General features: G+C 46.8%; 1 protein-coding gene and 2 long non-coding RNA genes across 11 annotated transcripts; 2 read left to right on the top strand and 1 right to left on the bottom strand.

The window, feature by feature from the left end:
• Positions 1–10,811: 10,811 nt before the first annotated feature.
• Positions 10,812–17,766, bottom strand: LOC128332042 (uncharacterized). 2 transcript variants are annotated; one of them, XR_008310531.1, is made up of 4 exons: positions 17,642–17,766; positions 14,711–14,793; positions 14,110–14,266; positions 10,812–13,543 (listed from the first exon to the last, which is right to left on the bottom strand). It is a non-coding gene; the product is annotated as an uncharacterized LOC128332042 (long non-coding RNA). The 2 variants fall into 2 exon arrangements; XR_008310530.1 differs by lacking the exon at positions 17,642–17,766 and adding an exon at positions 17,482–17,594.
• An 8,323-nt stretch (positions 17,767–26,089) lies between these two features.
• Positions 26,090–32,015, top strand: LOC128332043 (uncharacterized). Its single transcript, XR_008310532.1, has 7 exons — positions 26,090–26,199; positions 26,930–27,034; positions 27,222–27,264; positions 27,424–27,621; positions 28,034–28,116; positions 28,561–28,717; positions 29,284–32,015. It is a non-coding gene; the product is annotated as an uncharacterized LOC128332043 (long non-coding RNA).
• A 22,367-nt stretch (positions 32,016–54,382) lies between these two features.
• LOC128332031 (uncharacterized) lies at positions 54,383–113,385 on the top strand. Of its 8 annotated transcripts, none has more exons than XM_053266217.1 (25): positions 54,383–54,701; positions 57,726–57,785; positions 60,691–60,762; positions 62,347–62,427; positions 67,068–67,139; positions 67,950–68,024; positions 69,510–69,628; positions 75,134–75,334; positions 76,688–76,888; positions 78,242–78,442; positions 79,796–79,996; positions 81,350–81,550; positions 82,905–83,105; positions 84,460–84,660; positions 86,014–86,214; positions 87,568–87,768; positions 89,120–89,320; positions 90,674–91,737; positions 94,500–94,607; positions 95,056–95,204; positions 103,190–103,270; positions 107,845–107,895; positions 110,961–111,404; positions 112,471–112,512; positions 113,162–113,385. In XM_053266217.1, exons 1-25 carry the CDS (start codon positions 54,421–54,423, stop codon positions 113,259–113,261), a joined length of 4,809 nt encoding a protein of 1,602 aa, XP_053122192.1. In that variant the 5' UTR covers positions 54,383–54,420; the 3' UTR covers positions 113,262–113,385. The 8 variants fall into 8 exon arrangements, with proteins under 8 accessions (XP_053122192.1, XP_053122191.1, XP_053122194.1 ...); XM_053266216.1 differs by having other exon boundaries at positions 113,159–113,385; XM_053266219.1 differs by lacking the exon at positions 60,691–60,762 and having other exon boundaries at positions 113,159–113,385.
• Positions 113,386–115,677: the final 2,292 nt, after the last annotated feature.

Genomic DNA, 115,677 nt, shown 5'->3' with positions numbered 1-115,677 from the left:
ATCTATTGGATTGTGTGTTGCCACGGCACGGCTCTGCGCCACGGCAACACATGAGGAGACCCCCGCCAGGCGGCTGAAAGAAACCTCCCGGCCCCGGGGGTCTCTCCAGGATGCCCCATGCGCTTGTGTGGGTCATCCTGGAACTCCCAGGGGCTGCGCGGCCCCCAATCCCCACAGCCCCCTATCTTATTTTTACTGATAACATAGTTTCTAATCAAGATCTTCAAGATGCAGGTTGAAGAAGATAAAGAGGGTAAGTCCTCATAGATCATTAGCATCTCACCATTCCTTTCCCATTTCCAGGATCAAATCTGATATTCTAAAGACAAGCAGAGAGGCCTTCAACTATTTTCATTGGGCTGTGATGATAAAGAAGATTTACATCAAGTTTTGCAACCATAGAACGTTCTCCAAGAAGTTTTCTGGGCGGCCGGCAGACCCAGTAAAACCGCCATCACAGAGGGCTTCAAGATGACTGCTGCCAGCATTGTGTGGAAGCACTTTGACATCTCTCCAAGTGCCCCAAACCGTGCTTCTTGTGTCCACTACAAGGCACAAGTCAGCAGTGGGGAGGTGGTCAAGCATCTGGGGACGTCCTCGACAGGGCGACACATCTTGTGGCATCACCCTGGTGTCCTTTCTGATACTGACAGTGCTAGCAAACTATCTGTGTGCCTTTGATGAGCTCTGCCAAGGGCTGTGCCCCAGTTGCTGAGAAGCAGGGGACATTGCCTGCCAAGCAGTGGGCACAGTCATGATCGGGCAAGCTTCCTGGTCATCCAGACCCAGGTCTCATCACCCAGACCATTGAGGATTGTGGAGAATGCCAGCTCACGCTAGCTACTCGCCCCAGATGATCAGATCCCCTCAAGAACCATCTTCAGTCCTGTCCCTATACCGAGCATGCAGGGAGCTTGTGTCAGGGCTGCTGGAGGCAACAGGGCCCAGCCCCAGTGTGCATTTTACAACTGACCTGGACTAGCCTCAGTGGAATGCAGACTGCTTTCCTGTTCCTCACTGCTCACTGGGGACATCTGGTGCTGCTGCTGTGGCCAGCCACTCGCCTACAGTATGGCCCAGGTGGGCCGTGCTGCATGTGCAGGCAATGGGTATGACACACAGGGCTGATAAGCTGGTGACCATCATCAGTCAACACACTGAGGAATGGCTAACCGAGAAGCCAAACCTTGGGCGGGTCTTCATGGTCACTCACAGTGGCTCCAAGGCAGTCTCCCCGCTGCAGTGTGTGTCCATACACTGTATGGCCCACACTCCGCACTTGGTGGTATCAGATGCCCTGGGCCTCAAGGAGGCCAAGGCGTCCAAGGAACAGGGAAGCAAGCCTAGCGGTCCTTCTGCTTCCACGGCTGCGCTTGTGGAGAAGTGATGCAAGATTGCAACCCATTTCCAATGGAGTGAGAAGGGCAGGCACATGCTCTGTGAGCAGCAGCGTGAGCTTGACCTCCCTCGACACCTCATCCATGGGGATGTTGAGAACTGGTGGGTCGCCACCCTTCTCTTGCTCCAGCACCTGCTAAAGCAACAGGTGGCCATCTACAACCTGGCAAAGAATCGTGGTGTGTGTGTGTGTGTGTGTGTGTGTGTGTGTGTGTGTGTCCTTTCCAACTTGGAGTGGTAGCTCATGTCTGGGCCAGTCTTGGCACTCGAGCCCTCCCTGTTTGCCACAAAGAGTGTACTGAGGCAATGCCTCTTAGCCAGGCTCTGCCCACCACACTTCTCCTGGAGAAGGTGATGAGAGAACTCCAGACCTCCCTGACCATTAGGGATGCCAAAGCCCTGGCAGGTTGGCTGAGGACTGGGTGGGTGGAGAAGCTATGCAACAAACTGAGTGACGCAGGAGACCATACTTTGGCCTGCCTGTGTTCACCCAACTATGAAGGGCAATGCCATCAGCCCTGGTTGAGTGGGTTAGTGAAGCAAAGCAGAGGAGGCTCGATAACCAGGGGAGGGTGCTGGCACACCTACTTCTAGCGCATGTCCCACACCCAGCACCACTATGGGTAGGTCCTCGCCCCCTCCTCTTACCAATCCAGCAGCGTGGCATCCCTGGCAACGCTGCTGGCAGTTCCACACCTTTGTTCCATCCAGCAGGGGTGCTTTGGCACAGGAGGAGAGAGGGGGCACCCTGCCCCGAAACCGGAGCCAGCCAAAACAAGGTGGGGTGTACATCTATGATGTGATTCATAGTCAGAAAAATTAACCACGTGTTCGACAACCATTGGTTTTGTCTTACATGTGAATGTGGCCAGTGTGTATCATCATCCCTACACGAGTCTGAAATGCTGACCAGCCAGCATAAAGCAATGGGCACTTGACAGGGTTTCACACTGAACAATGTACTACTGCTCCATTCCAAAGCAGGTTAGTTGCCCTTCAGTCTCATTGAAATCAAAGGGACCGTCAAGTCAAGGCTCAATGTTAAGCTCAAAGGAAAGCATGGAGCAAACCATGTCCACATGAAAAATTCTGAAAAGCTGAAAAGCTTGGGTATGCTCTCACCAACAGAAGTTGGTTCAATGAAAGAGATTACCTCACTGACAATGATTCTTAGGAACATAGGAAGCTGCCATCTAGTCAGAGCATAGGTCCATCAAGCTCAGAATTGTCTACACAGCCTGGCAGTGGCTTCTCCAAGGTTGCAGGCAGGAATCTCTCTCAGCCCTATCTATCCCTCCGCCCTGCGAGATCTTCCCGGGAGGGAGGAGGAGGGAGAGTGAGGGGATAGCCGAACCACCTGTCCACTCAGAACCGTACTCTGAGTTTAGGGTAAAATTTGTAGCTCATGCCGATGATGTTACATTACTGTTATCGAATGAAAATGAAATCTCTGTAATACTGGACCTCTTCTGGGAATATGGCAAGATCTCGGGCTCAGAATCAAATGCTGACAAAAGTGTATTTGTTAAAATGGACCCCGGACGTCAGCAACTCTCGTGCCTACCCATCTCTGAATTTAAAGACGAAGGGGCCCCAGAGTCCAAACTGAAGTGGGCAGATACAGTAAACATTTTGGGGACTGAATATGGGATTAAGGAAAAAGTCGGGGGGGGGGGAATTGGACAGATTGGGAAGAAAAAGTAATGCTTAAAATCACCATGTGGAAAAAATGGAGCCTTGCCATGTACCAGAAAGCGGTTTACATCCGGACGTACCTGATACCCCTGGTGCATAACCTGGCGGTAGTCTATCCTCCCCCGCTCGATCTCCTTCAGAGAGTTGAAAGCCAGATCTTCCGTCTAGTATGGCACACAGCGTCCTTCCCTTTGGCCCGTGCGGTAGCATTTAAGGAGGTTGAGCGGGGAGGACTAGCCATACCTACCCTGCAACCCTATTTTGTAACTGAATTCATGTCCTACAATTTTGGAAACTGGATTTTCGTGAATGTCCATGATATGTCCAACCTCCTGCAAAAAACCTGGGTCTCGCTTTTCCCTCTGCATTGGCACAAGTCAGCATGGGGCATAGCATGGTGGGGGAAAGGATCTTTCAATGGTAATATCACACAAGTATGAAAAAGAGAACACCCGGACTACTTGAGAGATTTGTTATTCACACTTAAGAAATGGAAGGTTGAACCGGATCTATTTAAAGGATCCTCCTCAGTTAAGCAGCTGAGGAAAACAATTTATGGAGAGATTCTAGAAGTGGGTTTCTTAAAACCTGATTTAGAAGGTAAACGCTACAAACACCGCACTTCACAGTACTTGTTGCAACCCGATCACCCTATCGCTCTCTTCAAGGAGAAAAAAGTCCCTTTCCATTGATGGGAAACAAGGTGGCGCTTATACCATCAAGTACTACCACTTAATGCGGTTAAGCCATGGCTCCCAGAGGAGCAGCAAGAGTGCCCTCAAATTACTTGCAAACAGAAAGCTAGTGAGCTAGGTAAAACTTTCAGGGAAACCCACTCACATTTCTTAAAAGAGTGTGTGGCAGCCAAAAGAGTGTGGCAGGGAGTAAGCAAGCTGTTAGAGTGGCCTGATTTGGAAAAACAGACTTGGGAAGAACTAACACCGGGTTTGAGCCACAGAACCTCTTTTCGAGGTCCCAGAAAGAAACCTTCAAGGAAACGGGACACGACGGGTGCCCTCATTGTTGGAAATTCTCTGTGGTGAGAGAATCCCTTTTCAATATAGCAGAGTGCACAGAGGCACAAACACAGAGGATTTAGTTAGGCATGCGTGTGTGTTAAGAGTAAAGTAACTTGGAGCCAATTGCTAGTTTCAAATCAATATAAAAGGCATTTATTAAGGAACTCCATTCTAGATAGGAAAGTGAGGATTTAGGATCTCTAATCCATCTATCTAAGTGGATGCAGATGGATTCACCATCTTCTCTGCACATATGGTGCAGGGCAAGAGACTTGCCATGTTGCAAGGTAAAGAGCCAGGTAGCAAGAGAGAGAAGAGAAGAAGGAAGGAAGTCCCTGAGATTAGTCATCTACATTTCAAAGGGATAGCATCAGAGCAGCGGGAAGTGATGACCAAATGTCTTTGACCTTCTAGCCCTCTGACTTACTAGTCTGTCCTCCACTGTCTGAGGCATGAGACAGCGCAAAGTCCTTTAACTTTCCAAAACTCATACTAGGGAATTGGAATGTTCCCCTCCTCGTAATCAGGTTAGTAAACCTGTATGTCATTGATGCAATGCTCCTGCATAGGAATAGAGAGGGAAGGCGCAACCAAGAGGTTCACGCAGATGAGACAGTAAATCTCTTCTGGAAAAGTTTGTATGGTTATGTGCAAAAAGACAAGAGTATCTCTTCTAAACAGCAATGGGACAAATTGTGGAAATGGACGTCGGATGTAACCCCCCCAGTTACCTGATGTGCCTTGAAATCCCCCACCCCCGAGTTACAGTACTACCTGCATATACTTCATAACCTTGTGGGTTTCCAAATCATTGTGTGTCAATCTTGGTAGATATATCATGTACAAACAACCACTTTGTATATCATTGTGCTTTGGCAATGTACTGTATGCTTTGGTAGTTTGTTGGTTCAATTAAAAAAATCTTGTCCTATTAAAAATAAATAAATCTTGTCCTATCTAGGAGAAGCCAGGGAAGGAACTTGGAACCTTCTGCTCTTCCCAGAGTGGCTCCAGCCACTACGGGGAGTATCTTACAGTACTCACACATCTAGTCTCCTATGCATATATAACCAGGGCGGACCCTGGTTAGCTCTGGGAACCAGTCATGCTTGTTATCACAAGACCAGCTCTCCTCTCATTCTTGGAAGTCAGCAAGATAATTGGTTTTTAAAAATAGGGATCTATTTCTGGCAAACTGAAGTAGCAGAGAAAAAACAGGATTTCTGCTCTGTGCCTTGACTGGTTCCCTGGGAGAAACAACTAAATTCCTCTGTAGAAAGAATAATCGAGAAGGTACATTTTGAAAAAACAGCAGTTCAGCACTGACGTTGACCTGGAGCCACAAATTCAAAAAGCATCCTAACTAAAGGAAGAGGTATCATAATACACAGAGACCAATCATGCACACAGAAGACCAGGCGACCTGCCTTCAGCTCTTCAGAACCAAAGGAGAAGCAGAGATTCTGTCTGGAGTGAGTGGGGAATGGGGGAGTTGGAGGGGGCCTTGTGGGCCACCTGGGCCACCTGGGCCAATCTGCTGCATGACGCTGGGAATCCAGAGCTAGAGAATCCCCAGCACAGCTGACGATCCAGTCTCTGCTCCAAGACCTTCAGCGAGGGGCAGCCCCGGCCCAGGTGAAGGCTTCCATTCTCAAACGGCACTTCATGGGTATGTTTGAGGGATGTATGTGGTCACAGCAGCTTACATATCTGTCCGTTTTTGAGCCACAGCTTCCCCAGAGGAATGTCATGGTTTAGCACTAACTCCATGAGAAATATGATGACATGCGCACTCCTTTGAAGCTATTCTGACGATCACTGAAAACCGGGCTAGAGGAGCCCATCTCGATTTTCAGTGATCGTCTGGACAGCGGACTTGTCTCTTTATGTTTTCTGCTGCTGTGAGGGAGGTTCGCTGGATTTGGGGAAGTGGGAAGGCAATGGAGTTGGGAAAGGGGGGCAGCTAAAGCAACTGAAGTTGATGCTTCTGTTTGCTGCTGCTCCCAAAAGGGGTGGTGTTTTATTGTGGGCCATCTTATTTATCTATCTATCTATGTAAACCGCTTTGGGAACTTTTGTTGAAAAGCAGTATATAAATATGTGTCATATTCGTATTGTGGAGAGTTGGGAGGAGTTGTGGGGTGGGAGACAAGCAGCAAGACCAGTGGATTGGTTTTTTCTATGGTGTTCAGGCAAGTAAGAGGATTGCTGGATGTGGGGAGGCAGAGAGTTAGCCCAAGCAAAATAAGTGGACTCTTCTGTTTGCTGCTGCTCAAAAGAGGCTTTGCGGAGGGTGGGGGGTTGTTGCTGTGGGGAGGTGGGAGGAAATTCAAAGCTGTGTTGAGCTGCAGAAACAACTAATTTCCCACACATTGCTTTGTAGGATTGTGGCCGAAATCTTTAGCAATTCATCTTGTATGAAAAACAAAGAGGATTGTGGTGCCTAAAGGGTACACTATTGATGTATTAAGGCATGATGGAGAGACACACCTCTACAGGCCACTAAGCGCTCCCCCCTCCCTCCCCCCGTCTCTTTCTCACTCTCTCTCATATTCACATGCACACACCTGAACCGCTTCTCAAAAAACACCACAAGAAAAGAGTCCACATCCCATACAAAAATGAAGCCTGGCAGTGCAGGTTATATGAAATTCTGTTGCACAAGTAGCCCTGGCCTGAATACAACTGGCCATTGTATCCACAGAACAGATATTCCGCTCTGGCCTGTGGGCTTCTCAGGGGCATCTGGTGGGCTACTGTGTGAAACAGGATGCTGGACTAGATGGGCCTCCTTGGGCCTGACCCAGCAGGGCGGTTCTTCTTCTATTTTGATGTCGGAATACAATCCTCATTGCAGTGGTGTACCGGGGAAATAGAACCATGGTGGAAATTTGTCGTTTGAAAGACAAATGGCCAGATGGATTCTTACACAGACCGAACATTTGTGAAAAGGAGAACAATGAAACATTCATATGATTAAGAATGAAACTCAGCATCAGTGTTCATGACATGTGATTTGACATGTCTTTTCTTAGACTTCTAAATTTATATCCCGCTCTTCCTCCAAGGGGCAGTGTATATGCTTACCTTATTTATCCTCACAACAAGCCTGTGAGGCGCGTTAGGCTGAGAGAAAAGTCACGGACTTTTCAGTCTTGTCAGGGACAAGTCAGTGCTGGCCAGTGAGTTAAGAGTTGTTGTTGTTGTTGTTCTTCATGACTTAAGATCTCGTTTGGAGCTAGAGATGATGATGAATGGCAGCAGGGAAGTGAGAGAGCTGTGTCTGGATCCTTGTCCCTATTTTAATTGTAGTGTTTGGTTGATAGGTGCAATACAAGGGCTGAAATTGCCGCTGCAATGGCAGCAGTTCCAAAACCAAAGAGGAGGAAGATAGAGCAGGACCACAGGCCATTTCAACACAAGTGGCCAGAAGAATACCTGTTCTTGGAATACAGTGGCAAATACCTATGCCTGGTGTGTCAAGAACAGGTTGCAGTACCCAAAGGATTCAATAGCCAGAGGCATTCTGACAGCACACCTCAGAAAACCTTTGGCTCTTTAGGTGCCACTGAGAGATGTGCCAGAGTGCAGCAACTGAAAAGGAAATGTTGAGCTCAACAGAACATATTCCCAAGAGCTATTGCTATGAATGAAGCATGGCAAGAGGAAGCTTCAAGATTGCCCAGTTGACAGCACATCTAGGTTGGCCATTTAGAGATGCTGAATATGCAAAAATGTATTGAATGAGAGCTGTTGAGGTACTGTTTCCAGAAAAGAAAACAGTGCTGCAGGAGAGACGCTTGTCCAGAATGACTATCCAACACTGTGAGGCAGAGATATCCAGAAGCCTCAGTGGGCAGCTCAAAGAAGGTTGCTCACACTTTGAATATGACTCTGTTGCCGTGGGTGAGAGCAGTGCTATCAAGGATAGAGCACAGCGACTAGCGTTCATTCATGGAGTGAACCCAAACTTTGAAATCACACAGGAGCTTGCAGGCATGATGCAATCCATGCATGCAGGGTCGTAGCTAGGGGAGAGGGGGCCTGTGTTCACCCCTCTCTCTGGCAGCCCTTCAAAGTGAGGGAGAGAATGAAGAAAATCGGGTGGAGCTAGGGGGCCCTCAGGAGTTGGGGGCCTGGGTTCTTTCAACCCTTTCACTCCATTATAGCGACACCCCTGCATGCATGGGCATGCAACCGGTGAGGCAATAGGCAAAGAAATTACTTCAGTTTTGCAGGAATTACAGTGACCTGCAGAGAAACTTGCAGGTGTCTGCAATGATGGTTGACCATGTATGACAGGCCAAAAAAAAAAAAGGTGCTGTAACTGTCCCACTCTTTTTTTCTGTCCAGTCTCCAACATTAGGCAGTACCACTGCATTATACATCAGGAGTCCCTCTGTAGCCAAGTGCTGAAATTCACTCATGTCATGACTGTTGTGGTGACCACAGTAAACCTCCTCAGAAGCAGAAGCCTGAATGACTGCAAATTTCAGGAATATCTGAGGGAGATTGAGGTGGTGTGTGAAGACATTCTCTATCACTCCGAGGTGCGCTGGCTCAGTTGGGGCAGCGTGTTGCAGCGTTTTGTGGCACTCCGGACAGAGATTTATGTCTTCCTGGAACGTGAAGGCAAACCTGAGCCAGAACTGAAGCAGGAGGAGTGGATCTGTCATTTGGCCTTGGTGACAGACATCACATGCCACTCCAACCGCTTTAATACCAATCTACAAGGTGCAGATCTACTCTTAACGGGCATGATGACCTCTGTGGCAGCATCGATCTGTATAATTAATTCTCCAAGATGGGCTATGTGGGCCATGCAAGGGGATGGGGCAGAAAGGAGGCGGTTGGCTGACAGAAGGGGAGAGAGCTCTGGAGCGGGAAGGAGTTGGGGGGGGCAGCTGGAAAGCAGTTTGATGGTTGGCTCAGGGGGGAGGGGGCGCCATGAAGCGACAGGGAGTGTTCCTCAGTCTTACGTAAGAATGACATACAGAGTATGCCTGTTTTTGTCAGTCTTGCTTAATGGCCATTGAGATGATCTGCAAGTGGAAGGTCACTACACTCACATCACAGGAATTTGGGATACTTATCTTATTCAGTTCCTTGACATCCTTTTCCAGACCAATCATGTCCATATTTTCAGGCTTTGATGATATTTTTCAAAATATCCAATGGATATTTTCCATTTGCCTTTTGAGGTTTGTAGCCCCAAACATGGATGTTTCAGATAGGACCTCAGTACTTGCTGGTACATTTTATCTCTCCACTGGAAATAGCCAGCTATTTCTAAGTTAGCCCCAGGTATAGATTGGATTCAATTGTCAATATACTTTATGGACATTTTTATACTCAAATGCATATAGACAAGACCATCATGAATTGGATTACTGGATATTGGATGATGATGATGATGGTGGTGGTGGTGGTGGTGGTGGTGATGATGATGTAGCTCCAGTTGCTGCTGAGCCCACCTACCAGATGGAACATACAACTTAACTCCTGCCCCTTTTAAACATGACATTTAAAACATGGAAGAAACCTGTTTTCCCTGGGGTCCATCCCATGGTGCTGCTAATGTAATGAAAGGCCCACAACCAATGGGCAGGGCTCATTGCACAGCAGCTTCACACAAACCTGTTGCCCCCAATCTCAGTCAGGCAGCCATTTTGCATCAGGGAACTGCCCACCTGGACCTGCTTTGTCCAGCGGGCGGCAGGCCTTTCAACATGACAGTAGAGCTGAGCCACCAACCCACAGAATTGCAGCACCTACCGGATTAAGATCATATTGAAAGGGAATCCATTTTATTATTTATTTATTTATTTAGCACATTTTTATACCGCCCTAACCCAAGGTCTCAGGTTCACAACAAACAAATACTGAAAACAATTTAAAATAAATAATAACAATCACAAGTTTTAAAAAATTAAAAAGTTAAAAAGCTTGGGTAAAAAGATAAGTCTTTAGACCCCTTTTAAAAGCTACTAGAGATGGGGAGACTCTTATTCCCACAGGAAGTGCATTCCAAAGTCTCGGGGTGACAAAAGAGAAGGCCCGTCCCCGGGTGGCCACCAAACGACATGAAGGTAGCCACAGACGAGCCTCCCCTGATGAACGTAGTGGACGATGGGGATCATGCAGAAGAAGACGCTCTCTTAAATACCGTGGGCCTAAGTTGTTTAGGGCTTTATAGGTTATCACCAGCACTTTGTATTTGGCCCGGAAACCTTTTACGGTCAACGTGAAGAATCAGGCTTGAAAGAACATTGCTTTTTCTCTAGTGTTTGTTGTATATAAGAATGCTCATGCCATTGAATTTGTTGAGACCCCCAGCATCAACATTCACCAGTATTCGTTTTGTGCCTGAGGAGACGACTCAGGCACAAAACAAGCACAAGATTAGAGACTAACAAGACCCTGAGCTTGATAACAGATGCATCCATGTCACTGAGGGCTGGGACACGAAGCATCTGGATAGAAGGGACATTTCCCCTTCAGAGCAATCGCCTTTCCAAGTCCAGCACTCTACGTTTGCCCATTGGAGTGGACAGAAATGGTGCACTGATATGGGGCGAAGTGAGGAGGTGCACTCAGGCACGTCAGTGGGGTGACAGCTAAACCAAAACCAAGCCTGCTCCTATCCGCATGGCCCCATCATGGATTCTGCTTCTTAGCATGCTACAGTTCAACAGAAGGTTGAGAACTCAGTAGCTTTATTCGTATGTTATGTTCAATATCTGTACAATGAGGGTACAGTGTACGCAGGTAAAGATCTGTGTACAGTTAGAGTGATACACATGTTACATTGGACACAGGGACAGCAGTACACTTCCTATCTGTATCATACATTTGAGGGTCCAGTACCCAGGTTCCCTTTAAAAATGAACCCCATACAGTCATTCACAGAAAACCATCTACAAGTGTACAGAGATCTTGAACTAGTACAACATAATGTCTGAACAGGGCTTCTGAGGTATCTGTGCACATCAATGTTGTGTGAGGAGGAGGAGGGCACAAAACATTCTCCCTGTAACATTTTGTGGTCAATTTGTATTGCAGACACTTTGAAAGGAGGGGTTCCCCAAGAGGAGCAAAAGACTACAGACAAGCAGTTGTATACTATCCACCAGTCTTGCCAAACTTGTGCTTTAGTAGTAATCCTGCCTTCTGAAATACTGGGAAAATATCGGTTGTGTAGTCCTGAACAAAAAACCCCAAGTCCACATCATTACTGTAAGGAATAATAGTTGCAGATCCTTGAGTCATGAGCTGTACATCGATGGTTTAGCTTTGTGATATACTGATGGTTTAGATTTGGGATGTTGGGCTTTTCCCAATGAGTCCTGTCTTTTTTGAAATTGGGAGATCTGAGAAGGATGAAGGGAATGATCAGCCGAGGGAGAGTAGTTGGAAGGACAAAATGGTGTTGCAGAAGAAGAGCAGGAATATTTATTACCCCTTGAAAAATTGTAGGCAGCTTGCTGAGAGTTCATAGATTTCCCTGTCTTTCTCAGTTTGTGTATCCTTTCCGTTTTGTATCCTTTCCAACAAGGGCCTGGCCATCAAGAGGCAAGTTCTCTCTTTGTCTTAAATCTGTCAGGCTAGCCAGACGAAGCGCAACAGGGGAAGAAGCAGAAGAGCAAAATCTAACAGGAATCAATTCTCCAAACCAGGTCCAGTCCGAATCAATCCAACAGAGTCCAAAGCCAAATCCACAGGCAAGGTCAACACAGTGCAGGCTCCAAACACAGTCCAAATAATACACAAACACAGCCGATTAGTTCGCAGGAAACTCTTGTTGCTATCAGCAGGGTAGCATTTTATGTAGGCTGACCCCCGGTGCTGTGAATTAAGAGTTTCTGAGTCAGCAGCTTTGCCTGTTCTTCTACGCACGCGGCTCCTTAACTCTTGCTGTCTCGTGGTCCGGCGCCTCTCTACAGCTGAGACTGGACATGCCTCTTCCACAAGAGCTGCCTCACCCAGCTCTAATTCATCTTTGACTCCTTGTGCGTCGGACTCACTCTCCTTTGCAACTTCTGGTCCTTGCCCACCCTCCTCTGCTCTCAGCTCTGTCTCCACTTCCAACTCCTCCTCGGACTCTTCCAGCATGCCCACAACAATATTCTTGTTCTTGTTTCAGGTGCCAAGCTAGTTGAACACATCCATGTGTGCTGGTGCAGAGCTACCACAACAGATATTGACTGAATCATACTGTCAGCGCCAAAAGGATTCTGTTCTTGGATTGGAACTGAGCAGTTTCAACTGTCATGGAGTTAGGAGTAGGATGGTGCAGAAGGAACTGACTGTCCCTAGCTTGAACCTTGTAAAAACCTTCCAGCTTCCTAGAAGTAGGTGGCAACGATGCAGGTTTCCCCCAGCAAGCTTTGACAATGTCCATTCAAGCAGAGTTCAGTGGTAGGAAGTTAGAGTGCCAAGTGTCCGCATCAATTGGCCCCAAAATGGGATCAGGAGAAGATTTAGGAGGTTTGTTCATCTGGATACCTAAAGAGTTAGCCATATGGACCACTTGGTCAGTGAAGAGCTTCAGGTACTCTGATGGAGACAGAGGCTTTGGATCTTCCATTAGATCTGAAGGTGTGGAACCTGATGCAATGTTCAGGGATGTTTCTGCATCTTCCTCTGAGGCAGATTCTTCAGTCAAGGAATCCGGTGGTAGAGAGTCAACATCCGGCTGCTTACATGGTTGAGTTCTCTTCTCTCTTGACTGAGACCAAGTACTGCAGTGTTGAGGAGAGTGTGATCGGGACCAAGAGTCTGGATGGTCCAATCTCCCCAGAGATTGGTGTTGATGTGAAGCCCAAGAGCAAGGCTGGAGAGAGTTTTTCCTATGATCAATGCCATATCTGTTGTCGAAGAAGTAAGCGTAATGATCAGGCATGATCAGATGTAGAGTCATCTCAATGTCAACTTTCTCAGTCACAGTATACCCAATCCGATTAGTGTTTTGGAGAGTACCGACGGCAAGGAGATTCTCTGACACCCGGAGAGTATTGGTATCATGTAGACTCTCTTCTGTATCGTCAGTATCGTATAGGAGAGGCTCTTCAGTCCGGAGGAGGTCAGTGTTGAGGAGAGCAGCTAGGGTTGATGGTATCGCCTTCCAAGTGAAGCAGATCATGATCTACGTCATGTTCAGGATTGAAGGGTGATGTTGGTGTGGCTTCTCTGGTCTCCCTTTTTTGGGAGTGGAGCAGTCTCTGGAGGCTCTGTTGAGTTCATAATCATCCATGTCTTGGACTGGAAGTCTCTGTTCAGGCTTAGGTAGAAAACACCTTTTTTGGAATCAGAGTCGATGAATGAGATTTTTTTTGATTGAAGGCAGTTGAGATATCAGGGTTGGAGTGAAGAGCTGCTCCAGTGTGTGCATTGGCTTAGAAAGGTCTTCATTTTTAATTGGCTGGAAAACTCTGAGAAGAGAAAGAAAGTCAGAAAAAACGATTTAGTTAGGACACGCATTCCAAAGTCCCAGGGCAACCCTTGAAAAGGCCCAATTTCAGGTCGCCACCAACTGAGCCAGTAGCCACTAAAACCAGACCTCCCAGATGATCTTCATAGGCAGCGGGGTTCATGAAGAAGATGGCTTGCTTGTTAATACATTGGGCCAAAGCCATTCAGGGCTTTATAGGTAATAACCAGCAACTTCTCTTTATCCTGGAAACTGATGGGCAGCCAATGTCATTATTTTAGAATGGGTGCAATATGATCTCTTTGGATAACACCAGAGACCAAGCTGGCTGCTGCATTATGTACCAACTGCAATTCTTGGAATACGTACAAAGACAGCCCAACATACAGTGCAGTAGTCAAGTCTGGATATTACCAGCATGTGCACCACTGTTTTAAGGTCATTGATTTCCAGATATGGATGTTGCTGGCATATCAGCTGCACCTGATAGAAAGCCATCCTGCTCACTTCCTTAGCTTGAGAGACCAGGGAGAGGTTTGCGTCCAGAAGTACTCCCAGACTACATACCTACTCTTTCTGGGGGAGTGTAACCCCTTCCAGAACAGACAGATCTAAGCCACTTCCTATCTTCCAGTCATCTTCCTTGTATTCAACCTCAGTTTGTTTTTCCTCATCCAGCCCATTACTGACTCCAAGTAAGCATTTAGGGAAGATAGGCTATTTCCTAATGAAGTTGACATGAAGAAATAGATTTGGTTATCAGCAGCATATGGATAACACCCTGCACCAAATCCCCCATGATCTCTCCCCGCAGTTTCATGTAGATGTTAAAGAGCATTGGAGATTGAATGGAGTCCTGCGGAACCCCAAACAATAGCTTTTCTTTTGAAGAGCAACAATCTCCAAGCAACACCATCTGGAACCTACAAGAGAGGTAGGAACAGAGCCACTGCCAAGCGGTGCCTCCCACTCCCAACCCGCTTCAGGCGCTCCAGGAGGATACCATGATCAATGATATCAAAAACCACCAAGACTCGAAAGATCCAAAAAGATCCACAGAGCCTATGGATTCCTTTTTGGAGATCATCCAACTGGCCGACCAAATGAAAAGAATGTGCCCCCCCCCACGTCCCCAACAGCAAGCAATATTAAAGGCTAATTCACATACACTTGATATTCATCACTTGATGCAGCTGAGACGTGGCTTTTTCCTTGAATTCGAGCCTCGAGAGAGGCCTCATCAGGGTACATCTGAAAGAGAGGGGAAGATTTCTGTCATTCTTATGTATGTATGTATTAGAAACATTTGATATACTGCCCACTCCAAAGACTCCGGGCGGTGCACAAAAACATGCAAGCAAGACAACATTAAACATGACATTCTGAATTAAAAATGAAAGTAACCAACCAAAAGCAAATAGATCAACTACAGGGCAAAATCCTGGCGAACAAGAAAAGTCTTCAAGAGAGATTTGAAGATCAGTAAGGAAGGGGCTAAATGAATCTGCAGGGGAAGAGATTCCCTTTCAAAAGCTGCTTCTTACTACCTCTCTGTGATAGATTTTGATTTTTGAAACTCTCTGGAAGGGTTGTAAAAGTTGTAAAAACCACATTTCCAAGATACAGTCAACTGGAGAACACATCTTGGACAATTCCCTGCACCAACCTTGGTTTAATTGTTGTGCTGTGGACACAAGTTCTTTTTCTTATGCTTCTTCTTATGAAGTGTTCTTTTTCTTATGCACAAGTCAAATTCTCCATTTATTTTTAAAACTTATGTCATAGTGATGCTACAATGCATAGTAGAGAATTAGAAGGCACTTCCATTTAGTTTTCTAAGTACACCTCCACATAGTATTTGGGTATTTCATGAGCCCCAGCATACTGACATTTGTAGTTTTCGAGCATTTTTGGGTCTGGCTACGTCCACTGCTAAATAGTTTTTGAAAGATTCAAAGATTAACGAACTTGACTTATACTTTTCAGCTGATATTATGGTAAAGTTATCTGAAAGATGGGTGTCAGATGTTTGGACAGGGGGCGCAATTTCAGTGCTTGCCCTAGGCGCTATTTTCCCTAGATACGCCTCTGGCAGAGGGCCTTGGAAGCAGTGTGTGTGCCCCTCCCTCGGACCTACAGATCTCTGGATGGTATGTCAGCCCCTATTGAAGCACAATCTGAAGTATTCTATATTACATATCAAATCCTCTGCTTACTTTTAGAATAGAATTTTGCTGAAGCACCTTGGAAATTAAACCAATCTTGTCCAGACTGACAGAGGCGTATCGAGGGAAAATAGCACCTAGGGCAAGCACTGAAATTGCACCCCTGTCCAAGCAGGGATGATGGGACTTGTAGTCAACAACATCTGGAAATCCCTGTTAAAAGGAACACTGTACCATCTAGACATGGTTGCTGATCAAAACCTGAAAACATGAGCCATTTTTATTAAAGACTTAGAACAACCGTCAGGAGTTATGTGAGGATTCCAGGGTCATTTTCTGTCTCATCTCATGCTTTTTAAAAACCATGACTTTGTCCTAAAGGATCACCTGCCCAAACTCCTGACAGCCTTTGTCTTGTGATGACAGTTGGCTCATGATGGGGTATATGTGCATTCACCACACTAGTGCTTACTTTGGCACCAGGAGGGAGGAGGATACACTAGTTTGCCGCACTAGACAGAGGAATTTGCAACAGGAGCAGACAGCCAAGTTCTGCCAGGGCCAAAACCAGCCCTTGCCAGACTAAGACATCATTGTAATTTGCCCCTTCCTGTCACAAGCAGTGTGCTGTTCTTCTATTATTGACTCTCAGATACCCTAACTCTCAGATATCTCAGTCACGGATGGAAAATATAGGGTCAATTTACAAGAGACACATTTTCTACATGGAAGTTTCTTCTGTGCAGGTGTTGTGCAGAAACCCATGTGTAGTGATCAATACATATGTATCTATTCCGCACAGTTTCTTACAAAAATGACATCCCCACAGGAAATTTTGCTTCACATGAACTAGTTCTGGGTGATAGGCAATGGAAAAGAATTTGGCAAAAGAATTTGGGCAGTATAAAAATATGTGAAAGAAATAAAATATTTGTTTTTATCTTGTAAACCTCCCAGACACATAAGTTTGGGGTTGTATAAAATATGTTAAAGAAATAAAATAAAATGATGTTCCATTTAACAAGAAACACAGACAATGTCAGCGTAAAGCTGGATAAAATAAAGCAGGAAGTGCATCAGAGACCCTGGGCAACAGCAAGGTCTTCTATATGTTGTTCTATATGCAAGGAACGATCATATTTGCAAGGAAATTCCTGTCTCTAAAAGTCATTTCACTTTATGATATACATCTATTTAATTAAAGGATAAGCAAAGTACAGTGTTTAAGAAGCAGAGCCCCACACACCCAGTTCTTTTCCCTATGACCAGAATAGGGTCATGTATGTTCTACTGGAATATCTCCTATGTTTATGGATAACTTTCTACTGAATTTTACTCTTAGTGGAAGCAAGCTAGGTGTGTTATTTATGTTTCAAAATCTAAATCTAGATCCATTTGCTTGGATTAATATTGAACACACAAAATTTGAATCTAGGTTAATTTTAACCTGCTCCTTTGAAATGAAATTACATTAATAGAAATGTAAAGCTGGCTTTATTTAACTGAATGACTATTTACATTTCAATGATTTTTTAAATCATATGAAGTTCAGAATAATATCTAATTCAGCAAAGGAAATTAGTTCATTTTAATTCTGTTTCACTGAATATAAATTTTTGGCAGTCTGAGGGAAGCAAATATTGACATCAATTGCAAACATCTTGTATTTTTAGAGCTAAATGGCTATTTAGTACAATGTGTTGGATGTAGAGAATTTTGAATTCATAAAAATGAAAGTGTAAATCAGCTTTCTCAGTTTAAAAGCTGCACCTACCAAAATCCCCTTCCTCCACATACAACTAAAAGGAAGGCACTCTCTCCTCCTTTGCAGCTGAGCACTGGATCTGCAGCCCTGTTCCGGCCTTTTCCCCACCAGCAACGGGTTTTCCCCCCTTCTATACAGTCAAGGCTTCCTTTCTCTTCCTTGAACTCACCCTCTTCTTGCAGGATTTCCATTGAAAAACCTCCTGCCTTGCAAACTGCAAGCCACAACTGCTCACAGGTTGGAAAATGCAAACACAAGTGGTTGTTTTTTTAACAAGAAGGAGGCAGGACAGGATGGAACCTGGAGAGCCTTCACATTTCTGGACCTCTCTAGGCACGAACTCACTGTTCATTTCACCCTTTCAGCCTCTCCTGAAAAACTAGTTTGTTGCAGTTCTCTTACATTTCTTTTATTGTCTACATTTTACAAAAGAAACAAACCTCGTTGGCGGGGGCAGGGGGGAGGCATCAGCCTGAGAAAGCACCAGTCAGATATAATTCCTTTGAGACGACTGGAGAGCAGGCGGGGCACAGGCAATTGACTGACTCTGGACTCTGGGGTGGGTCAGGACTTGCAGCAAGAACATAAGACGAGACAGCAGGGCAGGCAGTCGCAGTGCTTGCAAATGGGAACAAGCAACCCCGCCCAGCTTACTAGGCTGCCCCCCCCCCAGCACTGGTCAGTGTTTGCTGCCTGAAAGGAAGCCCTCCAATGACTCTGAAGAGCTTGCTCAGGGCCTCGGAACTTGAGGCCACGCCCCCTTAGAAGTCACATGCCAAGGGGAGGGGCCTCAAGCTCCTTGCTCTGGCTCTTTGGAGCTTGAGGCCACGCCCCCTTTGACACCACATGCAAAGGGGGCGTGGCCTTGAGCTCCGAAGAGCATGAGCAAGCTCTTTGGAGTCATTTCAGTCAGAGCTTGCTGGCTGAAAGCATCAATTCTTCCTTTCTCTGCCTCTCTGGAGGAAAAGAAATGGGAATAGACGCTTTCATAACGCGAGTGCTGGCTAGGGGGCGGGCGCCTCTCCGGAACTCAGGGCGGGGGCGGGGCATGGCAGGCAGTTTGCGCCCTCCCTGCGATGGCGCCCAGGGCATGTGCCCTGCCTGCCCCGCCCTCGTTACGCCCCTGCTTAGGAACATAGGAAGCTGCCATATACTGAATCAGACCATAGGTCCATCTAGCTCAGTATTGTCTACACAGACTGGCAGCGGCTTCTCCAAGGTTGCAGGCAGGACTCTCTCTCAGCCCTGTCTCGGAGATGCTGCCAGGAAGGGAACTTGGAGCCTAGATGCTCTTCCCAGAGCGGCTCCATCCACTAAGGGGAATATCTTACAGTGCTATTCTCCCATTCATATGCAACCAAGGCGGACCCTGGTTAGCTATGGGGACAAGTCATGCTTGCTATCACAAGACCGGCTCTCCTCTCATTCTTGGAAGACAGCAAGATCATTTGTTTTAAAAATATGGATCTGTTTCTGGCAAACATGACTTGAGAAAAGCATGACAGAGAAAAAACAGGATTCCCAGAGTGTGGCGATGATGTCACTTGCCTGCCAGGAGGCAGCGTGGAGCAGGTCGGTGGCTGCTTGGCCTTCTCCGCTCTGCCTCTTCATCGCTGACTGCTGCATCATTCATCTGAAGGCGGCGGAAGAGGCAGCAGCAGCAGCAGGATTCTCCACCCCTCCACCCCTCCCTCCCTCCCTCCCTGCCTCTGAGTCTCAAAGCCAAGAGCTGATGCCCCAAGCGGAAGGAAGCTCCCAGCAGCTGCCTGGCTTCCCTCTGGACTCTCTTGTTTGGGCAACAGCAGGGCTCTCCTTCCCATGCTTGGAGAGGAGGAGACTCAGTGGAAGGGAAGGAGGGAGGAAGCTACTGACGGAAGAGTGCAGCAGTCAACCACAAGGGCCTTTCTTGTATCCCTAATCTAAATCAACCTTCCAAGCCTTTTGCCCACTCCCCCTTTTGAGGACAGGGAATTCCCGGTACTCTTAAAGAGGCATCCTAGTTGGATTCCCCTTGACAAGTGTACTCCTGAGCTGGCCCAGCTCGCTCGAGCCTGAGGAGTACCGGGATAACTGGTTCCATGCACATTCCTAGTCGCCACCAGACGAGCCAGTGGCAACTGCAGCGGAACCTCTCCCAATGACTTTAATGGGCAGTGGGGCTCATGGCGAAGAAGATGTTCTCTTAGAGACTAACCTGTTCAGAGCTTTATAGGTTATAGCCAGCACCTTGTATTTTGCCCTGGAACTTATAAGTAGCCAGTGTAGTTCTATCAATGCTGGAATCATATGGTCACTCCGAGAGGACCCAGAGACCCACCTGGCAACCCGTACCGACTGCAGTATCTGGACTACATACAAAGGTAGCTCCACATAGAGTGCATTGCAGTAGTCAAATCTGGAGGTTACCAGCAAATGTAAGCACCGAGATATATGTAGCAGCATATGGACCACCATTCTGAGGCCATTGATCTCAAGCAATGGATGCAGCTGGCGTATCAGCCGAAGCTGATAGAAATCACCTCTGGCCACCGCCTCATCCTGGGACACCAAGGAGAAGATTCGATCCAGAAGCACTCCCAGACTGCGCACCTGTTCCTTCTGGCAAGGTGTGACCCCATCCCGGACTGGCAGATCAAAATCAACCCCCGATTTCCAAAGAGGCACAACAAGAGCCTCCGTGTTATCTGAATTCAGTCTCAGTTTCTTATCCCTCGTCCAGCCCATCACCATCTCCAGGCAGGCAATTAGGGAGGTTATGTCTTCTCCATATGAAAGTGGCAAAGCAGTGCCTCCCACCCCCAACCCCCTCAGACACTCTATCACCAAAGATGATGATTTCATGATGACAGCAATAGTCGTGCAATCATTCGTTTGAGAATGAGATGCAAAATCAAGCTGTCCTGTGAACAGGGGCATGGCAGATTGAAGTGGGCCCTAGCTAAAAAGTGAAGATTGGCCCCTACCCCCTCTTCTTCAGAGAGGCATGAGCAGGAAAGCAAAGGACAAGCTGTCACCAAAGCCAGCTGGTCCCTCTCTCCCTGGGCTTCAGGGACATTTATCCCCCATTGTTCAATTGTAGCCACGCCCCTGCTTGAGAATTTTTTATTGAAAAAACAGGATATAAATAATGCTTCTAAACAAAAGAACTATAGCTTCACTAAATGTGTTGGATGTCTGCCTTACACTTGAAACATTTATTCATTGATGAATTCCTTCCCACCAAAACAGTAAACACACTTTTTAAAAAAGGTTTGTAGAACTCCAGATTTTTATTGATTTATTTTATTTTATTTTATTAAAGTAAAATTGGTAGCCCGACCTGCTCTGTGCTGCCTCCTGGTGGGCACATGATAGCACTGCCACACTCTGGAAAGAGCAGAGGACAGAGCCAGTGTGGGGGAGGGGGGAGAAAGCAAAGAGATGTGTGTCCGCGCAGGTGTGAATGGGTGTCAAGATGGCACTGAAGGAAGGAGTCCTTGTGTCTTGCAGAAACAAGAGCAGAGCTCAGCCACAAAGGTAGCTGTTTGGATGAAGGGCAGTGGATGGTGGTGTGGGTGTCTGCTATGAGGGACCTGTGATGGTGTTGCTTTAAACATGGTGGTCAAGAGAGCCCTCTGATTTCTCAGATAAACCAACATTAGAACATGAAGGGTGAGGTTTGAAAGAACTTCTTCTTCTTCTTCTTCTTCTTCTTCTTCTTCTTCTTCTTCTTCTTCTTCTTCACCTCTTTTTGACACAAGTTTCCAAAGCAGTTTACATAGAGTAATAAGAAAGGAAGGAAGATGGATTCCCTGTCCCCAAAGGGCGCACCATCTAAAAAGAAATATAAGATAGACACCAGCAACCATCACTGGAGGGTTACTCTGCAGGGGGTGGAAAGAGCCAGGTGCTCCCCTCCCCTGCTCAGTGAAGAGAATCCCCACTTTTAAAAGGGTCCTCTTTGCCCAGTTGGCAGGAGATGCCTCCAAGTCCTGAAAGCAAGAGGACCAATGGCCATTGCTGAGGCTTATGACACATCCTCTAGAGGCAAGAGGACCAATGGCCATTGTTGAGGCTTATGACACATCCTCTTTCATGACACCTCCAGGGCTCAGCTGCTCTTTGTGGGTGAGTTAGGCGAGGAGGGAGGAGGCGAGGTGGAGAGGAGTTGGAGAGATAGCGAGGAAAGAGAGTGTAGAGAGTCCGTTTCTGTTTCTGTCAAATCTATCTATCTATCTATCTATCTATCTATCTATCTATCCATCTATCCATCTATTTATCCATCTATTTATTCATCCATTCATTTATTTATCAATTTATTTATTTATTCAGTGTTAGTGTTTGTTATTTTGTTGTTTGTTTGTTTGTTTGTTTGTTTGTTTGTTGTGGTTTTGGGAGGGGTCTAGCGGGGGAGGGAGGGACAGTCAGCTTTTAGTAAAAGGAGGGATAGTTAGTCAGGGGGGAAGAGTTAGACAGGGAGGGAAATGGGGGAGAAGATGAGGAAAGACTTCTTTGCAAAGTAAGTAGGATTCCATAACAGCTTTGCCTTGCTCCCTCTCTTCCTGGCCAGGTCTGACTAGAGTCCCCCGCCCACCTGCCTGCCCGATCAGGAAGGGCACCAGCTGTGAACACGCCTATTGTGACGTGCTTGGCGGATGTCCCAATTGTAGAGGGGAATTTGAATCAACCTCCCTCATTTAGCAGAGTAATCCAGTTGGATGAGCTCAGAGTAGAGGCCTGGAGAAAGTGTTTTTAAGTGTTTTTTAAAGTGTTTTTTAAAAACAAACTGTTCTGAAACAGATTGTTCTAAAGAAGTTACAAACTTAGATTAAAAGCCTGCAACTTGTACTTCCTTCATGGGGAGGGAAGGAAGGAAGGAAGGAAGGAAGGAAGGAAGGAAGGAGCGGAGCAGACAAAGAAGAAGGGAGTGCCCCAAGCTGTGCTTTGGAACATGTTCATGACCATCTAACTAGCCTGAGACAAGTTTCCCCCGTAGCAGAGGCCTGTACAGAGCAAGCCAGGCTGCACATGGGACATCCCAAACTGTTTGGTGTTGCTTGTCATGCACTGAAATCACGCTTGATTGTGGAAGAGGGGAGTGAACTTCAATGTTCTAATCAAAGAGCTGCATCTGAGCTGGCACAATACAAGCCTGAGTTGCTATTCTCTAATAATGAGCCAGCCCTATTGGTATCCTAGGTATATTTGGGGGTACTTAAGTTTTGCCCATATATGGCAAAGCTTTTCTTGAAGATAGGCAGGGGTCAGCTTTTCCTTACGAGAACCTTTCCTAAAGTAGCAGTTGATTTCGTTTCTCATTCCACGCTCTGGCTGCTTGTTTCGAAGCCATAGATGCTCCTTTCTAGTTTGCACAAAGCCCCTTCTTTCTAGGTACCTCATAGCCTGGTGGCTGTTGCATGTAGATGTCTTCCTCGATTTCCCCATGAGGGAAGGCAGTCTTTACATCCATGTGTTCAACTTGCATCTTTCTGGCCGCTGCCACGCTGAGCAGTGTCCTAATTGAAGTGTCTGTCACAAGTGGTGCAAAGGTCTCATTGTAGTCCTCAGCATAGTTCTGGGAGTATCCCTTGGCTACTTGCCTCGCCTTGTAGCGCTCTGCCTCCCCTTCTGCATCCTGCTTGTCTTTCAAGACCCACTTGCATCCCGCAGTCTTTCTTCCTGCGGGGATTGACACAAGTCTTCAAGTCTCATTTTTGTGCAGGGTGTCAATTTCTTCGAATGCTGCATTTCCTCACCTTTTGTCAGCTGGCATCTTTTCTTTCTCTGGCCATGTGGTGTAGCTCTCCTCCTTTGGTCCCGAGTGAGAACCTTTTGGGTGGAGCCCCTTTGTTGGGGCTCTGGCAGTGCCTCAGTTCGGGCTCCGGCTGTGCAGCCCCTTCTGAATCTGTATCCCCTTCTGAACCTCCTTCTGCTTGTGGCACAGATTCTTTGGATTCACGGTCTGGCTCTTGCATCATGAGACTCCACCCACGTGGTTCCTCTTTCACCTGGATCTCTGGCACAAGTTCTGGTACATCACCTCTAGTTGGCCCTTGTCTCTCATCAAATGACACCACCTTGTAGATCCTGACCTCTCCACTTGTAGGATCAAGGATTCTCTATCCCTTTGGGCCAGGCGCATATCCAGCCAACACTCCCAGTTCGCATTTGTGATTGAGTTTGGTTCTCTTGGCCTTTGGGACCTATGCAGAAGCCTTTGATCCCAACATTTTGACATGGTTTAGAGAGGGTTTGTGCCCAAGCCCAATGGTGTCTTGTCTATTGCTTTAGCTGGCAATCTGCTTTGCAAGGACTTAGGAACACATAGGAAGCTGCCATAGACTGAGTCAGACCATAGGTCCATCTAGCTCAGTATTGTCTGCACAGACTGGCAGCGGCTTCTGCAAGGTTGGGGTCCGCCCTGGTTGCATATGAATGGGAGAATAGCACTGTAAGATCTTCCCCTTAGGGGATGGAGCCGCTCTGGGAAGAGCAGAAGGTTCAAAGTCTCCTCCCTGGCTTCTCCAAGATAGGGCTGAGAGAGATTCCTGCCTGCAACCTTGCAGAAGTCACTACCAGTCTGTGTAGACAATACTGAGCTAGATAGACCTATGGTATGACTCCATATATGGCAGCTTCCTATGTTCCTATGACATCAGAATGGATTAGCTCCAACGGACGCTGTGACTCTGTCTGTGTCTGGCATGCAGAAAAGCTGGGTCTCACCCCTTTATTAAATATGCAATAATGACACCTTGTGGCAGCTTCTCTGCATGACTCCACTTTAAAGTCCTTAATAAGTCAATTTCCCCCAAGCTCATTGATCACATGGATTTGCCTATGTTCTAGTCTTTCAGGCCATATGGTAGAACACTTCTTGAGTTTGCAAGAGGCTGCAAGCCTGGCCTGTTCAGTTACACAGTCCAATCGAAAAAGCACATCTTTACGCATATCGGCTGTCATACTGAAATCATCATCTTTGGTGATGGAGTGTCGGAGGGGGTTGGGGTGGGAGGCACTGCTTTGCAGTGGTGGCTTTGGGGGTGCGAGGCACTGCTTTGCAGATTCCACACGGGGTCCCTTGGAGACCGTTGCTCTTTCCAATCTGAACTTTCATATGGTGTTCCTCAGGGCTCCATATTGTCTCCAAAGTACTTTAACACCTACATGAAACCGCTGTGAGAGATCCTCCAGAGATTTGGTGCAGGGTGTTATCAGTATGCTGAATGAAAACTCTCTCTTACAGACTGTCTTATGAAAAGACACTTGTTCTTATTACACACCTTTTCCTTTTGATCTAATCATAAATCCTTGTTACTGAAGTGTGCTACTCTTCATGTTGGGTCTGTCACACGCCTTTGGAGGCCTAGGACTGCTCAGCCTTTTGGGGGAGTGCCTACTTCTAGTGTGCAGTCCACACCCAGCAGCAGTGTCATCTCCACTTCCTAGTCCAGCAGCAGGGTGTCCCTAGCAGCGCCAATGCAGCCGGCACAACTGTGTTAGTTGCAAGTGAAAAGTGACTCCTGGCTAGGGCACTGGCCTTCACTTCATCTTGTGGCAGCATAGTCCCAAAACCCATCCCAAACATGATGCACGATGTGAAGAGAGGGTGAACCTCTGTCATGCCCCCCCTTCTTTCTAAATGAAAAGGTCCCAGTTGCCTTCACCTCTTCCCTTCCGGGAAGGAGCTGCACCCCTGAGCTCTTTCATGGTCCTTTCCTATACCTTTCCAAGCGCTAACATAAGCTTGGTGCATTGGGTTGAGCAGAACAGCACACAGTGTTCCAAAGGTCTCTGCACCAATGCATTTTGGCAGCTGTCTCTACATAATTCCTCAGCCAGAAAGAAGACGGTGCAATACCTGGAAGCCTATTGGGCTACCTGTATTGCTGCCCTCCTTCTGTTCTGCCATCCTTCCCTGTCCCATTGGCCCCCTCTCCTCCAAATGTCTGCCTAAGGGTCTCTTTCTCACCTTCTCCCTGCTCTCTTCTAGGCTGCGAAGGGTCTGCCAGTGCTGCAGGCAGCTCTTTCAGACCTCCCCCACATGTGACTCCAAGGGGAAGCCCCCCAGACGGAGGTTCTTCAAGAGGAGGAACCGTGTTGAGCCAACTTCGGCTCCTCCTCCAACTCTGGCTTCTCCTCCAACTGCAGAAGAGGGCTTCCAAACATCGTCAGGAGTCACAACTGGTTAGGAGGTGCCCTAGGCTCCTGGGGAATGGTTGGGACTGCGGGTGGCTGTTTTGGGAGGGTGGGACAGCTAGTGCTTAGCAAACTGGCAGATTTGTGGGCCTTAATTTTCAATTTGTGGGCTGAATTTCTTCTTCCCTTCCAGCCTTCAGCACCGCATGGCAAAAAAAGGAAAGAGCTAAGGTAGGGTATCATTGAGTAGAGGGCCTTCCTCCACATAGCCCAGGTCATTTCTGTGAGAGGCATTTGCCCCTCTGGGAGCACCCACCCTCTGCTCTGACCCTTTCTCCAGTTCTGCAATCTCCCTGAGAAGCAGCAGAATAATCCATGGAGGGGGTGGGGTCCCCAGAAAGGGATTGAGAGCAACCCACAAAGTAAGGCTTTCTGGTCCATTTCCAGGAAGCCACAGAGAAGTCCTTCCATCACTAACAGCTCAATGCTTCTGATTTTCAGATCATTCTCTGGTGGACATCCTTTCTTAATTCCATTGCGGTGCAAGTCAATGGCGCAGAGTTGGATACATTGCAGTTCAGCAAGCTGAAGATTGTTGAATTCATTTTGGTGAGTGAGATGCAGCAGAGAATGGAAGAGAATGACCAAGCGCACGCTCAGTCCAAACCTGACTGCCAAGACTGTGTATTTGGGGCATCATCTTGATTGTTTGTTTGTTTGTTGTTCTATTTATTATTTCTCTATGTAAGCAACTTTGGAAACCTTTGTTGAAAGACAGTGTGAAAATGTTGTTGTTGTTGTTGTTGTTGTTGTTGTTGTTGTTGTTGTTGTTGTTGTTGGAGCTATCCCAATGAAGTCCATGTGGGTAGTGATCAACTCTCCTCTGCTCTTTACCTTCTCCCAGGAGATAATGGAGGATGTTACCACACATCCTGACCCTGGCTCCTTCTTCAGGAAAACCTGAAGTTGCATTCCTTTAAAAATTGAACCGGGGTAGAGGCTCCTCCAAGGCATGCTACAAATGGAAAGTTTCTAGCAGTGCCTGTCTTCCACAGCCTGTCTGTATAGCTGTCCCTGTGTACACCTCTGCCCCTGTGCACTGTCCACTCATCGTGCAAATGTTGGAGATCAGGTGTGAATGGGGCTTCTGTCTTCATCCTTATCTGAACTGAATTTGGGGGGATGTTTGTACAGGAATAGATCCCTCTGAAACTTGTTTGGGCAGTCAGTCAATGGGTATCCTGTAATGGGGCCAATTCCTTCCGGGCTTAGCTCTCAGTCGCATGGCCAGGGATGATTGAGGCCAGTGCAATGACTGAGCTGCTCTTTCAACCCACAGGAGCTCCAAAGGTACAGCACTGCAAAGGATCCCCAGCTACAGGCTCTGGCCCAGGAAGCCTGCAGCTGTCTCCTGCAACATGCGGCCAGCCTGCCAGCTTTTCATGTAAGTACCCCTCTGTGAACATGGCTTGGCTCTTCTTCAGAATCCTCTGGGACCCCTCTCAGGTTCCAGCTTCATAAGAAGACCTCCTATTGGTCTCTGGTCACCCTGGGGCTGCCTTTTGATACTCATAGAGATGGAAAAAGAAATCCAGCTATTGAATCAATAAAATGCATCTCTATTTCTACAGCTGACAACAGTGAAGCCAAAAGAAATAAAGAGCAGCATCCAAGGTAACTTGGGCTATGTCCAAGGAAGTGGGGAGGGCGGAACTTTATCCCTGTAGACCCTCCTTAATTGATTCAATATACACAAGTCCCTCCTTACCTCTTATCAAAGTCAGTTTAAATAAGAAAATCAAGTCCTCTTCTCTTCTCTTCTCTTCACCTCAGATGACCTTGTCTTGGAAGAGTTCGATGAGGAGGAGGAGTTTGGTGAATGTATGAGAATCAGAAAGGAGAGAGTGGGAATGATTGAATAGCCATTTGATATAAGCCAGAGACTTAATGTAATGTTTTCTGTTTTGTAGGTTGAGAGATAAGAAGCATAAGAAAAAGAACTTGTGTCCACAGCACAACAATTAAACCAAGGTTGGTGCAGGGAATTGTCCAAGATGTGTTCTCCAGTTGACTGTATCTTGGAAATGTGGTTTTTACAACTTTTACAACCCTTCCAGAGAGTTTCAAAAATCAAAATCTATCACAGAGAGGTAGTAAGAAGCAGCTTTTGAAAGGGAATCTCTTCCCCTGCAGATTCGTTTAGCCCCTTCCTTACTGATCTTCAAATCTCTCTTGAAGACTTTTCTTGTTCGCCAGGATTTTGCCCTGTAGTTGATCTATTCTATTTGCTTTTGGTTGGTTACTTTCATTTTTAATTCAGAATGTCATGTTTAATGTTGTCTTGCTTGCATGTTTTTGTGCACCGCCCGGAGTCTTTGGAGTGGGCAGTATATCAAATGTTTCTAATACATAAGAAAGACAGAAATCTTCCCCTCTCTTTCAGATGTACCCTGATGAGGCCTCTCTTGAGACACGAATTCAAGGAAAAAGCCACATCTCAGCTGCATCAAGTGATGAATACCAAGTGTATGTGAATTAGCCTTTAATATTGCTTGCTGTTGGGGACGTGGGGGGGGGCACATTCTTTTCATTTGGTCGGCCAGTTGGATGATCTCCAAAAAGGAATCCATAGGCTCTGTGGATCTTTTTGGATCTTTCGAGTCTTGGTGGTTTTTGATATCATTGATCATGGTATCCTCCTGGAGCGCCTGAAGCGGGTTGGGAGTGGGAGGCACCGCTTGGCAGTGGCTCTGTTCCTACCTCTCTTGTAGGTTCCAGATGGTGTTGCTTGGAGATTGTTGCTCTTCAAAAGAAAAGCTATTGTTTGGGGTTCCGCAGGACTCCATTCAATCTCCAATGCTCTTTAACATCTACATGAAACTGCGGGGAGAGATCATGGGGGATTTGGTGCAGGGTGTTATCCATATGCTGCTGATAACCAAATCTATTTCTTCATGTCAACTTCATTAGGAAATAGCCTATCTTCCCTAAATGCTTACTTGGAGTCAGTAATGGGCTTGATGAGGAAAAACAAACTGAGGTTGAATACAAGGAAGATGACTGGAAGATAGGAAGTGGCTTAGATCTGTCTGTTCTGGAAGGGGTTACACTCCCCCAGAAAGAGTAGGTATGTAGTCTGGGAGTACTTCTGGACGCAAACCTCTCCCTGGTCTCTCAAGCTAAGGAAGTGAGCAGGATGGCTTTCTATCAGGTGCAGCTGATATGCCAGCAACATCCATATCTGGAAATCAATGACCTTAAAACAGTGGTGCACATGCTGGTAATATCCAGACTTGACTACTGCACTGTATGTTGGGCTGTCTTTGTACGTATTCCAAGAATTGCAGTTGGTACATAATGCAGCAGCCAGCTTGGTCTCTGGTGTTACCCAAAGAGATCATATTGCACCCATTCTAAAATAATGACATTGGCTGCCCATCAGTTTCCAGGATAAAGAGAAGTTGCTGGTTATTACCTATAAAGCCCCGAATGGCTTCGGCCCAATGTATTAACAAGCAAGCCATCTTCTTCATGAACCCCGCCGCCTCTGAAGATCATCTGGGAGGTCTGGTTTTAGTGGCTACTGGCTCAGTTGGTGGCGACCTGAAATTGGGCCTTTTCAAGGGTTGCCCTGGGACTTTGGAATGCGTGTCCTAACTAAATCGTTTTTTCTGACTTTCTTTCTCTTCTCAGAGTTTTCCAGCCAATTAAAAATGAAGACCTTTCTAAGCCAATGCACACACTGGAGCAGCTCTTCACTCCAACCCTGATATCTCAACTGCCTTCAATCAAAAAAAATCTCAGTCATCGACTCTGATTCCAAAAAAGGTGTTTTCTACCTAAGCCTGAACAGGGACTTCCAGTCCAAGACATGAATGATTATGAACTCAACAGAGCCTCCAGAGACTGCTCCACTCCCAAAAAAGGGAGACCAGAGAAGCCACACCAACACCACCCTTCAATCCTGAACATGACATAGATCATGATCTGCTTCACTTGGAAGATGATACCATCAACCCTAGCTGCTCTCCTCAACACTGACCTCCTCCGGACTGAAGAGCCTCTCCTATACGATACTGACGATACAGAAGAGAGTCTACATGATACCAATACTCTCCGGGTGTCAGAGAATCTCCTTGCCGTCGGTACTCTCCAAAACACTAATCGGATTTGGTATATTGTGACTGAGAAAGTTGACATTGAGATGACTCTACATCTGATCATGCCTGATCATTACGCTTACTTCTTCGACAACAGATATGGCATTGATCATAGGAAAAACTCTCTCCAGCCTTGCTCTTGGGCTTCACATCAACACCAATCTCTGGGGAGATTGGACCATCCAGACTCTTGGTCCCGATCACACTCTCCTCAACACTGCAGTACTTGGTCTCAGTCAAGAGAGAAGAGAACTCAACCATGTAAGCAGCCGGATGTTGACTCTCTACCACCGGATTCCTTGACTGAAGAATCTGCCTCAGAGGAAGATGCAGAAACATCCCTGAACATTGCATCAGGTTCCACACCTTCAGATCTAATGGAAGATCCAAAGCCTCTGTCTCCATCAGAGTACCTGAAGCTCTTCACTGACCAAGTGGTCCATATGGCTAACTCTTTAGGTATCCAGATGAACAAACCTCCTAAATCTTCTCCTGATCCCATTTTGAGGCCAATTGACGCGGACACTTGGCACTCTAACTTCCTACCACTGAACTCTGCTTGAATGGACATTGTCAAAGCTTGCTGGGGGAAACCTGCATCGTTGCCACCTACTTCTAGGAAGCTGGAAGGTTTTTACAAGGTTCAAGCTAGGGACAGTCAGTTCCTTCTGCACCATCCTACTCCTAACTCCATGACAGTTGAAACTGCTCAGTTCCAATCCAAGAACAGAATCCTTTTGGCGCTGACAGTATGATTCAGTCAATATCTGTTGTGGTAGCTCTGCACCAGCACACATGGATGTGTTCAACTAGCTTGGCACCTGAAACAAGAACAAGAATAGTGTCGTGGGCATGCTGGAAGAGTCCGAGGAGGAGTTGGAAGTGGAGACAGAGCTGAGAGCAGAGGAGGGTGGGCAAGGACCAGAAGTTGCAAAGGAGAGTGGGTGCGACGCACAAGGAGTCAAAGATGAGTTAGAGCTGGGTGAGGCAGCTCTTGTGGAGGAGGCATGTCCAGTCTCAGCTGTAGAGAGGCGCCGGACCACGAGACAGCAAGAGTTAAGGAGCCGCGTGCGTAGAAGAACAGGCAAAGCTGCTGACTCAGCAACTCTTAATTCACAGCACTGGGGGTCAGCCTACATAAGATGCTACCCTGCTGATAGCAACAAGAGTTTCCTGCGAGCTAATCGGCTGTGTTTGTGTATTATTTGGACTGTGTTTGGAGCCTGCACTGTGTTGACCTTGCCTGTGGATTTGGCTTTGGACTCTGTTGCATTGATTCGGACTGGACCTGGTTTGGAGAATTGATTCCTGTTAGATTTCGCTCTTCTGCTTCTGCCTCTGTTGTGCTTTGTCTGGCTAGCCTGACAGATTTGCGAGAAAGAGAGAACTTGCCTCTTGATGGCCACACCCTTGTTGGAAAGGATACAAAACGAAAAGGATACACAAACTGAGAAAGACAGGGAAATCTATGAACTCTCAGCAAGCTGCCTACAATTTTTCAAGGGGTAACAAATATTCCTGCTCTTCTTCTGCAACATCATTTTGTCCTTCCAACTACTCTCCCTCGGCTGATCATTCCCTTCATCCTTCTCAGATCTCCCAATTTCAAAAAAGACAGGACTCACTGGGAAAAGCCCAACATCCCAAATCTAAACCATCAGTATATCACAAATCTAAACCATCGATGTACAGCTCATGACTCAAGGATCTGCAACTATTATTCCTTACAGTAATGATGTGGACTTGGGGTTTTTTGTTCAGGACTACACAACCGATATTTTCCCAGTATTTCAGAAGGCAGGATTACTACTAAAGCACAAGTTTGGCAAGACTGGTGGATAGTATACAACTGCTTGTCTGTAGTCTTTTGCTCCTCTTGGGGAACCCCTCCTTTCAAAGTGTCTGCAATACAAATTGACCACAAAATGTTACAGGGAGAATGTTTTGTGCCCTCCTCCTCCTCACACAACATTGATGTGCACAGATACCTCAGAAGCCCTGTTCAGACATTATGTTGTACTAGTTCAAGATCTCTGTACACTTGTATGTGGCTTTCTGTGAATGACTGTATGGGGTTCATTTTTAAAGGGAACCTGGGTACTGGACCCTCAAATGTATGATACAGATAGGAAGTGTACTGCTGTCCCTGTGTCCAATGTAACATGTGTATCACTCTAACTGTACACAGATCTTTACCTGCGTACACTGTACCCTCATTGTACAGATATTGAACATAACATACGAATAAAGCTACTGAGTTCTCAACCTTCTGTTGAACTGTAGCATGCTAAGAAGCAGAATCCATGATGGGGCCATGCGGATAGGAGCAGGCTTGGTTTTGGTTTAGCTGTCACCCCACTGACGTGCCTGAGTGCACCGCCTCACTTCCCCCCATATCAGTGCACCATTTCTGTCCACTCCAATGGGCAAACGTAGAGTGCTGGACTTGGAAAGGCGATTGCTCTGAAGGGGAAATGTCCCTTCTATCCAGATGGTTCGTGTCCCAGCCCTCAGTGACATGGATGCATCTGTTATCAAGCTCAGGGTTAGACCAAGCGCAGGCTCAGTCCAAACCTGACTGCCAAGACTGTGTGTTTGGGGCATCATCTTGTTTGTTTGTTTGTTTGTTGTTCTATTTATTATTTCTCTATGTAATTAACTTTGGAAACATTTGTTGAAAGACAGTGTGAAAATGTTGTTGTTGTTGTTTTTGTTGTTGTTGTTGTTGTTGTTGTTGTTGTTGGAGCTATCCCAATGAAGTCCATGTGGGTAGTGATCAACTCTCCTCTGCTCTTTACCTTCTCCCAGGAGATAATGGAGGATATTACTGTGCATCCTGACCCTGGCTCCTTCTTCAGGAAAACCCTGGACACCGTCACGGATCTGAGGTAGACTCATAGTCATCAGGGATTAAATCGGAGGGGGTTGTGTCAGGAAAGGGCAGTGGCAAACCTGACAAGATCTGTAACTGGATCTGCCCTTTTAAAAAAAGATGACAATGAATTCTAAGGGGGTTTGTAACATCTTGTTAAGTCCTCTAGCCTTATTGGCATCAGGGCCTCCCCAGGCCTGGATTGGTCATTTTTGAAAAAAGAGGAGAAACCGTCACAGACCTTGACACTGGCTTGACACTGGCTTTGTTGACACTGGCTTTGTCTTGACACTGGCTTTGTTGCCCTGTTCCTCTTCTCTCCATGAGCTTCCCTTGGCTGAATCAACAGCCCTGCTCACACTATGAAATCTTATATTCCCCCCTCCCCCCTTCCAGCAAAATCAAGCCGCCGTTGCCCGAGGAGCTCCGGTTGGCAGTGCTGCACGTGGCGGTGTCCGGGGCCAACTAACTGGAGCCAGGGACCCAGGTAAGTTCTCATTGAGCTTTTTCCTCCTGCGGCACAGACTCCTGCTGCTTCTACTCCTGGGGTCCTTGCAATGGTTTGACTGCCTGCAGAGGTTCTTCCTTACATTTCTGATCTTCCGGGATCATTGTGAGTAGCCTTTCCTTTTTCCAAATAGCCTGGTTGTTTCTCGGCCCAACTGGAATCAAACACGATACTGCCACAAGCATGAGTGCTTTTTCAGTATTGTGTTCTTAAGATGTGTTGTCTCTCATACACATGCCTGATCTTCTCTTTCCCCCCTAGAATGAGACCTTTCAATCTCTTCAGAGAATGATTAGGGGGTTTCTGGAGGAGGCCCCCTCGGTCGACAACTTGACCAGCATCTTGACGGTAAGTGCAATTTAATGTGTAATGTGCAATTTAATGTGTAATGTGCCCTATTCGGACATTAGGCAGTACGTGTGTACAGGTGTCTGAACACTTGGACGTGATTTTGTCTGCATGACTGTAGTTGCATTCCTTTACAAAGTGAACCAGGGTAGAGGCCCCAATATGGCATGGTCCAGATGGGAAGTGTCTAGCAGTGCCTGCCTTCCACAGCCTGTCTGTATAGCTGTCCCTGTGTACACCTCTGCACCTGTGCACTGTCCACTCGTCGTCCAAATGTTGAAGATCAGGTGTGAATGGGGCTTCTGTCTTCATCCTTGACTGAACTGAATTGGGGGGGGGGATGTTTGTACAGGAATAGATCCCTCTGAAACTTGTTTGGGCAGTCAGTCAATGGGTATCCTGTAATGGGGCCAATTCCTTCCGGGCTTAGCTCTCAGTCGCATGGCCAGGGATGATTGAGGCCAGTGCAATGACTGAGCTGCTCTTTCAACCCACAGGAGCTCCAAAGGTACAGCACTGCAAAGGATCCCCAGCTACAGGCTCTGGCCCAGGAAGCCTGCAGCTGTCTCCTGCAACATGCGGCCAGCCTGCCAGCTTTTCATGTAAGTCCACCTCTGTGGACATGGCTTGGCTCTTCTTCAGAATCCTCTGGGACCCCTGCCAGGTGCCAGCTTCAGAAGAAGACCTCCTATTGGTCTCTGGTCACCCTGGGGCTGCCTGGCAGCACACCTGCTGCAGAAGGGCTGTTTCCACTGGGGCTCACCCAATGCCCCTTGGGACAGCAGCAGTGGCAGGAGGAACAGCAGAGAGCTGGGTTCCCCCTGTGTCTCTTCTGGCTGCCCAGTGCCCCAAAGAGCCACGCTCCAACTTTGGTAATCCTCAACTTTGCACCCAACTGTATCATCTTTTTGGTACTCATAGACATGGAAAAAGAAGTCCACATATTGAATAAATAAAATGCATCTCTATCTCTGCAGCTGAAAACACTGAAGGATGCTTTCGCAGTAGCATCCAAGAGCAGCATCCAAGGTAACCTGGGCTATTTCCAGGGAAGTGGGGAGGGCGGAACTGTATCCCTGTAGACCCTCCTTCGTTGATTCAATATGCACGAGTCCCTCCTTACCTCTTATCCAAGTCAATTCAAATAAGAAAATCAATTCTCTTCTCTTCTCTTCAGATGACCTTGTGTTGGAAGAATTTGATGAAGAGGAGGAGTTTGGTAAATGTATGAGCATCAGAAAGGAGAGAGTGGGAATGATTGAAGAGCCATTTGATATGCCAGAGACTTAATGTTTTGTTTTCTGTTTTGTTTTGCAGGGTGAGAGATAACTGCTGTTCAAACCAGAAGAATATGCTATCCTAGACACCAGGCCAGGTTTATCCAACACTTGCTTGGGCTGATGGCATCATCCACTGTGGCACTGCCCCAGGCCTTTCTTCGCCTAAGGACTTTACAGGCCTGGTTTCTGCGCAGGTTTCGCCTGCAAAGACACTCTCAACAGTGGCTCCTTGCAGCGCCTCGCAGGGGGCAGTCTCCTGATAGACATGCACGTCCAACCTCACTCAAGGGACTCTATTCCACATGCGAAGGCCCACCCTTATGATCACCACAGATGCCATCCCCAGTACGGGATGGGGAGCGCATTTCAAAGACCTAGTGGTCGCTGGGACTTGGACAAAGGCAGAACAATGCCATCACATCAGTTATCTCAAGCTCAGGGTGATGTTCTTGGTGCTCAAGGCTTTCTGTCATTGGATGGAAGGATCTGCTGTACTCCTCACAGACAACACTATGGCCGGATCTTACCTGAACAGACAGGGAGGGACAGCATCTCTTTCTCTGCTCAGTCTGGCAATGCGACTCTGGATGTGGTGCCTGGAGTGGGGAATTTGGCCTTTGGCAGTACACATCCAAGGGAATGTCAACACTTTGGTGGATGCACTGAGTCGTGAAACATCCAAGCAACACCATCTGGAACCTACAAGAGAGGTAGGAACAGAGCCACTGCCAAGCGGTGCCTCCCACTCCCAATCAATGATATCAAAAACCACCAAGACTCGAAAGATCCAAAAAGATCCACAGAGCCTATGGATTCCTTTTTGGAGATCATCCAACTGGCCGACCAAATTAAAAGAATGTGCCCCCCCCACGTCCCCAACAGCAAGCAATATTAAAGGCTAATTCACATACACTTGGTATTCATCACTTGATGCAGCTGAGATGTGGCTTTTTCCTTGAATTCGTGTCTCAAGAGAGGCCTCATCAGGGTACATCTGAAAGAGAGGGGAAGATTTCTGTCTTTCTTATGTATTAGAAACATTTGATATACTGCCCACTCCAAAGACTCCAGGCGGTGCACAAAAACATGCAAGCAAGACAACATTAAACATGACATTCTGAATTAAAAATGAAAGTAACCAACCAAAAGCAAATAGAATAGATCAACTACAGGGCAAAATCCTGGCGAACAAGAAAAGTCTTCAAGAGAGATTTGAAGATCAGTAAGGAAGGGGCTAAACGAATCTGCAGGGGAAGAGATTCCCTTTCAAAAGCTGCTTCTTACTACCTCTCTGTGATAGATTTTGATTTTTGAAACTCTCTGGAAGGGTTGTAAAAGTTGTAAAAACCACATTTCCAAGATACAGTCAACTGGAGAACACATCTTGGACAATTCCCTGCACCAACCTTGGTTTAATTGTTGTGCTGTGGACACAAGTTCTTTTTCTTATGCTTCTTATCTCTCAACCTACAAAACAGAAAACATTACATTAAGTCTCTGGCTTATATCAAATGGCTATTCAATCATTCCCACTCTCTCCTTTCTGATTCTCATACATTCACCAAACTCCTCCTCCTCATCGAACTCTTCCAAGACAAGGTCATCTGAGGTGAAGAGAAGAGAAGAGAAGAGGACTTGATTTTCTTATTTAAACTGACTTTGATAAGAGGTAAGGAGGGACTTGTGTATATTGAATCAATTAAGGAGGGTCTACAGGGATAAAGTTCCGCCCTCCCCACTTCCTTGGACATAGCCCAAGTTACCTTGGATGCTGCTCTTTATTTCTTTTGGCTTCACTGTTGTCAGCTGTAGAAATAGAGATGCATTTTATTGATTCAATAGCTGGATTTCTTTTTCCATCTCTATGAGTATCAAAAGGCAGCCCCAGGGTGACCAGAGACCAATAGGAGGTCTTCTTATGAAGCTGGAACCTGAGAGGGGTCCCAGAGGATTCTGAAGAAGAGCCAAGCCATGTTCACAGAGGGGTACTTACATGAAAAGCTGGCAGGCTGGCCGCATGTTGCAGGAGACAGCTGCAGGCTTCCTGGGCCAGAGCCTGTAGCTGGGGATCCTTTGCAGTGCTGTACCTTTGGAGCTCCTGTGGGTTGAAAGAGCAGCTCAGTCATTGCACTGGCCTCAATCATCCCTGGCCATGCGACTGAGAGCTAAGCCCGGAAGGAATTGGCCCCATTACAGGATACCCATTGACTGACTGCCCAAACAAGTTTCAGAGGGATCTATTCCTGTACAAACATCCCCCCAAATTCAGTTCAGATAAGGATGAAGACAGAAGCCCCATTCACACCTGATCTCCAACATTTGCACGATGAGTGGACAGTGCACAGGGGCAGAGGTGTACACAGGGACAGCTATACAGACAGGCTGTGGAAGACAGGCACTGCTAGAAACTTTCCATTTGTAGCATGCCTTGGAGGAGCCTCTACCCCGGTTCAATTTTTAAAGGAATGCAACTTCAGGTTTTCCTGAAGAAGGAGCCAGGGTCAGGATGTGTGGTAACATCCTCCATTATCTCCTGGGAGAAGGTAAAGAGCAGAGGAGAGTTGATCACTACCCACATGGACTTCATTGGGATAGCTCCAACAACAACAACAACAACAACAACAACAACATTTTCACACTGTCTTTCAACAAAGGTTTCCAAAGTTGCTTACATAGAGAAATAATAAATAGAACAACAAACAAACAAACAATCAAGATGATGCCCCAAATACACAGTCTTGGCAGTCAGGTTTGGACTGAGCGTGCGCTTGGTCATTCTCTTCCATTCTCTGCTGCATCTCACTCACCAAAATGAATTCGACAATCTTCAGCTTGCTGAACTGCAATGTATCCGACTCTGCGCCATTGACTTGCACCGCAATGGAATTAAGAAAGGATGTCCACCAGAGAATGATCTGAAAATCAGAAGCATTGAGCTGTTAGTGATGGAAGGACTTCTCTGTGGCTTCCTGGAAATGGACCAGACAGCCTTACTTTGTGGGTTGCTCTCAATCCCTTTCTGGGGACCCCACCCCCTCCATGGATTATTCTGCTGCTTCTCAGGGAGATTGCAGAACTGGGGAAAGGATCAGAGCAGAGGGTGGGTGCTCCCAGAGGGGCAAATGCCTCTCACAGAAATGACCTGGGCTATGTGGAGGAAGGCCCTCTACTCAATGATACCCTACCTTAGCTCTTTCAAGGCTGGAAGGGAAGAAGAAATTCAGCCCACAAATTGAAAATTAAGGCCCACAAATCTGCCAGTTTGCTAAGCACTAGCTGTCCCACCCTCCCAAAACAGCCACCCGCAGTCCCAACCATTCCCCAGGAGCCTAGGGCACCTCCTCACCAATTGTGACTCCTGATGATGTTTGGAAGCCCTCTTCTGCAGTTGGAGGAGAAGCCAGAGTTGGAGGAGGAGCCGAAGTTGGCTCAACACGGTTCCTCCTCTTGAAGAACATCCATCTGGGGGGCTTCCCCTTGGAGTCACGTGTGGGGGAGGTCTGAAAGAGCTGCCTGCAGCACTGGCAGACCCTTCGCAGCCTAGAAGAGAGCAGGGAGAAGGTGAGAAAGAGACCCTTAGGCAGACATTTGGAGGAGAGGGGGCCAATGGGACAGGGAAGGATTGCAGAACAGAAGGAGGGCAGCAATACAGGTAGCCCAATAGGCTTCCAGGTATTGCACCGTCTTCTTTCTGGCTGAGGAATTATGTAGAGACAGCTGCCAAAATGCATTGGTGCAGAGACCTTTGGAACACTGTGTGCTGTTCTGCTCAACCCAACGCACCAAGCTTATGTTAGCGCTTGGAAAGGTATAGGAAAGGACCATGAAAGAGCTCAGGGGTGCAGCTCCTTCCCGGAAGGGAAGAGGTGGAGGCAACTGGGACCTTTTCATTTAGAAAGAAGAAAAGAAGGGGGGGCATGACAGAGGTTCACCCTCTCTTCACATCGTGCATCATGTTTGGGATGGGTTTTGGGACTATGCCGCCACAAGATGAAGTGAAGGCCAGTGTCCTAGCCAGGAGTCACTTTTCACTTGCAACTAATACAGTTGTGCCGGCTGAATTGGCGCTGCTAGGGACACCCTGCTGCTGGACTAAGAAGTGGAGATGACACTGCTGCTGGGTGTGGACTGCACACTAGAAGTAGGCACTCCCCCAAAAGGCTGAGCAGTCCTAGGCCTCCAAAGGCGTGTGACAGACCCAACATGAAGAGTAGCACACTTCAGTAACAAGGATTTATGATTAGATCAAAAGGAAAAGGTGTGTAATAAGAACAAGTGTCTTTTCATAAGACAGTCTGTAAGAGAGAGTTTTCATTCAGCATACTGATAACACCCTGCACCAAATCTCTGGAGGATCTCTCCCAGCGGTTTCATGTAGGTGTTAAAGTACTTTGGAGACAATATGGAGCCCTGAGGAACACCATAGGAAAGTTCAGATTGGAAAGAGCAACGGTCTCCAAGGGACCCCGTGTGGAATCTGCAAAGCAGTGCCTCCCACCCCCAAAGCCACCACTGCAAAGCAGTGCCTCCCACTCCCAACCCCCTCCGACACTCCATCACCAAAGATGATGATTTCAGTATGACAGCCGATATGCGTAAAGATGTGCTTTTTCGATTGGACTGTGTAACTGAACAGGCCAGGCTTGCAGCCTCTTGCAAACTCAAGAAGTGTTCTACCATATGGCCTGAAAGACTAGAACATAGGCAAATCCATGTGATCGATGAGCTTGGGGGAAATGGACTTATTAAGGACTTTAAATTGGAGTCATGCAGAGAAGCTGCCACAAGGTGTCAGTGTTGCATACTTAATCAAGGGGTGAGACCCAGCTTTTCTGCATGCCAGACACAGACAGAGTCACAGCGTCCTTTGGAGCTAATCCATTCTGATGTCATAGGAACATAGGAATCTGCCATATACGGAGTCATACCATAGGTCTATCTAGCTCAGTATTGTCTACACAGACTGGTAGTGACTTCTGCAAGGTTGCAGGCAGGAATCTCTCTCAGCCCTATCTTGGAGAAGCCAGGGAGGGGACTTGGAACCTTCTGCTCTTCCCAGAGCGGCTCCATCCCCTAAGGGGAAGATCTTACAGTGCTATTCTCCCATTCATATGCAACCAGGGCGGACCCCAACCTTGCAGAAGCCGCTGCCAGTCTGTGCAGACAATACTGAGCTAGATGGACCTATGGTCTGACTCAGTCTATGGCAGCTTCCTATGTGTTCCTAAGTCCTTGCAAAGCAGATTGCCAGCTAAAGCAATAGACAAGACACCATTGGGCTTGGGCACAAACCCTCTCTAAACCATGTCAAAATGTTGGGATCAAAGGCTTCTGCATAGGTCCCAAAGGCCAAGAGAACCAAACTCAATCACAAATGCGAACTGGGAGTGTTGGCTGGATATGCGCCTGGCCCAAAGGGATAGAGAATCCTTGATCCTACAAGTGGAGAGGTCAGGATCTACAAGGTGGTGTCATTTGATGAGAGACAAGGGCCAACTAGAGGTGATGTACCAGAACTTGTGCCAGAGATCCAGGTGAAAGAGGAACCACGTGGGTGGAGTCTCATGATGCAAGAGCCAGACCGTGAATCCAAAGAATCTGTGCCACAAGCAGAAGGAGGTTCAGAAGGGGATACAGATTCAGAAGGGGCTGCACAGCCGGAGCCCGAACTGAGGCACTGCCAGAGCCCCAACAAAGGGGCTCCACCCAAAAGGTTCTCACTCGGGACCAAAGGAGGAGAGCTACAAGAACCCACAACATGGCGAGAGAAAGAAAAGATGCCAGCTGACAAAAGGTGAGGAAATGCAGCATTCGAAGAAATTGACACCCTGCACAAAAATGAGACTTGAAGACTTGTGTCAATCCCCGCAGGAAGAAAGACTGCGGGATGCAAGTGGGTCTTGAAAGTCAAGCAGGATGCAGAAGGGGAGGCAGAGCGCTACAAGGCGAGGCAAGTAGCCAAGGGATACTCCCAGAACTATGCTGAGGACTACAATGAGACCTTTGCACCACTTGTGACAGACACTTCAATTAGGACACTGCTCAGCATGGCAGCGGCCAGAAAGATGCAAGTTGAACACATGGATGTAAAGACTGCCTTCCCTCATGGGGAAATCGAGGAAGACATCTACATGCAACAGCCACCAGGCTAGGAGGTACCTAGAAAGAAGGGCCTTTGTGCAAACTAGAAAAGACTAGAGAATCTATGGCTTCGAAACAAGCAGCCAGAGCGTGGAATGAGAAACGAAATCAACTGCTACTTTAGGAAAGGTTCTCGTAAGGAAAAGCTGACCCCTGCCTATCTTCAAGAAAAGCTTTGCCATATATGGGCAAAACTTAAGTACCCCCAAATATACCTAGGATACCAATAGGGCTGGCTCATTATTAGAGAATAGCAACTCAGGCTTGTATTGTGCCAGCTCAGATGCAGCTCTTTGATTAGAACATTGAAGTCCACTCCCCTCTTCCACAATCAAGCGTGATTTCAGTGCATGACAAGCAACACCAAACAGCTTGGGATGTCCCATGTGCAGCCCGGCTTGCTCTGTACAGGCCTCTGCTACGGGGGAAACTTGTCTCAGGCTAGTTAGATGGTCATGAACATGTTCCAAAGCACAGCTTGGTGCACTCCCTTCTTCTTTGTCTGCTCCGCTCCTTCCTTCCCTCCCTCCCCATGAAGGAAGTACAAGTTGCAGGCTTTTAATCTAAGTTTGTAACTTCTTTAGAACAATCTGTTTCAGAACAGTTTGTTTTTAAAAAACACTTGAAAACACTTTCTCCAGGCCTCTACTCTGAGCTCATCCAACTGGATTACTCTGCTAAATGAGGGAGGTTGATTCAAATTCCCCTCTACAATTGGGACATCCGCCAAGCACGTCACAATAGGCGTGTTCACAGCTGGTGCCCTTCCTGATCGGGCAGGCAGGTGGGCGGGGGACTCTAGTCAGACCTGGCCAGGAAGAGAGGGAGCAAGGCAAAGCTGTTATGGAATCCTACTTACTTTGCAAAGAAGTCTTTCCTCATCTTCTCCCCCATTTCCCTCCCTGTCTAACTATTCCCCCCTGACTAACTATCCCTCCTTTTGCTAAAAGCTGACTGTCCCTCCCCCCCGCTAGACCCCTCCCAAAACCACAACAAACAAACAAACAAACAAACAACAAACAACAAAATAACAAACACTAACACTAACACTGAATAAATAAATAAATTGATAAATAAATGAATGGATGAATAAATAGATGGATAAATAGATGGATAAATAGATGGATAGATAGATAGATAGATAGATAGATAGATAGATAGATAGATAGATAGATAGATTTGACAGAAACAGAAACGGACTCTCTACACTCTCTTTCCTCGCTATCTCTCTAACTCCTCTCCACCTCGCCTCCTCCCTCCTCGCCTAACTCACCCACAAAGAGCAGCTGAGCCCTGGAGGTGTCATGAAAGAGGATGTGTCATAAGCCTCAACAATGGCCATTGGTCCTCTTGCATAGACAGTGCTAGGCATCCATTCACACAGACAGACACTGATACACCCAACAGGAAGAGACAGACTGAGCCTGCACCACACACACACACACACACACACACACACACACACAGACCCAATTCCCCCCCTGCATACATAGTTATCAATCAATATGTTGTGTTGGCAGCCAGTTCATTGCTATTCTGATGGTTTTTGGTTTTTTGTCATCAGCCAACATCAACAATGACCACAATCAAGATGAACATAAGATGATAATAATTCATTCGTTTCATTATAAAAAATCATCAAATTATTTTCTCCATGTAAACCAAGCCCCCCACACACATGATTTCTGGTAACATTTTCAATAAAATTAATTCATTTAGCATTCATCAATCATTTTGTTCTCCCTTTGTTACCTCTTTTTTTTCCTTCTGCATAATTTTGAGGGTTGGTTTTAACATGGGGTTTTAAAGAAAAAATTATTTACATGTTTATTTACATACAAGTATTTACAATATTTACACTGCATTAGAACGTATACCCGCTGCTGCCACTGAGTCTAGTACTATTTGGGCTGTGCTACTTTTGGGGTGTGTGCCGTACCCACGACAGGTTCCCAAATGCTGACAGGTGGAGAGATAAGGGCCTGTGCTGGTCAGCATTGGGTTTCTTTTTAGGTGGGCGTGGGCATTGTATACGTCTGGACAGTTGCAGCACTACAACTACTACTACCAATGCATCTCTGTGTGGGCACACTACACGCTGCGACTGGCTGGCACAGCTCAGCATCTGGCACGTCAGCTCAGCTAGAGGTGGATGCGGGGAGGGTAGGGATAAGCACAGAGGTCGAGCCAGGCAGGTGACCAACCATAGGGCAACCCACGGTAATCACTCGCCCGGCTCAAACTCCAGCTTGGGGTAGCCCAACAGGGGGAGGTTCACTTTAAGGAAGACCAGCTGCTCCACCAGACCAGGGTCCAAGCGGGAGCGAGAGGGTGTCACCAGGTCCCCGGCACGTGAAAACACCCGCTCGCTCTGGAAACTGGTTGGGGGGCAGGAGAGGAGGCGCACAGCCACCACCGCCAGGTCCGGCCAGACTTGGTGGCAGCTCGCCCAGAACTGTGCGCAGTCCACCCTGTCTTCCTCCACAGGCTCCTCCAAGTACTGCGCAACGCATTGCTCAGCACTGGAGGGGGGCCTGGCAGGTCGAGCCTCCCGCATACCAGGCGTGGCGCCATAGCAGAACCGCTGAAACCACTGGGCTGATCTCGAGTCGGTAGCAACTGGCTGCTGCGATGGCGCCACCTGGGATGCCGCGCTGCTGGACTGGGAAGAGGAAGGGGAAGGGGAAGCTGACGCTGGCTGGCCGCCCATGCTGCTGCTGGGTGCGGGTTGGGTGGCTGCCCCCACACCACTACCAACATCCTGGTCTCTGCGGGCCTTAGCGTTCTCCTCCTCCCTAACCTTCTCTACCAGGATGCCTCTCCACCTGGGCAATTTGTTGGCACTCACAGCATTGCCCTTGAGGGCTGGGTGACAGAGACAAGCGAGGACATACTCCTCCCTCTCTCCCAGCACCCCAATGAGCCACCTGTCAACCCCAGACTTCAGCCTCCCAGCCAGAGCACGACCCTCTGGCGTGGTCAGAGAAATCTGGAGTTCACCCATCAGCTTCTCCAGACCCATAGCTGTGGGCAGCGCCTGGCTCAAGGGAGTGGTGTCGGCACACAAGCCCTTCGTGGCAAATTGGAAGGGCTGGAGTGCCGACACCGCCTAGGACATCTGCTTCCACTCTGCATTCGAGAGGTCGCAGACATCCAAGGACTCATCCCTCGCCAGGGCGACAAGGGCTCTCTCCTGCTCCAACAGGCGCTGGAACAGGAGGAAGATGGAGTTCCACCGCGTCTCAACATCCGAAGGGATGAGATGGTGAGGAAGCCCAAGGTCATCCTGCTTGTGCAGAAGCAGTCTCCTGGACTTCTCGCTGAAGTGGAAGTGGGTGGCCAGCTTGCGGGACTTATCCACAAGCGTGGCCGTGGCAGCAACAGCAACTGGGACAGGGCGGCCCACCCTCTCCTGGGATGCCTTCAGCTCCTTAAGGCCGAGGGCATCCCTGACGGTCAGATGGAACGTCTGTGCCATACACTGTATGTTCACACAGTCCATGAACGTCTCGACAGCGGCGGTAACGTTGGCTCCATTGTCGGTGACAATGAAGCCGCGGGAGAAGTGTGGACACCCGCCAATCCACTCCTCTATCTGGCGTTCGAGTACGGCCGCCACCTCCTCCCCGGTGTGCCTCGTGTCCCTCGTCTCCACGTGCAGGACGGCCCTCCTGTGCCGTAGTGCAGCGGGAGCTGCGTCGGACCCGGAAGCATCGCCCGAGGAGGTCCCCTCACTCTCTGGTCCCCACCAGTGGGCAGTGAGGGCCAGGAAAGCAGCGTGCATCCCACTGACACTGGTCCAGAGGTCAGTCGTGAAATGCATGCTTGTCCCAGCCGGAGCTGCACGCAGCTCGGCCGACACGAGCTCCCTGCACTGGCGGTACAGGGAGGGGACCACGTTCCGGCTGAACGTGGTCCTTGAGGGGATGACGTATTCGGGCACCAGGTACTGGAGAATCCGGCGGAAGCCGTTGTTCTCGACCACCTGAAACGGCTGGTCATCGGTGGAAATCATCTCCCCTATGAGGCAGGTGAGGTGATGATGGTCCACGCGAACAATACGCTGGCTGCCCAACAACTGCGTCCACCGCTGGACTGGCAGTGTAGCCTGCCTGCTGGCTGGCACACTGCCGCTGCCCGCCCTAGTGGCAGATGCAGAAGGCGCACTAGCACTGCCAGCCTGTCCCCTGAGACCTGGGTGGTGACGCTCTATGTGTCTCCACATAGGCGTCGTACTCAGGTGCGCAGGGTCCATTCCACGGCTGAAAAGCATCCTGCAGTGGACACAGCGGGTGTGGAATGGGGCATCTTGAGGGACCTCAAAATGCACCCATACACCACTGCCCTTGGCCTCCTGTGCCCTGGGCGCTGTCCTAGGCCATTTTTCTCTGGGTGGCTGCAGTCCTGGGGGGAGCGGCCGCTGCTGCCTGCCCACTGCTGCCACCCAACCTGCCCCTTCCGCCCTCCACACCAGAGGAAGGGCCCGGCTCAACTGGCATCGGAGAGGCAGGCCTCTCCTCCACCACCTCGCCAGACCGCTCCCCACCAGAGGGTTGGGCTTCACGAGGGGGGGCCCCACGGAGCGGCGAAAGGATAGGGGGAAGGGGCCCCAGAGGGAGGGAGAACCTGGCTATATCCTCACCGCCCTCTACCTGCTCTTCCACCTCCACAGTCTCCTCCACCACAATGACTGGCGGTACCTCAGCAGCACCTGGTGCCGCCGAGGAGGGACCTGCCACAGCCCTAGTCCGAGTGAGCATGCCCGTGCCACGATTGCCGGCAGTAGGTGGGGGGAAACGAATCCTGAGCACCAAACTCGGAGCTGTGGCAAAGAATGCTCCAATGGGGATGACCGGGGTGTCCTCAGGCTCCCCGCGTCCTCTCCGTCTCTGAGTTTCCGCAGGCGCACCCTGCTCCTGGCCTCTCCCACGTCCTCTGCCTGGTGGCAACCTAGAGCGAGCCCTGCCCGCCACACGGCGCTCAGACATTATTTCTTATCTGGGAGGAGGGAGGGAGACTTTAAGAGTAAGGCCAGGAAGGGGCAAAAAAATAATTTGGAGGGGGTTGAAAGGGGCCAAAAACCCACAATTGATTTTGAGCTCATGGGGCGGGGGGCGGGCTGTTTTGAAAAAGTAAGCCAATTGGGGGGGAAAGGAATGGAAGACTTTTTGATGGGGAGGAAGCCAATTGAATTGAGGGGGAGAGGGTGACCTTTTAAAATTTGGGAGTCAAGCCAATTGGGGAGATGGGTCTGGGAGGTTTTTTAAAAAAAAATTGGGGATTAAAGGGTGGAGTAGTTGTGGTGTGGGTGGCAAGTTTTTTTTTTTTAATTTTTGGGGAGAGTGGATGGGGGGAGGGCACAGCACCTACCGGGGGGGGGAGGGACGCAGTCAAAGCTTGGGCACCTGCAGATCAAAGGAGGAAACCCTTATTTAGTGAACTGAAACACACAGTGTGGTATGGTTCTGGGGGGTGGTTTTCAAGTAATGGTCCTGTGGGGGGAGCATCAACCTCAATGCAGCCTATTTAGTGACTTTAAATTGCACACAACCAAAACCAGAACCCAGTCACACCTGCACAGAAGTTGAACCCACACTGTGACTGTGCCCATCACACTGTGACTCTGCCCACACTGTGACTCACCCACACTGTGACTCTGCCCACCATGGCAAGCAAGCAGCAGCAAACACTTGATGGCAGCATGGATGGAACATCATCATCATATATGTGTATTGGCACAGCAGCCATGTAGTAGCAGCAAGCATCAGAGCAGAACCCATGACCCCACTCTGCCCCACCCAGAGGCCAGAAAACTCTCTGGCATGGCATTGGCACACAGCATGTAGTGGCAGCATCGGAACCCATGACCCCACTCTGCCCCACCCAGAGGCCAGGAAACTCTCTGGCATGGCATTGGCCCAGCATGTAGTGGCAGCATCGGAACCCATGATCCCACTCTGCCCCAGAGGCCATGAAACACTGTGGAAGGCACCTGTTCAAAGACCAACTGCAAGATGCATGCAATGCAACACAGCACACAGCAGCAATTTCTTCATTGAGCAAGAAGACACAAGTTACAACAGTACATCTCCTCTCCAAGGGTCCCTCCCTCCTCCCCACACCCGAATGCATTTCAAAATAGGGGTGTCCCTATTTAAAACCGCCAACTAGGGAGGGAAAGGGGGCAACAAAAGGTGCACAATTGCACACGCACTAACCCCTCTTCTTCTGGTCCTTCTCCTGCCGCTCACTGCTGGTCACGGATGCGCCGCCAGCAGCCAGCCACCCCTGGGCTGGGACACAACAGGGTGGCCGCACGAGGCACAGGCAGCCAGGGTAGGTCAACGATGGAGGGGCAGAAGTGAGGAGACAGACAACACTATTTGTGTCGCTCAACTCACCCCCAAGCAGAGACAAATGAAATGAACAACTTTCAAAAGAAAAAAAACCGATGGCGGGGACCTCCAGGTGAGGTTGGAGGTAGGCTACTGTGTGGCTGCAGCTGTGGGAGGAAGAAGAAGTGAAGAGATGATTAGAGAGAAAGAGAGAGAGAGAGGAAGAAGAGAGGAGGAGGAGCCCGGGGAGCTGTAATGTAGCAGCAGGGAGGGGGGATTCGGGTGTGGGAGGACAACAGCAGCAGCGGTCCCAAGAGGAGAGACCAGAGGGTGTTTGGGGGGTGGGGTGTGTTTCAGGGGGTCTGGGGTATGTAGCAGGGAGTCAGGGGGACAAGAGGGGGAGAGACCAGAGGGTGTTTGGTGGGTGGGGTGTGTTTCAGGGGGTCTGGGGTATGTAGCAGGGAGTCGGGGGGCAAGAGGGGGAGAGACCAGAGGGTGTTTGGTGGGTGGGGTGTGTTTCAGAGGGTCTGGGGTATGTAGCAGGGAGTCGGGGGGGCAAGAGGGGGAGAGACCAGAGGGCAGGGTGTGTTTTGGGGGGATTAGTGTCTGTCAAGGGGGCAGTATCTGGGTGGGAGGGGCAGGGCAGGAGTGGAGGAGGTGGCAGTGGGGGGAGTGGGTTTCTGGAGGGGAGGGAGTAGGGAAGCTAGGAGCAGGACCACACAGAGGGGAACAATCAATGAATCAAACCAAACCAATCAATATGAAAAAAAGTCCAAAAAAGAAAACCTGGGACCAAACTGGGCAGAAAGTCGGGGGGGGGGGAGGAACCAACAACAACCAGCAGGGAGGAAGGGAGCGGGACACACACAGCAAAACCAGAACCAAAAGAAGCTAATTTCACAACAAAATCCAAAGGAAGACAGGACTCAACAGGCAGCAGCAGCAGGGGGGATGGGGAACACTCAGTCTGGGTGGGAGGGGACAGGGCAGGAGTGGAGGAGGTGGCGGTGGGGGGAGTGGGTTTCTGGAGGGGAGGCAGGAGGGAAGCTAGGAGCAGGACCACACACAGAGGGGAACAATCAAATTTGAATCAAAACAATCTATATGCAAAGTTAAAAAAAGGAAACCTTGGACAAAAGGCAGCCAGAAATTCTCGGGGGGGGGCAACAACTACCAGGGAGGGACTGGGGAGTGGGTGGGACACACACAGCGAGCAAAACCAAAACCAGAAGAACCTAATTCCACAACAAAATCCAAAGGAATGCAAGACTCAACAGGCAGCAGCACCAGCGAGGAGGGAAACAATCTTATCTGGGTGGGAGGGAGGGAGGGGGGAAGCTAGGAGCAGGGCCAGAGGGGAACGAATTAACAATCAAAATCAGAACCCAAGGAATCAATTGAAGCAATAATATAAACTAAATCCTCAGAAACAGAACTCAAGCAGCCAGCAATAACAATGGCAGAAGTTATTAATTAAAAACCAAAAGCAGCAAATATATAAATTTACACAGAAGCAATAAACAATCAAATTGAATGAAAGTCAGTGGAACAAAAGTCAGGCAAGAAGGCACAAAAACAGCAAAGCAATGCAGAAGATGGGTGGGGGTGGGGGGGAGGGCAAGCCAAAACTTTGGGAGGAATGAGTGAGGGAGAGAGAGAAAGGGTAAAGGGAGAAAAGAACAGAAGAAAACACAACAGGAAAAGTTGGGAAAAGTTGAGGGAAAAGTAAAGAGGTAACTTTGGACAGATGAGACAGACACAGAGGGCAGATGGACAAAAGGTGGCACACAACAACACACAGAGAGAGCAGAGAGACAGACACACACTAATATGACACACAGTCAGGGACTCACAGCAGACACCAGCAGCAAAAGAGCAAGGTCGCAGAGATGATCCCACAACTGCAGCCAAGAGAAGTTTCTAGGCAAGAGGCTTGGGTTTATATAGGTTTGAAATTCCCTCCTTTGGAAGCCCCCACCTTTGCACTCCCCCCACAGCCAACAGGGTGCCAGCTCTCAACAGTGCAACAGCCAAGCAGCCTACCAGACCAAAGGACTCATTCTGGCCAATCAAAGGATCAACAGCGCAGCCAATACAATGCCTGAAAATAGCATCACAAAATGGATGCCAGGAGCAAAAGTTTCAGGAATGAGCCACAAAATGGAGGACACACACCAAACTTCACAGAGACACTGAAAACAGTCCATAGAAGCCTCTGGCACTCCCGAACCGGTTCGGAAAATCCGAACCGGCTCAGATCCGAACCGGCTTGGATTCGGTCCGGATCGGTCTCAAAAGGGCCCGATTTGGTCCGGGATCGAACCGCCGAATCTGAACCGGTTCAGAACGAACCAGTTCAGATCCGAACCGAACCGCACATCCCTAGAGGCGACTTGCCATCCAGAAATGCATGGTGATGGCCAAGGGCAGCAAATTGTGGGCTAAGGCATTCTTAATCCCGATGGGATGGCTCCCCCTTGAGGCAAGGTGAGGTGACAGCCTCAGGTGGCACTTATACCATAGGGTGGCAAGTGTAGGCACCCTGCCCCTCTGCAGGTGTAGTCTCATCTGCCTGCTACCACCGCCTCCCACCAGCTCCTCTACACTCTGTCACCCTCCTTTTGTGTGTCCTCCCATTTATCCTGGCTCCACTCCTGATGCAGACAGTGGTCTCTACCTCTTCTCCATTGCCCAGCTGCCTTATCTTTTATTTATTTATTTTATTTATTTTTACATTTATATCCCGCTCTTCCTCCAAGCAGCTCAGCATGGTGTACATGCTGATTTTTATCCTCACAACAACCTTGCGAGGTAGTTTAGGATACATGAGAGATACATGACAGGCCCAGAGTCACCCAGTGAGTTTCATGGTGGAATGGGGATTCAAACTCGGGTCTTCCTGGTCCTAGTCCAACACTCTAAACACTACACTATGTTGGCTCTTCTGGGCATGTCACTGTTTTAAACTGCAAGTCAGGAGTGGAGACAGAGAAAATGGTGCTTCTAGCATAGGGTGGTGGCCTCTCCTCATTGCTTCTGCTTTGCTAGATACAGTAGCTGCTTCTCTCCCTCCACCCCCATCAGCAGGGGAGACTTGTGCATAAGAAGAAGAGAACAAGAAGGAAACTGATCCAGCTACTCGAGCAAGAGAAGCAGTGGCAATAAAGAGTTGGAAGCCTACTCTGTGAAGAGCAGACACAGTCTGAGGCGGTGAGCAAGCCTTTCTAAGCAGAACAACTAGCCTTCCCCCGTTCAAACTAACAGGAGGAGGGGAGATTTTGAGGGGCTGGTTTAAGGGATAAATCCTAATCTCTCTGTGTGTGATTTGCCAGAGCTAGCATTTGCCAAGGCTAGCAAACTCCAATGTTTTTGTTTGTCCCTGCCTGGAGGGGGCGGAGTCAGCTAGGACTGTGGGTGGCCCCACTTTCCTTTGACATTCCTTTGACCCACCTTCTGTGTCTCAGTTGGAAGTCTACTCTCTACATAAGAGGTGAAGGCCCAAGAACATAGCGAACAGAGCATAGTGAACAGGGATAGCAAACAGGACACTGGAGTTTTGCAGGAGGTTAGCGGAAAGTGTGCGGGGGAGCCTGAAACAAGCCCCTGTGATCACAAGGAGCCCGGTGGAGAAGAGAATGTAAGTATAAATCTCTTCATCATATTCTTGAGAAAGGCTGTTTGGACAGTTACATAGCCAACCATTACAGCTGAGACCTGAGAGCCAGCGTGGTGTAGTGGTTAGAGTGCTGGACTAGGACTGGGGAGACCCGAGTTCAAATCCCCATACAGCCATGATACTAGCTGGGTGACTCTGGGCCAGTCACTTCTTTCTCAACCTAACCTACTTCACAGGGTTGTTGTGAGAAGAAACTCAAGTATGTAGTACACCACTCTGGGCTCCTTGGAGGAAGAGCAGGATATAAATGTAAATAAATAAATAAATAAACGATCTCTAAATACTGTAAACAGACAACAAAACCAGTATGAAGATAGAAAGTCAGCAGGGGAGGGGGCACTTCCCAGTGTATTGCACAGAGTGCAAGGAGCTCCTGGCTCTCAGCGAACAAATCTGTTCCCTTGAGACCAAGGTGGTGAATCTGGAGAAGGTCAGAGAGACGGAGAGGCATGCGGACGAGACTTTCAGGGATGTGGTAGAGGCATCCCACTCCAGGGCTGATAGCTCCTCTGCTGTCAGGGAGAATGAAGGTCTCTGGCAAGGAAGACATTGGTCTGAGGAAGAGGGAAATGCTCCTTTAGGAGGGAACCCTTCATTGGAAGATGAGCTCATATCCTCTCGCACAGGGGATACTCCTCCGGGGGCGGGGGCCTCCTTGTAGTGGGTGATTCAATCTTTAGCGGTATAGGGAGATGGGGTTGTGACTGTGTGTTGACTGCACGGTGACTTGCCTGCCCGGTGCGAAGGTTGCGGACATCACGCAGCGCCTAGATAAGCTGTTAGGCAGTGGAGAGTTTCAGAGTATAGGTGCTTATATGCCAATGCCAGAAGCCTCCGAGCCAAGATGGGTGAGCTGGAGTGCTTGGTTGCTAATGCAGAAATATATATAATGGGCATAACAGAACCGTGAGAATCAGTGGGACATTATTATCCCTGGATATAAACTCTATAGAAAGGACAGGGAAATGATGAGTATGGTGAAAAGAAAACTGAAAGGGAAAATCAGGAGAGTCACTTCCCTCCAGAATCCATGGAGTTTGCTCAAAACCACAAATACTAGAAGCCCAGTTAGACTGTATACCCAAAAGGAGGAAAGGTACCACTAAGTCCAGGAGGATGCCAGCATGGCTAACAGGTATTATTATTATTATTATTATTATTATTATTATTATTATTATTATTATTATTAATTACATTTATATCCCGCTCTTCCTCCAAGGAGCCCAGAGTGGTGTACTACATACTTGAGTTTCTCTTTCACAACAACCCTGTGAAGTAGGTTAGGCTGAGAGAGAAGTGACTGGCCCAGAGTCACCCAGCTAGTTTCATGGCTGAATGGGGATATGAACCCGGGTCTCAGTCCTAGTCCAGCGCTCTAACCACTACACCACACTGGCTCTGGCGCTGGCTCCACCCAGCTACCGTCATGGAAGCCATAAAAGGGAACAAGACTTCCTTCTGAAATTGGACGGCCTGTCCAAACGAAGAGGACAGAAAGGAACACAAACTCTGGCAAAAGAACTGCAAGGTGACAATAAGGGAGGCAAAAAGAGAGTTTAAGGAACATTTAGCTAAAAGTATCAAGAGGAACAGCAAAAACTTCTTTAAATACATCAGAAGCAGGAAACCTTGTGTCCTATCTAGTTGGACTCTGGATTGTAAGCCTGAGATCAGGGCATGTGTCTTCTTTTTGCTGAATGTAGAACACCAAATAGCTGTTATGGACTCTTTAGAAAGACTAAGATAAAAATCATCATTGAATTCCAAATCTTTAATAAAGGTGAGGAATGTTACAAAATAATAAGCAAAAGGATTTTTCTTTTAAATATTCATTTGTTAAAACTTGGCCTTCTTAACTTGTCTGTTTCAGAGAATGAGAAAGTGGCAGTGGAGTATAGCTCTCCCCAGGAAGACCCCATTGACTGTTTAACAGAAGAGGAACTGAAAGGTCTCATCCAGGTAAATTGAAGCCTAATCTCATGTATTCGCAGATGAGCCTCATGTTGCTATGATCTAGCAAGCGCAGCTCTTGAACATCTTCGCTTGATGAGTTGGAAGGCGTGACTAGGGAATGAGCATTCTCTCTCCTTTGAATGCATGGACCTTTCAATTAAATGAGCTACCTGTATGTTTATGTCAGGTGCTTAGACCAAGGACGGACAGGTTCCTCCGGGGCAGGTAGACTGAAGATAGCCGGAGCTAGTTGGGCTGAATGTTAGATGCTTGGAGCCACAGAGAGAGGACTCCCTGGTCTCCTGCTGTCAGATCCTGGTGAAATGTGAGTTAACCACAGTGGTTGGACCAGAATTGCCTAGGAAATCAACATTCTCAAAACCAGCTTCACAGGGCTCAGCAATCTCAGTTCACCAGGATTATGAGAATGAAGCCCCCAATTTCCTTCCTCCTCAGAACAAGCCTGGCCCAGAAGTCTTTTTAAGAGACCAGGGGTCTCACTTGACCCACTTTGAGGCAGGGAAGCCACAGAGGCAAAGAGCCCCCTACACAGGATTCTACTTCTGAGATTGGAATGGATGACATTTTGTTCTCAGTCTGTGAGATCTGAGTAACCCAGATGTAGTTCAGACTCCACAGAGTTATAAGCCCTTTCTTTTCTCCCCAGGTGACTGACTGGTCACTCTCACAGCCAAACCCTGAAGGAGAAGAAGAGGTCTTGTCTGAGGAGTCCATGTGTTGGGGTGGGGGGGGGGCATATTTTACACCTGTGCTCAGTTTTCCTCTCTGTGCTTTGAAAGGGCACCTGCCCCTTCCTAAGCACTTTATATTATCTGGAAGCTGGTTCTATTGTGTTAAGTGGATTGGGGTGAAAATTTTATGAAATGATACTTCCCTAGCAGATGGCTTAACGTATTTATGTAAATGAAGCTTGGGTTTTCCCTCCCACTCCCCAATTATTCTGTTTTTCTAATAAATGTCTTACTAAAAAGAAAATCAGTTGTGTTTCTTCCATTTAAATGTGAGTTTTCTTTCGATATTGGCCTGGTTATAAGCTAAACTAAATGATGCTGAGTGGACATTTCATGTTTTTGGTTTTGTTGTGTGTTAAGGTTTCTAATCTTAACCAAGTTCCAGTAATATTGTTTCAGTGGTTAACATGCCTGTAGAGATTGAGTTAGTATAGAAATCAAATTAATAATGATGATGATGATGATAAATAAAAATGAATATGATAGAGCTGGGAGAGGTCAAACATCCAGGCAATCCAATCTAATCTCCAATTGTAAGGCAACCACACTAATCACTTTATGCAATCCAGATCCCTGTATGTCAGTCAACAAGTGTTAGTTTCACATTCAGTTCTCCGCAGAGCAAACAGCTCCAAATAGCTCAAGCCCATCAGCTGATTCTCTGTGCATTTGGGCCTCCATTGTTGCCATGGCAGTTCTGTGATGCTCGGAGTTCTGATAAAATGATGTCGCCACTGAGGAACACTCAGACTGTGCAGACACCGGTTTATGTCCAACCGACGTCAGCTATCAAAAAAGGCACGAAATGGCACAACTTGTACAAGTGTCTCAAGTGCCACAAATGGCAGAAATGGATATGCTCTATAGTATGGGCCCTGCTGCCAGTGTCCCAACTGTTCATTTTGTTTTAATGATCTTTTTGCAGTTATTTATGCGAGTTGGGCACCACAGCCATAAGTTGGGTGCAGCAGCCATAGGGAATTGTTCAAACCCATGCCGTATCACAATGGAAGTCCTCAAACTTTGGAGAGTCACCAGTCCTTCTGGACTCCACCGTGTGCCCGTTCCCAAAGCGATGTCCTTTTTGTGAGTACTTAAACCCCACTTCCAGAACTCTGAGGATAGAACCCTTTTAGGAAGAGCCTTTCATTAGGAGTGATGTAGGTGGGATAAGATATTTCTTATTTCGAGGTAGCTTGGCTGATGCCTTTTTAAAAAAAAATTAATACCCCTCTTTTCTGCCAAAGGAAGCAGAGCAGTTTACACCTAAATAATAACAATTTCAAAAAGGAAAGAAATGGGAATCGCAGGATAAATGGTATGAACCACAAAAACAGCCATAGATGGGGAAGGGGAGCCAAAGGGCTGGGGGAAACAGGAAGCCCAGTGCTCTGTTTACAAGGGGAAAACTGACCCAATGCCTAAATCGAGGGGTTCCCACCCTTGGGACCCCAGATGTTGTCTCCCATCGTCCCCAGGCCACCATGGTGAAGGCCATTATGGCCAACACAATGGAGTTGTAGTCAAACAACATCTAGAGACCTAAGGGTAGAAACTCTTGGCACAGATGACCTTCCTCAAGAGGAATCCAGGGGCTGTTAGAGGCTGGTGGAAACACATAAGACGCACAGAAGCACAAAGACAAACTTGGTCTGACACTTGGGAATCACCACTTGAAGGCATCCCACTTAGGAATATCTATTTCAACTTCATTCCCTTGTCCCCGTCCGTTTCCCCCCCCTCCAGGGATTCAACAGGGAATTCCATTGGAAAACAAAGCTGGACTGTTGGGAGAGCTCCTTTTATGTTCTCAACAATTTTGTACGTTAACCATGATAAATTTGGCTAAACCTAAGTGGGTAGATAGCTCAGAACTAATATTTCCTTGCCAGAATGCTGAGGAGATGACTAGATCTACATTTGCCAAGGAGATTGATACAGTTTTCAAAGCATGGGCAACACAGAGAGTTTGAGCTTGGGGTGGGGGAGACATTTGGTAATACAATAAGAATGAATGCAGAATATACTGAAATCTCTTTTGTCGTTTTGATTAGATATACAGGTGAAACTCGAAAAATTAGAATATCGTGCAAAAGTTCATTAATTTCAGTAATGCAAATTAAAAGGTGAAACTGATATATGAGATAGACGCATTACATGCAAAGCGAGATAAGTCAAGCCTTAATTTGTTATAATTGTGATGATCATGGCGTACAGCTCATGAGAACCCCAAATCCACAATCCCAGAAAATTAGAATATTACGTGAAACCAATAAAACAAGGATTGTAAATAGAACAATATCGGACCTCTGAAAAGTATAAGCATGCATATGTACTCAGTACTTGGTTTGGGCCCCTTTTGCAGCAATTACTGCCTCAATGCGGCGTGGCATGGATGCTATCAGCCTGTGGCACTGCTGAGGTGTTATGGAAGACCAGGATGCTGCAATAGCGGCCTTCAGCTCTTCTGCATTGTTTGGTCTCATGTCTCTCATCCTTCTCTTGGCAATGCCCCATAGATTCTCTATGGGATTCAGGTCAGGCGAGTTTGCTGGCCAATCAAGCACAGCAATCCCATGGTCATTGAACCAGGTTTTGGTACTTTGGGCAGTGTGTGCAGGTGCCAAGTCCTGCTGGAAAATGAAGTCAGCATCCCCATACAGCTCGTCTGCAGAAGGAAGCATGAAGTGCTCCAAAATCTCCTGATAGACGGCTGCGTTGACCCTGGACTTAATGAAGCACAGTGGACCAACACCAGCAGATGACATGGCTCCCCAAATCAACACAGACTGTGGAAACTTCACACTGGACTTCAAGCATCTTGCATTGTGTGCCTCTCCATTCTTCCTCCAGACTCTGGGTCCTTGGTTTCCAAATGAGATGCAAAAGTTGCTCTCATCAGAAAAGAGGACTTTGGACCACTGAGCAACAGACCAGTTCTTTTTTTCTTGAGCCCAGGTAAGACGCTTCTGACCTTGTTTGTTGTTCAGGAGCGGCTTGACAAGAGGAATACGACATTTGAAGCCCATGTCCAGGATCCGTCTGTGTGTGGTGGCTCTTGATGCACTAACTCCAGCCTCAGTCCACTCCTTGTGAAAGTCCCCAACACTTTTGAATGGCCTTTTCCTGACAATCCTCTCCAGGCTGCGGTCATCCCTGCTGCTTGTGCACCTTTTTCTTCCACACTTTTCCCTTCCACATAACTTTCTATTAATGTGCTTTGATACAGCACTTTGGGAACATCCAACTTCTTTTGCAATTACCTTTTGAGGCTTTCCCTCCTTATGGAGGGTGTCAATGATGGTTTTCTGCACAACTGTCAAGTCAGCAGTCTTTCCCATGATTGTGATTCCTAATGAACCAGACTGAGAGACCATTTAAAGGCTCAGGAACCCTTTGCAGGTGTTATGGATTGATTAGCTGATTGGAGTGGGACACCTGGAACCTACTGCTGAACCTTTTCACAATATTCTAATTTTCTGGGATTGTGGATTTGGGGTTTTCATGAGCTGTACGCCATGATCATCACAATTATAACAAATTAAGGCTTGACTTATCTCGCTTTGCATGTAATGCGTCTATCTCATATATCAGTTTCACCTTTTAATTTGCATTACTGAAATTAATGAACTTTTGTACGATATTCTAATTTTTCGAGTTTCACCTGTCCATTCAGAATGGGGAAGGGGGTAGGGACTTCAAGATGAGATGGAGAAGCTTAAATCTCAGAATTTGTGTGCGGTGTTATTATGTAAGCATGCAATTTCCAAGACCCCAAATATATGGATGGGTCGTAAAGATTTGTCATCGCAATTCAGCAAAGGAGATTGATACCTGTAAGCAGCCTTCTGCACGCGTCATTGACATGGAAGGAGGTGTGCATTCACACTGTGGCACTCCTTCAGGCTGGATATTGAACTGGCTAGATCCCTTTTGTCGTCTGTGAAAGGGGATGCACATCTCTGTCCAGACTTGTTGCTCATGACTGCAGCTGGACTGGAATTTGAGTGCAGGATGAAAGTATCATGCTTATGCCCAATCCCTTAAGACAGAAAGAGAGGCTGTGATCCTGTCTGTGTGATGTTCTCAAACTTTCCTTCACCTCTCCAGGTCTTTCAATGGCAACAGTTTGAGCAAACTTCAGGAGGGCTCACTTTCACGTACGCATCGGTAAGTACTCATTTCTGGGAGTACTGTGATTGCTGACTCTCTGGGTCAAAACTGCGCACCCATATGTGATTTCCTTCCCAGAGTAAATGGTGGCAGGGCAGATTTTTGTCAGCATAGGGGGCATGGGCTAAGCCCCCTCCCTCACTGTGGTTATGATCCAGATCAGGACACAGCTATTTCAGATGTCATGATAAGGTTCTTATCTAACCTATTCTGGCACTCGGTCGAGTCTTGCAGTAAAGTGGCTAATATGTTGACTCTACTTATGGAGACCAAAGATGGCCAACTGGAACTGTTGCCAGTTCCCAGGGCAATTTTTACGTGGCCTTACAATATTTTCATCATGATAAAAGGTTTGCTGACAGTTTCCTGCATAACGAAAATAACAATCTTTTCAACTCATAAGAAACAGAACTCTTCTATGCAATTACATCTGTCTCTGATCTTGGATGTAGCATGTCTAGAACACATTAGTAGCTGACATACTGCACAAGGTGATATGTGCTTTGCCGTGTAATGTTTGAGCAGTTTCACAAGAGCACTGCTTCACTAAATGCAAGAATTGTGCAAACAGGGTTGTGCAATTGACAACCATTCTTTCCACTTTGTGCAACTACCTTTGTGCAGTTCTTGTGTGCATGAATGTTACATTGCCAAGCGTTATGTTGCAACATTGTGTCTGAATGCATCAGTTTCATATCTAGGGAGCCTTTTCTGCTAGATGACACCAGCTTTATTTTGGAGCCTGCCCACTCATGATGGGATCAGGTTGTGCAGGAAAATATACTCCAACTTTCATATTTTTCCCGGCCATACTGACCACCACCTGGGGAATAGATGGGCCCTTGAGAAGACAGAAGTTGGCCCCTTCCAGCTTAGACAGGGCAATCCTGCATTGTAGAACTCTGGATTTCCATCTAGAAAATGCAGCTCTGGCACAAACGAACTGTTTGACCTTGGGCAAGTTACTCTTGCCTTTGCTTTTCCTGCTAGTTAAAATGGACTCAGCAAATGGGATTGCCAGTGACCCACCCTGACATGGTCATCATGAGGGTAAATGAGATTATACATACCATACCAATTATGAATGATTAACACTAAACTTCTTTGTGGGTGTAAACCAAACTGTCGCTTAGTGTGGATTTCTAGAATGAAATTGTATGGCTCTAGAACTTCAAACAAACAAAAAACAAAACAAAAAACTATTAACGTTCCAGTCTTTCTTTCTTTTTAAAGTTTATTTAGAATTTTGTTCTATTGATTTCAGTGGAAATTCCAAATAAGGTATGGTTAAGATCTCAACCCAAACATAGATGATTACAGTTGCCAAGAACCAATTGAAGAATTGTGAGCTGTTGGGGATGTCCTATATATGTTGGGGAGCTGGCTAAGTGTGGGAGGCCAAGAGAGATTATTATCTCTTTTTCTCATCGCAACCTGAATTGCAGCCACTTCCCTTTAGTTCCTTTGTAACTGCTAACATCAGCCCTCCTGACAGTCAGGAATGCCTCGCTCTATTTGAAATCAGTGGGTCTAACTGTACTACACATGATATCTGAGAGAGTGGCCAGCTTTCTTAGTGGCCCTTGCTCTTATGCCTTTAACAGTGCTTGCTCTGCTGACCTTGCAGGTAATGATATTTGTCTCCATGCCATTAAATGCTTCACCTGCTAATTTCTGCAGACCAAGCTGCTATTACGAGTATGAGAGGGGGCCAAGCAGTTTTTTTTCTTTCTGGTCAGTTGGCAGTGAGGATTTCAACACTACTGAGGTGTGCAAATCGTTTTATTTGGATGGAGGCTACAGAGCAGAATTGAAACAAACTCGGGGAGAATTACATTCTCACGCCAGGCTCCCAAGTTTCTAGCAATGCCTTGTTTGCTGAGCCTCAAAGCCAAACTGGACACCCATACATGCAGTTCTGAGCAGGAGCATGGAAGATCTGTTCAGTTTGGGGTTGTGTCGATTGTTGGAAGTTAAAGGACTTTGCGCTGTCTCTTTGTCTCAGACAGTGGAGGACAGACTAGTAAGTCAGAGGGCTAGAGCGTCAAGACATCGGTCATCCCTTCTCCACTGCTCTGACACTATCCCTTTGAAATGTAGATTGCTACTCTTAGGGACTAACTTCCTTTCTCTCTCTCTCTTCCCTACCTGCCCTTCTACCTTGCAACATGGCAAGCCTCTCTCCCTGTACCATGTGTGCAGAGAAGATGCAGAATCCATCTGCATCCAGCTAGATAGATAGATTAGAGAGCTTAACTCCTCACTTTCCTATCTAGAATGGAGTTCCTTAATAAATGCCTTTTATATTGATTTGAAACTATGAATTGGCTCCAGGTTACTTTACTCTCAGCATACACGCATGCCTAACTAAATTTCTGCTGTGTTGTGCCTCTGTGCACTCTGCTCTAATGAGAAAGGGATTCTCTCACCACAGAGAATTTCCAACACAGTAGCGGCTCGTGAGCGGGCCGCGGGGGGCGGCGGGAGGCATCTTTAAGGGAAAAGAAAGTTGCTGCTTTCCTCGGCAGCATGCCTCCCAGCAGCCCCTGCGGCGGGGAATCACCGCCGCCACTCACCTGGCATAAAGGGAGCCGAGCCCCGCCATTAGCCAGGTGAGTGGTGGTGATGATTCCCCGCTGCAGGGGCTGCTGGGAGGCACGCTGTGGAGATAAGCAGCGACTTTCTTTCCCCTTAAAGATGCCTCCCGCCCCCCCCCGCCCCCCCAAGCGGCGCTTCACGAGCCACTACTGGTAGATTCTTGACCTCTATTAAAGCTGACCAGTCCAGGCCAGTGGCAGTGGATGAGAAAAGACAAAACAGATGAGCTGAGTGAGAAAGGTGGAGCTGGACACACCTTTGTAGTCTCCCTAGTTTAATCATTGCTATGTGCTCTTTTAAACAGGGACTTGTCAAGTAATGCAATCCAGACCATTGAGATGAATTCACGTGAAGCTGTCCCGTTTGTGCAGCTTATGTAAGTCATTAAGCATCAAGACAAAAAATGGGGATGGGATGGGGGAGCACGGATGGATTAGGTTTCCACCCTGAGGCTCTGGGCCTCCATCTCCCAAGCTTCTGCCCTAGAAGCAGTTTGCCCCCCACAACCATTTCTAAAACGACGAGGGTTCTGGGGGTCAGGCCTGCTGCTAGGGGCCACAGTTTCTAAGTGTGGACGCTTTGGCCCATAATTCCGGGTCTGTATGGGGTTGGGTTACTCACTGCTGAGTGATGCTGTGTACTGTGCATGTGCTTCTTTATCACGATTTTACATTTTCCTGGACTGCGCTCAGAGTTCTAAAAGCAAGGCTGAGTCAGATCTCAGTCCTGGAATCTATTCTCATATGTGATGCCTTGTTTACAGAAATCTCTCTGCGAGAAGGCTCACTTGGTACCTGGTCTTGTGGTAGCAAGCATGACTTGTCCCCTTTAGCTAAGCAGGGTTGGGTATGAATGGGAGACTAGAAGTGTGTGCACTGTAAGATATTCCACGCAGGGGATGGAGCCGCTCTGGGAAGAGCAGAAGGTCGCAAGTTCCCACCCCGGCATCTCCAAGAGAGGGTTGCGAGAGATTCCTGCCTGCAACCTTGGAGAAGCCGCTGCAAGTCTGTGTAGACAATACTAAGCTAGATAGACCACTGGTCTGACTCAGTATATGGCAGCTTCCTATGTTCCTTGTCCTTTAGCCACCAGGCAAAGACCTTTATGTTTTCCAAGGCCTTTTGAAATAACAGCTGACTTGTTTTTAGCCTGCCTAGTTCTGAAATTTTATTTTATTTGCATATTTATATCTCGCTCTTTCCCTAAGAAGCCCAGAGCAGTATACATGGTAATGTTTATCCTCCCAACAACCCTGTGAGGTAGGTTAGACTGAGGGAAAAGTGACTGGCCCAGAATCACCCAGTGAGTTTCATGGCTGAACAGGGATTTGAACCCAGGTCCCTCCAGTCCGAGTCCAGGGCTTTAACCACTGCACTACACTGGTTCTCCCACTTCACTGCTTTAATCTTGTGGGGTTTTTTTTTCCCCTGCTGTGTTTAAATTGTTTTATTCATTGTAACTGCTGCCTTGAAAACATCTTTTTGTGGAAGATGTTATACATTTAACTAACGAACTACTCTTAGTGCCAGAGCTGAGCCCTGGGGAATGGGAAGTCATACCAAAGTGTTGCTGAGCATCTGTAGAAGGCAGGGCTTCCCGTGAGCCCAAGATTGCCAGAGTCCGAGAGCCTGGCTTCCAGGCCAGCTTAAACAATGGCCCTCTTCTTCATCTTAGAAATAGGCACTGGAGCTTCAGACAGGAGATGAATGAGCACGACTAGCTGAGGGAGTTAGGAAAGGGTCTTTGGACAGAAGAGTTGAGAAGGCCAGCTGCCCCACTGGAAAGGACACCACCCTCATACTTTGCTGCAGGGGCTTCATGTAGCAATTTGACCTCTACCATCAGACAGGAATATCAAAGGAAAGATAGTTTTTCCTATCCCATCTACCTTTTTAAAAATATTAAAATGTAATGCTTATTTTGTACACTGCAAAATCCTGTGCACAATGCTTGTTTCCAGAGACCTCAGCGGCAATCTTATTGAGAAGCTCACTCCTGGGGCATTCGAGGCCCGGCATGGAATGCAGTTTTTGCTCAAGATGTAAGTGAATGCAAATGTGAAAATAGCCAATCTGTTAAATAAGGTACTTTGTTGGACCCCAGGTAGGGTTCACCCCCTCCCCCCAACTCTCTTGAATGGCAGAGTTCAACCCTAGAAGATGTAGCATATGGCTCTATCTATCTATCTATCTATCTATCATATTTTTATACTGCCTGATATGTATCTCTCCCGGTGTACAGCGATGAGATAGATAGGTAGAGATATGTAAATCTCTAGGCGGTGTATAATGAAAAGAGGGCCTCTGAACTTGTGCGGGGAGCAGCTCTCTTGCCACTCAGTAACCACAGTCTGCCTGGATATATGGGAGGTTAAAGAAAAGGGTTTTTCAGTCAGAAGCTACAGCTTTGAAGGAGGCTTCCTCCAGTGCTTCTCTCTTTTGAGAAGTTATTAACCGCTGATGCCAGGGCTGGAAACCTAGGCTCGAAAATGATGCGTCAAAACCTGCGATGTGGGTATGTAGGCATCAGCTCAGAAGGAGATTGACTAAGCATCTGGCCCAGGGATGTAGCCACCATTGGACAAGGAGAGACCAATGTCCCTGTGCCACTGTGTCTGGGGCCACCACGGTGTCCCCCACCCCCTCTTACACCTAGCCAGTGAATGAAGCTCTCGTTCCGAGCGAGAGAGAGAGGAAGAAAGCATCCATTTGGCGAACAAAGTGCTGGCTGGGAGCAGAGAAGGCATCGCATGTCCCCCCTAGCCACATGCCCCCCCTTCCCAGAGCTAGCATGTTCCCTGTGTCGGTGTGCATCTGACGCTGATACAGGGGGCATGGCTGGCACATGTGCAAGGGCAGCAGCCTGTCCCCGAGCCACCAGCAAGCCTCCAGCTCGAGTGATCTGGCCAACACTGATCAAATCTAGGGAGGATGTAGCTCATACAAGGCTCTTGCCTGTCTGTGGGCCTGTGTGGTGTGCCTGGCGGGCTTTCAGTCCTCAAAAGTCACTAGCTCACAAACACATTGCTGGTCCACCTACCCACACACACCTTGGGCTAAACCACATGACGCGGCAGGAAAATGACTTGACTAGCAAGCCCTCCTGTCTTCTACCAAAGACGAGCACAGGGCTCTGTGGCCTCCAGGAGTCAACACCGACTCAACAGCACAGTTGACATGTTTGTTTGGTCCTGGGGTGTTTGCTTTTTATTATCTAATGAGCACCTGGGAGTGGGAGTGGGGCTGGTCTAGAAATGGATCATTACGTTGGGGGTGGGGTGGGGGGGCTTCTAACCCTTTAGCCCCACTACAGTCCCAATCTGGATTGGGCTATACACACACAAACACACACATGGGATTTGCCTCCCAGTGTCTCTGAAGATACCGAGGAGAGACGGTTGATCTGCACAGTGCATCTAATTGGGGCACGACAACATACTGTATCTTGGACTAGCCTGCCATTTGTAACCTGCTGGCAGTGGTGGATTAACACATAGGCAAAGAAGGCACTTGCCTACAGCGGCAAATTTTGAGGAGTAGCATTACTCCTCAAGTGACATTACTCTGCCACTTGCATTTGGGGGGCAGGGGAAAGTTGAATCTACTTTGAAAACTTGTTATACCGCCGCTGTCCGAAGGCAGCGAGAGCTCCTAGTGGGCCCGCCTGCCTCCCAAATCACGACAGGTCATCAGGCCGTCTTCGTACATGCATGTGGCAGGATGGTGGTGGAGGTGGCGGTGAGAGCTCCTCCCACAGGCCCACCTACCTCTCAAATGACAGGTCGGGTTTGGGGGCCTCTCTGCACACATGCACACAAGGCCTGAAATGGGCTGAAAACATTTTAAAAGTAGATTTAATCCCCCCCCCCCAAGCCCTTTACTTGTAAAGGGGAACCCTTCTTGGGACGGAAAATCTATGGTCCCCTATGGGCGGCAAATAGCTTCATCCGCCCCCAGCCCAGATGACTTAAATGGACCTCTCAGTTAAATGAACGTGTTACTAACCACTTCAAGACTGAGGCTTGCATGCAATACCGTGCTAAGATGACAGATGCTACAGATAGTCCTATTTTAATGGAAAATTATAATAATCTAGTATGCTCTTTTTACCCAATTTTAACTGCTAACAATTCTAAAAACACTAAGCCCCGTGCTGGATTTTCCCAGCCGTGGTTTGATTACGAATGCCGTGCAGCAAAAACGGATCTTATTAACTCTTACAATCTTTATCGATCTAACTCTAATCAGGTCACTTCTCAAGATCTGATTGTTAAAAAAATATTTTATAAAATTTTACTTGCAAAAAAAAAGAAGGGAGGCCAAAAGGCTAGATTGGCAGCGTCTTATCTGTGCCGCACAGGCTAAAAACGTGTCTTTGTTTTGGTCTTTGGTATCATTCTCTTCTAAATTCAGACCTTCCCCGCCATCTTTTTATATACCTGTTGGAGAATGGACTGAATATTTCCGTGCTCTATATGCTAGAGAGGGAGCAACTACAGCATTTTTACAAATAGAACAGGAACTGGACCCTAACTTATTAGCTGAGTGGACCCCAGTAACATGTACAGAGATTGCTTCAATAGTGAATCAGTTTAAAACTGGTAAGGCCCCCGGCTCAGATAATTTGCCGGTAGAGGCCATCAAGAATAATATGGATTGGTGGCTGCCGGTATTAGCCTCTCTGTTTACAGCAATTGATCAGACGACCTCGCCCCCTAGTGAATGGGGATTGCCAATTGTAATTCCTATATATAAGAGAGGCCAAAGACATTTGCCATCTAATTATCGCCCTATCAGCCTTCTTAATGTTATTGGCAAAATATATGCATTTCACCTACTTAATAAATTCCAGGATTGGATGGACAAAGAGCAGGTGCTGGCTGATGAGCAGGCAGGCTTTAGGGCCAATCATTCTACTATTGAGCATGCTTTAGTCTTACAACATCTAGCGGAGAAATATTCTAATCTACCCCGTTCCACTCTTTTTGCTGCCTTTGTGGATTTTAAATCAGCATTCGACTCCATATCCAGAGATAAATTATGGGAGAGACTGTTTAACTCCTCTATTGATCGACGTCTGCTACTTTTAATATATAAACTTCACAAGAACTCACGTCTGAAGGTTCGATGTAGCTCAGCTGGAATCCTCACTAAAGTAATTCCTACCTTTCGAGGAGTGAGGCAAGGCTGTATACTTGCCCCAGCTCTTTTCAATTATTATATTAACCCCATTGTGGATATTATTACTAATCCATCTTTCCATCCACCTAAATTGGCCAGTAGACAGGTTAATATTTTGCTTGATGCAGATGATGCAGTAATTTTATCTCGGACTCCTGTCGGCCTCCGTAGAGCGCTTTGCTCTCTGGCTAATTTTTGCCATGAATATGCTCTGGAAATCAATTCTAGCAAGACCAAAATTATGGCCTTTGCTAAACACCCAAAGACCTTGAAATGGTCTTTGGCTGGACATAAACGAGAACAGGTTAAGACCTTTAAATATCTAGGGGTTGTTTTCCAGGCCTCTACAAAACGCCAAGCACATCTGCAATATGTTACCCAAAATGCACGTAAATCGGCATTGGCCATCCAATCATATTTCCACCAAGATGGGGCTCAATTTGTACCAGCTGCCCTTAAGTTATTTACAGCTAAAGCCTGATCTCGGTTGCTTTATGGGTCGCAGTTGGGCCCATATACTAACTGCACTCCACTAGAGATAGTTCAGACAAACTTTCTGAGATCTATTCTACAGATCCCTAGATGTGTTCCCAATGTAATATTGAAGATGGAAACTGGCATGCCTAAGATGGAAGCCTGGATGTGGTTTTCCATTCTCAGCTTCTGGTTGAGATTGTCTTTCTTTTCTACAGGCCTTGCTCACTTAATTTTTATTGATAAATTTAATTCTAGCTGGAAGCAGTCAATATCTCGCCAAATAAGTTTATATGGCTTTAGCATGGATGGTCTATTAGAAATGGGTTTTTGTCAAGCATGACTGATATTAAAGCAGCGGATCTATGATATGGAAATGCAGACTGATCGATCTTTAATTCTAAAGAAGTTTTCCTAGGTTTACAAATGTATAATACTAAACCTGCGAATTACCTGGGTAAGATTACTATCACTAAATATCGCAGGATGTTTACATTGGCCAGATTTAATGTGCTACCTTCAGCTGAATTAGAAGGTAAATTTAGAGGGATCCCAAAAGAACAAAGACTATGTCCTTGTGGCTCTGGAGAACAGGAGTCTATCTTTCATATCTTACTCCGCTGTCTTTTTAATAGGGACTTATGAACTTGTTATATTTCCTCCTTACTGACTGATTTCCCAGGGCATACAGATGCATTTTACGTCAACTATCTGCTCTCAGATCAGAAGGAGGAAGTAACATTTAAAGTTGCTAAGTTCTGTGAGGCAGCTAAGAAGGCTAGAAAACAGATGGTAAATCAGATTATGCTAACGGGAAATTGCTGATTAGGATGAGTCCATGATCCTGATTATATTATGTATATATTATTACTATATTACGTGTATTATTATGTAAGTAAATTTTGGTCTGTGACCATAAATAAACATGACTTGACTTGACTTGGCTTCATCCGCCCCTGCCTCCTGGAGCTCCTTCCCGCATTTTGCTAAGCTTGTAACCAATGGGTCTAATTCCTCCCCACTGCAGGGTTCTCAACCATCATCCGCTGAAAGTCATTGATGATGCCAGTTTTTACAGGCTTCCCTCACTGAAGCTTCTGTAAGTACCAGAAATGAATTAGTTATTACCATGATCACTGATTTTTCTGCATCTTGGACAGACACTCCTCTTCAGGGCCACTGTGTGGTCCAGAAGAACTCATCAGACCTTTCCCATATTTTTTTTGTCATGGTAAAATCTGAGGGTACATTTCTGACTATGTGAAAGTGCCTCTGAGTATATGCAGGGTATACGGCACATCCCTGTATCCTGTTTTTAATGCAGGGCTTCAACTCTAAAATGTATGAAATAATAATAATAATAATAATAATAATAATAATAATAATAATAATAATAATAATATAAATAAATAAAGAGAGTTTCTTGAAGTATGTGCAGATTGCCAAGTTTGTTTTCAGCCAAGATTTTGTGCCTGGAATATAAGAATTAATGATAATGAATTAAGCTCCTTTGATCATGTGCAGGCTGCTTTTGTGTCATCACCAAATAAATTAGATCAGCCCTCATGCATTTGGTACTGGAGGTCCAGCTTGCTGGTCGGAGGCATGATTTCAGGGCAGGCTGAAGCTGGTTACTCAGTGGTGAAGGAAATACACCCTGCATGTGCTTTGAAGCACTCTTTTCTTTAGTACTGTTGAATAAACAGTACTCCAGAGCTAAGCCATGATGCTTTCTCCCTTTTCCATTCTGCCTGATGTGGAATTGTGTGGTTTGAAAGCAGCAAACCCAACAAGCTTCAAGAAATTGGGTCTCCCTAGACATTACTTCTGCTACACCACACTGGCTTTCTCTGTTGGATCTCATGATATCTGGCATTGGCATTGCAAAAACTCTCTGTCCTTATTTCAGAAACCTTAGTTCTACAGAAATGACCCCAAAGATATTAGAGGACCTGCTCCAGACCTCCCAGCAATTGAAGACTCTGTAAGTACTATGTACACCCTTTCCCTTTTGCTGGTTGCCAAACAAGAAAAGAAAAGAGACAACTGGAAACAGGGAGTCAGCCTTGCTCTAACCCACTCCTCCTCCTCCTCCTCCTCCTCCTCCTCCTCCTCAGCCCTCCAAGTAGGTAGATAGGGGCAACTTCAGAGGCTGTAGTTTTTCCTGCGAGGAGGACGGTTTACCAATACTCACACTGCTACCAAGTTGCTAGCCAATCCACACTTCTTGCCCAACATGTTATCAAGTTTTGCTGTGGGAATGGAAGTCATGCTAGAGTGGTAGTTTAGGGAACAGGCATTCCTCAGAAACTTGACAGGGGCTTCTCAGCGAGGTGGTCAGAAGTGACAGACAAGCTTCCCTTAAGCCGGGGGTATAGTGAAGGGGGGGACGCACAGGGACGGAGCGCAGGTACTTCTTACTTGGCTTCTCTGACTGTTGGGGTGTGCATGGCCATGGGGGCTGTCATGGAGAGTGCCTCCACTTCTGAATTTGCAATGACATCACTGCCTGAAGCTTGTCTACCACTACCAAACTTCCCCCTGAAATATGGAGCTACAGGACTGTTGGGTGTGTTCTAAGCTGTACGCTCAGTTTGTGTGGACCAATGGTGAGGGCAACAGCCCTGGCCAGCACCCTGTGTGGGTTGAAGGAGTGCAGGAACATTCCCCAGAATCCTCTGCAACACAGAGATGTTGTGTGGCAGATATGCAGGGAGTCTGCAGGAGACAAAAACCCAGAAAAGATTCCCTGATGGTAAAAAGTTTGAAAACCACTTAGCTAAAGTAATGAGTATCTTTGGGCATCATGTTGAGACATCTCCCAGTTGTGTCTTCTCCGGAAATATCTCTTCATTAAAAAAGGGTTCCTTCCTTCTTCTCCTTCACAGGCTGTGTGCTTTCCCTCACCAGCACTCAAACACAATTGGAGTGGGGCCATAGCTTAATGACAGAGCTTTGCACATGCAGGGTCCCAGATTCACTCTCTGGCATTTCCAGTTAAAATCATCTCAGGGAACAGAGCTAGGATAGACCTCCATCTGAAGCACTGAAAAACCATTGCCAGTTAGAGTTAGAAAGCACTGGACTCAAGAGGCCAAGGATTTGCCACAGTATAAAGCAGCTTCGTACTTCTTCGGCAAGAAATAATTTCATCAGAAATTATTATCCCTCACAGCAAAGGGAGAATATTATCTCCCTCACAGCAAAGGGAGGAAGATAATATCTCCCTCACAGCAAAGTCAGCTCAACCTTCATCAGTATATCGAGATGGGAATATCCCTTCATAGGGTAGTTTTGAGTTAGAAACATTTTCTGAAGAGATGTGGGGGATATGTGGAGAGGCCCAAAAGTGTGGGTTGGCATGGCACCCTCTTGGAAGGACTGGATTTGTTGTGGGGGTTGCCAGTTACTGTCCTCTCTGCAAGACATGCCAAGAGACTGTGAGGAGTTCTGTCTTTTTCCTCCACAGCATCTTGCCTAACAAGATATTCTGCTGTCTTTGCCGTATGAAGGATGACATTGAAGTTTTGTCTGATACGATAAAGTTGGACTGCACCGACACATGTACCACAAACAAAACTCTCTGCGGTAGGCCTGCGGTAGTTTATGAAATTCTGTATTGTTTTGAATATTAAAGAGCATTTCACAATTTTCCCTCTAAGCAGGGAAAAAATGTTGCAAAATGAGCTCATCGGCAGAATGTACTAAGAAAGAACACCTCAAATGGCAATGACCCAAACTGCACAAAAATCAAAGTAGGTCTGCAAATGTCTCTTTTTGGAGATGAAATAATTTTTGGACCTTTGCTTTGATTTCTGGAGTCCTTCCCTTGGCCCAAAATATGTATCCTTCCTCCATGATTCTAAGTTGGGCAGAGTGACCTCTGAGAGTGTAAGGGCAATACTTTCTAGAGGCCCTTACTATCCTTTTCTGGGTGGGGGGGGGGGTTTGCGGGAGTTAGCTGCCTGGGACTCTAATTATTTTTCAGCTTTGATTGCCAAACCAGTAAGAGAGCAAGAGTAAGTTCTTTTTACAACAAGCAAACAAACTTGTTAATACTTACTGAAAAACTGAAGGGCAAACAGACATTAGGGCAGCTCACATGATCGGTCCTTGGGTCAGAGAAGCATCCTACCCATGTTCTGGAACTGTGCGCGCTTCCACTTACTGATGACGTGTCAGTAAAAAACAAGGTTTGGATGGGGAGTAGTGATTTGCTAAGCGATATCTGGGCAGAAGAGCTTCATCCTAACCAGCAGCTGTAACATAAAGGTAAAGTTGCGCCATTGAGTTGCTGTCGACTCCTGGCGACCACAGAGCCGTGTGGTTTTCTTTGGTAGAATACAGGTGAGGTTTACCATTGCCATCTCCCACGCAGGATGAGATTATGCCTTTCAGCAACTTCCTCTATCGTTGCTGCCCAATATAGGTGTTTCTCATAGTCTGGGAAACATACCAGCAGGAATTCGGACCGGCAACTTTATGCTCACTAGGCAAGTTATTTCCCCACTGCGCCATTAGGTGGCAACCAGCAGCTGTACCCAGCTCTTTAATAAGGTGGTGGTGGGGGGGGGGGAATCTTCCTCCCCAGCTACTGCTTCCCAGACAATCACTCCCCCCACACTTGCTTTTTACTCACACATGACTGCTCAACGGGAGTGCACACAGCTCCCAAACTTGTGTAGGATGCATCTCCTACCCAAGTACTACCGATGGTGTGAAGTGCCCTATGATCTTACTAATCAATAAGCTGCATCGCTACTAATAATAACTCATAGTCAAATCTTAGTTGTGTGGAGGCTGTCAAGCTCCCTGTAATTGACTGCATAACCCTCTAGCTGTCAAGGCACATGTTTCTTGGCTGCTCAGTATCCCTATGCATGATCTACTTCCTTCCACATTGGTCATGCTGCTTGATTCAGCAGTCACATGCGTATTGCTTTTGTTCCACCAGGATCCATGGAACTACAGCCCTGGATCCCCTGGTTAGGGATGTGCGAACCAGTTCGAATTCGAACCAGTTCGAATTCGAACAGGGGTGGTTTGATGGTTTGAATTCAAACCAAACCAGCCATCAGTTTCAAGCTGCAGGTTCAAATTCAAACCAAACGGGGGGTGGTTCTATTCGAACCAGTTCAAACCAGTTTGAACTGGTTTGTAACTCCAAAAGTGGGTGGGATGGTATCTGGCACCCATGGGTACCTAGCCTCCAAACTCCAAAGCAATCGGACACTCGTATGATTTTTTAATGAATTTTTGAATTTTATTTTTATTTTTTCTCATAGGGTACAAAAGAGTAGGTGAAAAGATGAGGTTGCTCCTTCTACAAACAGCTGCCTCTATTGCAGGGCTGCTCTACTTTGGCCCTCCTCCAGGTGTTGGCCTACAACTCCCATAATCTCTGGCTATTGACCACTGTGGCTGGGGATTATGGGAGTTGTAGTCCAAAACAGCTGGGGGCCTAAATTGAGCAGGCCTGCTCTATGGGCATCTCTGTGTTTTCTCTCTAGACAACATGTGGCGGGCATTGGGTCCAGCAAGCCCAATCTTCCCCACTGCCCCACCCAACAGAGGGCAGGCAAGTGGGCAGAATTTGGTAGCTTGCATTCTCTCTAAGGGCAGTGCCAGTAGTCCAATCCTTCTCACCATCAGAGAGAGAGCGAGAGAGAGAGAGAGAGCGCCACCTGCCATCTCTTTCCCAGTTGCTCATTCTGTCTCTCAACAGCATAGTGGGGAAGATGGTTTTCTCTCTGGGTAGAGAGAGGGCAGGACAGTGGTCAAAGAAATCAGAGAGACCAGGGGTAGGGGTGTGCACAAAACCAATTTGCCCGGTTTGGTTCGAATTCGAACCAGGTTTGAACCAGGAGGGGGAGGTTCGGTTTTGGTTTTGCTTGAACCTCCCCCAGTTCAGTTTGAATTTGAACCATTTTGAACTGTTTTGAACTGGTTCAAACCTCCAAAAGAGGGTAGGGTGGTATCTGGCACCCATGGAGACCTGCCACCCAAACCCCAAAGCAATCGGACATTCGTGCGATTTTTAATGAATTTTTGAATTTTATTTTTACTTTTTTCTCTTAGGGTATAATGGGACTCGAACCAAACCATTATTCCCCATTGTGGAGCACCCATGGGTTCCAAAAACCACCCAAACCCCAAAGCAATCGGACACTCCTACGATTTTTTATGAATATTTGAAATATATACATCCCCCCCCTCTATCTCTTTCTTTAGCCTCATTTAAGATTTCTTTACTTCATGAGCTGAGCTTCAGTGAGGAGGGGCATTTTAAAATCTTGTCTCTGGGCCCACTCCAACCTTGCTACACCCCTGGTTAAAGAGCATTTCACAATTTTCCCTCTAAGCAGAAAAAGAAATGTTGCAAAATGAGCTCATTGGCAGAATGTACTAATAAAGAACACCTCACATGGCAATGACCATAACTGCATAAAATTCAAAGCAGATCTGCGAATGTCTCCTTTTGGAGATAAAATAATTTTTGGACCTTTACAGGTCTGCTTTGATTTCTGGAGTTCTTCCCTCGGTAAAAAAATATGTATCCTTCCTCCTTGTGTTTTGTGCAGAGTGACCTCTGAAAGTGTAAGGGCAATACTTTCTAGAGGCCCTTACTATCCTTTTCTGGGGGGTGTCAGCTGCCTGGGACTCTAATTATTTTTCAGCTTCGATTGCCAAACCAGTAATCGTACTCCAGAGAGCAAGAGTAAGTTCTTATTAAAACAAGCAAACAAACTTGTTAATACTTACTGAAGAACTGAAGGGTGAACAGATATTAGGGCAGCTCACATGATCACTCCTTGGGTCAGAGAAGCAACCTACCTATATTCTGTAACCTTCCACGCTCCCACTTACTGATCATGTGTCATTAAAAAACAAGGTGTGGGGTGAGGAGTGATAATCTGCTAAGCGATATCTGGGCAGGAGAGCTTCATCCTAACCAGCAGGTGTAACGTAAACGTAAAGTTGCTCCGTCGAGTCAGTGTTGACTCCTGGAGACCTCAGAGCCGTGTGGTTTTCTTTGGTAGAATACAGGAGGGGTTTACCAGGGCCATCTCTCCTGCAGGATGAAATGATGCCTTTCAGCATCTTCCTATATCGCTGCTGTCTGGTCTGCTGTCAAGGCACATGTTTCTTTGCTGCTCAGTATCCCCATGCATGTTCTACCTCTGTCCACATTGGCCATGCTGCTTGATTCAGCAGTCACATGCGTATTGCTTTTGTTGGACCAGGATCCATGAAACTACAGCCCTGGGTCCCCTGGTCTCTCTGGTTCCTTTGACCACACTCCTGTTCTCTCTTTTCCCGGAGAGAAAACCGTCTTCCCCACTATGCTGTTGAGAGACAGAATGAGCAACTGGGGAAGAGATGGCAGGTGGCTCTCTCTCTCTCTCTCTCTCTCTCTCTCTCTCCATTGTGTTAATATAGCTACAAGGCTCTTTGTTGTGATTTTGCCAGTAACACTTATAGATTTTCAAACAGCTAGAAACTTCCTTTAAAACAAATAAAGCTGAGATTTATGCTGCTTCCAGCAGCAATAAATGCTACACGTTTAAGTGGATTCTTACTGACACTACACATACTCCCATAGGTTTCCATGCTGCTTCTTAGTAGCTGCTTCTTATTCTCAGGCCACACACTGCTCACAGACCTTGTGCTATTTTCTCAGCGCCACCTGTTGGCCAGCTCTTGCATTCCGTTCTTTTACAATGTGGTGACTGAATGCATTGGCTGGCAGGTGCTGCTGAGAAAATAGAGCAAGGTCTTTGATCAGTGTGTAGTCAGAGAATAAGATCTTCATAGAAAGCAGTTTAGAAGCTATTGGGAACATTTGTACTATCAGTAAGAACGCACTCTGAACTTATGCAGAAGCTTTCAGCTTCACAGAGTTGATTGTGTCTGGAAAGTACCTTATATGCACACTAAGACTGCAACCTGGACATTCTCACAGAAGGCATCTTTCTTGGAATTTGGGGGTCACTTAGCGGGGTGCAGAAACAAGCACACAGAGATCACAAAGCAAGGACATAGATGCAAGCAGTGCTGGATGTACAGTAACTTTGACCCCAAAGCAAAACATCACCCTGAAACCAAAAACTGCTTTTCTCCAGAATCCTCTTAGGATTTCTGCCAGCCAGCTCCAAACTCCAGCCATGGTGGCAGGGGGGCATAGCTTGGTGGGAGGGCACATGGCTTATATGCAAGAGGTTCAGTTCCTGTCTTCTCCAGTTAGAAGATCTTAGATCAGGCCTGCTCAACTTCGGCCCTCCTGCAGTAGTAGTTGGCCTACTACTCCCATAACCCCTGGCTATTGGCCACTGTAATGGGGGATTATGGGAGCTGTAGTTCAAAAGCAGCAAGGGGGCCAAAACTGAGCAGGCCTGACTTAGATGGTACGTCTCGGAAAGTGCGGTTTGCTTGAGATCTTGAAAAATCTGTTAATCAGAGTACTCAGTACTGGGCTAAATAGACCAGTGGTCTCAATTCCATATGAGGCAGCCGCCTTCATATATTCATAATGTTTCCAGCTCTCCTTGTACCCTAAATCCCACCGCCACTTAGACCAGGCAAACGAGTTGCACAGCTTCTTCCTCCCTTGCAGATCGGTTGACCATCCAAAAATCCAGGATGATTTGCTGCACTGACTAGCTGACACATAGAGCAAAGCTGCCCCAGTGCAGCAAGAAAGCAGCCTAAGAGAACTTCTCAACTAACCGTAGTGGGGAAACTGCAGTTTTTGATGTCTTCCCCTGGAAGCCCTCTGTGCCAGTTGAAAACATGTCCCTGAGGGCTGTGCAATTATCAGGGACATATTTCTGGGTGTCACAGAGGACTTCCTGAGGAAGGGGGAGGGGCAGCAAAAATTACAATTCCCTGCTGCACCGATTAAATTTGTTGGGAAATCCTGCTAGTTTGTTTTCTTGCTAACTGTTGCATCCTTGCTCTGCATGTAATTGACAGGATGATATGCACTAATACATTTGTCCCTTTACAACTTCTCTTCTTGCAACGTGCTAATCTGAGCATCAAGTGCCTCTGGACTTTGAATGATAATGTTTCTTTCTTCTTTTTTCTGAGCAGAGAAAGATGAGGCTTTGAACAGGATGCAAAAAGAAGTCATGAAGGCATTGGAAACCAGGAAGCTGAATGCCAGCAGTACACTGAACATTGTGCCTGAGAAACTTTTACACAGCAACATAACAATGAAGGTCACCGTGAGGCAGAGAAACACCAATTTAGGTGAACTCAACCCACACCTTTTGAAATCGGTCCAGGAATTAGGTAAGCTGAAACCTAAAGAGGTCCTGCAAATCAAGTGGAATGACACGTCTGAACTGAAAAAGCTGTACATTCTGGCCAATTTGCTACAGATGGCACTCAGAGAACAAGTTACAGAAGATAAGAGGGGCAGGCAAGGGGGACCTCGCCAAGTAGAACGCCGGTCTGCTTGGAAGCGGTCTCTTATGCAGTCCACAACTAGCTTCCCCTTGTTGACAGCTTCCATCATGGTGGATAATGACGCTGCTGACTTGACTGGCCGAGTACTTATCATTCTGAAACATGTCAATCAGTCAAGCCAGCATAGATGCAAGCAGTGCTGGATGTACAGTAACTTTGCCCCCAAAGCAAAACATCATCCTGAAACCAAAAACTGCTTTTCTCCAGAATCCTCTTAGGATCTCTGCCAGCCAGCTCCAAACTCCAGCCATGGTGGCAGGGGGGCATAGCTTGGTGGGAGGGCACATGGCTTATATGCAAAAGGTTCAGTTCCTGTCTTCTCCAGTTAGAAGATCTTAGATCAGGCCTGCTCAACTTCGGCCCTCCTGCAGTAGTAGTTGGCCTACTACTCCCATAACCCCTGGCTATTGGCCACTGTAATGGGGGATTATGGGAGCTGTAGTTCAAAAACAGCAAGGGGGCCAAAACTGAGCAGGCCTGACTTAGATGGTACGTCTCGGAAAGTGCGGTTTGCTTGAGATCTTGAAAATCTGTTAATCAGAGTACTCAGTACTGGGCTAAATAGACCAGTGGTCTCAATTCCATATGAGGCAGCCGCCTTCATATATTCATAATGTTTCCAGCTCTCCTTGTACCCTAAATCCCACCGCCACTTAGACCAGGCAAACGAGTTGCACAGCTTCTTCCTCCCTTGCAGATCGGTTGACCATCCAAAAATCCAGGATGATTTGCTGCACTGACTAGCTGACACATAGAGCAAAGCTGCCCCAGTGCAGCAAGAAAGCAGCCTAAGAGAACTTCTCAACTAACCGTAGTGGGGAAACTGCAGTTTTTGATGTCTTCCCCTGGAAGCCCTCTGTGCCAGTTGAAAACATGTCCCTGAGGGCTGTGCAATTATCAGGGACATATTTCTGGGTGTCACAGAGGACTTCCTGAGGAAGGGGGAGGGGCATCAAAAATTGCAATTCCCTGCTGCACCGATGCAATTTGTTGGGAAATCCTGCTAGTTTGTTTTCTTGCTAACTGTTGCATCCTTGCTCTGCATGTAATTGACAGGATGATATGCACTAATACATTTGTCCCTTTACAACTTCTCTTCTTGCAACGTGCTAATCTGAGCATCAAGTGCCTCTGGACTTTGAATGATAATGTTCCTTTCTTCTTTTTTCTGAGCAGAGAAAGATGAGGCTTTGAACAGGATGCAAAAAGAAGTCATGAAGGCATTGGAAACCAGGAAGCTGAATGCCAGCAGTACACTGAACATTGTGCCTGAGAAACTTTTACACAGCAACATAACAATGAAGGTCACCGTGAGGCAGAGAAACACCAATTTAGGTGAACTCAACCCACACCTTTTGAAATCGGTCCAGGAATTAGGTAAGCTGAAACCTAAAGAGGTCCTGCAAATCAAGTGGAATGACACGTCTGAACTGAAAAAGCTGTACATGCTGGCCAATTTGCTACAGATGGCACTCAGAGAACAAGTTACAGAAGATAAGAGGGGCAGGCAAGGGGGACCTCGCCAAGTAGCACGCCGGTCTGCTTGGAAGCGGTCTCTTATGCAGTCCACAACTAGCTTCCCCTTGTTGACAGCTTCCATCATGGTGGATAATGACGCTGCTGACTTGACTGGCCGAGTACTTATCATTCTGAAACATGTCAATCAGTCAAGCCAGCATAGATGCAAGCAGTGCTGGATGTACAGTAACTTTGCCCCCAAAGCAAAACATCATCCTGAAACCAAAAACTGCTTTTCTCCAGAATCCTCTTAGGATCTCTGCCAGCCAGCTCCAAACTCCAGCCATGGTGGCAGGGGGGCATAGCTTGGTGGGAGGGCACATGGCTTATATGCAAGAGGTTCAGTTCCTGTCTTCTCCAGTTAGAAGATCTTAGATCAGGCCTGCTCAACTTGGGCCCTCCTGCAGTAGTAGTTGGCCTACTACTCCCATAACCCCTGGCTATTGGCCACTGTAATGGGGGATTATGGGAGCTGTAGTTCAAAAACAGCAAGGGGGCCAAAACTGAGCAGGCCTGACTTAGATGGTACGTCTCGGAAAGTGCGGTTTGCTTGAGATCTTGAAAATCTGTTAATCAGAGTACTCAGTACTGGGCTAAATAGACCAGTGGTCTCAATTCCATATGAGGCAGCCGCCTTCATATATTCATAATGTTTCCAGCTCTCCTTGTACCCTAAATCCCACCGCCACTTAGACCAGGCAAACGAGTTGCACAGCTTCTTCCTCCCTTGCAGATCGGTTGACCATCCAAAAATCCAGGATGATTTGCTGCACTGACTAGCTGACACATAGAGCAAAGCTGCCCCAGTGCAGCAAGAAAGCAGCCTAAGAGAACTTCTCAACTAACCGTAGTGGGGAAACTGCAGTTTTTGATGTCTTCCCCTGGAAGCCCTCTGTGCCAGTTGAAAACATGTCCCTGAGGGCTGTGCAATTATCAAGGACATATTTCTGGGTGTCACAGAGGACTTCCTGAGGAAGGGGGAGGGGCATCAAAAATTGCAATTCCCTGCTGCACCGATGCAATTTGTTGGGAAATCCTGCTAGTTTGTTTTCTTGCTAACTGTTGCATCCTTGCTCTGCATGTAATTGACAGGATGATATGCACTAATACATTTGTCCCTTTACAACTTCTCTTCTTGCAACGTGCTAATCTGAGCATCAAGTGCCTCTGGACTTTGAATGATAATGTTCCTTTCTTCTTTTTTCTGAGCAGAGAAAGATGAGGCTTTGAACAGGATGCAAAAAGAAGTCATGAAGGCATTGGAAACCAGGAAGCTGAATGCCAGCAGTACACTGAACATTGTGCCTGAGAAACTTTTACACAGCAACATAACAATGAAGGTCACCGTGAGGCAGAGAAACACCAATTTAGGTGAACTCAACCCACACCTTTTGAAATCGGTCCAGGAATTAGGTAAGCTGAAACCTAAAGAGGTCCTGCAAATCAAGTGGAATGACACGTCTGAACTGAAAAAGCTGTACATTCTGGCCAATTTGCTACAGATGGCACTCAGAGAACAAGTTACAGAAGATAAGAGGGGCAGGCAAGGGGGACCTCGCCAAGTAGCACGCCGGTCTGCTTGGAAGCGGTCTCTTATGCAGTCCACAACTAGCTTCCCCTTGTTGACAGCTTCCATCATGGTGGATAATGACGCTGCTGACTTGACTGGCCGAGTACTTATCATTCTGAAACATGTCAATCAGTCAAGCCAGCATAGATGCAAGCAGTGCTGGATGTACAGTAACTTTGCCCCCAAAGCAAAACATCATCCTGAAACCAAAAACTGCTTTTCTCCAGAATCCTCTTAGGATCTCTGCCAGCCAGCTCCAAACTCCAGCCATGGTGGCAGGGGGGCATAGCTTGGTGGGAGGGCACATGGCTTATATGCAAGAGGTTCAGTTCCTGTCTTCTCCAGTTAGAAGATCTTAGATCAGGCCTGCTCAACTTGGGCCCTCCTGCAGTAGTAGTTGGCCTACTACTCCCATAACCCCTGGCTATTGGCCACTGTAATGGGGGATTATGGGAGCTGTAGTTCAAAAACAGCAAGGGGGCCAAAACTGAGCAGGCCTGACTTAGATGGTACGTCTCGGAAAGTGCGGTTTGCTTGAGATCTTGAAAATCTGTTAATCAGAGTACTCAGTACTGGGCTAAATAGACCAGTGGTCTCAATTCCATATGAGGCAGCCGCCTTCATATATTCATAATGTTTCCAGCTCTCCTTGTACCCTAAATCCCACCGCCACTTAGACCAGGCAAACGAGTTGCACAGCTTCTTCCTCCCTTGCAGATCGGTTGACCATCCAAAAATCCAGGATGATTTGCTGCACTGACTAGCTGACACATAGAGCAAAGCTGCCCCAGTGCAGCAAGAAAGCAGCCTAAGAGAACTTCTCAACTAACCGTAGTGGGGAAACTGCAGTTTTTGATGTCTTCCCCTGGAAGCCCTCTGTGCCAGTTGAAAACATGTCCCTGAGGGCTGTGCAATTATCAAGGACATATTTCTGGGTGTCACAGAGGACTTCCTGAGGAAGGGGGAGGGGCATCAAAAATTGCAATTCCCTGCTGCACCGATGCAATTTGTTGGGAAATCCTGCTAGTTTGTTTTCTTGCTAACTGTTGCATCCTTGCTCTGCATGTAATTGACAGGATGATATGCACTAATACATTTGTCCCTTTACAACTTCTCTTCTTGCAACGTGCTAATCTGAGCATCAAGTGCCTCTGGACTTTGAATGATAATGTTCCTTTCTTCTTTTTTCTGAGCAGAGAAAGATGAGGCTTTGAACAGGATGCAAAAAGAAGTCATGAAGGCGTTGGAAACCAGGAAGCTGAATGCCAGCAGTACACTGAACATTGTGCCTGAGAAACTTTTACACAGCAACATAACAATGAAGGTCACCGTGAGGCAGAGAAACACCAATTTAGGTGAACTCAACCCACACCTTTTGAAATCGGTCCAGGAATTAGGTAAGCTGAAACCTAAAGAGGTCCTGCAAATCAAGTGGAATGACACGTCTGAACTGAAAAAGCTGTACATTCTGGCCAATTTGCTACAGATGGCACTCAGAGAACAAGTTACAGAAGATAAGAGGGGCAGGCAAGGGGGACCTCGCCAAGTAGCACGCCGGTCTGCTTGGAAGCGGTCTCTTATGCAGTCCACAACTAGCTTCCCCTTGTTGACAGCTTCCATCATGGTGGATAATGACGCTGCTGACTTGACTGGCCGAGTACTTATCATTCTGAAACATGTCAATCAGTCAAGCCAGCATAGATGCAAGCAGTGCTGGATGTACAGTAACTTTGCCCCCAAAGCAAAACATCATCCTGAAACCAAAAACTGCTTTTCTCCAGAATCCTCTTAGGATCTCTGCCAGCCAGCTCCAAACTCCAGCCATGGTGGCAGGGGGGCATAGCTTGGTGGGAGGGCACATGGCTTATATGCAAGAGGTTCAGTTCCTGTCTTCTCCAGTTAGAAGATCTTAGATCAGGCCTGCTCAACTTGGGCCCTCCTGCAGTAGTAGTTGGCCTACTACTCCCATAACCCCTGGCTATTGGCCACTGTAATGGGGGATTATGGGAGCTGTAGTTCAAAAACAGCAAGGGGGCCAAAACTGAGCAGGCCTGACTTAGATGGTACGTCTCGGAAAGTGCGGTTTGCTTGAGATCTTGAAAATCTGTTAATCAGAGTACTCAGTACTGGGCTAAATAGACCAGTGGTCTCAATTCCATATGAGGCAGCCGCCTTCATATATTCATAATGTTTCCAGCTCTCCTTGTACCCTAAATCCCACCGCCACTTAGACCAGGCAAACGAGTTGCACAGCTTCTTCCTCCCTTGCAGATCGGTTGACCATCCAAAAATCCAGGATGATTTGCTGCACTGACTAGCTGACACATAGAGCAAAGCTGCCCCAGTGCAGCAAGAAAGCAGCCTAAGAGAACTTCTCAACTAACCGTAGTGGGGAAACTGCAGTTTTTGATGTCTTCCCCTGGAAGCCCTCTGTGCCAGTTGAAAACATGTCCCTGAGGGCTGTGCAATTATCAAGGACATATTTCTGGGTGTCACAGAGGACTTCCTGAGGAAGGGGGAGGGGCATCAAAAATTGCAATTCCCTGCTGCACCGATGCAATTTGTTGGGAAATCCTGCTAGTTTGTTTTCTTGCTAACTGTTGCATCCTTGCTCTGCATGTAATTGACAGGATGATATGCACTAATACATTTGTCCCTTTACAACTTCTCTTCTTGCAACGTGCTAATCTGAGCATCAAGTGCCTCTGGACTTTGAATGATAATGTTCCTTTCTTCTTTTTTCTGAGCAGAGAAAGATGAGGCTTTGAACAGGATGCAAAAAGAAGTCATGAAGGCATTGGAAACCAGGAAGCTGAATGCCAGCAGTACACTGAACATTGTGCCTGAGAAACTTTTACACAGCAACATAACAATGAAGGTCACCGTGAGGCAGAGAAACACCAATTTAGGTGAACTCAACCCACACCTTTTGAAATCGGTCCAGGAATTAGGTAAGCTGAAACCTAAAGAGGTCCTGCAAATCAAGTGGAATGACACGTCTGAACTGAAAAAGCTGTACATTCTGGCCAATTTGCTACAGATGGCACTCAGAGAACAAGTTACAGAAGATAAGAGGGGCAGGCAAGGGGGACCTCGCCAAGTAGCACGCCGGTCTGCTTGGAAGCGGTCTCTTATGCAGTCCACAACTAGCTTCCCCTTGTTGACAGCTTCCATCATGGTGGATAATGACGCTGCTGACTTGACTGGCCGAGTACTTATCATTCTGAAACATGTCAATCAGTCAAGCCAGCATAGATGCAAGCAGTGCTGGATGTACAGTAACTTTGACCCCAAAGCAAAACATCACCCTGAAACCAAAAACTGCTTTTCTCCAGAATCCTCTTAGGATTTCTGCCAGCCAGCTCCAAACTCCAGCCATGGTGGCAGGGGGGCATAGCTTGGTGGGAGGGCACATGGCTTATATGCAAGAGGTTCAGTTCCTGTCTTCTCCAGTTAGAAGATCTTAGATCAGGCCTGCTCAACTTCGGCCCTCCTGCAGTAGTAGTTGGCCTACTACTCCCATAACCCCTGGCTATTGGCCACTGTAATGGGGGATTATGGGAGCTGTAGTTCAAAAGCAGCAAGGGGGCCAAAACTGAGCAGGCCTGACTTAGATGGTACGTCTCGGAAAGTGCGGTTTGCTTGAGATCTTGAAAAATCTGTTAATCAGAGTACTCAGTACTGGGCTAAATAGACCAGTGGTCTCAATTCCATATGAGGCAGCCGCCTTCATATATTCATAATGTTTCCAGCTCTCCTTGTACCCTAAATCCCACCGCCACTTAGACCAGGCAAACGAGTTGCACAGCTTCTTCCTCCCTTGCAGATCGGTTGACCATCCAAAAATCCAGGATGATTTGCTGCACTGACTAGCTGACACATAGAGCAAAGCTGCCCCAGTGCAGCAAGAAAGCAGCCTAAGAGAACTTCTCAACTAACCGTAGTGGGGAAACTGCAGTTTTTGATGTCTTCCCCTGGAAGCCCTCTGTGCCAGTTGAAAACATGTCCCTGAGGGCTGTGCAATTATCAGGGACATATTTCTGGGTGTCACAGAGGACTTCCTGAGGAAGGGGGAGGGGCAGCAAAAATTACAATTCCCTGCTGCACCGATTAAATTTGTTGGGAAATCCTGCTAGTTTGTTTTCTTGCTAACTGTTGCATCCTTGCTCTGCATGTAATTGACAGGATGATATGCACTAATACATTTGTCCCTTTACAACTTCTCTTCTTGCAACGTGCTAATCTGAGCATCAAGTGCCTCTGGACTTTGAATGATAATGTTCCTTTCTTCTTTTTTCTGAGCAGAGAAAGATGAGGCTTTGAACAGGATGCAAAAAGAAGTCATGAAGGCATTGGAAACCAGGAAGCTGAATGCCAGCAGTACACTGAACATTGTGCCTGAGAAACTTTTACACAGCAACATAACAATGAAGGTCACCGTGAGGCAGAGAAACACCAATTTAGGTGAACTCAACCCACACCTTTTGAAATCGGTCCAGGAATTAGGTAAGCTGAAACCTAAAGAGGTCCTGCAAATCAAGTGGAATGACACGTCTGAACTGAAAAAGCTGTACATTCTGGCCAATTTGCTACAGATGGCACTCAGAGAACAAGTTACAGAAGATAAGAGGGGCAGGCAAGGGGGACCTCGCCAAGTAGCACGCCGGTCTGCTTGGAAGCGGTCTCTTATGCAGTCCACAACTAGCTTCCCCTTGTTGACAGCTTCCATCATGGTGGATAATGACGCTGCTGACTTGACTGGCCGAGTACTTATCATTCTGAAACATGTCAATCAGTCAAGCCAGCATAGATGCAAGCAGTGCTGGATGTACAGTAACTTTGACCCCAAAGCAAAACATCACCCTGAAACCAAAAACTGCTTTTCTCCAGAATCCTCTTAGGATTTCTGCCAGCCAGCTCCAAACTCCAGCCATGGTGGCAGGGGGGCATAGCTTGGTGGGAGGGCACATGGCTTATATGCAAGAGGTTCAGTTCCTGTCTTCTCCAGTTAGAAGATCTTAGATCAGGCCTGCTCAACTTCGGCCCTCCTGCAGTAGTAGTTGGCCTACTACTCCCATAACCCCTGGCTATTGGCCACTGTAATGGGGGATTATGGGAGCTGTAGTTCAAAAGCAGCAAGGGGGCCAAAACTGAGCAGGCCTGACTTAGATGGTACGTCTCGGAAAGTGCGGTTTGCTTGAGATCTTGAAAAATCTGTTAATCAGAGTACTCAGTACTGGGCTAAATAGACCAGTGGTCTCAATTCCATATGAGGCAGCCGCCTTCATATATTCATAATGTTTCCAGCTCTCCTTGTACCCTAAATCCCACCGCCACTTAGACCAGGCAAACGAGTTGCACAGCTTCTTCCTCCCTTGCAGATCGGTTGACCATCCAAAAATCCAGGATGATTTGCTGCACTGACTAGCTGACACATAGAGCAAAGCTGCCCCAGTGCAGCAAGAAAGCAGCCTAAGAGAACTTCTCAACTAACCGTAGTGGGGAAACTGCAGTTTTTGATGTCTTCCCCTGGAAGCCCTCTGTGCCAGTTGAAAACATGTCCCTGAGGGCTGTGCAATTATCAGGGACATATTTCTGGGTGTCACAGAGGACTTCCTGAGGAAGGGGGAGGGGCAGCAAAAATTACAATTCCCTGCTGCACCGATTAAATTTGTTGGGAAATCCTGCTAGTTTGTTTTCTTGCTAACTGTTGCATCCTTGCTCTGCATGTAATTGACAGGATGATATGCACTAATACATTTGTCCCTTTACAACTTCTCTTCTTGCAACGTGCTAATCTGAGCATCAAGTGCCTCTGGACTTTGAATGATAATGTTCCTTTCTTCTTTTTTCTGAGCAGAGAAAGATGAGGCTTTGAACAGGATGCAAAAAGAAGTCATGAAGGCATTGGAAACCAGGAAGCTGAATGCCAGCAGTACACTGAACATTGTGCCTGAGAAACTTTTACACAGCAACATAACAATGAAGGTCACCGTGAGGCAGAGAAACACCAATTTAGGTGAACTCAACCCACACCTTTTGAAATCGGTCCAGGAATTAGGTAAGCTGAAACCTAAAGAGGTCCTGCAAATCAAGTGGAATGACACGTCTGAACTGAAAAAGCTGTACATGCTGGCCAATTTGCTACAGATGGCACTCAGAGAACAAGTTACAGAAGATAAGAGGGGCAGGCAAGGGGGACCTCGCCAAGTAGCACGCCGGTCTGCTTGGAAGCGGTCTCTTATGCAGTCCACAACTAGCTTCCCCTTGTTGACAGCTTCCATCATGGTGGATAATGACGCTGCTGACTTGACTGGCCGAGTACTTATCATTCTGAAACATGTCAATCAGTCAAGCCAGCATAGATGCAAGCAGTGCTGGATGTACAGTAACTTTGCCCCCAAAGCAAAACATCATCCTGAAACCAAAAACTGCTGTTCTCCAGAATCCTCTTAGGATCTCTGCCAGCCAGCTCCAAACTCCAGCCATGGTGGCAGGGGGGCATAGCTTGGTGGGAGGGCACATGGCTTATATGCAAGAGGTTCAGTTCCTGTCTTCTCCAGTTAGAAGATCTTAGATCAGGCCTGCTCAACTTCGGCCCTCCTGCAGTAGTAGTTGGCCTACTACTCCCATAACCCCTGGCTATTGGCCACTGTAATGGGGGATTATGGGAGCTGTAGTTCAAAAACAGCAAGGGGGCCAAAACTGAGCAGGCCTGACTTAGATGGTACGTCTCGGAAAGTGCGGTTTGCTTGAGATCTTGAAAATCTGTTAATCAGAGTACTCAGTACTGGGCTAAATAGACCAGTGGTCTCAACTCCATATGAGGCAGCCGCCTTCATATATTCATAATGTTTCCAGCTCTCCTTGTACCCTAAATCGCACCGCCACTTAGACCAGGCAAACGAGTTGCACAGCTTCTTCCTCCCTTGCAGATCGGTTGACCATCCAAAAATCCAGGATGATTTGCTGCACTGACTAGCTGACACATAGAGCAAAGCTGCCCCAGTGCAGCAAGAAAGCAGCCTAAGAGAACTTCTCAACTAACCGTAGTGGGGAAACTGCAGTTTTTGATGTCTTCCCCTGGAAGCCCTCTGTGCCAGTTGAAAACATGTCCCTGAGGGCTGTGCAATTATCAAGGACATATTTCTGGGTGTCACAGAGGACTTCCTGAGGAAGGGGGAGGGGCATCAAAAATTGCAATTCCCTGCTGCACCGATGCAATTTGTTGGGAAATCCTGCTAGTTTGTTTTCTTGCTAACTGTTGCATCCTTGCTCTGCATGTAATTGACAGGATGATATGCACTAATACATTTGTCCCTTTACAACTTCTCTTCTTGCAACGTGCTAATCTGAGCATCAAGTGCCTCTGGACTTTGAATGATAATGTTCCTTTCTTCTTTTTTCTGAGCAGAGAAAGATGAGGCTTTGAACAGGATGCAAAAAGAAGTCATGAAGGCATTGGAAACCAGGAAGCTGAATGCCAGCAGTACACTGAACATTGTGCCTGAGAAACTTTTACACAGCAACATAACAATGAAGGTCACCGTGAGGCAGAGAAACACCAATTTAGGTGAACTCAACCCACACCTTTTGAAATCGGTCCAGGAATTAGGTAAGCTGAAACCTAAAGAGGTCCTGCAAATCAAGTGGAATGACACGTCTGAACTGAAAAAGCTGTACATGCTGGCCAATTTGCTACAGATGGCACTCAGAGAACAAGTTACAGAAGATAAGAGGGGCAGGCAAGGGGGACCTCGCCAAGTAGCACGCCGGTCTGCTTGGAAGCGGTCTCTTATGCAGTCCACAACTAGCTTCCCCTTGTTGACAGCTTCCATCATGGTGGATAATGACGCTGCTGACTTGACTGGCCGAGTACTTATCATTCTGAAACATGTCAATGATTCAAGCCAGCATAGATGCAAGCAGTGCTGGATGTACAGTAACTTTGCCCCCAAAGCAAAACATCATCCTGAAACCAAAAACTGCTTTTCTCCAGAATCCTCTTAGGATCTCTGCCAGCCAGCTCCAAACTCCAGCCATGGTGGCAGGGGGGCATAGCTTGGTGGGAGGGCACATGGCTTATATGCAAGAGGTTCAGTTCCTGTCTTCTCCAGTTAGAAGATCTTAGATCAGGCCTGCTCAACTTCGGCCCTCCTGCAGTAGTAGTTGGCCTACTACTCCCATAACCCCTGGCTATTGGCCACTGTAATGGGGGATTATGGGAGCTGTAGTTCAAAAACAGCAAGGGGGCCAAAACTGAGCAGGCCTGACTTAGATGGTACGTCTCGGAAAGTGCGGTTTGCTTGAGATCTTGAAAATCTGTTAATCAGAGTACTCAGTACTGGGCTAAATAGACCAGTGGTCTCAACTCCATATGAGGCAGCCGCCTTCATATATTCATAATGTTTCCAGCTCTCCTTGTACCCTAAATCGCACCGCCACTTAGACCAGGCAAACGAGTTGCACAGCTTCTTCCTCCCTTGCAGATCAGTTGACCATCCAAAAATCCAGGATGATTTGCTGCAATGACTAGCTGACACATAGAGCAAAGCTGCCCCAGTGCAGCAAGAAAGCAGCCTAAGAGAACTTCTCAACTAACCGTAGTGGGGAAACTGCAGTTTTTGATGTCTTCCCCTGGAAGCCCTCTGTGCCAGTTGAAAACATGTCCCTGAGGTCTGTGCAATTATCAGGGACATATTTCTGGGTGTCACAGAGGACTTCCTGAGGAAGGGGGAGGGGCATCAAAAATTGCAATTCCCTGCTGCACCGATGCAATTTGTTGGGAAATCCTGCTAGTTTGTTTTCTTGCTAACTGTTGCATCCTTGCTCTGCATGTAATTGACAGGATGATATGCACTAATACATTTGTCCCTCTACAACTTCTCTTCTTGCAACGTGCTAATCTGAGCATCAAGTGCCTCTGGACTTTGAATGATAATGTTCCTTTCTTCTTTTTTCTGAGCAGAGAAAGATGAGGCTTTGAACAGGATGCAAAAAGAAGTCATGAAGGCATTGGAAACCAGGAAGCTGAATGCCAGCAGTACACTGAACATTGTGCCTGAGAAACTTTTACACAGCAACATAACAATGAAGGTCACCGTGAGGCAGAGAAACACCAATTTAGGTGAACTCAACCCACACCTTTTGAAATCGGTCCAGGAATTAGGTAAGCTGAAACCTAAAGAGGTCCTGCAAATCAAGTGGAATGACACGTCTGAACTGAAAAAGCTGTACATGCTGGCCAATTTGCTACAGATGGCACTCAGAGAACAAGTTACAGAAGATAAGAGGGGCAGGCAAGGGGGACCTCGCCAAGTAGCACGCCGGTCTGCTTGGAAGCGGTCTCTTATGCAGTCCACAACTAGCTTCCCCTTGTTGACAGCTTCCATCATGGTGGATAATGACGCTGCTGACTTGACTGGCCGAGTACTTATCATTCTGAAACATGTCAATCAGTCAAGCCAGCATAGATGCAAGCAGTGCTGGATGTACAGTAACTTTGCCCCCAAAGCAAAACATCATCCTGAAACCAAAAACTGCTGTTCTCCAGAATCCTCTTAGGATCTCTGCCAGCCAGCTCCAAACTCCAGCCATGGTGGCAGGGGGGCATAGCTTGGTGGGAGGGCACATGGCTTATATGCAAGAGGTTCAGTTCCTGTCTTCTCCAGTTAGAAGATCTTAGATCAGGCCTGCTCAACTTCGGCCCTCCTGCAGTAGTAGTTGGCCTACTACTCCCATAACCCCTGGCTATTGGCCACTGTAATGGGGGATTATGGGAGCTGTAGTTCAAAAACAGCAAGGGGGCCAAAACTGAGCAGGCCTGACAGATGGTACGTCTCGGAAAGTGCGGTTTGCTTGAGATCTTGAAAATCTGTTAATCAGAGTACTCAGTACTGGGCTAAATAGACCAGTGGTCTCAACTCCATATGAGGCAGCCGCCTTCATATATTCATAATGTTTCCAGCTCTCCTTGTACCCTAAATCGCACCGCCACTTAGACCAGGCAAACGAGTTGCACAGCTTCTTCCTCCCTTGCAGATCGGTTGACCATCCAAAAATCCAGGATGATTTGCTGCACTGACTAGCTGACACATAGAGCAAAGCTGCCCCAGTGCAGCAAGAAAGCAGCCTAAGAGAACTTCTCAACTAACCGTAGTGGGGAAACTGCAGTTTTTGATGTCTTCCCCTGGAAGCCCTCTGTGCCAGTTGAAAACATGTCCCTGAGGGCTGTGCAATTATCAAGGACATATTTCTGGGTGTCACAGAGGACTTCCTGAGGAAGGGGGAGGGGCATCAAAAATTGCAATTCCCTGCTGCACCGATGCAATTTGTTGGGAAATCCTGCTAGTTTGTTTTCTTGCTAACTGTTGCATCCTTGCTCTGCATGTAATTGACAGGATGATATGCACTAATACATTTGTCCCTTTACAACTTCTCTTCTTGCAACGTGCTAATCTGAGCATCAAGTGCCTCTGGACTTTGAATGATAATGTTCCTTTCTTCTTTTTTCTGAGCAGAGAAAGATGAGGCTTTGAACAGGATGCAAAAAGAAGTCATGAAGGCATTGGAAACCAGGAAGCTGAATGCCAGCAGTACACTGAACATTGTGCCTGAGAAACTTTTACACAGCAACATAACAATGAAGGTCACCGTGAGGCAGAGAAACACCAATTTAGGTGAACTCAACCCACACCTTTTGAAATCGGTCCAGGAATTAGGTAAGCTGAAACCTAAAGAGGTCCTGCAAATCAAGTGGAATGACACGTCTGAACTGAAAAAGCTGTACATGCTGGCCAATTTGCTACAGATGGCACTCAGAGAACAAGTTACAGAAGATAAGAGGGGCAGGCAAGGGGGACCTCGCCAAGTAGCACGCCGGTCTGCTTGGAAGCGGTCTCTTATGCAGTCCACAACTAGCTTCCCCTTGTTGACAGCTTCCATCATGGTGGATAATGACGCTGCTGACTTGACTGGCCGAGTACTTATCATTCTGAAACATGTCAATGATTCAAGCCAGCATAGATGCAAGCAGTGCTGGATGTACAGTAACTTTGCCCCCAAAGCAAAACATCATCCTGAAACCAAAAACTGCTTTTCTCCAGAATCCTCTTAGGATCTCTGCCAGCCAGCTCCAAACTCCAGCCATGGTGGCAGGGGGGCATAGCTTGGTGGGAGGGCACATGGCTTATATGCAAGAGGTTCAGTTCCTGTCTTCTCCAGTTAGAAGATCTTAGATCAGGCCTGCTCAACTTCGGCCCTCCTGCAGTAGTAGTTGGCCTACTACTCCCATAACCCCTGGCTATTGGCCACTGTAATGGGGGATTATGGGAGCTGTAGTTCAAAAACAGCAAGGGGGCCAAAACTGAGCAGGCCTGACTTAGATGGTACGTCTCGGAAAGTGCGGTTTGCTTGAGATCTTGAAAATCTGTTAATCAGAGTACTCAGTACTGGGCTAAATAGACCAGTGGTCTCAACTCCTTATGAGGCAGCCGCCTTCATATATTCATAATGTTTCCAGCTCTCCTTGTACCCTAAATCCCACCGCCACTTAGACCAGGCAAACGAGTTGCACAGCTTCTTCCTCCCTTGCAGATCGGTTGACCATCCAAAAATCCAGGATGATTTGCTGCACTGACTAGCTGACACATAGAGCAAAGCTGCCCCAGTGCAGCAAGAAAGCAGCCTAAGAGAACTTCGCAACTAACAGTAGTGGGGAAACTGCAGTTTTTGATGTCTTCCCCTGGAAGCCCTCTGTGCCAGTTGAAAACATGTCCCTGAGGGCTGTGCAATTATCAAGGACATATTTCTGGGTGTCACAGAGGACTTCCTGAGGAAGGGGGAGGGGCATCAAAAATTTCAATTCCCTGCTGCACCGATGCAATTTGTTGGGAAATCCTGTTAGTTTGTTTTCTTGCTAACTGTTGCATCCTTGCTCTGCATGTAATTGACAGGATGATATGCACTAATACATTTGTCCCTTTACAACTTCTCTTCTTGCAACGTGCTAATCTGAGCATCAAGTGCCTCTGGACTTTGAATGATAATGTTCCTTTCTTCTTTTTTCTGAGCAGAGAAAGATGAGGCTTTGAACAGGATGCAAAAAGAAGTCATGAAGGCGTTGGAAACCAGGAAGCTGAATGCCAGCAGTACACTGAACATTGTGCCTGAGAAACTTTTACACAGCAACATAACAATGAAGGTCACCGTGAGGCAGAGAAACACCAATTTAGGTGAACTCAACCCACACCTTTTGAAATCGGTCCAGGAATTAGGTAAGCTGAAACCTGAAGAGGTCCTGCAAATCAAGTGGAATGACACGTCTGAACTGAAAAAGCTGTACATGCTGGCCAATTTGCTACAGATGGCACTCAGAGAACAAGTTACAGAAGACTTGATAAGTTACATTCTTATCATTCTGAAACATGTCAGGGAGTCAAGCCAGCAAGACCGCTCTCTGCATGAGGAAGAAACAGCGGCTCCCAGTACCAGTACCACCACCACTACCACCACCACTACTACCACTAGCACCACTAGTCCTACTAGTCAGAGTTTGCTGCTGGAGGGTTCGTCCAGCTCTTCCCAAAATGAACCTAGTGAAGGAAACTCAGAGCAGACATCAGAGAATGCACCATTAATGTCAAAGGAGGCGCTGCTCAACCAGCTCACGCGTGGAACTCAGGAAGGTGGTGTGCCCCAAATCCCAGGAGATAACGCAGAGGCACCCCAAATCCCAGGAGATGACACAGAGGCCTCCCATGAGACACACTGGGAGCATCATGAAGTGAAGACCACTGCTCGCCACAAGCTGAACATCTTGCCCACTGATGATGACTACTTGCTTCAAGGGGACCTTTTTGAAGCTGAGCTGAACAAGCGGCTATCGCCCCTTATCCCAAACACACCAGTGAGGAACCTCATATCCCACACACTCCATATCCTCAAAATGGACTGTACAGTGTCCAGGGTCCAGTTGGCCTGTGCTACGCTAATCTCCAGAACAGGTCTCCTCATGAAACTATTCAGTGAGAGAGAAAACTTCATGGATAACTCCGCCTTGTGGAAGTCATACTTCTTGTCTATGAAGTATGTCTCCAACTTGGCCACAGGAAGTCCAAGAAAACTGGGGAAATCTGAAGTAAGAGGCAAACCTTGTCAAGCCTGAGGGGTTGTCAAGACTACTAATGGGTTGTCGGGAGCTTGGGCAACAATCAGCTGACCTGGATGTGGCTCCAAAGCTGCTCACTGGGTGTGAACAATGGGAGGCAATGGGAGTTCACCTGGCACTGGCTTCTTGAAAGCATAGAGTCAGCCTATTAAACATTTGGGTTTGTTGTTCATGCTTTATTTTAAAATTTCAATAAACGCAGTTCTGATCTAGACACTGCCTTTAAAAAGTGGTTTGGTAACTGATTCGGTCAATTTGAATTGGTTTTGAATCAATTTAAATTTATTTCATGCAGAAAATACCAAACCCTTTTTGCAGAATATATTTCATGCAGAATAATGTCAAACTCTCATGCAGAATAAGAATATCAAACTCTCACTTGTATCTGTAAAATAAGTGCCATGATATCACTTGAGAAACAATGAGGTCATTCTTACGACCAGCTCTAGCTGGGCCAGTGCAGCCCAACCTGGGTAGAGCTGCTCATGAGAAGCACCAGGATCGGTCCCAATCCCAGCAGTCCTCGACTGGGTAGTCCAGGTGAGGTAGGAGGGTGTCCATGCACCCTCCTCCCTCACCATCTGGTCATGTGGGCAGCTGGGCTGCTGACAGCTCCTTTCAGGCTGCTAGCAACCATTTTAATGATAGACACCAAGGGAAGGAACAAGCCAGCCTCTAGAGTTTCTCAATGCACAGTGCTGCTCGTGTGGTGCACTGTGGAATTCCTGGAGGCCAGGGTTTTGCTTTCCCAGCCTCCAGATTGCTGCACTGCTCATTGCAGTGGCGGTCATGTGGACAGGCAGATGAATGGTGAGCCTGGGAGGGAATGGAGGTTGTGCAGGGAAAGGTAGTTGTGATCCTGCCGCTCCCGCCGCCCTCCCCATCCCCTGCCCCAGTGGTTGTGTGAATGATATATTTTTTACATACATACATATATATATATATATATATATATATATATATATATATATATATATATAATCTTTTTAATGTATATTTAAAATTTTAACAGAATTTTTCATTTCTGTTAATGGTTTTTACAAACAAAATACATGGAACAGGATTAAAAGAACAGGAAAATAAAATATAAAATGCACAATTAAATAGGTTGTTTTGAACCACATTATTTAGCCACTTATGAATTATGTTAAATAATTATGTTAAATAAATAAATAAACTAGTTGCCACTTCTTGTGATAAGGGGTTTGGCTCCAGTTCAAGGCAACCAAGAGTTTAGATTTGGGTGCAGTTTTGGTACACTGAACACAATTCTGAACCCGTTTTTCAGTTTAGGTTGAGTTTTGGTTTGACTCCTTACTGGAAAATGGCTGAAAGTAGTTAGTGGGCCACTCAGCTGTGACTGGGTAGGTGCAAATTGGCTCAAGGGATCAGCATCTGTGGATATGGCCTGCAGCCAAGGGCCACAGCATGTAAAGAAGCAAGAAATCAAAGGCAAGGAGAGGCAGAGTCAGGTTGATCTGGGTTGAAAGGGACAAAGTAGAGTGGAATGAGGTTTTTGCACATACTAGAAAGCTGATAATATGGTTTTGAAGAGAACTCAAGGTGGAATGAAAGAATCCACATGGCCTGTGTGCTCTCATGCTCTCTCTCGCTCATGCGATCTCCCTTTCTCACACTCGCACATAGCTCCCTTGAATGGGGGCGATTTTTGCACCTTGAACTATAAACACCTGCAAAACCTATTCGACCAAAGAAGACACTGTGCCATAAAAATGACTTTGCACAGCATGAATGACAATGGCTCAATCATACCACTTTCAGCTCTCTGGAATCAGAAATTATCCTGGATTGTAGGATTTTGTAAATGTTCAGTATTTGCTTTTGAACTTTGGTTTGAGAGGTTTTCTAAGAAGGAATGCAAATCTTAAGCCTTTTTCTTGTATACCTGTTTTTCTAACATAGCAACATAGAGACTAATGGATGATGAAGAGGAACAAATTAAAATTAAACAACAGCAACGGGAAATTAGCAGAAACAGAGGAGCTCAGGTGCAGGTTACAAACTGTGGTGCTGGAGCAAAGAAGATTCTTAATTATTCGTTATGACATTTAATAAGGAAAACAGAGGCCAAAAAGTTCATTCTCTAGGGCCTGCAAACACCCTGTGGCTGCATCTGAGAGGAAGCATGTGGCTGAGAGGCAGATCATGGGTGTTTCCAGATGAAGAAATATTGTGTTTGAAAATGGAGGTTCTTACCACTTCTGCATGATGCCTTCAGATGATGTCACTAACCATCACACAATTTCACAGCACCACCTGCTGGCCATTTGCTGCCAATCTGTGATGGTCTCAAAAGACTTGATTTCCGTCATAGATTGGTAGCAGATGGTCAGCAGGTAATGCTGTGAAATTGCACGATGGCCAACAAACTCGGCAGATCACCCCGTGGAGAAATTGTGTGAACTTCAGTTTTCAAATAGAGTGGTTCTCTGTTTGGCAATTCCCCATGTCTTGCATTTAGGAGAGCTCAGGTTTAATCTCTAGCATCTTAGTTAAGGCTTCAGGGCTGAGAGCAGCTGTAAAATGGAGTAGACAGTACTGGGCTGAATGGACCAATGTTTGACTTGGTATAAGACAATTGCATATGCCCATATGAGAGCAAACTCAACAGAGAGCAATACAAGTGGTCTTTTTTTTATTCTGAGGAGAGAAAAAGTAGAAACACAAAAAAGCCTATTTTCCATTTTCCTTCTCTTTGTCCCACCTTGCAGATTGGAAGCCAGGGAATCCCAGAATATGGCTATGGCAAAAAGCTGTTGTTTGCTATTTCAGTGACTGCAGTGATAATAATCATCATTTCAGTAATTGGGCTGATTGAGGTAAGCTAAAACTGCATTTTTAAGTTGGAGTTATTAACTGCCGTATCCAAGGGCTTGGGATGGGAAGCGAATGTCCCCCAAAGACACAGTCTCCTCCAGCTCACATTCACCAGAAAATTGTGATTAGCGCACATTCATCAGAAAATAAATTTGAGAAGGGGTGGATTAATAACGAGAAGCAAGAGGTGGCCAGCAGGGGGCGCAGTGAAAATTGTACCAGCAGCCTTCTTCCCATGTGACCTCCCCATCAGATCCCAGAAGAAAAAAGCAACAATCTGCAGGAGGCTCTGGATTCTCTGTAAACTCTCAGCTTATATTCATTTGCAAGCTCGGTTTGTAGCATATTTTACTATCATCTAGAAAACCTCTAAATAATGGCATGATATCAACCCCAAAGCCTGAAGTTGGTTTGTTGTGACCCATTGTCACATCCCCTTCTTCTGCTCAGTCTTCCAGTGCAGGTTCTTCAGTGCTCGATAAGCCTCTTTGGCTCAAGGATATGTACCAGCTTCTGGATGAAGTACGGAAAAAGAGCATGGTGGACAAAATGCACGATGAAGAATCCTCTGAAGACGAGGATATATTCAGCTGGGCAAGGTATAAATGAAAGGAATATTCTCAGATCTGCATGGGTTGCATAACATCTCATCTTTGATTGCTCCCACACTAGCCCTTCCCTTCAGAATCACTATCTTTCATTCACTCACTTGGCGCATGAGGAGTGGCTTTATGACAATGTGGTTGATTATGATGCTCTGCCATTTCCTGGTCCTGGTGGCCACTATATGTCCTGCAATGTCTCTTCCACAATTATTTTTCAATAGAGGCTTGCCAGCTTTGAGGTGCTGATGTGGGAAGTCGCAACAGGGGACTCCTTGGGCAGTTTGGTATTGTTTTGGTCTTTAGTTTTTTAAATAAAACCTTTCTCTAATGTGCAATAAAGTTGGGAAATGGAGGACAAAACAGTGGAGTTGCTAGAGCAGATTGCGATCACTCTCTCCCATCGATCACTCTCTCCCACCATTTCCCAGAAGGAGCCTGCAAATGAGCTTTTCCTGACTCCCGAACTTGTGCTGATTATAAACAGCGGCAATCTACATTAACCCTATGCCTACATATATGTAGGAGTAAATGCCATCAAATGGAATGGGACTTACTTCATTCTGAGTAGACATGCATAGGAATGGACTGAGCTTAAGATCCACTTTCATAGCCTGTGCGCTTTCCAGACGATACGCTACAACAGTGTCACTACTGTCCATTAAGTGTGCTTACGTACTGCCTGTATTTCGACATCGTTGTCCTTCCGCTGTCAGCAAGGTGCCATTCACATTAGGGATGTGCAAACAGGTTTGGGGGTTTGCGGTTTGGGTTTGGGGGTTCGATGGTTCAACCCCTGGACCACACACCCCCAGTTCGGTTCTGCCTAGAACCAAACCACCCCGATGGTTCGGTGGTAGTTCATGAACATTTTCAAGTTTAAATTTTTTTTTAACCTTAAAAGTGATCATTGAGGTGGTGGTGGGGATTTGTGCGCAGAGGTCAAATGCCCCCCTCGAGCCCTGTAGGTCTGTTTTTTGGCCCGTTCATGCCTTCCTAAAACGGCATGGTGGCCAAAACGTCAGCCGCCAAGCATGCCTGGCATGGCCCACAGGGGCCATTTGCTCATATATGGTGGCCATTAAAAATATATATTAAAAAAAATAGCTGCCAAAACAAAAATGGCCACCTTGCATGTGCAAATGGCCTTTGTGAGGCCATGGGCCATGCCAGGCCTCGCAGAGGCCATTTGCACATGCACATTGGCTGCCATTTTGGCTGCCACGCCATTTTATTAAGGCCTGAACAGGCAAAAAATGGGCATAAAAGGCCCGAGGGAGGCATCTTGAAGGCTGGAGGGGGAAGGGGGAAGCTCCACTCACCCCCCTGCCATCTCAACAATCACTTTTAAGGTTAAAAAAGAAATTAAAACTTGAAAAGGTTTCTGAATCCCCCCAGACCGAACCAAACGGGCTGGTGGTGGTGGTGGTTCGAGGGGTGCTGGACCAAACTGGCTCGGTTGGGTTTGAGGTGAGTTCAGCTTCGAAGCAAACTGGGCCAGTGGGTTTTGTGCACACCCCTAATTCACATTTCTGATGTCCAGGGGCATACCATTAATGAGGCAAAGGGAGATGAATGTCTCTGGCCCACAGCCTCTGAGGGCCCCCCCAAGGCCAGTCCTTGGCCTCTCAATTCTGCCATGCAGTATGCCTGCAAGGGAGAGCAAAGGCAGCTGCCTGCCTGACATATCTCTCCCTGCTTCCCGGCCCATGCAGCATGCTTGCGAGAGCGAGAGGGCGCTGCTGGGAGCCCGAGGTGATGGAAGGAGGGAGACAAGCAAACTTCCGGCAGGCTGAGGTAGCTGAGAATAATTGTTTGAATCGCTGCTGAGCTCTGTCCTGCTGTTGGGGGAGGGAGACGGTTCTATATGCCTTCTATTGCCCAGGCTGGACCTGGAGGTGGAAGAGGACAGGAGACACCACAAAGAAGGCAAGAACAAGTAAGCCCCCACCCCACCCTGTTTTTTGGGTTTTTTGTTTTTGTTTTTTTGTTTTTTTTTGCAACTTATGGAGCTTGGAGTTCAGTTTGCAAACCGTCTCTCTTCAAAGGGGAAAGGAGAAGAGTTTCATGTGTAGGGGTGTGTGGAGAATGGAGCACCCTTGTGGAAATCGGGTCTGTCTTGTGTATGTTTCCCTTTTTTGTACCAATGTCTGCTCTCTGTGCTTGCAAAACTCCTGAACTCTGCAAATGTCCTGAAAAAGCAGAAGCAGCAGAAGCAGGAGGGAAGCTGGGAGAGGGGGAAAATGCCTTCCTTCCAAACACTCCATTCAGCGATGACGAGGGAAAGAGTGCAAGCCAGGAGAGAGAGGCATGAGGGAGCAGCTAAGCACTCCTGCTTTTCTGAATAGTGGGTCTCTTTCCCACCCAGCCCCCAAGTTGCATTAAAAAACAACAAAAATTCCAAGGTCTATCACATCCTCGCTCAAAAAAACCCATTACCTTGTGCGTAGGGGTTTTTTTTACATCTTTATATTGTTAGGAATTCAATTGTTTAAATATTCAAATATTCAAAATATTCAATAGGAATTCAATTGTTTAGAGACAGAGAGAGGAGTGGATAAAGAATTATGTAGGATGTGGGAATATGTTAAATTGTGTGTTGAAATGTTTCTGCTAATGCATATTTGCATGAATATACTTGTTTAATATTATTACATTATTGTGAGTTCAGTTGTTGTTTGTGCCCTCAAGAACCCAAGTGTGCCATGTTGTGTGTGTGTGTGTGTGTGTGTGTGTGTGTGTGTGTAAAGATGCTTGACTTCCCAGTCAGTGTACACAGGATTGCAGTTTTATTATAAACGTATGTCAGCACAAAATCTCAGGTGGTGTGGTTGTGTTTTGAAATAAGGGTCAAGGCTTTCAAACTGAGTCACTTGGTGACAACCCACAGACTGGAAAAACTCCGAAAGAACCACATCCAAGCACTGGTTTGCAGGATTGTATGGATGTTTTAATTGTAAACCTCCCGGAGCCATTTTGGAAGGGCAGTATAAAAGTTGAATAAATACATAATAAATAAAAATGTTAAATTAATTTGCAGTGCTCTTTAAGGCTTGTTGTTTTACCATGGAAAACCTCTACTGTGAAAAGCCAATATACTAAAAATGCAGCATCGAATTTCAACAAGTTGCCTTCCCCATATTTTGCAAATTGTTTTGTTGGGTTTGAGAACAACTCCCCATCATTGGGTCCATATATCTTGGAGTGGATTCAGATGACAGTTTGTGTTGTCTCTTTAATGTTCTTCTGCAGCAGAGTCATGGGTCCAGGAGAAGGAGAGGAAGGCAGCGAGGGGCCCATTTTAAAATCTCATCCCTGGGCCCACTCCTACCTTGGTACGCCCCTGCCAATGCCTTCTTTCGGATTTCATCCTTCCATTTTAGTCCTACAGCGTTGCATGTGTGTCACAAATATATAGTTGTATTTTCCCATTCTAGGAGGGTTGCACAGGCTCTTTACGTTTTCAAAATGAACCTGCCAAGCTGAAGCATTTTACTGCTGAACAGTGTAATCTGGAAAGCACCCTGCTCCTATGCATGTCTACTCAGAAGTAAATCCCATGGGAGTTCAGTGCAACTAGCCTCCAGTTTAAATGTGCGTATGGTAACAGTCAAAATCTCTTGCTCAGCTGAAGGCCCCAGAAGAGAGCAGAGGCATCTGTCTGACTTGCATTGAGTTCCCCACTCTTCTCTGGGGCTGATGGAAGGGCAGAAGGAGCCTTCTTGGGGATTCTAGCCCTCAAAGCTAGTAGGAGAAGAGAAGGCAGCTCCAAGCAGCAGCATCCACTGTAGTGAGGCAAGAAGGGGGATCCAGCCAAAGAGGTCCTCCTTTCTCAAAAAGAGGCTCCATCTCCAGCCCTAGTACCTGAGGTCTGAGTCATTCTCCTTCTCCATCTCTCTTATGGAAAAACATTTTAAAAGCCCGGTTGGTTCAATAAAGCGGGATTGCACTCCTGAATTTAAGTAACATTTAAAATTCAGAAAGTGGTGCTTCCTTCCCAATTGCTTCTCCACAGCAGGCATTTCCCCCCATTTGTCATGTGGATGGGAATTGTAAATCTATATTGCTGCACAGAACTTCTAGCCTATGGCTTTATGAGGACCTGGTGCCTAAACGGCTGTTCTTTCTTTAAACATAAAAGCAAATGCCAAAAGACAATTTTCTGTGACTTTCGGCTTCAAGCAAAATCTGCAAAATGTATGGAAGATTCCTGGAAATTATCCAGACATGGCTTCATGCCACTGGGTATCTGAAGAGTGAATTTGCTTTGCAGCAGATTCGCAACAGTTTAATTTGGGGAATTAAATTGACCGTTCACAAAGGGTCAGCTCCTCTTTGCATTCCCTGCAGATCTTTTTCCTCTGTGTGTTCCCACAGCTTGCTCCTGGATTTTTTTCCCAACTAATCACCTCCCAGAGGAGAAGGCGAGAGACTTGTTGTTGTTGTTATTGTTGGTTTGTCAGTTGGTGTTCTGCAAGATTGACTAGTCAAAACAACAGAACACTAAACCCGAAGTATTATCTCAGCGAATGTTTCTGTGTGGATGTTCATAGAAACCACTCCCAATTTCAGGGGCTCATTTTTATCTTTATAGCATGCATAAGAACTGAAGGATCCTCTAGGATAACTTATTTGTGTGAACAAAATCAATGGGCTCTATTTTTCAGCGATTCCTTCCACACCACACACATGAATTATCCCAAAGTTTCATTTCTTGACTTGCAAAAATGAATGAGAATTTGGAGAGACGCTTGCCTGGGCTGACTTCTTGTCAATTCACATCTTGGGAGGGCTTAATTAGTACTAGGGCCCACTTAGAACCATTCCAAACTATGTGAAGCAAGAAAAAGCCCCTTTGAGCATGTGCAGAGTGCTGTTGCGGTCACAACCAAAATTCAGACTTATTAAAAAATTTAAATGAAGTACAAAATTTGGTTAGTAATTGGTTTCAATATCATCAGCTAAATGAAATTTATAAAAAGGATCTTAAAGTTGGATATGTGGATCAAATGTTGAGATTTGAGAAGGAGTTGTGTGAAAATGATGAAAGATGAGTCTCTAAGATGTATAAGTAACTAACTGGGCAAAGAGGAACCTTTTACCGTGGTGATTTTCTTTATTTAGCAGGGGGAGAGTAACTGGCCCTATCCACCCCCAGCACAGTACCTCCAGTGACTGTTGCTGGTGTCTATCTTGTGTTTTTTTAGAATGTGAGCCCTTTGGGGACAGGGAGCCATTTTATTTATTTATTATTTCTCTGTGTAAACCACCCTGAGCCATTTCTGGAAGGGCAGTAAAGAAATCAAATTATTTATTATTATTATTATTATTATTATTATTATTATTAAATAAGTAGCTTTTGGAGGAGACAAGAGATGAAGTGGTTAAAACGACTATGAAAAAACGGGCTCAAGATGTGGGTCATAATATAGATATGGCTGCTTGGGAAAAATTATGGAAAACTGATTTAAAGTTTACTGCATGTTAAACTTTTAAAGAAAATTATTATAAGGTGATGTATAGGTGGTATCTGACACCAAAAAAATTAGCATTAATGTATAAAAATGTTTCAAACAAATGTTGTAAATGTGGACAATGTGAAGGAACTTTTTTCCATATGTGGTAGTCATGCGGGAAGGCAAAGTTTGGGATATGATATATAATGAGTTGAAGAAAATTTTTAAAATGACATTTCCTAAGAGGCCAGAATCCTTCCTGCTGGGAATAACCCAAGGAGAGTTTTCCACAAGAAATTTAACATTTTTTAATGTATGCAACCATGGCGGCCAGGATAGTATATGCGCAGAAATCGAGACACTAAAATGCCCTCAAAAGGAGACTGGTTGATAAAAATTTTGGAATATGCTGAGTTGGCAAAGCTTACAGCACTTATAAGGGATGAAAATTTGGAATCTTTCAAAGAAGATTGGGAACCATTTTTACTTTACTTAAATAAATATTTTTCTAATATGGACTTTTCAGTAGGGTTTGAAATATAGTAATAACAGCAGGTTGGGTTTGGTAAAATCGAGTAGTAATGTGGAGTATCTATATTTTGAATTATTATAGCAATGGTTTATATGTATAGTTAACATGAACTGTGCAGATAGGTAAGCGGGAAGTCAATATTTACTTAATTGTAAGCTGTTGTAAAAGCCAATAAAAAATTAAAATGCAAAAGAACAATAACCAAAACCCAGACTTGAGTCCCGGCACCTCTAATTTTTGAAAATTAAGCTCTGAGTTTCCAACACACAGTGAAAAGCCGCCCTCTGCATTAACCATCCCCCACAAACGAACCTTGCACCAATCCTTTCTTTATAAGGGTCCCCACCACCACCACCATTTGCCAACACTGTTCTTTGAGCCCAGCCTGGAACAGATTTTCTAGGTTCACCAAACTTCTTTAACACAGCCAGAAGCAACTGCGATCTCCCCCTGCCCAAAGACTACTCGCGAAAGTTGTACTCCGTGCACCACAACTCTGCCTCCCCATCGCCAGCGAAAGCATGTGTGGCTGGCTCTATTTTACCCACACTCCATCCTAGGTTTACACTGCCAGAGCTGCATGATTGATCACAGGTAGTTTCTCACCCCTCCAGCCTTCTGTTTCCAGCCAACTTGCTGGGAAAAGGCAGGCTACGGGGTAGGGAGGAGGAAGGCAGTAGGGTTGTGCATTTTGTTTTGTTTTCTGTTTTGTTTTTGGCCCGAGGAAGGCAGCCTAGAAGAAGTACACAGCAAGCAGTACTTCCAGTGGCCAAAGCCCTTTGCTATATTTCTCTTATTACACATTGCAAAAGGGCACTGGCTCTCCATTTAGCCCATTTCAATAACAGCTTGGATTCTTCTCCAGCAAAGCTAGCCACAGTCGGGAAAACAGACAGACAATAAGGAACACAGCTATCAAATTCCCCTTCCTTGTGGAAGACCAGTGAGACAAGTTGCCAAGTAGCCACCTCTGTTGACTCTTGGCATTCCGCAAATCCACGCAGCAAACAGTTTTTTAACCCACCCACCCCCGAAAGTACTAGGTGTTGTTGTTTTTTTTAAAGCTGATTTATTGGCAATGGTCCCTCTGCACATTGTGGAGAAGCGTCAGGGCATACTAGAAATCCCCCCCCCCGCCGAAAAAGTTGCTGAAAATAGAGGATTATTTTACCCTAGACATAATTTGGGCTAAGCCAGAATGCGCAGCCCTAACTCGGGGAAAGCCAGAATCGTGTTTGAATTGGTCCCTGATAGCCCACCGCGATTTTGGGGTAAATCCAGCTGATATGTGAATTCGGACCCTCCATTCTGGAGGAGATGCGAGCTAAAAGTCATGTGTGTGAAAGTCCCTGGTGTGAAAGTTCCTGTGCCAATACAGGAACTAGCAAAACCACCACAAGCCATAGAATGAGTTGTCACCTTTTTCCTGGCATAGCTCTTGTGCCTGGCAACTGTGTAACCTGTTGAGCAGGCATTCAGGAGATGCACTTGTATTCTCTTAGCTTCAAGATACAATTAATGGCTTCCCCATTTGAACAGTTTGCCTGTCATTCAGCTGCTAACCTTAATCAAATGTGGGACTTCAGCACTCGGCATAGATCTTTGTGCCCTCCCTCTGGCTAGTAGAAGCAGAAGGAATTATGCAAACATGGAAAGACATGCCAAACTGATTCATGTACATAATTTATTCCTGTTGCAGGATTTAGCCTTACTTAGCACATAATTTGGATTTGATCTTTCTAAATGTGTAGCCAGTACTCTGTTCTCGATACAAGCGGTTCATAGCTAAGGCTATCTCTTTTCGACCACTAACACAATCTTGGCCATGATATGAACCACTGCAGGGCAAATTTGTGCAGTGTCGCTGAGCCAATACAGTCAGGCTCATAACAGCCAAACAGTCTTGGATAAATGATACCAAGTTGGGAAACCATTTGAGACCCTAATACTCTTCTGCAAGCTCCACATAACTTTGGCTCTTCTCTGTTTGTCAGAGTTCCCGGAGCTCCACCAGGTCCACCAAGCCCATCACCGGTAGAACAACCGCCTTCAAGAAGGCCCAGCTCAAGAAAAATGTAAGTAACGGTTGTATTCTGTCCAATGAGTCTATTCTCACGATGGGGGTAAACGGGGCTAAAGGAGCCCAGCCCAGTTTTCTATCATCGTGAGAACCACCAGGCTTGCGGGCAAGCCCAGTGATTCTCTGGCAGCTAGGCCGCCAAAGAAGCCCTCTCCTTAACCCAGGTTAGTGGAGTGAGTGCTCCGCTAACCTGGGTTTTCTGATCGTATGCCACCATGGCAAGGCACTCCACCATGGCAACACACAAGGAGACCTTGGCCAGCAGGCTCAAACAAGGCTCCTGGTCCCGGAGGTTTCTCCAGGATGCCCCACACTCTTGCGTGGGGCATCCTGTGGCTTCTGAGGGGCCGCCAATGTCCACCACCCCAACCAGAGCCAGTAATTGTGTGGGCGGCCAAACGGCCGCCCAGGGACGGCTTGTTGATCATCTGCAGGGAGGTGTAAGTTAACCCGCTCTCCCCGCAGACCTGCTGGAAGCTCTTCTCACTGATTGTGAGAAGAGCTTCAATATCTGTTATGTTTGTTGTTTAGAAGTTTGTCCCAGTGGGGATCCTGTAGAGATTTTGTGGGGTGGAGTCAGAAAGGAAAAGGGTGGGGAAGGAGAAGGAGAAGGAGAAAATGGAGTTATTTCTGAATAAATGGTTTTATGTATGTATGTATATATGTATCAAACCTTTGTCTCTGGGGGGTTAACATAAAACAATTAAAACACATATAAAAAGTTAAAACAATTCAACAATTTAAAATCAACCATAAAATTAAAACAGGCAGTTTTTAAAAGCTGGGAAAACTTGGGTGAAAAGGTGAGTTTTCAGATGTTTTTTAAAAATTGCCAGAGATGGGGAGGATCGTATATCAACAGGGAGCACATTCCACCATCTCAGGGTAGTAACCGAGAAGGCCCATCACTGTGTAGCCACTAGATGAGTTGGCAGCAACTGGAGACGGACTTCCTCAGATGACCTCATTGGCCAGTGTGGCTCATAGTGAAGAAGACGCTCTCTTAAACACCAAGGGCCTAAGCCGTTTAGGGTTTTACAAGTTATAAGTACTGTAGCACTTTGTGTTTTACCTGGAAAGCAATTGGCAACCAGTGAAGCTCCATCAGCAAAGAAGTAATGTGGTCTCTCCGAGATGACCCACAGACTAACCTGGCTGCCGTATTCTGAACCAACTGAAGTTTCTGGACTACGTACAAAGGCAGTCCAACATAGAGCGCATTACAAAAGTCAAGTCTGGAGGTTACCAACAAATGTACCACTATTTTGAGGTCATTGATCTCAAGAAACGGGCACAGCTGGAGTATCAACCAAAGCTGATGGAAAGCACCACTGGCCACCGCCTCAACCTGAGCAACCAAGGAGAGCTGTGGATCCAGAAGTACTCCCAGAGTAATGTCTGCGAGCCATGCAAAAAACCAAGTGTGCCTTAATATGCACAGCAGTAATTCCCAACCAATGTTTATTTGACGTATTTATTTGATATATTTTATAGTGCCCAAACATATGTCTCAAGGCAGTTTGCAAAAGGGTTAAAGTACAAAAATTAAAACATTAATAAGCATGTGCATTTTGAGCATTTTTCTAAAGGCTACCAGAAATGTTGACGCTCTTGTTTCGACAGGGAGTGCATTCCAAAGTTTTGGGGTGGCCACAGAGGGGGCCGAACTCTGAGTTGCCACCGGACACGCCGGTGTCAGTTGTGGGCCGACCTCCACAGATGATCTTAATGAGCGGTGGGGCTCTTGAAGTAGAAGGAATAATGTGCCACAAGGAATAAGCTCATGAGAATAATTACAGCTCCTGAAGCCCCAAGTGCTTCTCTGCAGAGAATCTGTTGCACTCCTACATGACTCACTGCTCGGGCACTGCCTCTGGGGAGGGGAGACCCCACTGAGGGCAGGCGATCCTGTCATGTTGGAGCTGTGTCACTCCCAGTGCAGTGGCATAGAAGAACTCCCCAGCCTGAGAGGGGCTGCCTGCTTGTTGCATCTCCGCAAGTCACCACTCTGAGCTTCCAGTCAGCAGGCTCCCCTAGCCACTAGCGTCATGATACAGGCAGTGGCCCATGGCCATATTTTTTGATGCCTCTCACTGCCACTGCAGCTAACCTCTGCCTGCCCGCCTGGCTGCCACCCTCTCTCCCTCCCTGCCTCCCTCCACAGCTTCCCACCCACTTGACCACCTGCCTGCCTCTGTCCCTGTGGCTGCTGGCAGCAAAGAGCCAGCATGTGGGCAAATGATGGCGCATGTCACTGAGCTGTGATGTCATTTGCCCATGCGCCAGCCTTTTGCTGCTGATGGTGACGGAGAGAGAGAGAAAGAGAGAGAGGCAAGAGGGAGAGAGAGAGGCAGGTAGCGCGTGGCTTCCCTACCCCTGGTCCCACTGAGTGACGTGTTTTTGCTCCACACAGTCGCCCCGTGGTAGATCTGCCCCAGCCCCCAACTCAGTGGCTCATGGAGAACACCACATGGTGTGGGATCCCTTGAGGGCAGGTGGCTATTACGCTTCCACATTCTAAAAGTAAGCCTTTGCAGACCTAGGAAGAAAGTGTGCCTCTCATTTTATATCAGGGGGGAAAGCATGCCTTCACTACTAGAGGTTTGGGGAACATCAATCCATGGGAAGATTCATGCCTTCCTTCCATTCAGCCTTTGGTTTCACCGATAACACAAGAAACCCTGAACAACTTAGAAATAGGTACACACAGCATAATACAAAGAATCAAAAAGCTGAACTATGAAAAATGTAAGTTCAGTTCCAGTTCAGGTTCTTCAGTTATTTTTTAACTCGTCCATTCAGGAACTAACTGTAAATACTGAGCACCAAGCTACACATGACATTAAACCTGGCATTAGTAGACAGCCTTAACCTGGAAGGCGCTTTCCAGATTAGACCCTGCAACAAGGTCAGGACGTATCTCTGAAGTGTGCTTCCACACTTCCTGTGTTGTGACACCGCAGTCCCTACGCTGACAGCAGGGTGCCGTTCATATGTCAGATGCCTCGCTTTCAATGTAATCACTGTGATTTAGTACTATGATGTTGTATATCCGGCGTAAAGAAGTTGCTGTTTTTGGGGGTTATTAGTCACCTGAAGTGGCTCAGCGGGGAAATACTTGACTAACAAGCAGAAGGTTGCTGGTGCAAATCCCCGCTGGTACTATATCTGGCAGCAGCAATATAGGAAGATGCTAAAAGGCCATCATCTCACACTGTGTGGGAGGAAGCAATGGTAAACCCATCCTGTATTTTACCAAAAGAAAACCACAGGATTCTGTGAGTGCCAGAAGTCCAAATTGACTTGATGGCACACTTTACTTTACTTTACTTTACGTTTCGTGAGACTGCTCCCCATGCTGTTTACGTTTTGAATGCGATTTGCCTGAAGGGAAGCATTTTGCTGCAGGAAAGCGCCGAAATGGTTCCTTTGGAAATCACCACTTTGGGGGCAAATGGCCACTTTGGTGTGGTGGGGAGAATTTTCACATGGATAGAGCACAGGAGGAAAGTCTTGACTCTGCCCCTCGCTGCACAGCACCTTCCCAGATTGGGGCCCCCTGTGACTGATAGTTTAAAAGGTCTGCTTCCAGGTTGCACCTGTCTTCTAACCATGGATCTCATGTCATGTGCAGTTTGGCCATCATTTGGTCACCAGGGCGGTTCCAGATTGTGAGCCTTACACCGCAAAAAGCGGTGTAAACTGCAACGTTTTGTGGCCCCAAATTCAAACCACATTAGAGAGACATTATAAGGGGGCAAGCCTCCAACAACGGGCAGATACAGCTGTGTGTGTGTGTGTGTGTGTGTGTGTGTGTGTGTGTGTGTGTGTGCAATGCAGATGCAACATTATAGAGCTGTGACACAGCAATAAAATCCAAAAGGCGGTGTCGGATATATGAAAGGCATCTTCCTTACAACACAGGGGCTGTGATGTCAAAACACAGGCAGTACAGAAGCACACTTAAGGGACCCATTGTGACACTCTGATAGCGTGCAATCTGGAAAGCGCCCTGTCCACACACTTTGAAACAGTTATACATTTCAAGCATAATGACAGCAAACTCTTTTGCTTGCAGAATAACAGTACAGTATGAGTGCCCTGCCCTTCGCCGGCCAGATGTCACTTCCCCTGCCTGCCACTCCTGGCTCCCTTCCTGTCTCCATGACCTTCTTCGCTCTTCCCCATTGGGGATGGGATTTTAAACTGCAGGTTCAGCAGTGAGGAGGGTGAAAAGGGAGCTTGTTCCTCCCACACAGCTGATCTGCAGTTCAAAATCCATCCGCATGGCAGTGACGAGGAATGGGTGCATGAAAGAGGCAGCTCTGGCCTTGTCCCCTGATGCTGCTGCCAGTGTCAAGGGTGTGGCCAGCAGCGCATGGACCTCACCTCGGGCAGCATCAGCACTGGAGCTGACACTGTATATCTAGCGCTACAGCTGAGTGACTGTGAAAAAGCTGCTGTCTTTGAGAAGTAATTGCAATGTGGTGACCAAATGACTAGGGAGGAGAAGAATGCAGCCTCGAACCCCATTCATTTCTCTGACTTCTGCTTCTCTTGCTTTGACAGGTCACAAATGACTGCACCGTCCCCTGCTAGAAAGCCCAGTTCCAAGACACTGTGAGTAATTGCAGAGTTCCTTATTATAGGCTGTTACTTCTTCCCTTTCAACTAGTCATTTGGGACTACTCAGTGTAGTGACCTACACTTATTGGCAGATCCATTGACAGGACATTTCACTGGCTCAAAATATTATATTGTGCAAAGTATGTAAAGCGTTGCTCCCAAGCTAAAATTTGATGCTCCCGATCTAAAAACCTAGTGTAGAATACTATGTGCATTCATGTCACTTGGAGGAGAGCTGGTCTTGCGGTAGCGAGCAGGGTCTGGCCTGGTTTGGATTTGGATGGGTGACTACATGTGTGCGCTGCCTGGTATAGGGGAGGGGGCCATAGCTCAGTGATAGAGCATCTGCTTGCATGCAGAAGGTCCCAGGTTCCCTCCCTGGCATCTCCAGGTAGGGCTGGGAGAGATTCCGACCAGAAACCTGCGAGTTGCTGCCAGTCAGTGTAGAAAATACTGAACTAGATGGACCAATGGTCTGACTCAGTGGGAGGCAGCTTCCTATGTTGCTATGTAACTAAGTTTAGGCCTCTCTTGAAAAGGGAGGAGAGAGCGCAGTGGGAAGGCACCGCAGCCAATTGAATTGAAAATAGTGACTGACATCCAGAGCAGCAAGAGGTTGCTCCAGGGGCGTAGCTAGGGGATAGGGGTCCTGTGTTCATCCCTCTTTCTGGCGGCCCTCCAGATTGAGGGAGATAATGAAGAAAATAGGGAGGGATGGAGCTGGAGGGTTCTCAGGAGCTGGGGGCCCGTGCTCTTTGAACCCTTTCGCTCAATTATAGCTATGCTCCTGGGCTGCTCCTAATTCATCCAGAATCTTCCCAAGCAGCAGAGTGTGCATGCAGCAGGAGGGAGGAGCAATGTTCACTGTCTTCCCTGCCTCTGTTAGTATCCTTTGCCTTCCAAAACTATGTCCTTGAGGGATTTTTGGAAGGTAAAGAGCACTTATGGGGACAGGAAAGAGCAGCAAAAATTGGCAGCTATTCTGGTTGCTACTCTGGATATCAGCCAGTAATAAATGTAAGATGATGATGATGATGATGATGATGATGATGATGATGATGAACAACTTTGTTAGCTACCCCATAACAAATTGTTCTCTGGGTGGTCCACAACATGAAATTAAAACATGAAATTAAAACACATGACACATTAAATCATAATTGACCAAAAAATAAGGGAGACCGCCTGTCCTCCTCCCACTGCCCATCATCCTCTCACTCTCCTGACATACGTTCCTTCCTCCCGCCCTTGCATGTGACACCCCCTCTGGGCCCGCCATTGGTCATGGCTGCAGCAGGGGCAGAGCTTGCCACATCCCCACGCATCCCCTCTACAGGAATTAATTATATAGATAACACATTAAATCATAACAGACCAAAAAGGGGGTGGGGGAGAGAAAATACAAAATACAATACAAAGCAAAATACAATACAACGCAACTCTTTTAAAATCCGTTTAAAAAATCAAATTTGAAAATCATAATTTAAAAGGCTGGACTAAACAAAAAGGTCTTTACTTGGCATCTAAAAAAAAAATGATGAAGCCAGGCGAAGCTCACTCGGGAGGCTATTCCATAAATGGGGTGTAACCACCAAGAAGGCCCTCTCCCTAGTAGCCACCCGCCTCACCTCGTTTGGCAGGAGCATTCAGAAGAGGGCCTTTGAAGAAGCTCTTAAGGTCCGGGTTGGGACATAGGGAGCAAGGCACTCTCTCAGGCAACCCGACCCCAAGCCATTTAGAGCTTTAAAGGTTAAAACCAGCACTTTGAATTGGGCCTGGAAACGGACTGGGAGCCAGTGCAGCTGATGAAGCACTGGCGTAATGTGCTGAAAACGTCTAGTCGTAGTTAATAATCTTGCAGCCCTATTTTGTACCAGCTGTAGTTTCTGGACCATTTTAAAAAGCAACCCTACATACAATGCATTGTAATTATCTAAGCGAGAGGTTACCAGATACAGATAGAACATTAAAAAGTTCTACTGGAGCAGGTGAAAGATTCATCTAGTCTAGCATGCTGTACCCATGACTGGCTAGACCACAAACAGAGCATGAAACCAATAATGTTTGCCCAGTGTTTGTCCCTAATATCAAGTATGCAGAGATATACTGCCTCTGTATGTGGAAGTTCAATTGAGCTATCTTGATAGAGCTGTCAGTGGGCCTCTGATCCATGAATCTGTATCCTCTCCTTTCAAACTCATCCAAGCCTGTGGCCATCGCCACATCTTGTGACAATGAATTCCATGAGAATATGCATTGCATGATGAAGGATGTTCTTTGGTTTGTCCTGAAGCTACTGTCAATATACTCCTAGATGCCTCTGATCAGTGGTGCGCTCTTACCCCTGAACTTTGGGGCCGAAGTCCAGGGCCTCCACCAGTGTTCTTTCTAACAGAGATTCCCAGATGTTGTTGACTACAGCTCCCAGAATCCTCAGCCAAAGGCCATTGCAGCCAAAGGCCATTGCTGGGTGTTGTAGTGAACAATATCTGGAAATCCCTGCTAGAGGAAACACTGGCCTCCACACCCCTTGGGGGCCCCCACATCCTTTTTAGGCTGTCCTGGGTGGTGTGGTCACCCCTGGCCCTCACTGCACCAGGCACTCAAGTGTAACTGTGACCTGTGCCAGGTGCTTTAGAGACAGAGGAGGGAGTGGGAAAAGAAATATGTGGGATGGGAATACGTTCAACTTGTGTGTTGAAAAGTTTCTGCTAGTGCATATCTGCATAAATATATCTGTTTTATATTCTTACATTCCTGTAAGTTCAATTGCTGTTTGTGCCCTCAAGAATCCACGTATTAAAAATATTGTGTGTGTCACAGTGTGTGTATGTGTATGTGTGTGTGTAGGGGGATGATGCTTAACTTGTGGGGCAGGGGCTTCAGTAACCTTTGTGTCCAGGCTCCAAAATTACATAGGTGCACCGCTGCCTCTGACAGAGCACAGACTGTTTGGAGCAAAGGTGTATATGGTTGCTTTGTGTAGTGCTGTAAGCAAATGTGCTCAGGCTGGCCTAGATGCAGCAGATTCTCTATAATGTCTGCTTTCATTCTGTTAGGTCTGCACATCCGTCCCACTTTGCACCTCAATCCGCACCTCCATCTGTACCTCCATCAATGCCCATGTATATGTCTCCGTCCGTACCTCCATCCTTACCTCCATCTGTACCTCCATACATAACTCCGTACGCCCCTCCATCTGCAACTCCATCTGTACATCCATACGTACCCCCATCAGTATCTCCATCCATCCATCAATCCGTACCTCCATCCGAACTTCAGTCTGTACCTCCATCCGAATATCAGTCCGTACCTCCGTCTGCACCTCACTCCGCACGTCCGTCTGTACATCAGTCCGCACCTCCGTCCGCACCTCCCTCTGCACCTCACTCCGCACCTCACTCCGCACGTCCGTCTGTACCTGCATCTGTGGAAGGAGCTCCGCACACACCATCACCAAAATCATCATTGACAAAGCCCCCCAGTGAAGCTTCAAAACGAGGGTAAGTACATGTAGAGGAATCTGGGCCTGCTTCTTCCTCTCATTATTCTGGTCATCTTAGAGCTGGTCTTTAAGACAGCCTAGTACAAAGTAGGATTGTCAGAAACATTTTTTTAAAGGTAGCTAATTTGCACAACCTTTTACTTATGCCAGTTTGCTCTACCCTACATCCACTATCTACTCCACCTTTGAGCAGACTTAATATAGGATGCTCTGCATGCATTGCAATAGACTTAGGCATAAAACAATAACAAATGAATCCGTTCCCACTAAGACATAGTCAAAGAAGAAATAGAATCTCTGCTTGTTAAAGATGGGCCAGAGAAAGTTGTTTTGAGTACCTCACCCACTCCCAGTCTCTGTCCAGGCTGTAGGAAGGCTGGCAGCAACTCTGGACAGGAAGGTGCCTGCCCTTTTCCTGCCAATGCTGCCAGGCCTGTCCCCGTGCGACCCGACGATGTCTCCTCTGTCAGCACCGGGTCTCCCCCCACACATACTGCTACTGCCACTGCCTCCTCCTCTGATGCCAGGCTTGTCTCCGGCTGTGCCATCCCCTGCCGGCCATACCCCTTCCACCCTGTGTCAGTACACCAATGCAGGAGGCGTTTCTGGGGCTGAGCAAGATGTATGGTGCATCCAACTGGAGAACGCTTTCTGTGTTGACCCAGCTGGGGGCTTCTCTCTCTTGCTTGCCAAGGAGAGGAAGGAAGAACCCTACTGGGCCGGCACAGAAAGCACTCACTGATTGAATGGGCCATGTCACAACAGGAAAGAAGATAGATGCAGCATCAGGTAGCAGTAGGTGGGGAGGATGCCCTGGGGCACCCTGGTGGGGTCCACGGCCCAGGTACAGTCCCCCCCCCCGTGCTACTCCATTATCCCTACTCACCTGGTCTCTGTGATGGAATTCTCAAACAAAATTTATGGGGTGGAATCCAGAGTTGCATTTCTAGCACCTGAACAGCCTTTGGTTTTTTCAGACCTGAGGACCAGATCCAGGAAGGGAAGAGAACAAGCCTGATTGCCACAAATTGTTCTTAAGTTTTGCTTTTCACTCTCTTTAACAGATCGACGGCAGAAGGTGGCGCTAGCAGAGAGTCAAAGAAAGCGTGAGTAGCTGCAAAGTCCAAACCTTTGCTGTTTCTTCTTCCCTCTAGTGTTGATCTGCTGCAAGATTGTGATCTTAAGAAGACATCTGCTTTTGAAAAACATTTTTCTGACATGTGTTTAGTTATTAAGGGAAACGGGAGCACACACAGCTCCCAAACCTGGGCAGGACAAGTCTCCTGCTCTAATTAGAATTGTATAAACCAGCCCACTATGAGGAATTAAGGTTTTGCAACCATTTTAGTCTGTAGGAGACCAGGTTTAGAGTGGGAATGCTGCAAGACACCTTGTATGTGTACCTGCAATCCTGTAAAAGACATGTGAGAGCCAGAATTGGGCTGTGCTGGCAAACCACAAAGCAAGGTTTGAAGGTTATGGAAAAGCAAGAACTACCAAAAGAGCCAGAAGCTCAAAGGACCTAGAACGGCTTGGTAGGCTAGGTAAGAGCCACAGTCTCCCTGTTGAAAAGAGGTATGTCTATATGGAAAGGTGCATCCTGATCCTATCCGTCAGTTGTGAAAACCAGCCCACAGTTTCTAGTTTGCCATAGTAATGGCAACAAAGAAATGTTTTCCAGATTCACTGGGGGGAAATCCAATTTACTGAGTGCATTTTAATTTAATTATTTAATCTACTTTATTTTTTCAGAAGTTGGGGTGCAGGAAGCGAAGCTGGAGGAAGCAAAGCTGGAGGAAGTGAAGGTGGAGGAAGCGCAACTGAAGGGGGAGGAAGCGCAACGGAAGAAGATTGACCTTTGTTCTCTTGTAAATAATGTTATATTATCTGTAGAGCTCTGTACAAAGTTCTGTTGTTATTATTACTATAATCATAATACTATTATTATTATTATTATTATTAAATACATAACTCGAAAAGACACGCCTCTTCTTCTTCTCCATGTTGACATCAGATGTGGGGGGCGTATTGGGGCCTCTCTCACGGCCCCTGATTGGTCAGTGGCCCGGGTTCTTTGAACCTGTTGGCCCAATTGTGGCTCCGCCCCTGCTCTTGCTGCTCTGGATGTCAGTCACTGTTTTCAGTTCAATTGGGCTGCGGTGCCTTCCCACTGCGCCCTTTCCTCCCACTTAAAGAGAGGCCTAAACATAGTTACATAGCAACATAGGAAGCTGCCTCCCACTGAGTCAGACCATTAGTCCACTCGTTCAGTATTTTCTACACTGACTGGCAGCAACTCTCAGCTTTCTGGTTGGAATCTCTCCCAGCCCTACCTGGAGATACCAGGGAGGGAACCTGGGACCTTCTGCATGCAAGCAGATGCTCTATCACTGAGCTATGGCCCCCTCCCCTATACTAGGCAGCGCACACATGTAGTCACCCATCCAAATCCAAACCAGGCAAGACCTTGCTCGCTACCGCAAGACCAGCTCTCCTCCAAGTGACATTAATGCACATAGTATTCTACACTAGGTTTTTAGATCAGGAGCATCAAATTTTAGGTTGGGAGCATAATAATAAGGAACTCTGCAATTACTCACAGTGTCTTGGAACTGGGCTTTCTAGCAGGGGACGGTGCAGTCATTTGTGACCTGTCAAAGCAAGAGAAGCAGAAGTCAGAGAAATGAATGGGGTTCAAGGCTGCATTCTTCTCCTCCCTAGTCATTTGGTCATCACATTGCAATTACTTCTCAAAGACAGCAGCTTTTTCACAGTCACTCAGCTGTAGCGCTAGATATACAGTGTCAGCTCCAGTGCTGATGCTGCCCGAGGTGAGGTCCATGCGCGGCTGGCCACACCCTTGACACTGGCAGCAGGATCAGGGGACAAGGCCAGAGCTGCCTCTTTCATGCACCCATTCCTCGTCACTGCCATGCGGATGGATTTTGAACTGCAGATCAGCTGTGTGGGAGGAACAAGCTCCCTTTTCACCCTCCTCACTGCTGAACCTGCAGTTTAAAATCCCATCCCCAATGGGGAAGAGCGAAGAAGGTCACGGAGACAGGAAGGGAGGGTGGCAGGGAGCCAGGAGTGGCAGGCAGGTGACATGACATCTGGCCGGTGAAGGGCAGGTCACTCAAGCAATACTGTTATTCTGTAAGCAAAAGAGTTTGCTGTCATTATGCTTGAAAATGTATAACTGATTCAAAGTGTGTGGACAGGGCGCTTTCCAGATTGCACGCTATCACAGTGTCACAATGGGTCCCTTAAGTGTGCTTCTGTACTGCCTGTGTTTTGACATCACAGCCCCTGTGTTGTAAGGAAGATGCCTTTCATATATCCGACACTGCCTTTTTGATTTAATTGCTGTGTCACAGCTCTATAATGTTGCATCTGCATTGCGCACACACACACACACACAGAGCTGTATCTGCCCGTTGTAGGAGGCTTGCCCCCTTATAACGGCTCCCTAATGTGGTTTGAATTTGGGGCCACAAAACGTTGCAGTTTACACCGCTTTTTGCGGTGTAAGGCTCACAATCTGGAAAACGCCCTGGTGACCAAATGATGGCCAAACTGCACGTGACATGAGATCCATGGTTAGAAGACAGGTGCAACCTGGAAGCAGATCCTTTTAACTAAAATGTATAAACTGTTGCTTCTGGAGGAGACAAGAGAGGAAGTGGTTAAAACGACTATGATAAAGTGGGCTCAAGATTTGGGCATAATATAGAAATGGCAGCCTGGGAAAAGTTATGGAAAAATGATTTAAAATTCACTGCATGTTATACTATAAAAGAAAACTATTATAAAATGATGTATAGATGGTACTTGACACCAAAAAAATTGGCATTAATGTACAAAAATGTTTCAAACAAATGTTGGAAGTGTGGACACTCTGAAGGCACTTTTTTTCATATGTGGTGAACCTGTGGGAAGGCCAAGGCCTATTGGGATATGATATATAATGAGTTAAAGAAAATATTTAAAATGTCCTAAGAAGCCAGAATCCTTCCTGCTGGGAATAACACAAGGAGTAATCTCTACAAATAACTTAACATTCTTCATGTATGCTTCCACGGCGGCCAGAATAATATATGCACAGAAATGGAAGAGTAATGAATTGCCTTCAAAAGAAGATTGGCTGATAAAAATTTTGGAATATGCGGAGATGGCAAAACTTACAACACTGATAAGAAACCAAAACTTAGAATGTTTTAAAGAAGATTGGAAACCATTGTTGTTGTATCTAAAAAAAAATATTTTCCTAC

Source organism: Hemicordylus capensis, chromosome 6 (assembly GCF_027244095.1).
Source record: "Hemicordylus capensis ecotype Gifberg chromosome 6, rHemCap1.1.pri, whole genome shotgun sequence".
NCBI classification, from domain to species: domain Eukaryota; kingdom Metazoa; phylum Chordata; class Lepidosauria; order Squamata; family Cordylidae; genus Hemicordylus; species Hemicordylus capensis.
This window is presented reverse-complemented; position numbering and strand designations above follow the sequence as displayed.

Bases quoted from the DNA above. Each gene is read 5' to 3' on its own strand.
- LOC128332031 (XM_053266216.1), top strand. From the start codon at position 54,421: ATGGCACAACTTGTACAAGTGTCTCAAGTGCCACAAATGGCAGAAATG. The intron at 62,428-67,067 runs GTAAGTGAATGC...TCCCCACTGCAG, and splicing joins ATGCAGTTTTTGCTCAAGAT to GGTTCTCAACCATCATCCGC. The intron at 83,106-84,459 runs GTAAGCTGAAAC...TTTTCTGAGCAG, and splicing joins GAAATCGGTCCAGGAATTAG to AGAAAGATGAGGCTTTGAAC.